The sequence below is a fragment of the Venustampulla echinocandica genome (assembly GCF_003357145.1).
Source record: "Venustampulla echinocandica strain BP 5553 chromosome Unknown scaffold_1, whole genome shotgun sequence".
Classification (NCBI taxonomy): domain Eukaryota; kingdom Fungi; phylum Ascomycota; class Leotiomycetes; order Helotiales; family Pleuroascaceae; genus Venustampulla; species Venustampulla echinocandica.
The window spans coordinates 5,392,715-5,518,119 of record NW_022474206.1 but is presented as its reverse complement, the minus strand read 5'-3'; the positions used below and the strand labels follow the sequence as shown (position 1 = coordinate 5,518,119).

The 125,405-nt window shown below is 48.1% G+C and overlaps 40 protein-coding genes across 40 annotated transcripts; 17 read left to right on the top strand and 23 right to left on the bottom strand.

The window, feature by feature from the left end:
• Nucleotides 1-6,585: 6,585 nt before the first annotated feature.
• Nucleotides 6,586-7,008, bottom strand: BP5553_04315 (uncharacterized protein; the record flags this gene model as incomplete). The annotated part of the gene is made up of 1 exon (XM_032012938.1): nt 6,586-7,008. The coding sequence occupies one exon, from the start codon at nt 7,006-7,008 to the stop codon at nt 6,586-6,588; it is 423 nt and encodes a 140-aa protein (XP_031872631.1).
• Nucleotides 7,009-10,697: 3,689 nt separating this feature from the next.
• BP5553_04314 (uncharacterized protein) lies at nt 10,698-11,000 on the bottom strand (the record flags this gene model as incomplete). The annotated part of the gene is made up of 1 exon (XM_032012937.1): nt 10,698-11,000. One exon carries the CDS (start codon nt 10,998-11,000, stop codon nt 10,698-10,700), a length of 303 nt encoding a protein of 100 aa, XP_031872630.1.
• Nucleotides 11,001-11,995: 995 nt separating this feature from the next.
• On the top strand, nt 11,996-13,204 carry BP5553_04313 (uncharacterized protein; the record flags this gene model as incomplete). Its single annotated transcript, XM_032012936.1, has 1 exon — nt 11,996-13,204. The coding sequence occupies one exon, from the start codon at nt 11,996-11,998 to the stop codon at nt 13,202-13,204; it is 1,209 nt and encodes a 402-aa protein (XP_031872629.1).
• Nucleotides 13,205-14,638: 1,434 nt separating this feature from the next.
• BP5553_04312 (uncharacterized protein) lies at nt 14,639-15,769 on the top strand (the record flags this gene model as incomplete). The annotated part of the gene is made up of 1 exon (XM_032012935.1): nt 14,639-15,769. The coding sequence occupies one exon, from the start codon at nt 14,639-14,641 to the stop codon at nt 15,767-15,769; it is 1,131 nt and encodes a 376-aa protein (XP_031872628.1).
• Nucleotides 15,770-16,335: 566 nt separating this feature from the next.
• On the bottom strand, nt 16,336-20,028 carry BP5553_04311 (Arginase; the record flags this gene model as incomplete). Its single annotated transcript, XM_032012934.1, has 2 exons — nt 16,336-17,478; nt 17,560-20,028. 2 exons carry the CDS (start codon nt 20,026-20,028, stop codon nt 16,336-16,338), a joined length of 3,612 nt encoding a protein of 1,203 aa, XP_031872627.1.
• Nucleotides 20,029-20,797: 769 nt separating this feature from the next.
• On the bottom strand, nt 20,798-23,801 carry BP5553_04310 (DNA helicase; the record flags this gene model as incomplete). Its single annotated transcript, XM_032012933.1, has 3 exons — nt 20,798-20,920; nt 20,977-23,473; nt 23,521-23,801. 3 exons carry the CDS (start codon nt 23,799-23,801, stop codon nt 20,798-20,800), a joined length of 2,901 nt encoding a protein of 966 aa, XP_031872626.1.
• A 2,141-nt stretch (nt 23,802-25,942) lies between these two features.
• On the bottom strand, nt 25,943-26,491 carry BP5553_04309 (Uncharacterized protein; the record flags this gene model as incomplete). Its single annotated transcript, XM_032012932.1, has 3 exons — nt 25,943-25,999; nt 26,048-26,358; nt 26,404-26,491. The coding sequence occupies 3 exons, from the start codon at nt 26,489-26,491 to the stop codon at nt 25,943-25,945; spliced, it is 456 nt and encodes a 151-aa protein (XP_031872625.1).
• A 1,535-nt stretch (nt 26,492-28,026) lies between these two features.
• BP5553_04308 (Uncharacterized protein) lies at nt 28,027-29,004 on the bottom strand (the record flags this gene model as incomplete). Its single annotated transcript, XM_032012931.1, has 1 exon — nt 28,027-29,004. The coding sequence occupies one exon, from the start codon at nt 29,002-29,004 to the stop codon at nt 28,027-28,029; it is 978 nt and encodes a 325-aa protein (XP_031872624.1).
• Nucleotides 29,005-29,263: 259 nt separating this feature from the next.
• On the top strand, nt 29,264-33,226 carry BP5553_04307 (uncharacterized protein; the record flags this gene model as incomplete). The annotated part of the gene is made up of 6 exons (XM_032012930.1): nt 29,264-29,349; nt 29,402-29,429; nt 29,595-30,978; nt 31,176-31,755; nt 31,812-31,996; nt 32,157-33,226. The coding sequence occupies 6 exons, from the start codon at nt 29,264-29,266 to the stop codon at nt 33,224-33,226; spliced, it is 3,333 nt and encodes a 1,110-aa protein (XP_031872623.1).
• Nucleotides 33,227-33,973: 747 nt separating this feature from the next.
• Nucleotides 33,974-37,826, bottom strand: BP5553_04306 (Protein kinase C; the record flags this gene model as incomplete). The annotated part of the gene is made up of 7 exons (XM_032012929.1): nt 33,974-34,035; nt 34,094-34,499; nt 34,549-34,750; nt 34,801-35,905; nt 35,958-36,947; nt 37,006-37,275; nt 37,328-37,826. 7 exons carry the CDS (start codon nt 37,824-37,826, stop codon nt 33,974-33,976), a joined length of 3,534 nt encoding a protein of 1,177 aa, XP_031872622.1.
• A 1,567-nt stretch (nt 37,827-39,393) lies between these two features.
• On the bottom strand, nt 39,394-40,892 carry BP5553_04305 (putative acyl-CoA dehydrogenase short-branched chain; the record flags this gene model as incomplete). Its single annotated transcript, XM_032012928.1, has 4 exons — nt 39,394-39,760; nt 39,825-40,251; nt 40,301-40,728; nt 40,792-40,892. 4 exons carry the CDS (start codon nt 40,890-40,892, stop codon nt 39,394-39,396), a joined length of 1,323 nt encoding a protein of 440 aa, XP_031872621.1.
• Nucleotides 40,893-41,737: 845 nt separating this feature from the next.
• Nucleotides 41,738-43,558, bottom strand: BP5553_04304 (MFS general substrate transporter; the record flags this gene model as incomplete). The annotated part of the gene is made up of 3 exons (XM_032012927.1): nt 41,738-42,556; nt 42,790-43,099; nt 43,149-43,558. The coding sequence occupies 3 exons, from the start codon at nt 43,556-43,558 to the stop codon at nt 41,738-41,740; spliced, it is 1,539 nt and encodes a 512-aa protein (XP_031872620.1).
• Nucleotides 43,559-44,290: 732 nt separating this feature from the next.
• BP5553_04303 (putative eukaryotic translation initiation factor eIF1a-like protein) lies at nt 44,291-44,760 on the top strand (the record flags this gene model as incomplete). Its single annotated transcript, XM_032012926.1, has 2 exons — nt 44,291-44,601; nt 44,661-44,760. The coding sequence occupies 2 exons, from the start codon at nt 44,291-44,293 to the stop codon at nt 44,758-44,760; spliced, it is 411 nt and encodes a 136-aa protein (XP_031872619.1).
• Nucleotides 44,761-44,783: 23 nt separating this feature from the next.
• BP5553_04302 (uncharacterized protein) lies at nt 44,784-46,211 on the bottom strand (the record flags this gene model as incomplete). Its single annotated transcript, XM_032012925.1, has 3 exons — nt 44,784-45,680; nt 45,758-46,002; nt 46,058-46,211. 3 exons carry the CDS (start codon nt 46,209-46,211, stop codon nt 44,784-44,786), a joined length of 1,296 nt encoding a protein of 431 aa, XP_031872618.1.
• Nucleotides 46,212-46,472: 261 nt separating this feature from the next.
• On the top strand, nt 46,473-46,949 carry BP5553_04301 (uncharacterized protein; the record flags this gene model as incomplete). The annotated part of the gene is made up of 1 exon (XM_032012924.1): nt 46,473-46,949. The coding sequence occupies one exon, from the start codon at nt 46,473-46,475 to the stop codon at nt 46,947-46,949; it is 477 nt and encodes a 158-aa protein (XP_031872617.1).
• A 218-nt stretch (nt 46,950-47,167) lies between these two features.
• On the bottom strand, nt 47,168-48,069 carry BP5553_04300 (Uncharacterized protein; the record flags this gene model as incomplete). The annotated part of the gene is made up of 3 exons (XM_032012923.1): nt 47,168-47,325; nt 47,384-47,532; nt 47,585-48,069. The coding sequence occupies 3 exons, from the start codon at nt 48,067-48,069 to the stop codon at nt 47,168-47,170; spliced, it is 792 nt and encodes a 263-aa protein (XP_031872616.1).
• A 667-nt stretch (nt 48,070-48,736) lies between these two features.
• Nucleotides 48,737-49,858, top strand: BP5553_04299 (Sensitive to high expression protein 9; the record flags this gene model as incomplete). Its single annotated transcript, XM_032012922.1, has 1 exon — nt 48,737-49,858. One exon carries the CDS (start codon nt 48,737-48,739, stop codon nt 49,856-49,858), a length of 1,122 nt encoding a protein of 373 aa, XP_031872615.1.
• A 76-nt stretch (nt 49,859-49,934) lies between these two features.
• Nucleotides 49,935-53,665, bottom strand: BP5553_04298 (Beta-galactosidase; the record flags this gene model as incomplete). Its single annotated transcript, XM_032012921.1, has 11 exons — nt 49,935-50,110; nt 50,164-51,260; nt 51,308-51,778; nt 51,833-52,075; nt 52,190-52,199; nt 52,261-52,363; nt 52,418-52,650; nt 52,700-53,006; nt 53,056-53,291; nt 53,439-53,478; nt 53,552-53,665. 11 exons carry the CDS (start codon nt 53,663-53,665, stop codon nt 49,935-49,937), a joined length of 3,030 nt encoding a protein of 1,009 aa, XP_031872614.1.
• A 1,039-nt stretch (nt 53,666-54,704) lies between these two features.
• Nucleotides 54,705-55,388, top strand: BP5553_04297 (Nucleic acid-binding protein; the record flags this gene model as incomplete). Its single annotated transcript, XM_032012920.1, has 3 exons — nt 54,705-54,863; nt 54,960-55,192; nt 55,256-55,388. 3 exons carry the CDS (start codon nt 54,705-54,707, stop codon nt 55,386-55,388), a joined length of 525 nt encoding a protein of 174 aa, XP_031872613.1.
• Nucleotides 55,389-56,045: 657 nt separating this feature from the next.
• On the bottom strand, nt 56,046-57,407 carry BP5553_04296 (putative Alpha-1,2 mannosyltransferase KTR1; the record flags this gene model as incomplete). Its single annotated transcript, XM_032012919.1, has 4 exons — nt 56,046-56,113; nt 56,163-56,451; nt 56,502-57,290; nt 57,357-57,407. 4 exons carry the CDS (start codon nt 57,405-57,407, stop codon nt 56,046-56,048), a joined length of 1,197 nt encoding a protein of 398 aa, XP_031872612.1.
• A 1,694-nt stretch (nt 57,408-59,101) lies between these two features.
• On the top strand, nt 59,102-61,647 carry BP5553_04295 (uncharacterized protein; the record flags this gene model as incomplete). The annotated part of the gene is made up of 3 exons (XM_032012918.1): nt 59,102-59,223; nt 59,290-61,308; nt 61,359-61,647. The coding sequence occupies 3 exons, from the start codon at nt 59,102-59,104 to the stop codon at nt 61,645-61,647; spliced, it is 2,430 nt and encodes an 809-aa protein (XP_031872611.1).
• An 837-nt stretch (nt 61,648-62,484) lies between these two features.
• Nucleotides 62,485-64,230, top strand: BP5553_04294 (Uncharacterized protein; the record flags this gene model as incomplete). Its single annotated transcript, XM_032012917.1, has 4 exons — nt 62,485-62,638; nt 62,753-63,756; nt 63,831-63,921; nt 63,998-64,230. The coding sequence occupies 4 exons, from the start codon at nt 62,485-62,487 to the stop codon at nt 64,228-64,230; spliced, it is 1,482 nt and encodes a 493-aa protein (XP_031872610.1).
• A 1,885-nt stretch (nt 64,231-66,115) lies between these two features.
• Nucleotides 66,116-66,470, bottom strand: BP5553_04293 (Uncharacterized protein; the record flags this gene model as incomplete). The annotated part of the gene is made up of 2 exons (XM_032012916.1): nt 66,116-66,338; nt 66,442-66,470. 2 exons carry the CDS (start codon nt 66,468-66,470, stop codon nt 66,116-66,118), a joined length of 252 nt encoding a protein of 83 aa, XP_031872609.1.
• A 1,577-nt stretch (nt 66,471-68,047) lies between these two features.
• BP5553_04292 (Uncharacterized protein) lies at nt 68,048-68,838 on the top strand (the record flags this gene model as incomplete). Its single annotated transcript, XM_032012915.1, has 2 exons — nt 68,048-68,555; nt 68,726-68,838. 2 exons carry the CDS (start codon nt 68,048-68,050, stop codon nt 68,836-68,838), a joined length of 621 nt encoding a protein of 206 aa, XP_031872608.1.
• A 938-nt stretch (nt 68,839-69,776) lies between these two features.
• On the top strand, nt 69,777-71,632 carry BP5553_04291 (T-complex protein 1; the record flags this gene model as incomplete). Its single annotated transcript, XM_032012914.1, has 4 exons — nt 69,777-69,819; nt 69,870-69,917; nt 69,969-70,054; nt 70,106-71,632. The coding sequence occupies 4 exons, from the start codon at nt 69,777-69,779 to the stop codon at nt 71,630-71,632; spliced, it is 1,704 nt and encodes a 567-aa protein (XP_031872607.1).
• Nucleotides 71,633-72,110: 478 nt separating this feature from the next.
• On the bottom strand, nt 72,111-73,096 carry BP5553_04290 (Cytochrome b-c1 complex subunit Rieske, mitochondrial; the record flags this gene model as incomplete). The annotated part of the gene is made up of 4 exons (XM_032012913.1): nt 72,111-72,292; nt 72,368-72,518; nt 72,578-72,666; nt 72,829-73,096. 4 exons carry the CDS (start codon nt 73,094-73,096, stop codon nt 72,111-72,113), a joined length of 690 nt encoding a protein of 229 aa, XP_031872606.1.
• An 866-nt stretch (nt 73,097-73,962) lies between these two features.
• BP5553_04289 (uncharacterized protein) lies at nt 73,963-75,296 on the bottom strand (the record flags this gene model as incomplete). The annotated part of the gene is made up of 2 exons (XM_032012912.1): nt 73,963-74,519; nt 74,576-75,296. 2 exons carry the CDS (start codon nt 75,294-75,296, stop codon nt 73,963-73,965), a joined length of 1,278 nt encoding a protein of 425 aa, XP_031872605.1.
• A 1,538-nt stretch (nt 75,297-76,834) lies between these two features.
• BP5553_04288 (IN2-2 protein) lies at nt 76,835-78,140 on the bottom strand (the record flags this gene model as incomplete). Its single annotated transcript, XM_032012911.1, has 4 exons — nt 76,835-76,870; nt 76,923-77,807; nt 77,866-77,968; nt 78,019-78,140. 4 exons carry the CDS (start codon nt 78,138-78,140, stop codon nt 76,835-76,837), a joined length of 1,146 nt encoding a protein of 381 aa, XP_031872604.1.
• A 1,035-nt stretch (nt 78,141-79,175) lies between these two features.
• Nucleotides 79,176-80,275, bottom strand: BP5553_04287 (uncharacterized protein; the record flags this gene model as incomplete). Its single annotated transcript, XM_032012910.1, has 4 exons — nt 79,176-79,457; nt 79,512-79,617; nt 79,681-80,020; nt 80,095-80,275. 4 exons carry the CDS (start codon nt 80,273-80,275, stop codon nt 79,176-79,178), a joined length of 909 nt encoding a protein of 302 aa, XP_031872603.1.
• Nucleotides 80,276-81,703: 1,428 nt separating this feature from the next.
• BP5553_04286 (MFS general substrate transporter) lies at nt 81,704-83,328 on the top strand (the record flags this gene model as incomplete). The annotated part of the gene is made up of 3 exons (XM_032012909.1): nt 81,704-82,274; nt 82,327-83,080; nt 83,166-83,328. 3 exons carry the CDS (start codon nt 81,704-81,706, stop codon nt 83,326-83,328), a joined length of 1,488 nt encoding a protein of 495 aa, XP_031872602.1.
• A 591-nt stretch (nt 83,329-83,919) lies between these two features.
• BP5553_04285 (WD40 repeat-like protein) lies at nt 83,920-86,062 on the bottom strand (the record flags this gene model as incomplete). The annotated part of the gene is made up of 4 exons (XM_032012908.1): nt 83,920-84,195; nt 84,250-85,252; nt 85,317-85,924; nt 85,991-86,062. The coding sequence occupies 4 exons, from the start codon at nt 86,060-86,062 to the stop codon at nt 83,920-83,922; spliced, it is 1,959 nt and encodes a 652-aa protein (XP_031872601.1).
• A 492-nt stretch (nt 86,063-86,554) lies between these two features.
• BP5553_04284 (Uncharacterized protein) lies at nt 86,555-87,405 on the top strand (the record flags this gene model as incomplete). Its single annotated transcript, XM_032012907.1, has 2 exons — nt 86,555-86,625; nt 86,685-87,405. The coding sequence occupies 2 exons, from the start codon at nt 86,555-86,557 to the stop codon at nt 87,403-87,405; spliced, it is 792 nt and encodes a 263-aa protein (XP_031872600.1).
• Nucleotides 87,406-87,433: 28 nt separating this feature from the next.
• BP5553_04283 (Protein BCP1) lies at nt 87,434-88,379 on the bottom strand (the record flags this gene model as incomplete). Its single annotated transcript, XM_032012906.1, has 2 exons — nt 87,434-88,228; nt 88,293-88,379. The coding sequence occupies 2 exons, from the start codon at nt 88,377-88,379 to the stop codon at nt 87,434-87,436; spliced, it is 882 nt and encodes a 293-aa protein (XP_031872599.1).
• A 4,742-nt stretch (nt 88,380-93,121) lies between these two features.
• BP5553_04282 (uncharacterized protein) lies at nt 93,122-95,246 on the bottom strand (the record flags this gene model as incomplete). The annotated part of the gene is made up of 4 exons (XM_032012905.1): nt 93,122-94,447; nt 94,504-94,666; nt 94,720-94,803; nt 94,867-95,246. 4 exons carry the CDS (start codon nt 95,244-95,246, stop codon nt 93,122-93,124), a joined length of 1,953 nt encoding a protein of 650 aa, XP_031872598.1.
• Nucleotides 95,247-100,030: 4,784 nt separating this feature from the next.
• Nucleotides 100,031-100,546, top strand: BP5553_04281 (uncharacterized protein; the record flags this gene model as incomplete). The annotated part of the gene is made up of 2 exons (XM_032012904.1): nt 100,031-100,367; nt 100,509-100,546. The coding sequence occupies 2 exons, from the start codon at nt 100,031-100,033 to the stop codon at nt 100,544-100,546; spliced, it is 375 nt and encodes a 124-aa protein (XP_031872597.1).
• Nucleotides 100,547-101,959: 1,413 nt separating this feature from the next.
• Nucleotides 101,960-106,723, top strand: BP5553_04280 (uncharacterized protein; the record flags this gene model as incomplete). The annotated part of the gene is made up of 2 exons (XM_032012903.1): nt 101,960-102,170; nt 102,225-106,723. 2 exons carry the CDS (start codon nt 101,960-101,962, stop codon nt 106,721-106,723), a joined length of 4,710 nt encoding a protein of 1,569 aa, XP_031872596.1.
• A 407-nt stretch (nt 106,724-107,130) lies between these two features.
• On the top strand, nt 107,131-108,146 carry BP5553_04279 (uncharacterized protein; the record flags this gene model as incomplete). The annotated part of the gene is made up of 5 exons (XM_032012902.1): nt 107,131-107,209; nt 107,289-107,329; nt 107,398-107,658; nt 107,724-107,858; nt 107,916-108,146. 5 exons carry the CDS (start codon nt 107,131-107,133, stop codon nt 108,144-108,146), a joined length of 747 nt encoding a protein of 248 aa, XP_031872595.1.
• A 224-nt stretch (nt 108,147-108,370) lies between these two features.
• Nucleotides 108,371-109,155, bottom strand: BP5553_04278 (Uncharacterized protein; the record flags this gene model as incomplete). The annotated part of the gene is made up of 4 exons (XM_032012901.1): nt 108,371-108,714; nt 108,804-108,894; nt 108,957-109,042; nt 109,092-109,155. 4 exons carry the CDS (start codon nt 109,153-109,155, stop codon nt 108,371-108,373), a joined length of 585 nt encoding a protein of 194 aa, XP_031872594.1.
• A 1,361-nt stretch (nt 109,156-110,516) lies between these two features.
• BP5553_04277 (Uncharacterized protein) lies at nt 110,517-114,733 on the top strand (the record flags this gene model as incomplete). The annotated part of the gene is made up of 12 exons (XM_032012900.1): nt 110,517-110,791; nt 110,856-110,883; nt 110,940-111,481; nt 111,541-112,387; nt 112,505-112,667; nt 112,737-112,980; nt 113,036-113,137; nt 113,292-113,380; nt 113,528-113,959; nt 114,022-114,074; nt 114,127-114,161; nt 114,244-114,733. The coding sequence occupies 12 exons, from the start codon at nt 110,517-110,519 to the stop codon at nt 114,731-114,733; spliced, it is 3,300 nt and encodes a 1,099-aa protein (XP_031872593.1).
• Nucleotides 114,734-118,371: 3,638 nt separating this feature from the next.
• Nucleotides 118,372-119,810, bottom strand: BP5553_04276 (uncharacterized protein; the record flags this gene model as incomplete). Its single annotated transcript, XM_032012899.1, has 2 exons — nt 118,372-119,174; nt 119,234-119,810. The coding sequence occupies 2 exons, from the start codon at nt 119,808-119,810 to the stop codon at nt 118,372-118,374; spliced, it is 1,380 nt and encodes a 459-aa protein (XP_031872592.1).
• Nucleotides 119,811-125,405: the final 5,595 nt, after the last annotated feature.

Here is a 125,405-nt window from a genome sequence, read left to right as displayed (position 1 = left end):
GGGTCAGCAGAATAATGGGGGCGTAATATAATGTGACTTAACCTATGTTTATTTGCATGTGAATCACCGAGTCCAGGCTTATGCCATGTTTTAATAATGGTGAGACTTAATAGTGGATAGTTAAAAATAGATGTTGGCTTGCAACACTACTGCGTTTATTTTTTGAGGATGGAGTCTCACATCTTACATGTATTCAATTGCTGCCCACATCTAATAGTCATAGTTAACATGCCAAATTAGAATGTTATACATCAATGGTACGTCCAGTACCTATGTATACAGCACCCCAGAGCCCAGCGGCACATCATGAACAGAAAAGTAATATTCAGAAGGTAAATAACGTATCACATACCTCTTAAACAATCAAGCGCCTGGGCTATAACAAATCCTGCTATTTCTAAAGATAGCTTGTGTTTTATATTATTTCCATTCCACAGGTGCTCGCTCTTGTTCCGTAGTAAGACATGCTTGCCAACATGCCCACTATCCATCCAGATCCAATTCCCAAATTAAGCTTGAAACGTACCTTAACAGACTTACATTATTTAGTTGCCACTCAACTAGAAGTAATTAATCCGAGCAAGAAGCCGGGAAATAAGCCCACGCAACTCTCCTCCGCAAGACGTCAGAGATCATGCCACTCCCACCATCGCGGTTTAACTCTCACCAATGCCTCGGTGCTGGAGACAAACTGCGAGCACGTTACATTACTTGTAGTGTACAACTAACTGGCTACTAGACAGCCCCTCACTCTCTCATCCAACCCTACTAGTGCTCCTCCTAATCAATTGCGGGCCGGGACCCAACAACCCATCGGCGACCTCGCCTCATCACACAATCACCCGCTCCAACTACGTTTTCATATCCTCTCCATGGTTCTAGGTGATGGGAAGCCAGATCCTGCGATGTTTCAGTATAGCACGGATATACTTCAAGGATGATCCCCTTCCTCGGAGCCTGCCCGAGCTTTTCCCAAGGAGGCTACAGGCGCGAGAAAGGCGTCCGACACCGTAAAATAAATCCCCTACCCTTTCGTACCGAAAGAATGGCAACACGAAAGCACGGCCTGCCGTCGTTTTTCCTTCGCCTTCTGCCGCGTGCATCATTTTCCGAGAAGCTGGTGGGACCCCTTTTCCGAAATATGTGAGACATGTTTATCTCCCCACCCACCGGTCCACCACCAACCCCCTGACTATATGCCGCTCAGTTTTTTTTGGGGATCGTGAAATAACGCTCACACCGATCGTGGGGCAGAAGTTATTCATATTCACTTGGGAGTACCGCACCGCCGGAGTGTAGCAGTCTGAGACAGACGTGAGCTAATTTCCTTTTCTCTGAGCTGGATGTCCTCATCCGAACACAATTTTGAGACCAGTTTGATTAGTGCTGTGGCTTGAAGGCACATCTTTCTCGGACTAAGAGAAATGAACACTTGGTCCTGACTGAACGGTTCGCCTCCCAATGTGATGTGGTTTTCGGGAAGGTTGATTCGTCAAGTGCTGAGGGGGCTGAACATAACAAATAAGGCTCGGGCAGCAGGATATCTCCGGTCAGCGCCCTACCAATTAATATGATAAGAGGCGTCAATAGACGCAAACACCGTCCCTCATCACCTTCTTGATTAGATAAGAGCATCTCAACCACTTAGCTTATTATTGACTCCCTTTGGATAGAAGACTTGGTGGCTTGTAACTAACGCAGAGCCGATAGTAATGGCAAACCGACTCGCGGTGTCAGACCTGCGTCAGATAGCAGCTCCACTTAGGATGAGACCTCCAAAAATTGTGGTGCCATGTCTTTGGCATATTAGTTGCCAAGACTTCGGCCATACGCACTTGTGGGAACGAGTATTAGTTAAGGCCGTACGGATTCTGGAGGAAAGCGATACGGTATCGGACCATAACGTTGATCGGCACTATTCGTAGTTAGGACCAATCTGTTCCCTGTGTTCACTCCCGGAATCCATATGGGAGAAGGGATGCTCCATGGAGTAGAAGCATTAATCATTAGTACACGTTACTTCCTATGCCACATATCTGCACAGAGTGGTGGTGGCAGTGAAGATCTGCAAACCCGTAATAATACTCCGCAGGTATTTGGTTTGCGCGAATTTTGGAGCAGTGACGCGGCAGACTCCAGGCAGAGTGGTTTACGGAGTAGCTAGTCTCCATAGCTCTTAGTATTAGTTCCCTAATAAGTTCCTTCCTCCATTGCTTGAAATTCTGTTCGCAAAAAGTCATACGGAAACTGGAACCGAGTAAACGAGAACCGAGGACAGATGCTCTGGTTTTCATCCATATTGTAGAATATGTGGAATTATTGAAGTATTGCGCCACGCTAAAGCATACAGCAGTATTGTATTGTGCAATGCGACATTTGGAGTCTAAAATGGGTTTATTGGTCATTAACCAACAAAGTGGGGAGTTATGGGCAGACCGTTATCTGGAATAATCGGTTGAGCGGGCTTAGAACAATGTTGAACCATACTAGTATTAGCTCCGTCTCTGAAGGCGGGTATAACTTCTTGTTCTGATGGATCCCAGGCACTTGCATTCTGAGCATAGAGAAGCATGGTAGTGAAAATTTCCAGATGATCCTCTGTCCTGCGAAGTTTCGTCCGGTACGGTCCTCGGATCATCTTCAATATTGAATTTGGTGTAATGTTCCGGGTAGGGTACCAGCCTTGTCTACCGTGTTTGACGGGAACGAGGCTGAGGTTACTTGTCCCACCCATCGATATCGATATTAATGCTAATATAACCCACGAACCTCGCGATTACCGCAATACTGATTCTTAATACGGGCATTATGGCGTAAAGAGTTGACGATGGCTTGGTGACGGCATATAGATATAGTTGAAAAGGTATTATTGAGTCCGTCCGCCGGTGGTTCAAACGTTCTGCAAGGTACGAGCACTCGCAGATGCGAGACCGTGCCATGGGAAAACGACTCCCTCTTTCGGAATGTGATCTGACCAGACCGAATCGTTATCAAACAAAACTTTGGTCTGCGTAACTGCCGGCACATAATGACAGCCCTTGTGTTATACCGAGAAGTGCGCTCCAGCCTCTCATGCGAGTTGTTGTTTTCAGTAAAAGTCGATGTTAACACCGTGCGCCGCATTGAAATTAAAACATGCCCCATGCCCCTGCTCATGTCATCATCAGCTATAGACAGGGATATATATTATTATCAGGGAGAGAGGCGCCTCTGAAAACGTCAGTACTCTGTATATCGCTGGCGGGGCTTCGTCGTCGTGATCGTCAACATCGGGGGCCCTTCCTTTCGCTACCGAAAGGACATCTGGACTGGGTCGCAGCGGCCGCAGCTTGCGCCACTACTTGAGGACGACACTTTGCACAGAACCACTGTGCCGGACAATCTAATTATGGACAAGTACGGTGTCATAAGTGACAGCTCTCTCGGCGCCGTTCCCGAGCGCTGGTGTTTTGCTCCGTTGCTCCGTAGCAAATCGAAGCCAGTGGCTAACAATGTTGCACAACAACACTTCGGGATCCAATGCAACCTTCCCATGCGAATAAAGTTTGCTCAAGTCCCAAGGCAGCTGGGAAACTAGTGGGCGAAACTCACAACACCAGATCCCCATCTTATTCGTGCGTAGTACTGTGGTACCCCGTCCGTAGTGTCGTAAGCCTTTCTCATTCCTCCATATTGCATGAATTTACGAAGTACGCACAGAGGCTCGGGAGGTCGGGGGCCACCGGGCCCCATCTTGGCAATTGGGGCTCGTGTGAAGTATTTCTCCGTCTGAAATGAATCGCTATGCTTTCCTTGGCGGAAGCATCGTTCGTAAGATGCTCAATGCATTGCAGTGTCCGAGTGTGTTGTGTCACGGAGTTCTGCCACATTATTTGATATTGGAACAACACAGTATTATTATACTTGGATGTGCGGAACAACCTCCCGACTGATAAAGGAAAATCGCTTTACTTGTTCGGGGTCGGCTGTCCTTAATATCCTTGTTCCCTACTGTATGGTCGTCATCTCAATTACTCCGTAATCAAACATGTCGTACAGTACACGTTTTTCCAGGCTCCGCGAGCCCCGGAGCGGCCTAATCCGCTTCGTAAGGTCCGCTCGTGAGCCGGGGATTCGGGAGTCGGGCGTCAGTTCGAATAAGGTAGGGCATCCTAGGGGATCGGCAGGGTGACGATCCACACTGAATAGACCACAGCTAGGCAGTCCCATATGGCAAAGCACGTTTTCTATGAGATGTGGAACAAAGGCCTTGTCCTAGAGCTGACTAGCATAATAATAGGGGTTCCATTGATGTCCCCTTTTTCCAAAGCAAGCAGAGCCTGGAGATTAGATGAGAAAGATCTTCTAGCGATAAGGAAGGTTGTACGAGGCACAAGTGAGGCGCAATCAAGACAAGTACCACTTCTGCCACGAGGCTCAGGGAGGCTGGGCCCTGGGCTCATGCGGTTGTGCATAACAAACAAATCAACGTGGTATAGATGATTGTCAGGTAAGGCCGGGAATGATCAGGGGAGGAGTCTAAACCACTTTATTTTCATGATCGTGGCCATCACGATGTTTGAAACTGATAAAGGCCTAGTAATAATTTTCCGCTCTGGCGGTTTGATGGTAAATTATCAAGAATTGTGGAACAATCGTGCTCGAGCTTCATCCTGACCCCCCCCCCCCCCTAAGTATTTCCGGAGCGGAGTTACAGGGTATGGGTCTTCCTTATAGAAAAAATTTCCGCGAGTCGATGGAATCATTTTGCCGCGGCGTGGGGAACCACCTTGATTGTGTAGTAAGCTCCGTCGCCCAGTCTGCATCGGACCACCGGCTTGAGGTTTCTCCAGCAAAAATAGAATCATATCGAGGGTTCGATACGTCGCGTGTTCGTAGTACCATCGTTTGGAACGGCTCTCGTGCGTTTTGGGTTTGGCGAATGCAACCTTGCTGGCGCTCTCCACGGAACCAAGTACTTCTCAAGTCTGGAGAGACTCAAACGCGACCCCACCACCAAGGGTGGACACGCGGAATGTTTTTGCGCTTGCCAAAGCAGCCGAGAAGCCCTCATTGGTGATTTGGCTCCGCTTCAGATGGACGCATGAAGCTCATGAATCCTGTCTTAACCCGTGCTGGTTGCTGTCATGACGAGAAGGGAAGGCTGTAAGCACAGCAATATTGTCCAACCCGTTTCCTGGGAGGTATAAAATATGCAGCCTTGTGTATGGCAAGCATGGGAGCTATTGGATGGATTTCCGGCAATACAATACCGTGTAATCTGCACTGAATGCGACATATTTTCGTCCAATATTTTGGTAGAGAACAGATCAGTGTTCGTAAGTCGTCACCCCTGGCGGTACTCGTACATCGCTCTAGAGGCCGAATATATGGAAGTCAGAATTCTCCGTAATTCCACGAACCTTAGCCCCCTTATCAAAGAGTTATCGCAAGCTTCAAATCGGAACCCAGTAGTAGCTCCACAAGTATAGTCGGCGAGCAACATATTTTGCTGAACGTCACATGGAGGAGTTGTCAGAGCGCCCGCACCGAGGGTTTGGTCGCGCAGAAGCCATAGTGCACTAAATGACTAGATGCGGGACAAGGAGGTTGAAGCCTCCAAGCCCCCCCAAGCCCCCCAGGCATAGAGCACAGAGCAACATTTGTGTACGGAGTAGGCAACCCGTTGAGGCACCTTAACCTCCTTAGGAAATTGAGATGCAATTCCTTGATGATCCCTGTCTAGGCTTATGGCTGGTAGGCAGCCAGCCAAATTTGTATCCGCCACTCAATCTCTATGCTCATCCTGAAGGTGCAGTGCTTGTTCGTAATACGTGATAACAAAACTCGTCAGTCGGTGTTTTCCATGCGAGGAGACGGCGGTGTTTGGTAATCTATTTTGAGCGCATCCTGTGCGGACGCTGATGCTGATGTTGTCGCCGATCCTGTCGCTGGCATGGATCTTAGACCCAAGCCCGAGGACCTAGTCAGGACAAACCAGCAGCACGCAAGAAACACCAGCGCACAGCCAGGAACAGTTGGGGCCTCGGGCTGGGATGATAACCGTGGAACCATGAGAGATGGAGAGAGAGGATCCGTAGTGAGTCTGTGACACCTAAACACAGGGTCCAGGGAAACCAGATGACTGTAGTAGGGTCCGTACGAGCACTCTGTACGTCGCTCTCGGCCTTGCTAGCCTCTATGCTCTGTATTGTACTTCGTACGAAGTATAGGAATTTACTTTCGCACACGGAGAAGTACATTCCCTGGCAAGTTGCCTGCGATGCGAATCATAGGATGCCATGCAGCTGAAGGAGAGCCTCGCCTTATCGACATCTACACGGTGGTGTGTCTTTTGAGCCTTTTATTCCTTGGGGATTGGAGGACGAGCGAGGTGCCACCTGTAGATCACTGCTCAAGAAAACAGAATTGGACCGGCCCATTCCCATTTTCATATCTTCGCGCTTCTGCCGCCAAATAGGAAACAGATCCGAACAGACAAGATAGACCGCATACGGAGTAATGGCTCGACTTAGAGCAATTAGAGTGTACTTCGTACCTACTTCGTATTCAGCCTTCTTTGTCCTGCGCCACTTTGGTCTCTCGTCATGTTGGATTCTGGATATTTTGCACCATACAGCGCGCAGCTGCCGCAAATGTGTACTCTACCTCCGTACAAGTAATCTGCGATCCGCAATCCACCATCTGCAGGCGCCCGTCCAATGCTGGCATTGGTCTCGGGACGAGGTTCGAGCATGTCAGGCAACCTGTGGGAGCATCAGTCACTGGAGGGGTGGGCATGGGCATGGGCCTGGCAAGCGGCATCAGATGAGGATCGCCCAATGGTCGGACTATTGTTTCTTGATCGCTAGGCCATAGCAACAGATCGCATTGCGCACCTCGCCGGCCGACCGCCTCAACCGCGGGGCGACTCTGTCTGGGCTCTGGCACGAACGCAGCCCTCCAATAATAGAGCCAGCGGCCCCAATTGGCTTGGGGGACGAACGGGGGTTTGTCAGTGTGTGTCATGGTGATGTTCGACCGTTGTTGAGGAAACTGGTATAGTATGTAAACCAGAGGGGGAGTTGAGAAAAGCGTGGGACGAGCAACTCCAGCCGTGGATGACGGGATAAAGAAGCTCGTCAAGGAAGATTAAAATTCGAGATGGTAATGCTCGCGCTCTAGCAGCTAGCTGAAGACTCGTATCGTAGCCTGGGTGGGCGAAAGTTCGGGAGTGAGGCGTTTGATAGACAGAACGGAACGGATCATTCCCTTCTCTGACGCCCAACTTGCGCCGACAGCTAGAACAGAACAGAACAGCGGCGGGATGCATGAACGACACTTGGATCTGTGCCAGCTTTTGCTCGATGCTGTCGGCGAAGGGACCTGAATTGGAACAGTATAATGTGCGGCATATTGCGTTTGGTAGTAATGTAGAGCGCATTGTTTCGCCTGGCCATGGCCCTCGAAGGCACTCGCGCTCGCACTGGCACTGGGCCTGCTACTCAAGTACTGGCGCTGACAATGAATGGTGGTTGCAATGCCAGTTCATGCCAGACGTGGACCTGGTGAGAATAGGGAAAATGGCAAAAGGGAATAGGGTGTGAAAGGGGAGGGGGAGGGGGAAAGGGGAAGGGTTGGATTTAGATGCAGTCGGAACCATAGCAAGTCCAGAAATATTTATTTATATTTATGACGACCGTCCGAGTACACCCCACCACCAACATATATATATATCCTACAGATATATAACTACGTCCTATATCTACATCTTCCATTCCCCCTCTATTCTCATAATCTATTCTCGATATTCTATATATCCTACTGGATACTCTATAACTCTATCGTGCAGCGTCTCCTGTCTACTTTTAGCCCTGTGTACCGGGCCTACGCTCTCAACCTTTCCTCCTCCTCCACAACTAGTCATCTCCACGCGCCGCCTTGAAGCTAGATTGATACTACTCTATATTCAACGACACGACGACCTCTATTATTTCCCTCTCGTCTCCTCTCCCCTCCCCCACACACTGCGGGCCCGGCCGAGAACGACCGCGCTCAAGCACTGCGGTTCACGACGCGGACAGTGCTCGGAAGATATACGCTTTATTGCATATTGGAGGTTGCTGCAGTTAGATCTTGATTACTTCGTCCATGTACTGTACAGTGTATGGGCCGACTTATTGTATGTACGTACTGCGACTCTCTTCTCTCGTTGCCCTGGCCTTTCTCCTCTATCATGATTCTTGCCGGCCAATGTTTACTCGCCGCAAGTACTACGAATGCCACCTGTACCACGCCTTTGTACCCCCTTTTTGGCCTGCGAGTCGGCCCTCTGCATCCCCAGCATCTCCTTTTCATCACCTGCTCGAGGCTTGCTCGCCCTGCCAGCGCCCAGGGGGCTTGACTTCCCCGCTGTTTCCCACTGCCCAGCGTCCCCAGACACTGCGGGAGCTGCAGGTTGCAGCCCTTTGGGGTTGGATGTTCCAGTGAACTAAACTCATTCATCCGTGCATGCAGGACTGGCTGTGGACTGGCTGTGTACGGAATCTGTTCAGGCTGCGGCCGCAGCGCGCGGCTGTTGATGGAGCTGGCTCGACCCTCACCCAGAGCCATGCCAGAAAAGCCTCATGTCCAAAAGTCCCAACGGCCCTGAGCCCAGGGCCCCGAGGCCCGAGGTCAGGGTCCATGGGCCCATGGGGCTGTTGAGTTTCGAGCTTCGGGCTCCGGAGTCTGGAGATTTGGGCCCTGGAGACCATGTTTGCGCTGTGGTCACTTGTCGGCGTGTTTCTCCTTGAGTCCTGACCCTGAGCCCGAAAGTCACCCAGTGTCTTGCCGCTCGCTCCCCCTTTTCTCGCCCTTCAGGCCTCTGGCAGCTGGCTCCCCTCCTGCTTCAATACTGCCCTTCCCTGCCATTCCCCCAGACAAGCCCCAACGTCCCCCCCCAAACCCCCAGACCACCGCCTCCCAAGCACTGAAGCAGCGGAATCTTGGAGACCTAAACTAAACTTCAGCAGGGGTTCGACACTTAAATCCAGAAGATCTGCTCCCGACTGGCTCTGGCAAAACAGGCGACTACACCACCGCTGAACCCTAGCCCCCCACCCTGTAGGAGGCTTCGGATCGTTCATCGTTCAGTCGTGTTGTCGAGTAGTAGTCTCCACAGTCTGGCCACCGAATTCCCAGTCGTGTCAGAAACCAAACCGCCCCAGAAGCCCGCAGACGGCGTGAACGCCTTGCCTAGGTAGTTTCGTCTCCCAGCACCCAGGTACCAAGATACCAAGATATCAACGTCCTGGCGAGCTGTCCAGCAACGGCTTTACCTCGCCGAATTCCGATTGTGAAGCTCGTCAGGTCTGTGTGCTTCTCTACTCAGTACTCAGTGCTCAGTAGTGCTCAGTAGTGCTCAGTGCTCACTGCTCAGTGCTCACTGATTAGTGATGCCGGTCCTAGAACGGAGTCCTACCACCTCAAATTACAGTTAATACTTCGTACTCGTACCAACACCATCCTTCCCTTCAATCTCACATCCTCGGGCTGGAGTCGACTCCACAGGCAAGCTTTCTGGCGAACAGATCTTTCAGTCCGCCGCACCCTGCCACGCCGTCGGCGAGGTGTTGCTCCACCTTGTCCCGCTCCGCTGCTTATCCACTCCCTCACCAACCCAACCGCTCTATCAGCAGTCTGAAGCACCGGGTCTTGCGCCAGACGGCCTTCAATCATCATATCCAGGCCCCGTTGAACATCCTCGTCGTCTTTTACTTGTGCTTCCGTGCCAGCATTCGCATCCTAGGACGCCCCACACGGATTACGCTACAGCTATCGGCGCCTCTGCGCCCGGAGCCAGCCCTTACCCATCCATGCCCTGCTAACGCCAAAGCCTACGCCTACGCCTACGCCTACCGTTACCTGGTTTCCTACCTCTGTGTTCGTTCTGAGGGACCCCCCGTCCGGCCTAAGCTGGCCCTGCCCTTCCGACCCGTACCACACTTTAAACTCCCCTCTGCCTGGTCCGTTCTTCCAAACCCAGAACCGCGTCTCGCTATCCTGGCAACGATTTATTCCTTCAACACCAACGATCTTCCCTCTATATTTGCAACTGCATTACTGCAACCATACTCTTGCCGTCGGGAAAAATCCACAGAAGCTTCTTCGAATCTCCTTACTTTTTAACCCCGAGAACGGACAGTCGGTACTTCGTACATACGTCGCACATCCATCATTCTCTTTTTTTTGCTGTTCGCCGAACATATCAACAATCCACATACTGGTAGCTGCAGTATTACCTGCTATATATTGCTATTCGATATTGCCTTTGCCGTTGTGGAACAAGCGCACTCAGACACCCGGAGGCATTTATTTAGACTCTTGGATATTTTGTTGGAAACTTAGACAAAAGCTTGAAGTTCGCTCCAAGTCTTCAGGGCGTATCCACCCACCATCTATCTTGTGGCTGTCCTTTGGGTCCGAACGGCTGCCATTTGTCTTCTGGCTCGATATCCAAGATACAACAACCTGAGAAAATTAGGACTCCCAATCGAAATTTCACCAACTCGCGGTTTGACGCACAGGAATTCCAGAAAAGTGTCGGGAAGATTTGTATAGTCTGCTGATTTTAGCCAAGAGGACACTCAAGGAAATTATACGATATTGGGCGAGGACTAGAACGTTGCGAGCCAGATATCGAGCTCCTTGAACCAGCATATCCGGGATTGATGCGATCACTTCCATGCAATTCTCAACCTCACACTCCAATTCTCCTCCGTCCACCGTACTCGGCGAGCGTCGAGGAAAATCAGATCTGGCGCGGTTCTCTCTCGATCTGAGCTGGGGAAGAGTGGCGTCCGATTGTGCTCGCTCAAGGGCATACCCCTCTCCGCCCATGTCAGGGTCTCCACCACTCCCACCAAGTCGTAACCCTGATTCCAGCGATCGTGGCCATGGGGGCTATGGACCAAGTGGACAAGACGTTTTTCAAGGGATCCAAACGCCCCAGCCAGACCGACCAGATCAAAGAGCGCCATCGTTGAGACCCTATCAACCCGACGTACCACCTCCAACAACATTTCCATCGTACCGAATGGAAGAACACCATCCACCATTACTACTTCCATATCAACAACGGCCACCACCTGCGCCACAATTGATACAGCAGCATCCACATCCCCATCCTTACCGACACCCGCAACCTCCCGCTTCATTCGCAATGTCTGACAGACCACCAACCAGAGAAGGGCCGGAGTTTTCTTCACCTAAAGCACAGAGGAAAACTAAAGGCCATGTTGCTTCGGCCTGCGTACCATGCAAGAGGGCCCATCTTAGGCAAGTTTTCCCGTGGATCCCACTTGTTAATGGGAAGAGATTTCCAGGCTAACTTTTGCAGATGTGACTGTAAGTGTGTTTTTCTCCGAATATAATTTAGCTTTTCCGTTCCGAGCATGGCATATCCAGATATGTCACATGGAAATTGGGATCTTTTGCCTCGCAAACCGCGGGGTCCAAAGACTCCAACCCGATCTAGCCGGCCAAGGTGCGGCAGCCGTGTTGGTGGAAGAGCAATATGGATGCAAGTGCAACCGTTAAAGTCGTCCAGAAGCAATTATCGGGTTCCTCGGTAATTATTCGGAATAGGCCGCTGTCTTTTCGTAGGAGGCAAGGAGAGACTTCCTCCGAACCTTTCTTGCCGAACTTTTTCGATAGGTGCCTCTCTCGTCGCCGCCATTGCAGCTCGTTCTGAAAAGCATTCCTAAAACTGAGAGCCATTGGTTTGGCATTCGCGGCGCAAATCCAGCTTGTTGGCTGTTGATCATTCAAACTTGTATATCTCGAATAGGGTTTTCATTTCAGTCGAGCTCAGTCCTCCAATAAAGGAACCTCGCCAACGCCCTAGAAGTCCTCAGGCTCCTGCGTGAACTAGTATCTCATTCCTGTTCTCTCAAGGCACTATACTGCTTGTCTAATTAGCGATTTGGAATTTGCTGACTGGTTGATTGTAGCACAACGTCCATGCTCGCGGTGCATGGCTAACGGCAAGGAAGACTCCTGTGTCGATGTCCAACATAAGAAAAGAGGTCGGCCAAGGCTGCGGGATGAACGAGAGGAGCGATACGAAGGCATGGGTTCGGCATATTCACACGCTCCTGAGGCCGGCATGCGACGTCCATTGCCATTATACTCGTCGACTGACGCAGCCATGGGCACCTCATTTGGCGATCCACTTCAAAGGTCGGGATCGTATAGAATTTTGAAGTCTCAAGGCGGTCAAGCAGCGCCCAGATATATGGATCCTGCATCGTCGACGGACGCAAATCTGTTTGGTGGGCCTATAGTTCCAGCGCCATTGATATTACCATCGCAAGAACCCCTCTGTGCCTACCTTACCATGGAGATGCAGATTGCGAAAGTTGCTCAGAGCTTCACAGAGGCGGTTGATTTCCCAGTGCTAGTCACGAAAAATCTCCAAGACTTGGTCCCTGGAAACGACCGCGAAAGATTGGTGCGGCTGCAGCGAATTTTCGAAGACGAACGACGACAGAGGGAACCAAACTACCTTCCGCCGATCTATAACTTTCAGGAAGATAGGGTTATCCAGTCGGTGGGTTTCGGTCCGGACGAGATCGGTCATGTAAGGCTAGATCACCTAGAGAACCTAACCTTCCAAAGCCCGGACGGACAACAACGGACCTTGCAAGGGCGGTTTGGGCTGTCGAAAAAGGACTCGACATATTTCATTGTCCTGGTGCTTCATGTACCCACGGCACGGCATCCATACCCCCAGACTTCGTTGTCGCCATATCTGGCATATTCTCGAGAGCCTTATTCTCGAGAACCACAATATGGATACCAGGCACCGCAACAACCATATCCTCAAAGCCAGCAGCCGCCTTCATTCATGGCTAACCCGGCGCTTGCGGATCCTCGGGGAGATCCGATGGCATATCGGCCACCTGGTCCTCCTGGGCCGAATATTCATCCACCAGCAAGTATGCCGCCATTCTCTCAACCGCAGATCAGGTCCGACTATGCCCAGAACCAAAATCCTTATCAGACTCCCCGGAGCGAGTTACCGATGGGGCAAGCGCGGCAACATGATCTCCAGTTGCCCCCAATTCGCGATCAACGGAGTGAGGGGCCTTCGGCGGAGCCTGGGCGCCGAAGAGACGATCGTCGTAGTCGGGTTGACATTGGTGGCCTCTTGGAAACCCCCCGTAGCGCCGGGGGCCGATGAAACCTGAAGATGGCTCTACCCCTCTCGGGGTATCCCTTTCATTTCATCGCTTCTTGTAAAATACTTGACGTCAGATATCTTTCACATTTGATCGAGATACCACCATTGCTGTATATCTTCGGGTCTTTGCTATCTGTTTTTTGCGGTCCGAATTGGCCAATTGAGCGAATCATAGCGCCGTTCTTCATTCTGCATCTGAGATATCCTTGTTCCGTGTTTTTGTGTCGGCGCCAGTGCCAGCGGGGGGCGTTAATGTACGATAGGGGGGGGATGATGCTAGCAGTGATGAAAGAGTAGTCCTAATGAATGATTGACATGATTTGATTCCCGCTGATGATTTCGTTTTGCCGGCGGAGGTGTTGTTTTCGCGCTGCTTTGTCAAGTACTAGTAATTTCGGATGCGACCTTCATGTTAGGGTATAGTTGTTTTCGGCGCTTCACTCCCATTGGCACCCGTTCTATAGGGGAGTAGAGGAACGGCAAATGCTGGCAGTACAAGCAACGCGGTACGATAATGAACCAGGCCATGGTGGCCTGCCTTTGTATTTATACCTGTCCGACGTCCGATACGAGGCTGGGGTTTAGTGGTGTAGGGTAGGGTTAGGTAGGGTAGGGAAGTGAAGCGGTGTAAACCGGATTATTGTTACTGTCCACATAACTTAAGTGCCGTGTTGCATTTGCATAGCATTGGGTCTAGTCCCAGGAAGAGCCAGAGCCCAGAAGTCCAGGTTCAGGCTGATTGACGGCGAAGAAGCGCGTTCATAGGTACAGGTACGGGCACATGCTCCCAGGTCCCAAGCCCAGAGACAGGTACAGGCACAGGCATTGCTACGCCGTCCAATGACAACCACACCGCTGATTGTGATGAAGGCACATAAAGATAAAGGATTAATGCTCATATATCTATAACATATTGATATAGGCCGAACTCTGGTCTAACACTATATGATAACTATGCGTACCGCAACTCTGCTTAGTAGATATAGGGAGATATATGTCTATAAATAAATACACGTTACAGTTAACGATATGCCATCCGAGACCTCTCATTGGCCCGTCGGTTCCACCCGGGGGAAATTCTCCGATACAAACTCCACGTGATCGGCAACGTACATTCGGGAACCCAAATCGGGACAAGCGGGAGCGGGAGAAACTCGGGAACATCCCCGCATCTCAGACCCCTGTCAGCCCCTCATCCCCCCATTCCCGAGAACCCCTCCATTGGGCCCCTTGTGGGGTTTCGTCATCATATATATATCGAAAGGGCTGAGCGTCAGCAACGTCCATTGTTACTACATACATCATTTTGATATTACTATATCTGCTCTCTGCTATCAATTGATTTCTCCGTTGCTTGCCCTATTATTCCCTTAAACACCCACACTACCAGCTACTAAGAGAGGAGCTTACCAAGCCCCACAACAACAAGCAACAATGGCAGATACCACAGCAGCAGCAGCACAATCATCTGCCTACCTAGCAGCCCAAACCGCCTCCCTCGAATCCCAAACTCCTGTTGCCCCTTCCTCTGCCCGCGCTGCCCAGGTCCCCCTCCAGAACTTCGATCTCCCCGTATTTCCCCAAGAAGCCTTCACCTCAGGCTTAACATCCCTAATCCTAACCTCCGACATCAAACTCGATGAATACACCTCTCTCCTCGACCAGGCATTCTCCATCCCCCCACTACCGCCCAGCATCACGAGCTTAACCCTGGAGCTATTCTCGCTCGGATACCCGCCTGCGTTCCTATCCGAGCTCGGAAAAGCACTACCGAATCTAAAAGCATTGACGCTGTACTCCCAGCTTTTCGGCGGGACAACCGAACACTCCCGGGATGACGCCGTTGCGTTCCTGAAATCCCAGAAGGGGTTAAGAGAGATTCATTTCTTGGATGTTTTCACGTCCCCAGGACTCATGGGACGGCTGGCTGAGTCGCTTGGTGATGATGTCAAGTTTGTGGAGCTGAGTTATACATTCAGGCACTCGGATCCGGTCGGGTTTAGAGGTTCTTTGCCTGTTACGGAACTCGAGAATCTGGTGAGGAAGGGATTGGTTGCTTTGACGGTGGGGATTGTTGCCCCTGACGTGACGCCTGATGAGGAGGATAGGGAGGGAACGGAGGTGGGCATTGTCCCTGTTGTGCAGAAAGATGGGAAGGGCCTGGTGGAGAGATTGAAGGGCGGGGATGGGGACGAGTTGGTCATGCTGGATATTACGATGGTTGAGGTTGGCGTGGAGGATGTCAAGAGTATTTTGGAGAAGTGCAAGAAACTGAAGGTTTTGTCTGTGAGTGTGGGGCTGGTGACGGGATGGGATGAGGTTTTCGAGGGTTTGAAGAAGGACTTGGCTGGCCTGGAAATGCTAGAATTGGTGGGCGTTCCAGGAGAGGGGTTGGTAGATAAGCTGACAGCTGGGGAGCAAGGGGCGGGCCAATTGACCGCAGAGATGCTGACAAAGGTATCCGAGGTTTGTCCCGAGCTCAGTAGTGTGAAGACAAGTATTTTAAGGACAAAGGGGGAACATTGGATGAGAGAGAGTGGAGGATCTTGGAAAAAGCAAGCTTAGTTGATCGGCCGTCCTCTGGGCAAATTGTTCCTCGTTTCGAACTAATACTACTAAAGAGTAAATATCTAAGCAAATTCCTCTGCAATTCTATGACCTATCCTTTATAAGAGGTTTGAATTTTAGCTTCTATATCATTACGTCATGTGGAGTAATTATCAGACTCTGATTTGGACCTCTACGTCGTTCAGGTTGAAAATCTAGTGTTTGTTTCAAGGCGCAGCGGTATCAGACCTCGCACTTCAATAATGGTCATAATTAAAAAAGCTCAAATTAGCATCCGATGGTATGACTTAAGCCCAAGTTTTCCGCCCGACCCTACCCATACAATTACAAGAAATACAATAACCACTCCCAATACCACTACCGCCACTACTTTCAAAAGGGTATCATAAACCGACAGGTATCCCGTGTCTGCTACACGAAGAGAAACGCAAGGAAAGAAGCTTGTTTTGGCGTACATGGAATTGCCAATGTGATATCAATACCAACAACACAAGGGAAATTACAAGGTATAGTTGAAAAGCAGTCGACGGCTTTTAAGTCCTAAGAACATAAACGGGAAATGATTATTTCCGTGGGGTCTCGGGAACATCCCAAATATTCTCGTCCCTTGCCTCCTTTGCAGGTACCTCATCATTCTTTGGCTCCTGTGCCGATGGCTGGGTACCGACGTTTGGATTTGGAGCAAATGGAATGACGGAAGTACTCGTGAAGACGGGAAGATTGGCACGCTTCATTGGGGAAGGGGTAGATGTGTTGGGAGGGAGCCAATGGATGGGCTGTTGTCGTGGTACAGCATCTGGAGGGGGCCCCTCTGGTTGGTAGGAGATAAAGACGGGATCCAAGGTACGGGAGGAATCTGGCATAGGCTGATCAGGCGACGAGTTCATGTGAGAGGTGGTGGGTAGATGATCCGAGGGATTTGGAGGAGAACTCGCTGGAAGGGGAACTTCAGTTGGTTGCTGGAGGTACGGCGGGAGAGTTGCTAGCAGAGCTGGTTGGGGAGTGGAAGGAGATGGTGGGAGATAATCGCCCATAACGACTGGATTAGAATATAAGGGTTGCTCGGGGTTGTATGATGGTTCAGATGGTGGTGGAGCAGGGGTTGAGCCATCTCGACTCGGCCGCCGTGCTGACCTAGGTCTAACTGCTTCAGTTGGAGTGCTCTTCCCAATTTTAGGGCTTAGTTTGGCTTGTAGTTTCGCTTCTCGTTGAGTCTCGGTAGTTAGACTTATTTTAATCTTCTTCATGCCAGAAGTGAGGCTGTCGACATCCGAAGTTTGAGCAGATGGCTTAGTAGAAGGGAGTATGGCCTTATTGGCTCTAGACTGTGACTCTATGCTTCCATCTAGTGCGGGTGCTTCAGTCGCTGCATCACCCAAGGGTGATTTTCGGCGCACGCGAGATGACTTTGCAGGTGCAGCGCGAGGCTGCGCTGGAGCACGAGTCTTTTTAACAACAACCGGGGGAATCGAATGACCCCGAGAACTCATGGACGACTCCGGCCGAATAGTTTGTGAAGTACCTGGTCGTTGATATGCGGTCGTCGTGCTGTTTGACGGGGCTCTTCTATGGCCTCCTGGTCTCGGTGCCTCGGGTGCGGCGGATCCGGCGTTTGAAACCAAGCTCAGTCGCCTATTCGATTGACTCGTGGGCTTGGTATAGCTAGGCTGGGGTACCGGGATGGGTGTGGTGCTTCTAGTAGGCGGCTACATGTACTGTTAGCACGAATATTCCGAGTGAAATACGGACTGGTTTCTGGGAAGACTCGGCTCATCTTGAATACATACCTTGTCAGTTGCTAGGTTAGCTGCACCAGCAACTGTCCTGCGGCGGGTTGTCTTGGGTTTTTTCACGTCGTCCTCTTCAACAATAGGTTTTGCGGGCTTGCGAGCACGTAGGGCCATCCTTGTACTGGCCGTCTCGCATGGTCCATTTACTGCGGTGGCTGTGGAAGGGGCCTGTAGAGATTGCCGGTCACGTCTTGCACGAGTAGCCTCTGCTGAGAGGTCCTCCGGCTTGCAGCTCATGGTTTCCCTATCTGTTGGGATAAGCAACTTGCTTAACTCGTGTGCAGCGACAGTCCAATGGACTTCCGGAGGCGGCGGAGACGGTGGTCTTGACATAGTTCGAGGGGAGCCGTTGCCCATAGACATGTTTGAAACACTTCGTTGGGGTCTTGGAGAAACGACCTTTGCGATGAACGACTGGGTCGGGGAGGAGTATGTTGGTGGAGTGCCGGCACGGGGCTTCTTGGGCTCTGGAGCTGGTGGAGCTGGTTTGACTGTGGCATCTAGCTGCTCAAGCCGTGGCAGAGACCACCATAAAGGATCGTATGCTTGCGTCTCCAAATGGAGGGATTCAGTAGTGTAACTTTCAACGCCATGATATGCTCCAATCTTTTGGCCCATCTCGTAACCAAGTCCGTTGTGACCAGGTTCCTGTTTGACCACAATTGGAGCGCCGGAAGCAAGGCCACTTAAATGACTGAATACACCACTGTATAAAGCTCTGTCGCTATATCCTCCTTCTAGAACGCTGATAATCCGACCATCGACGGAAGTTCCTTCTTCTGCCGCAAGTTTGACTACATCTCGGGCTATGCGAGCGTAGAATTCTGTTGGTACATTGACTTTGTGACGCTGCATACCAGAGCTCTCCCATTCACTAGCATCGAAGCCCGCAGAGAAGAAAATAGCTGCTTTCGGTTTTGGGCCGTTCGATACTGCGTTTAAACGCTCAGTATGTGTGCGCAGGAAATTGCGTGTTTTCTCTAAAATTATCGAGTATCTAGCTTCGTAGAGTTGCCAGAACTCAGCTTCTGTCTTCCACGGCTGTAAATGCACATTCCAGATGCTTTGGCCATGGGCATTTTCAATGCAGAGACTCGCCATTTTGACCTTTTCTTCATCGCCTTGCTCGCATGGATAGGAGTTGATGTCGTGAAGACTAAAATAGCCAATTGAAGTCTTCTTCCAAGGGAGAGCATTCTTTGGTAGGTTGACTCCACGGGTATTGTGGTCCCACGCAATTGCCTGGGATCCATCACCATGATGAAGGTCGAAATCGATGATTGTAGCATGCGTTAAGCCATGGGTGAGAGCTGCATGGGAAATGCCCACATGCACATTGTTGACCCAACAGAATCCCGACGGGTAGCTAGCTGAGCAATGATGCCCTGGAGGTCTTATCGTGACGAAAGCTCGGCTTGGGCCTTTTCTATTTGCAGACCCCTGAAATACAGCATCTACACCTTCACATACTGCACCTAATGCCCCCTCCATTGCATCCAGGGATTCTGAGCAGAGATAAAGGTCTCCTTCGTGGAATTTGGCAGGCTCCTCTGGCTCGCCACTTCGATCCATTTCCGGCCGAACAAGCTCCTTCCCATTCTTAGCCAACTTTGCCTCGGCGTCACCGCACATAATCTTCAATTCCTCCATCCATTTAGTGCCATGAACATTTGTTACCGCCTGGGATGAAAGAGGGAGTCGGCGTGTGGTCTTGCGGATTTGGAATGGCGTGGTCGGAATCATAGAGGGGTTATGGTCAGGGTGTAGGGGATATAGACCATCGGAATGCCGCTCTCCAAGACGAACGTATGCCATTGACAATCCAAGTATACTCGCATGAATCCGCTCCGGCCTCTCAACTATGGTGCTGAGAGATATTTTGGAGGTACGAGGCCTAGAGAATCGATGCCCGTAGCAAGAATCGTGGATGATGGCAATAGTATCTGAATTTCTTGTATCGTCTTCTAGCTTCTGAAGCTCTAGTTCCTTTTCGAAGTGATTATGGGCAATGGACCTCGCAGTATGTCGTGGGCGTTGTTCCGTTTCATCCCCGATCTCTGGAAGGGCGGATCTTCCTGCCATGGTCGAACCATTCAGATATTGATATTGCGCCGAATTGGATCGTCTTGAAGGCGACGGTCGGGGCGGCGTACCACCTCCAACACCATGTAGAGAATTCATGGAGGCTTTTCTCAATAAGCTTGGTGTAGAGGATGGCGCATCGCGGCTCATGGCACTGGGGCTGCGTTGAAGCGGGCTTCTAGGGGGTAGTCTGTCATTTGAAAAGGAGGTGGAATTCTCGCGGGACAAGAAGGATCTTGGTGAAGGTTGCGGTGAAGGCGAATTCGGTAGTGCAGTTGAAGCTGCCGTGCCTATGGAGAAACGTTTGAGTGAATTCGCAAACGATGTGCTGCCGTTTGCTGTTGTTTCTCTCGTACTGTTATGATTCGATGACGGTGATGCCATGGCGGAAAGCAACAGCAACTCACGCAAAGCGCAAGCCTCACCAGTTTAGTTTAGACGTATCGGATATGTCGCTTTCTCTTTATCCACCTTGTGTTCAATATGCAGAGTTGGGGGGACTATGCAGCAATCGCATCGCATTGCATCGTCAAAGAGTTGTTTTGTGTTTAACGCGACGAACTGGTTAAACATTTCGACGCGCCTAGGGATCCCTGTCATTCCAGCCCTATGCTTTGTCTAGGTACAAATATGAAGTGCATTGTACATGCTCCTCCGATTGCGCCTCTAAAATGCCTGCTCAAAAGAATAAGTCTCGCTGTTCTGTCAGCATCTGCAGAGTTTTGTTTGTAACTTGTTATATCTTCCCATTTCTAAGAATAAGCGTTTGCTTGGACATTTAGTGCATATGCAAGCAACAACGCTTGACCCACTCTAGTACAGCAGGACGAGACACCACTCAGTCGTATCTACGAAGTACATGACATAAAAAGATAGGAGTGATAAAGGAACAAAGACATCTAATCTAGAAAAACTCTAGGATCCTCAGAGACCAATCCCTGAAGTTGCTCGAAACCAACTGGACCGTGGCAATTATTGTACTGTTTCTCATTACTATGTCCCATCTACAAGGTCGTTTGGGTAAGCTAAACTAGAACGCCCTACGCCTTATGCCTTGTAATCCCAAATCTTGGTATCCCTCCCTGTTACCCACAAGCTCCCAGTCATCCTAGACATATACTCATCATCTACACATATACAGCAAAAGCTAAGCTTAGTACTCCTCAACGGCGCAATTAGGATGAAGAACATAAACAATGTGTTCCGCCGCGGCGGAACTCCGCTCGCCATCTTCACCAATAAGGCCTTGCCCTCTAATCGCCATTAGGATATTTTCCTTCAACGCCGTTAGTATATGATGAATAGTGCCAGTGCTGGGGATGAAATAAATACCTTCACCATTCTCTTGACAATCTTCTTCGTCAACGCCTTCTCAGCATGATAATCCTCCTCGCTAGTTAGGTCGTCCTCCTTCTGCTCCAAGTACCATTCCACAAGCTTCTCGCCATCTACGCCCTCCCCGCTGCTCATCTCGTCCTCGTTGACGCGCTGGACCAGGAGATTCACAACGCTAATATACTTGTCATATGTAATCTTTGTCTTCTTGCTCGGGCCATCAGCTGTGGGGATGGGAGTGCCGCTCGCATCGACTGTGCCGCCTCCATTTCCGTCATCACCATCTTCATCTTCGTCGGGGCCATCAGCCATGGGGGAGTCGCCATCATTATCTCTACGGCTCGACGCGGCATTGTCGCCTGGCACCTCTTCTTCGTCTTCATCAACGTCGACATCATCCTTCTCAACAGAGATAATGCTTTGTCGGAGAAGATTGAATGCTTCAATCACCATATGGGGTTCAATCTCCTCGACACAATTAACCTTAGCAATCGCCTCTGATAGACGGATTAGGGATTCAAGCTGTCGGACAGTGATTCGGTAGCTGTTCCGTCCGATACCTCCTTGGGCATCATCACTCCGAAGCTCCTTATATTTCGCTACCAGAACCTCCCTGGCTTCAGGCTTAAATTCAGGTTTGAATGTCCTGGCGAATCGAATATATCGTTGCAACTGCTCCGTCGAGAACTCGGGCTGCACGGCTTCGTCTCGCAGCTGATGAATTCCAACGATGTGCTCAGCGAGGTGGCGATCCACAACCTCGTTACATTCATCCAGAATGACAAAGAAGAGATCAAAACGAGACATGATAGGAGCAGACATATTGATATTAGCCCTCAACGTGGTCTTGCGATTGTACCGACCACCGACCGGGTTTGCAGCTGCCAAAATGGAAGTCCGGGCGTTTAGGGTAGCTTGGATACCGGCCTTTGCAATGGAAATAGTCTGCTGTTCCATGGCTTCGTGAATCGCAACTTGATCGCTGATATCCATCTTGTCGAACTCGTCAATGGCACAAATTCCGTTGTCCGCCAACATCAGGGCACCGGCCTCGATAGTGAACTCGCCGGTCTCTTCATCCTTGACCACAGCAGCCGTAAGACCTGCCGCAGAAGATGCCTTGCCGGAAGTGTATACCGCACGAGGTAAGAAAGAGCAAATATACTTCAAGAATTGTGACTTAGAGGTGGATGGGTCGCCTACGATGCAGATGTTGATATCGCCTCTAAGCGCCATGCCTTCGGGTGTAGTTTTACTTAACCCACCAACTAGTTGCAAAAGGAGACCTTTCTTGATGATATCGTGGCCGTACACCATAGGTGCGAGTGAATCGACGAGCCGAGCGTAGAGGTGCTTACTGTGGACCATCTTTCGAAGGTCATTAATTTCTTCTTGCGTCATGGATGCAAGAAGGGCTGCTTGAGCTTTCTCGCCAGGTTCATTGGGATCGATAGGCGCAGTTTGGTTGAGAGATGCCAGGAGATTATTCGACTGGCCATTGAGCTGCTGACTGGTTGATGAGCCAGTAGTCGACGTATCAGGCGTAACCATACAAGCCAAGAAGGCAAGCTTATAAGTGAGATCACGGACACCAAGGGATTTTAGTCCAGTAACACCATTCACCTCTGCACTTCTATTCTGGTTATCCCGCACAGCTGTTGGCTTCACTCCTGGGAGGCCAAGCTGGCTGACGTCCGGTACAACGATAAGAGTTCCCGTGAAGATGCATTTCTCTCCAGCTTTTGCGCGCTCAACGATTTCTCCACGGAGAATAACATCCAGCGTCCGGGGCATGCTTCCAGTGGGAATTTCCGAGCTATTTTCTTGAACTCGAACCTTCTGCCAATCAACAAAGGTACTCTGCCTGATGTCTAACCTCCATGCTAGCCGGTTATTGCATGTTTCGTTTGGACATTGCGTGGGCTCAGTATATCGAAATGTCTGCTCAACATTCGGGATGGTATTTTTACACGACTCGCAACTAAAGGTTGCAAGTGAGAGCTCCGGCCGCACTTCTGACGTCCTCGTGACAGTGCCAGAAATAGAGAGAAGCTGGCCAATGTTGGCCGTCCTGAGATGACGGACGCGGGTAACAAGGGGCAAATTGTAGAAAGCCAACGCAAACAACTTATCAGTCTGTTGGTTCGTGGTTTTGTCGCCTTGAAAATCGGATTGGCTGGCCGAGGCAGCATTGCTAGCTCCGGATGAAGTTTGGTTACTCGAGGCTGTAGGTTGTCGATGCTCTCTGAAATACCGAGGCTCGTGTTTGGCGATCGAATTATGGAGCGCCTTAGTCAAAAAAGGCAGATATCTGTAGTAATCCGACACCACTGCCGAAGACAATTCGTCTGCATATTGGGAGAGATGCCTGTAATCGACATATAGGGTCGATAGCTGGTAGGTTCTCAGCCCATGGATCTGGGCGATGTAGTATTTATCAGTCGTTGCGGCGGAAGATGGAGGCGCCCCAGAAGACGATGGCTCCTCGACGTATCTAGGAGAGTTAGATCTATCATAACTCGATCGCAATGCGCAACTCACGATTCGAGGAAGTCTTCGAATCTAGACTGAACGACCAGCCCGACTCTATCCACAACTCGAGGAACAGCGCGGTCTTTTCTCCTAGGGCGACCTGTTCCGGTTGGGATCTGATCATCTGCGAATCCCTCATCGTCACTTAGAGGGGCGACACTCTCCGAGGGAGGGCCTCTTGGTCTGGCTGACGATCCGCGAAGTGTTTGACTTGCTCTGGGCGTACCGGCTGTGCTGGAACCTGGTCCAGCATCAGAGTCAATGGCATCAGACATAATGACTGAAGCCATCTTGTGTAAATAGAGAATTGTTGCGATGCGGCGTTCTGCAATGTCGATGATTCTGGCGGGTGTTCGAGAGTTGCGAATTTGGCAGCGATAAAACACGTCGTCGCGTTGGAAAACGCGTCTAAACTGCATTTCGACGCGACTTCCGGCCACCGTAATAGATTGATTATTTGGCGATCATGTGATCCGCCCCCTTTCTCGGTTCGGTGGGCGACTTCAAGTTTGACATAAATGTGAATATGTAAGGTACACAGTGATCTTCCAGATATAGTATCAATAGATGATCATTTTACTCTAGGGGAGAGCATGCCTAGCCCTCAAGTACCAATAAAGAAAATTAAAAATTACCCTTTTTAGATTTCTATAATTCATACACCAAAAGCTCAATACTATATAAAATAGGCGGTGCACTATATTATGATGATTATTTTCTACCTAATTTGAGAACATTCAGTACACTCCCTCTATATACTCTGCTGTAATAAATCGTTGTGTACGCTTTGAACTCAGACATTGCTACTCGCAACATACGAGTTTGCGAATAATCGCTTCTACTTAAGGCTCGCTACTGGGCTGCCTTGACACTGATAACCTGAAAAGCATATGTTGACACAAACTAGATTCTGGTAATAGCTAAAGGCCTTTAGTAGGAAATGATTACTCGCGGGACTTTTCTTCTCCTACTATTTATTTAACCCAGAGAATGAAGTGTTTCTTCTAAGGAACTTGGATAGACCATGTAAAGTTAGTCATATACCTCTCCGCTTGAGGGAACTTGAGGGTACGTAGGCACAGGCCCAAAAAAGGGGACGTAAAACAAAAAAGACAAAATACAAATATAACAAGAACGAAATCGGATCTATTCGACAAGAGATGTAGACCCTACAACGGGCCGAACTCTATTGCCATTTTGAAGGCCGAAGCAATTTATTTATGTTTTTTAATACCTATCTAAGTGTCGAATTAGACTCCTTTTTTTATTTAACGCGGCGTGTTGTTTTGGTTCTTCTAGCGAAGGCCAAATACGGTGTAGTTACCACCGGCGAGGTCACCGCTTACAGGCGGTGACAAAAATTGCCTGGCTATAACTCCCAACACACTCTATATAAATTAAAATAAGAGTTTTTGGTTTTTGAGGGGTACAAGGGCGGCCACTTGGCTGAGTGGTTCAGGACGAATTGTACTTTCGAGGTCAACAGGGATTTAGGGTACGTAGGCACAGGCCCCAAAAAGGGGGACGTTAAAAAACGACAAACTACGAAAATAAAAAAACAACAAACTACGAAAATAACAAGAACGAATCGGATTAAATCGACAAGAGATGTAGGCATTCGACACCGGGCTAAACTCTTTTTGCTTCCAGAGTATATGATAATAATATTAAAATTGATTAATTATATTTTACTACCTTTTCCACCCTCACTAATATTGAGATTTTTTTTTATATCGCGTATCGCGGAAAGTGGAGGTTGCGAGTTGGCAAGCGAGTCTGCGTATCCGAATTGCCTTACCTGATCAGCCTCTGCCACTTGTTTAGAGGTTATAGGGCATGTAGGGTGATTCACTTCCCCCTTGAATTCCCACCATATAGGGTAACGATGATCAAGTCTCAGGAGCTTTCAAAGTAAACGATGCCGAATCAAGATGTATGAAAGCTATGTTAACCTCTCCGAAAATGGCGAGGAGAAGACAACAAAAATTATCCTATTCCGCCTCCAGCTCTAGGTAAGCGTCTCAGGTCACTCGAGCTATTTGAAATATGCGGCAACGCAATAGCCAAGGTGATATAGTAGACCGCTTAACTGCTTGAGATCTGCTGTTATTAGATATCGCTGATTGAAAATGATAAGGGGGTAGCTGTAATAATCACCACTGGCTTGTCAAAATCCTTAATCTGTGAGCAAAATCTATCTCCCTTAAATACCGGCAAACTTCAACACGACGAGCTTATTTAAATATTTTAAACCTCACCAAACTGCGTTCGAATGTTAAGCATGTGAATAGGGTGGACAAAATGTACCTTACTTGTAGAGAGTGTGACTTCTTGGGCCAATGGTGAGCACGAATAATACAAAAAAGGGGAATAACAATCCGATTATCCTGGTATATCCCATATGCCAAAACCTAAACGCCATCCCGCTCCCTTAAGCATCCTTTATCCCACATTCGTCTTTCATTTCCTCCTCGCTATGTGAATGAATCTAGTCTCATCAGCAAAAGCACTCACATATGGAACAGCATAAACGTACCCGCTCCGCAAACAAAACCCATTCCTCTACGCCCTTCATATAAGGATCTGTCTCATCCGCCAGAGTCTCGTGTCCCCATATCATGATATCATCAAATTCGGACATTTCCTCCACGACTTTGACTCCCGGAACCTCCTCGGCATCTTCATCGCCTTCGCTGCCTTCATCACCATTCTTTACCCCCGGCGATTGTTCTTTGGTGGGCAAGATGCGGTCCGTTGAGGTGAGGACAAGTCCCCGGTATCCTTTTGGCACTTTCAATTTCTTGCCGTGAAGCTTTCTTCCCCGGAAATAGGCGGTCGTTTTGCCATCTAGAAATATAATACATGTTAGATCTAACTATCTGCGGGTCAAACGGTTACTCGCCTGAAGTGGTTTTTGGGTCCCAGTATCTCTTCGAGGTATTGACTGGTCCGTTATGTTGTATTCGACAGGGTAGAACATTGGGCGTGCATTTGCCTTTATGGCTTTTACTTTTTTGGATTGCGAACATTGTTTAGGGAGCTTGATATGGGCCAAGAACGTGATATTATAATTATCAATTCTTGCTCATGAATACTGTCGTCGCGTTACGCTTGGAACACGCGACGCGTTAAATGCCAAGCCTCGGCAATCTAGCTAAGATCCCGCCCCTGGTTCATCTACAACCCACCCGCTCCCGAATGATTATGAACTTTACATCACAAGACAATATCAACCATGGTTAGATCTAGCAAATTTTAGGGTTTATTCTTCTGTTATCTCTTAAGCACTAACATATGGGCATGAACTCACAAAACAACACCTGGGAATGGCTAATAGCATCACTGATATGGATGGAAACTTGAAGAGCGCTGCAGTTAGGATTGCAGAGTTGATTTTCCAGAGGGAGGCCTTCTGAGTGCGGTGTTTGCTTTGGAGATATGAGTTTTGTGGAGGAGGAATCTGTAGGGGGTGCGTAGATGGTAAAATAAATTGATTTATAGACGAGCGTGCATAAAACTCACCGATCACGTTGTGGAAATTGGGGAAAGTAGACAGGATGTAGAGTAATATATTGGTACTATCGATTGAATAAAAGGAATAAGCCGAGAAGAGGATCCGCCACAGCAGGATTTGAAGGCCAGATCGAGTTGAAGCAGATAGATTGCCGAGCCTTCCTAATGCTCAAAGCATTATCTGATATAGTGACTTTATCGAAATGTTAAGAGGTTGTCGGAGGGATTTCGAGATATATCATTTATACATACACCAACTTCTTAAAAGAGGTGGGATGTCGGCATTCCAGTGTATTGCCTTGCCTGATGATATATATGAATGCGTATGTAAAATACGAAGACTTCATTCGGAAGTATATCGTCCCCGATGGATACGTGTAATCCATCAGCCAACTTGTAGACGGCATCACCGAAGGTTCGGAAGACACGCTGATCATGGACCATATTGAGACTGTGCGCTATCACTATACAAATATCTTGTGGTAATGCACGGAGGGGTTAGAGCGCATTTGAATCCCATATTTTGATCAGCTCCCATGATTGAGCACGGCGTTGGCGAGAAAGAGGTGCAGGTGCTTCTGCGAGAGTGCAAAATGGGTGACTTCACTTCCGTCATCCTCTCAGTTCATTATTATTTTGATAGTATTGTTTTTGCTATTATGTGGCTAGATTTGCCACGAGACTTTGGGAGCTGCGGTCGTCACCGCCGTAAGCTGTGAGGGAGCGATAGTATTTGGTGGCGAGAATTCCACTTTGAAGTGGATTGTCGTTAAGCACCGGCAGCTAGATGGAGACGAGGGTCTGATGTTTGTCTGTTGCATAGGAGGCAGTATAGCCATCGCCAGCAATAAATTCAGACACCATAGCGAACTCCATGACGCTATTACTCCTTGATCCATCCGTAAAAGTTGAAGCTATGAGTCGAGCATTAAGCAATTTGACTGGCAAGTGCGGCGAGCAGGATTGGGGGATCTTAGACCAAGCCATGAGTTTTAAGTGCTTTCAACGCTTGTTTTTCTTCTTCTTTTTCGTGTTGGATTTAGAGCTTGAGGCACCAGCAGTGCGCACCGGGAAGCGCTTAGCATGGTCGACATCGAATGCAGACTTGTGGCGTCTAAAGAGGAGCATTGTAGCTCGAGCATCTTCAATACTGGAATGCTCGCCGCCTTGGATTTCCACTCCTAACACTTCCTTGGCGAGCTTCTTCAAGCTGGGTGTCCTCCCCTCAGTATACTTCCTGAAGCCAGGAAACTTGGAAGTGTCTCGAATATCCCTTTTGGAGTGATTTAACATCAACGCCTCTAGGTCATTCTTGACAGCATGGCCCACGATGACTCTTTCCTTCAAGATCGTAGCAACAGCCTCCTGAACCTCGTCAAACTCCGTCGCCGTCGCCATATTTTTCGGTGACACACCACTGACGTGGGTTCTCCAGTCTGTGACGAACTCTTTCGGTCGGACGAAAGAATCGTATACAAGTGTTCCATGGAAGTTGACAATGCTAACTCTTGCCAAAACCGACCGATCCTCTTCACCACCGACTCCAACCATCTCGCAATCAATGCCCACATATTTCCCAATCTCCACATCTTCGCATAATCCACCATTTATGGCATCGATTTTGGATCCGGGAATTGTAGGATCCTTCAAACTGCCCCCATAAGCATCTGCTAGGTCCCTCGCGGATATTTCGTTGTCTTCGGCCCATAGTGCTAGAGCTGCTGATGTTGTGGGTTCGGGTTCCGTGGATTCCACATTGCCAGAGCTGGAGGCGGCACCCATCCTGCGCTTATTCGAGGTGCGACGTAATGTGCCAGTCGCTGGTTTGGCCGAGACTCCCTCCAACCTTCGTCGCTTCGCTATGCTATCCTGCGTTCTCTGAGAAGGACGGGCTTTCCTTTTTTTATCCGCGGTGGTTTTGGATTCTTGTTGCAACACAGCTTGCAATTTTTTCCAATTGCTGGAGAATTCCGGTGCCATTTCGTGATGTTGTGTTGTGCTATCGCAGCATTTTGAATGTGGTGTTTGGGGAAGGTTCCTCCAACTAAGTTTTTCTGCTTCACATGCACTGGACGACGTTGTAGGCGAGGCTTAGCGCTAGACCACAGCCTTATCCTCTCGCTATCCTCTATCTCAACCTTATCGCTAGAGCCAGGACAGTACATGGTCGCATTCTCACTTCAAGTCGCAAATCAATTATACAGCGTTCATTTCCATCAGATCCATCGCGATTTTCATCATGGCCGGAGTCGCACAGTCTCAAGAGGCTGCTGTGGGTTCGCCTGCGCCAAAGCAGAAGGGGAAGGCGACCGTTGACACCTTGAGGTGAGTGTCGCGATTTTGCATATTGCCACGCTAGAACTGATGGTTCCTACAGAATAGGTTGCGTTGCTATGGTCGAGAAAGTGAGTTTGTTACCATCGTTTATTTGCAAATCAATACATTTTCCTCTCATGCACATCGAGTTAAATTTTGCACTTGAATCATTCATTATTATTTTGTTTCGATTTAATACTTCGTACTTCCCCAGTTCTTAGTACCATACAAACAATACTAACAAGGCTTTAAAGGATGGCGCATCTAGACGGGCAGAGATTTTAAGTATAAAAGAGACTAAAAGTGGCCGACAATTCTACTGCAATTTCGACAACTTCAACAAACGTCTAGATGAATGGGTTCCTGTGGTTCGGATAGACTTCAACCAGGAGGTCGAATGGCCAAGCCCAGAAAAACAGAAGGAGCCGAAGAAAGCTGCTACATCGGTGGCGAAGAAGGCCACTGCAGCTTCGAGGAAAGGGCAGAAGAGGCCTGCAGCTACAAGAGAGGTCTCCGTCGCCTCAGAAGGCGAGACACCGCATCCCTGGACTGAGTTCGTCGAGTCCCAGAAAGCCACCCCCGACCCTGAGGCGGACGACAAGCTTACCCTTACTTTGGAACTTGATGCAACACCTAATGCGGACGATGAAGATGCTATGGATGTTGATGAGGCAGCGTCTCAAGCAGTGGCGACTAAAACGCAAGCCCCTGAGCATTTTAGCCGCGAAGAGGAGATAGAGAAGCTGAGGACGGGAGGTTCCATGACCCAGAACCAAGCCGAAATCTCACGTATCAGAAATATCTCTCAAGTACAGTTTGGAAAATTCGAGCTCTATCCATGGTACTTTTCTCCCTATCCTGAAGTCTTTACGCAGGAGGATCTCATGTACATCTGCGAGTTCTGTCTCTGCTACTATGGCGATTTGAAATCCTTTTCAAGACACCGGCAAAAGTGCACATTGCAACACCCTCCTGGGAACGAGATATACCGAGACGATTATGTCTCGTTCTTCGAAATCGATGGCCGTCGGCAGCGGACTTGGTGTCGAAATTTATGTCTCCTCTCGAAGATGTTCCTCGATCACAAGACATTATATTACGACGTGGACCCCTTTCTCTTTTACGTCATGACAACCAGGGATTCTAAGGGATGTCATCTCATCGGGTATTTCTCGAAAGAAAAAGAAAGTGCAGATGGTTATAATGTTGCCTGTATCTTAACCCTGCCGCAATTCCAACGCAAAGGCTATGGACGCTTGCTCATTCAGTTCTCATACGAACTATCCAAGATCGAAGGCAAATTAGGCTCTCCTGAGAAACCCCTTTCTGATCTGGGGCTTCTCTCATACCGACAATACTGGACTGAAAACCTCGTTGAGATTCTATTAGAATATAACGCCCGAGAAGAGCGATGTAGCATTGAAGCCCTTGCTGCACACCTGGCTATGACGCCGCAGGATGTGGAAAGCACACTTCAGGCTCTCAAAATGCAGGTCTACCATAAAGGAGAACACAAGATCGTGCTCCCAATGCATCTTATCAAGAAACATGAAGCCCTGAAGGAAAAGCAGAAGACGAAACCAAAGAGGACCATTGATCCGGCAAGGATACAATGGAAGCCACCGGTCTTCACGGCAAGTACTCGCACTTGGGGCTGGTAGGCTTTTTAATGAACCAACATTTATGGTATTTGTGGCTATTTGGAGTACAGGGAGTTGGGGAGGGTTAGCGGCTAGAGTCTTGTGTTAGAATTAATGAAACTTTATAAAATTTATTTTGAACTTAAGATAGAGATAACAATGCCTGTGAAGCTAAACAACTGAGACCCCTAAAAGCCGACCGGGACGAGGCTGAAGTCTCGCTTAAATATGCCACTAAAGGAGGGGCACAACTTGCACTCCGAGTCACCTCGCCGCCTCGCTTTCTCTTCAATTTCCACATCACCCTTCACCCAGACGCCGACCAAAGGACAAGAACAAGAGCCATGGCGGACAACCCACCTCCAGCAGAGCCCTCCAAGAGCGCTCTCAAAAAAGCCGAAAAGCAAGCGAAAATGGCCGCGGAAAAGGCCGCCAAAGCAGCGAAACAAGCCGCGCTTCCAATCGTGGGAGGGAAGAAAACCGACGATATAATTGGTATTACGGTCTCGAAAGCGGATAACTTCTCAGCATGGTATCAAGAGGTTGTGCTTAAAGCGGAAATGATTGAGTACTATCATGAAATTTCGGGATTCTTCATCCTGCGGCCTTCGTCCATGTTTATTTGGAACACAATCAGAAACTGGTTCCAGGAGCGCATTGAGGCTATGGATGTCGAGGAGGCTAGTTTTCCGATGTTCTTGTCCTCTAAGTCTTTAGAGAAGGAGAAGGATCATGTTGAGGGGTTTGCCCCCGAACTTGCTTGGGTTACCAAGGCGTACGTTCCCCCTCCACTCCCCTTGCGATCATAGATAGGAAGCTGATAAGGTATAGTGGTGATAAAGACTTGGAGGTTCCAGTCGCCGTCCGTCCTACTTCCGAAGCTGTCATGTATCCATACTATTCCAAGTGGATTCGAAGTCACCGCGATCTCCCTCTGCGACTTAACCAATGGAATAGTGTTGTTCGGTGGGAGGCTAAGCAGACAACCCCATTTTTGCGTGCGCGAGAGTTTTTGTGTACGTACATATGCTCTTGGAGCAGAATCTCCCTTCCTGGAATATTTCTAGGGTTCTGAGACATGCCTTTCTCTAACGACATGCCTATATCCTCCTGAATCATGTCCCAAAACTCATACGGCTTTCTTGAATGAACAATACTGACTCGGAATTCTTATAGGGCAGGAAGGACACACAGCACATTTGACAGATGCTGGAGCTGGAGAAGAGGTTCTGCAAATTCTCGAACTCTATGCGGGAGTATATGAACAATTGCTTGCCGTCCCAATTGTTCGTGGCCGGAAGACTGAGAAGGAGAAGTTTGCTGGAGGATACTACACCACCACAGTCGAGGGCTATATCCCATCCAACGGACGTGGTATTCAGGGCGCCACATCGCATTGCTTAGGCCAAAATTTCAGCAAGATGTTCGACATCACAGTCGAGGATCCCAGCCCAAAAGCAGGAGAAAAAGCCAAACATCTCTATGTGCACCAAAATTCGTGGGGATTATCAACCCGTGTTATTGGTGTCATGGTCATGATCCACGGCGATGATAAAGGCCTCGTCCTCCCGCCCCGAATCTCTAAGATACAAGCAATCATCATCCCCGTTGGCATCAACAAAAACACCACCCCTGAGGACAAAACCAAGCATTACGACAAACTGCAGGAACTTAAGACCACCCTTAAGAAAGCCGGTGTTCGTTCCGACTACGATATCCGCGACGGCTACACGCCTGCCTGGAAATTCAACGACTGGGAGCTGAAAGGCGTCCCCCTCCGCCTCGAGTACGGGCCAAAAGACGCTGCCAAGTCCGTCGTGTCCTTCGCGCGCCGCGACACCGGTGAGAAAGGCACAATCTCCATCGCTGACCTTGCGACCGAGGTGCCCGCACTCCTTACTACTATCCAGAACGACATGTACACGAAGGCCGAAGCGTCCTTCCGTGAGCACCGTCTTGTGATCACGAAGTGGGAGGAGGTCGTCCCTGCGTTGGATGCCAAGAACGTAGTCATCATCCCATTCTGTCTGGCCGAGAAATGCGAGGATAAGATTAAGGATCTGACGACCGGGAAGCCGGAGGAGGCCGAAGGGCCCCAGGAGTTGAAGGCGCCTAATATGGGGATGAAGAGTCTGTGTATTCCTTTTGAGCAGCCCGAGGGGATTGTCAGGGGGGAGACGAAGTGCTTGAATCCCGAGTGCGAGGCGTTCGCGGAGAAGTGGTGCATGTTTGGTAGGAGTTATTAAGAAGGCCAAACCGAATGAGGGGGCTGTGGAACTGTCTGTCTATGTCATGAGAGAAAGGAAATGCATAATGGAGTGGAGGGACCTGGCAGACTCTGGCAAACTGATGATGACTATCAAATGATGGATTTATGAAGGTCGTGATTTTGGGTGTCGGGGTTGGGGGGATTCCAATATGCTTTTGCTCGCTCTATGTGCAAAGGGGAAGTTTTTAAGAGAGCTCTTCAACTCGATTTTGCTAGATCCAGACTCTTAAGGAAGAGAAAATAAAATAAACAATAAACAAATGATAGATACCAGAGAAACAAAGCAAAAATCTGTATAAAATAAACGAATATACGTGAAATTCTTGTAATTTATTACGCATGTTGTTTTTTCATGAAACTTGTTCCAAGTTATTCTATTAAAGGGGAACCCCGTAGGCTATTAGTGTGAGATTTTTTAATAAATATCACACTACGTAGGTAAGGTAGGTAGGGAACATTCCCGTCCCCCTATCCCCTTCCCCTTCCCCAGAAAAGCTGACCGTCTAGAAATGAATGGGAATCGTGGCTTTTTGATCGCTTTCAACGCTTTTCCTGCTCTGCTCCCTAATTCCTGCCTGCGCTGCATCGCAAGGGCTATCCTATCCGTCCCCTTGTGGTTTTGTGGCCATAGACATTAGTTAGGGTGTTCCTGCTTGTGCAGTCCGTTTGCCCCCCATCGTCAAGTGCATCGTTCCGAACTTCTCGTTAGCCGATCTGAGGTTGTTCAGATAAAGTCGGCCGAGTACGAGAAGCCGCGGAATTCCTCTTGCATTGCCTGAGATAAGACTATGGTATTGTGTTAGCTTAGGTCCTGTGGCTTTTTCAGGTGGTGTTATAAACTTACCAGACTGGACAGGCGTTAGTACTGGAGTCACACTGGTGAACTCGGAATCGAAATTGCTCGTGTCTGTAGCACTTGTAATCTGAGGCTGGAAGGGCGGTTGAATCCTCTTGTGGTAGACATCATCCCAGTTGATGTTTCTGAAGAAGGGCTGGCTCATGATTTCTTGGGCATCAGTTGGTCCGCTTCCAAGACGCTGGTCAGGCTCTCTCGTGAGCAGCTTTTGAAGGATTGAAACGGAATCGCGCGGCATGTGAATAGGGTATAATGGCTCATCCGCAAGAATTGCGTCGTAGATTTCGTCTTCGTCTTCACCGCGGAAGGGAGATTGTTGGAGGAGCATTTGATAGATAAGAACACCAAATGCCCACCAATCAACAGCGCGCCCATATTTCTTGTCCAGCAAGATCTTAAAGAGTTAGTTGGTGTTTATAATGGGGCTAAAAATTAAGACTTACCTCGGGAGCCATGAATTCCGGAGTACCACAGAAAGTGCTTGTCGTAGAACCAAAATACATCTCTTCTTTGCAAAGACCATAATCCGCAATCTTGATGTGGCCATCTAGCGTCAAGAGAATGTTGTCCAACTTCAGATCACGGTATATAACGCCATTTTCATGGAAATACTTTAATGCTAGACAAACCTCAGCAGCATAGAACCTGAAGGAATTAGCATCAGGCCGGCCAGGGGAAGCAATTAGGCAACTTACTGTGCACGTTTTGTACCAAATTGACCCCGCTGAATATGTAACATAAGATCACCACCACTGATATACTCCATGACGAAGTAGACTCTAGTCTCTGTCTGGAAACAGGCATGTAGACTGAGCAAGAATGGATGCCGCTCCTTGTTCGCAATTAAGAATACTCGCTTTTCGGACCGGGTGCTCTCAACCTCATCATTCTCGATAATGAACTCTTTCTTTAGAACTTTGATGGCATACAGCTGCTTCGATTGTTTTGTTTCCGCAAGCATGACCTTACCAAAGTTACCTTTGCCGAGAACAGCTAGGAAATTGAAATGGTCCAAGCCAATACGACGGCCAGTTCCTGGTTCGTTGGCTGCGGGTGCAGCCTTTTGAGGGACCACAGCAGCCGATACAGAAGGCGGTGCTGGCTCTGATATTGGTGCTTGAGCTAGAGTTGGCCCAGGTGCATTGTAATACGCAGCGGTCGGGGTTTGTTGCTGCTGCATTGGCTGCTGCTGAGGTTGCTGGGCTTGCTGAGGCTGCTGTGGTGGATAACCGCCAATATTAACATACGCTGCTGGGTTGTAGGCTGGGTGCGAGGGGGCCTGGGGTTTAGGAGGTGCGCCATAATCTTCGGGATGGGCACCAAGTTGACCTGAGGGGCTATAGCCACCAGAAGACATCCCGCCAGTATAGTCAGTCGAGGCACGCTGGTACGGATCTCGTTGAGAAGATGTTCGCTGCCCAGACATCGCGGCACTAGCAGCAGCCATCGCCGATGAAGAGGACGACCGATCAGCACCGGGCGGCCTTTGAGGTGACGTTTGACCCTGGGAATACATTGTCTTTGCTGCCTCCGTGGCTTGGGGGGACGATGCCGGCAAGCTTCCAAAGGAGTTGATCCTATCCGGGGCGACTTGCTGAGCACCAGAGTCAGTAAGCTGGCCTTGCTCTGGGGTCCTGCCAGACTGTGGTCGTAAAGTACGGCCACTCATTGTGGGTTGAGCTGTCTGTCGTCGCTTTTGATTTCGGATACCGTCAAGAATCACATTAGCAACGGCCATCGACATGCCGCAGAAATCTGGGACAAGGTGCACACATTGGGCGTGACAAGTAAGACTGCATTCTACACAGCGTTAGCCAGATCATCCATCTCGTCCGAACAACGTCAAACATACCAGAACATTTGCGACAATTCTTCTTGCCAAAAGGCAAGATATAACCACAATGGCAGCACCAATTCGCACTCATATTCGAAAACTTCTCGAAACGATGAGGAATACGATGATTGATCTTCTCCTCGTCAGGATCCGTCTCGGCGTTGGACTTGCTTATGCATTTCGTGACAACACTTGAATAGCACTTAGTATGGCAAGTATATTTGCAGTCCTCGCACTGCATGCCAGCAGAGTACTTGAGGAAATCGCCACACAAGGCACAACGCATGATGTTGTAGAACTGTTGCTGCACGAATTTGTGTCCGTACATCTCATGAACCTCCTCCTTGCGTTGTCGTATAGCTCCTTTTCTGTTAAGTCCAACATCGAAGGGTCTGCGGTCTTTGGCTTGCTTGGTAAAGCTTATGGTTAGATGTACGGCACCAGTGGGCTCAAGGGCAAACCACGCGTCAATAGGCTGAGGAGCTACTACAGCATTAGGAGCTCCCATCATAGGATTTGGCCCACCGCCTCCGGAACTTTGTGGAGGGGCGCCATATTGAGGCTGCGTAGGGTTCATATTAAACTGAGGGGGTGGCATGCCTGGCATACCACCACCACCACCATCCGCCATTCGATCCGCAGAAACCCAGCCAGAACTATTGATCTCGGCCTCGATTTTCTTGCGCCGCATCTCTTCAACGATATCGGATAATCTGATCCACAAGAGACCAATGGGCAGAGGGTGGTCGCTGGGCTTATCGTAGACAGTAAGCTCGATCTCGTTCGCCTTCTCCACATTTATATTGTGAAATTCGTTGTCCCATCTATCAGTCCGGGACGTCTTTGTGCGTGCCACAACGTTGTCTTCAACCTTGAGAGCAACGAACGTTTCCGGGCCCCGGGCAAACCGGCCGGTCGTAGCATGATCAACATCCTTGACAGCGTGTACCCGTACCGTGAGAAGTCCTGTTAAAGGTTTTCGCATATTTGGTGTATTTATGCTGTCGTCTAGGAAAAACACAGTTTATTATCGCTGTCTGGAAAGGAGTATCAAGCCAAAACTTACCATCTGGGGCATCTGCTGTACTCTCCATATCAATATGAAGATCCTCGTACCGTTTGAGCGCTTGCTTGAGAAGTTGGATTTTCTGATTGCTCTCAACTCTCCGGCCTGCAGCATCTGCTCGACTCTTTCTATCCCCCTCCATCTGGTACAACTGGACCATTTTCTCGATACCCTTGAGATATTGCTTTTCGACATTGAGTTTGAATTCGAGTTGTGACAGCATAAGCTGGATCCGAGGGCCCAAATGGGGAGTATCGTATTTGATGAGATCTGCATTTTATACTTAGCACGGCCAAACACACATATCAACCACGCAACTAACCAAGCTTTGTAAAATTCGGACGTGATTTTGGCATGCCAGTGCCAGGCCCCGGCGGGGCGTAGGGATGTCTAGGAGGCATCATATCACCATGTCCCCCAACCTGCTGGTAGTCTTGCTGGCCATAGCCGCCTCTATCTCCACCGGCTTCCATATAACCACCTCTTGAGTCTTTTGGAGGCGGCGCAGGCGGGGCATCTCTGTCGTTCCGGAGTCCAGTACTGTGAGGTCTACCTTGGCCTCCACCGCCTGAGCCGCCAGAGCCGCCAGATCCCATACTCATGTTGTCCACGCCTTGTCCCAACCGGCGCATCTGTAGTTCTTGCATCCGTTCTTCCAGATACTGGATGTTCCGGCGGCCCTCGCGCATCTGGGTGTCTATCCTGGCCCTGACCTGCTCATTCTGTGTCTGCTGCCTCATCTGGTTGGCGGCATTGAGCAGAGCCCGCTCGCGCTCGATCTTCTTGTAGACCGAGCTGAGGGCGTCGTCGTCATTATTCATGATTGCGGAGGTGGGCGCGCGACTCTTCACGGCGCGCCGCGCAATAGGGGATTATTGCTGTTGCTGTCGGTGTTATGAGGAAACACCAAAGGGGTCGTGTGGGTTCGGTGTATTTAGGAGTATATAAGAGTATTTAGGCGTAGGTGGAGGTGGAGTTGGAGGTGTAAATAGCGTCGTGGTCGTCTGTCCGTCACCTAGATAGCGAGCCTGGGAGCTGGAAGAAGTGGGGTTGTCGACGGCTGATTGTTTCGTTTTCAGTTAGAGATCTGGGAGATTGGGATTGGCGCGGGAGCACCAGGTGCGAGAATGGAGAATGGAGATTGCAGTAGAGAACGGTCCCTTCGCTATGAGCCCGCGATCAACACACGAAATGCAGATGTCGCGCGGTGGGGGAAGATCCCTCGTGCTGTGTTTCGAGCTATTGTTGGTATATTTCTGATTTTGCGCCCACACGCGAGCGGGGAGGAGAGGAGGGGGATATTCTTCAGGAGCAAGCTGAGCTGTTTGTTCTGCTGCTGCTTGCTGGGCTGGGCGTAAGATAATAATCCGTGCTTAGCCACCCTAGCAAACCCGCCTTTGAACGGTTACCTGGGCAGGACTTCGTACATGTACATGGGCTTTGCAACTGCGAGATGCCCGAGCATGAACGAGAGACCGCGGAGGAGCTGGGAACTTGCGCAATGAGGCGCAGGGTTGCGGTTTGGAGTGGTGGAGTGGTGAAGCTGTGGAGTGGTGGTGGAGTTTCGAGTTGCCCAACACGCAGACAAAGACGAGTGAGTATATTGAGCCTGGGCTTGAGAAAAGATTCAAAGGACCGAGGGAGCAGGATAGCAGGATAGCAGTATCAACATGGGGTTACCCGGTACAAATAGCCTTTGGATTCTTGTCTTTGGTGATTCCACATTCCAGCAACCCATTTACTTCACTCGATCGGCAAAACATTGATTGCATAATAACATGGGAAGACAAGTACAGGTACTTCGCACAGGTATAGATAGGCACAAGTAAAAGCTAGCATGAATGCTATTGTATTACGAAGTACACTATCAAGTTAAGTCCCTGACTCTCCATTGTCCCCGCCATCAGGGATCCCGTTTTTTGTTTACTTTTCGGTTCTTGTATGTACTAGGACTTCGCTGACTTGTGCTACTTTGTATTTACTGGATGTTCCCCTCACCACATTGTGCGAGAATCTCCCGATATGTAAGAGCGATTACATAGGGGGTTCCGTCATCCGGCCAGGGGTCAAATTCCTTATCATGCACAATACGATAACTTGATATCAAAAACAAAAACTTGTACTCTGTATATTCACTTCAAAATTCACACAGACTTCCGTTGATGTTTCATTATATCAAAAGGGGCGTCGTGCATGATGGGGATACCTGGTACTTGGTACTTAGTACTTCAGGACTTCATCAGGACTTCAGGACTTCATTCACGACTTCGCAGGTCGAAAAGCAGGGGCGCCCAAGTCCTTCAGCCACACACGAACAAGGTAGCCTCATCTTGAAATTGAAGAATGGAAAACGTCGTTAGTCTATATATCTACATCACCGCTAACATCTTACGATGTGTACTGGCTCTTTAGCAGCTTCGCAATCGTCGTCAGCTGGATATTGCTAGTTCCCTCATAAATAGCCCCGATCTTGCTGTCTCTCCACATCTTCTCCGCAATGCCCTCTCTCACGAATCCCATGCCTCCCATCCATTCAATAGCCAGGCCGCTGACCCGGCCAGCAACTTGGGATGCATAGAGCTTAGCCATGGCAGCATCCTGGACAAAGTTCTCACCCGCCTCCTTCTTTCGGGCGGCGTTGTAAACCAGTGCTCGGGCCGCTGCAATTTCCGTATAGGACTGCGCAATCTGGTGCTGCATGCCCTGGAAATCGCCCACCAATTGGCCGAATTGCTTTCGGTCATTCCAAACATATCTAGATCAAATAATGTTAGCATGTTTGCCATTGCAGAGACCAACTTAATCGTGCTAAGACTTACTTGGCGGCGTTCTCGAAGGCACCAAGTGCAAGTCCAGTCATTTGGGCTGCGATGCCGATTCGTCCCTCATTCAGCAGTGAGATGGCATATTTATAGCCCTGTCCCTCCACGCCGAGCAGATTCTCCTTGGGGATTTCCACATCGTCGAAGTTGAGAACACACGTGCTGCTAGCCTTGATGCCGAGCTTCTTCTCCTTCTTGGCGATTGAGAATCCCTTCGTGCCCTTCTCGACGATGAACGCGGTAATGCCCTTGTAGCCCTTGCTAACGTCTAGGTTCGCAAACACAATGAAGAAGTCTGCCTCCATAGAATTGGTAATCCACATCTTGCTTCCGGAGATCTTATATCCCGAATCGGTTTTAGTAGCCTTGGTAGCAAGGGCGAAAGCATCGGATCCCGAGATTGGCTCGGAAAGACAGAAAGAGCCTGTACTATCAGCAACGCGTCCATAACGCTGCTAGACAAGATCACCTACCAACTGTGTTTGTAGCAAGTCGTGGCAACCACTTCTTCTTCAACTCGGCACTACCATAATTCAACACCGCCGTATTGACCAGCGTATTATGCACATCGACCATAACACTGACACTAGGGTCTACTCTAGCCAGCTCCTCAATGCCCACAATAGCAGCCGTGAAGTTCATCCCGGCGCCGCCGTACTCCTCAGGAATCTCGACGCCCATGAGTCCCTGCTCGAATAGTTGCTCAACAACGGTGGGATCCATAGCCTCATTCTCATCCATCTCTCGGACCTTTGGCGCTATGACCTCGTTTGCGAATTTGGACACCGAATCTGCCATTGCCGTTTCTATCTCGGACAGGTGCGTGATGGGCGTGGGCGGGATTTCCGTAATGTCAACAGGGTCATTTCGTCGGCAGGTGGTTGTGGATAAGGGTCTCGCACTGGATTGATTAGGATCGTAAGCTTATAAGACCCTATACGTGGGATGTTGGCGAAGGACTTACTGGTGGTATATTCTGCTGGGACGAGCAGTTCTCAAAGCAGGGCGAGCTGTCGAAGCTGCCCTTTGGGCCACTGGCCGCAATGCTTTCACAATGGATGCCATGATCGCGTTGTTGGGTTGTGGAATGGAGAAGAGGATTATAATGGAGACCCCGAGATGTTAAGAGACGAGGATGGAAAGTTTTGATCAAGGTTTAACCAAAATTCCCCAGATATGCAGGTCACATAGCGGTCTGCACGCCTTGAACTCTCGCTCGTCCCTCCCTCCCTTCACACATGATCATGAGCCGTTGCAAACCGGAGTTTTGGTTGCGGACCGAGCCTCGGCAGAAGTTCCGGTTTCGGTCACCATTCCTTGTACCAGCAACGGTCTTGCGACTTCAAAATGGTACTTTATCCAAGTAATAATATAGAGTTCATGGGTTATAATATAGTATGGGAGCTGGATATCTCCGATTGCGGAGCCTCGCTGATTTAATGCAGCAGATATCAGTATCTGCACGATATATTTCGTTGATTGTCACATGCCATTTAAGCTAGAAATCTGACATGAAAGGGCTGGCAACTCTACCTTTACCTAGAACATAACCCAAAGGGTTTAAATGTTGTGAATATTTAGGTATAGTTGAAACGTTTAAGAGTACGTCATCGTTAAAGGAGCTTTTCCCGTCTAACATTTTTAACCGCGAGGAATCATTCACTTAATATAGGAGGGTGCAAGATCTTATAACCTAATTAATTTAGTAAGTCTCCCTCATCTCTATCAAATTATTATAGCCCCGTACTCCTTTTATAGACAGATTTTAATTATAGATATCAATGCACGCCGCACGCTGACAAGCATTAAACAGGGCCAACCCCTCCCTCGGGACACCAAAACCACGACCCATGTAAGACGACCGTAACATATAGAAAATGCCTCCAGAGTTTAGACTCTTCAGAAGATGTCTACTCGGCCCTCTTCCTAGGATTGGGCAGGCAGAACCAGCAGATCAACATAACGCCAAACAGTCCAATGGCAATAGGATGCAACACAAAAGTACCCACAGCCTGAGCTAAGATACCAGTTGTAAATGGAGCAACAGCACCGCCAGAGCTTCCAAATGCACTAATAACGCTCAAACTACTGACTTGTTCCTTCCGTCCGATTGCTCTGGAGAAAACAATAGTTGCGCAGGGGAAGACCGGTCCGAGCAATAATCCAACAATAGCCACAGCCACGGCGTTTCCAATGACGTTAGGAACTAGCCATACGAGCAATTCGAAGACTGCAGCTCCAACAACAACGACGTAGACGAAAACCTTCTCTCCTATTTTCTGGGCCGGATGAGAGAGTAGGAATCGTCCGAGCGTGATACCTGCCCAGAACCCAGCGGTTACATATCCAACAGTAGCAGGGTTTCCGTGACGAGCATTGATAAGGAAAGAAATCACCCATCCAGAAATAGACACTTCAGCTCCTTGGTATGCGAAGACAAACATTGCGCCCAGAATGACGGTCTTCGATTTAAGCGCTGTTGATAGGCTGGCGAACTGTCCTGGCGGCTTGATTTGAGAAGCTGAGGCATCCTGGCCGGTAGCAATAGCTGGTGCCAAGGGCGTGCGAAGCGGCTGGCCAGATTCTGCTTCATAGTGCCAGAATGACCAACCTGCGAATCCAAGGTTGGCGACCGCTATGCCTAAGGGAATTAGGTAGAATCGAGTCCATATGAGGACACCAGGACTAATCATGGCAGTTGCTATAAGAGGTCCCACCGTCCCACCAATCTAGTGTTGTCAGCGAGTGTTCAAAGGCAAGTAAAATCGAATTGTCTACTGAAATAAATAAGACATAGATGGGCGTAGCCCGGATAAGATGAATAGAAAAGATCTTCTCGGCATGGCCCGGAATATATTTTGAAAGATCACTTGAAAGCGGCCAAGTTTGTGTCATGTAATTGATACGACAGGACCATACACACGCAAAGACTGAAGGAGAAATAATTCATAATTCGACCTACCCCATAAGTGCCATGCATTATACCTAGCATGCCCGTTCCATTCTGCAAGTTAGCTGCAAAGACTTGTCCCATAGCCAAAGTGAATGCCATGCCTAGTCCCAGCAAGAAGAATGCTGCGACAATGGCAGGGAAGGGTGGCGAGCAAGCGATCATTATATATCCACAAGTGATGAGAGTTTGTGCAATCATAAGCGTTTTAGCTCTGCCTATGCGAGCACGAATAGCATCAACAAAAAAAGCAGCCAAGATAAATCCGGCAGCATTTGTGACGAAAATAAGCGATACAATGGCATAGCCAATATTATAATGTCTGACAAATGTCAGCAGCTTCACTCAGTTTGGGGAGACAAAAAAATTACTTTTCCATATAAGGAATCAGCGCACCGGGGGCCGAATCGTTCAGCCCATTTCCAAACTGCATCATGCAGACAGCGAGCATTCTGTATCTATTCATGGGTGGGTTGGAGAAACTCTGCACGACATCCACGCCTTCGAATTCATGTTCTGGACTTGGAGGCCTGCTCATCTCAGGGTCGTTGAGGAGCCTAGGGGACTGTGTGCCCGTTGGAGGAGTAGCCCCCGGGTCAGAAGGGCTGCTACGCTTCTGTCCCCACTGAAGATTATCAAGTTCCAAAACATCTATCGGATAAGGAGCCGAATGGTACACTCGTGGGAGCACATTTTTTGGGGCCGCTGGTATTGCGTGTTGTTCCGTTTTTGGCTGGGAAGAGTCCACATCAATAAACGCACCGAAAGCTTGAGAAGACATTTTTGCTGAAATCGCCACACGGGAATCCGGAGAGTTGAGAACGCTACAATGGGGAAGTGGGAATAAATCAATCAAATAGAAAGGGAAACCCTCACGATAAGAGACGTGAAGCCCCAACTGAGGAGGGCTCAGGCTGTGAAATATAAAGGAATACTACAGTAGTGGATTGTGAAAAAAAAAGTCGGATCTGGTGACAATATAACTTATAAATATATGATAAATATTGGGGGAAAAGACCAAGTCGGGAAAACTCCGGGACTAAACAGCGGACCGATAAGAAGGAGGGGGCGATTATGTAACTTTCGTATAGAAATACAGTAGCGCTCACAGAGGAGCAGAAGACGCGTTCCAGAGTCCAGAGTCCAGACCAGCCGGGAATAATAGCTGATTGTTGGCAATGCGTGGTATGCAGCCATTGATCCACCGTGGCTGCTTTGAAATCACTGTAGAAGTGTGATCTCGCCCACATCGGATGCACGAAGTACTTTGTACTAGAGCATTTTATTATTTATATCATTCGTCGGGTAACCTTCCTCTCGGCGTCTGTCGGAAATACTTTTTCCCTAGTGTCCGCAACTTTTGTGGAAATTCTGAATGCTTGTAGAACCATCTTCAATTCTCGGTTTGGAAAGGACCAGTATTTGCGCTCTTGTTCAGGACTTACGACGATTCAGTAGTTGCTTTGCAAACCCTTTCGCCACCCATCCCAGTTTACCTGCTAAACGCAGAGCCATGGGCCGTCCAAAGCGGAATGTCATCGCCGCGGCCGATGAGACGTCTACACCGCCTTCAAGCTTGACCAATACTCAATCGATTGCCCGTGTCGTCAAGGCGGAAGGAAACAGCCTTTATACCTGCTCTCTCCCAAACGATAAGACGGTCCTCGTGGAACTCCCGTCACGATTTCGCAACGCGATCTGGATGAAGCGGGGCGGATATGTTCTGGTCGATACCAAAGATGCTGATATAAGGCAAAACAAGATCGGCGGCGAGATCATAAACGTCGTCCGTGACGAGCATAAATGGCGAAAGCAACCGTACTGGTAAGCATCATATCTTAGTAGCAATCCAAGATGCCTTCGCTGAACAGAATTGGAACCAGGCCCAAGGAATATCCGAAGACCGCTGTATATGTCGACTCGGATGAGGAGGAATCCACAGTTGGCAAGATGCCCCCGTCTGACGATTCAGAAGATGAATGATCAAGGATCAGTTGGTTGGACAGTTATATCGATTTCTTACTCGCAGCGCCCTCCCCTTTAGCATGCACAAAGTCCTTGCGTGTTCCCCACCAGATGCTCGCAACAGTGACGGATAGCATGCCGACAACAACCATAGAGCTAGCATCAGTACTCGGATAGACATTCCAGGCCCATTCCTGAGCTGCCCACAGGATGTATTGGAGGATTGGGTGCATGCCGCTTCGCCAGAGGAGGAAGGGCGTTGCCAATGCTATATAGGCATAGAATTGGTAGTGCAACGAGCGCGCAAAAAGCATGCCGATGGCATTGGCGGTCAAGATCGTCGTCAATATGTAATTCGGGCTTATCCGAATAGAAATGGCATGTTGCATGTTCTCCAGTGGTGCTTCCAACCTCAAGGCATTGGCGATAAGCTCGGTCACTGGCTTCTCAGCAGGCTTTAACCATCTCGTCGTAATGAAGAGCACCAAAGTGCTAATGTGCCCAACTAACAACGCAACCGAGAATTCCTTGCTTAGGAAGGTTTCCTCACCCACAAATCTCCAATTGACAGTCCACTTGAACAAAAAGAGTCTCGAGAGCTCAAACGCTCTTCCTAAATAACCAAGTAAATATTTTGAGAACGGATATGCAAGTATGATTTGGATCTGGAGCATCAGCCATGCCTGCTTGACGCTGGCCTGGACACCTCTGACTAGGAAGTGCATTACCCCAATTGCCGGAAGAGCAAGTAGTAACGACATCTTGATACCCAATCCCCAGCTGTATGTCAAACTCCCAAGTGTCCACATCCGGCGCTGGAAAGCATAAATGGCGACCCAGAGGAAGAAAACCGCGAAACAATCGTTGAATAGGCGTAGAATGAAAATGCTATGAAGGCGTTTCGAAAGGATGAGCAAGGGGAATATATAAAGGGGTGCCTGTACACAGATAATGAAGCTATTAGTAAACTGTCACCTATTAAGCAGTAGTTGTGCCCGGAAGCATAAATAACTACCTTTGCCCTCCTATAACACGCCATAACCACAGCAATCGTAGCCAGATAGAGGACACCAAAAATGCGCTGCGCAAGTAGGATATCCCTTCCTTTACTTGTAATATGATACAATGCCCAGTAAATATACACATGTGCAGCAGGGTACACCAGCGGTCCTGTGCCGCCTTTGATCTTGGTGTAATCGCGTTCCCCATGGATATACTGCTCGATTTGCTCCATATATGCCTTCCAATCAATCTCGGTATCTATGAAATACTGTATTAAGATGCTATAAAAGGCTCAGACTAAGTGGCGACTTACATGCAACCTTGGAAATAATCAAACTGCACAGCAGCGCGTCAAGGAGTAGGAGAAGGGGGGCGCCATATTTCGACAGCGGATGAGCGCCCAGCGCGAAATCCTTCAGTCGGCGAAGGACAACAACATGTCGCGGAGTTTCATTTTCTCTAGACATTATTATTATTCTTTGCGTTGCTTGGAGGGTGCAGTTGAGAGAATGGGACAGCGGTGGAAGGACAGAGTAGGAATTAAGATTGGAATTGGAGCTCTGGACTTGAAGCTCCCCCGAGACAGGGCAATGCGGACGGGCTTCGGCAGGAGGTTGCACAGCAGGCGAGACAGCTCTTCACGTTGTTGTCTTACACGCACTCCTCCGCATCGTCCAAACCCCCTACAATTACAACTAAGGGGTTCGTATATACGTACAAAGGGCATAATGTTTTCTTTACGAACTTTCCCGGCTCGAAAAGCAGCCACATCACTCAGCGTACGATGTGTGACACTCTCCCCTCGAGCCTTCACTACTGCCCGGAATACCAAAGTCTCTATCACAAATTCAACATTGCCTCTCCGACGCACTTCCTTTCTTCATCATTCCAGATTACTACCGTTACAATCTTCGCGCAGTTATGCGGCTAAATCCTCCGCCGACGGCCTAATCGAGGAAATCCAAGACCAATACGCAACCGCACGCGACGAATTCGAGATAGCGACTGAAGAAACAGAAAAGAAATCTCTATATGCGGAAGGTGACCGAGCCGCGGCAAGGGAGGAGCTGGATAAATTAAAGGCGATGTATGATTCTGCGTTGATGGGGGAAAATGCGGAGGAGATACGTGGGAGGATTGGACACAGGATCAGGGAGTTGGATCAGGCGGTGCAAGCATTAGAGAAGGCTGGAACGGAAGATTAGATGGGGTATGATATGTATGATATTGGATATATGCCATGGTATAAGGGCTTAAAGATAGCATTGAAGGCATTTGTATGATGAGGATTATTTGGACTCTCTTTGAGGTTGGAACATTTGAAATGTTGTCTATTTGCGTATGCAATACGGCATAAACTTTATATACCCATCAGAAATCTATAGTCTATATGTACCTTCTATACCAGATATTCTAGCACTTTCTATTTCTTTCCCTGCTTGAAATTCTCATAGCCTTCTGCGGCCACCTTAACAACGTCTGTCTTCCCAGCCACGATATCTTTGACGGTAGCCAATATCGATGAGAAGTCCTCAAATACTGTAAATGGGACATTTTCCCTCGCACAGTAGGTGACCAAGTCTATAACATCAACCTATTAGCAAGTGTTTACTCCATTAGGGGTTTCAGGAGGACTTACCACGTCCTTGCTTTGCGAATAGCAAGTCTGTTTCCTTAGCAGCAGACAGATCCGAGACTCCATCTCCAGCGTAGAACATGACGGGTCGGACGCTCTCCGGTAGCTGTGCGTATTTTCGGATCTCAATTGACTTGTCATGTCCGAAATGGCTATTTTCTCAATGTCAGCGCTTTCTTTTATATGTTTCACAAGAAAACCCACCTATCGTCATGGAAGACAATATTCCATCCTCCCTCTTCATTGATGCTCTTCTCGCCCCTAGGTGTAACATCATTGCTCACAATCTGGATATCCTCGGCTTCCTTCCCCAGGAAATTGACCAACAGGGCTCTAATGATTGGCGCCATTCCGCTGCTCAGGACCACCACAGGGACATTATTCTCTCGGCACCAGGTATAGAATTCCTTGAAGTAAGGGTCTAATGTGACGTTTTCCAGCAAATATTTGATGCACTCGTCGTAAGGTGTCTTAACGCTGTCAAGCATTCCTTGGAAGGAGCTGCGGAACGACTCCTTATCAGCCAACACTGCGGCGTTTGACTCCTTCCGTAACCTTTCTCCATATCCAAGGTTGTCTGTTAGGAAGTCATTGGAATCTTGCAGAGTGATCGTCCCATCGAAGTCGCTGAAGAATATGAATTTGGGATTCGTCTTCATCCCGTCGAGGAGAGTTGGGGAGGCTGACATATTGAAGGATTGAGTGGGTGGTTGTGGTAGGTGGTGGATGTATGTATCTGGACAAGCTGTTAGAGTTGTTTACTTTAATAAATACGTCTTCAGAACTAGACTATCTACCATGGGTATATATGCATAAGTGGGGGAAGGCCAAGGACAATAATTGTTAGAGATATTATTTACCGGGAAGTGGCAATCGTACCGATTCAATGCAAAAGAGGGAAGGAATATGAATAGAGAAGAAAAATAACTCGCGCCCGTATACTTTCAATCGAAAAGATCTCTAATAATAATTTCCCAATTCTATTCCTAGGAGCTTAAAGGAAAAACGACTGAAGTGATGGTGGGGTAGAAAATGTATTTGCAGTACACACGCAAGGCCACACCCCACCAACGCGGTGAAGGCCAAGCCGGCAAGACATCATTTCGCACGGGGAGTCGGAGATAAAGTGTCCAACCTCACAAAAGCTTCAACGGCAGTTGGCCAACATCAACGTCCACATCGACGTCCAGAAGAGCGGCCATGAAGCCACTGGCCCGAGTCGTCCCAAGGCTCTTCCTCGACTCAATTCCATTCTCTACGTCTACAACTCCAAGAACACTCCGAATATTATCGTCACACCGAGCTCCCTTCCGCCCATCAATATCAACCTGCCTACAATGTAGAATCCGTACTCAAATGCAGATACGGCGGTATGCCGATTTGCCCAACCAAACATCAAACCCTCCACCGCCTCCTCCTCCAAGAGCTCAAACTCAGGAAACACCTTCTACATCCCAATCCAAATCCAATCCGCCAGAAGAAGACCCATCCGATCTCCCCTCCGCAGAAGACGGCCGGCGAAGCGCGCTCACAAAACGCTTCTCCCACGTTATGGACCACCTGCAAGGCAACCTCTTCATAGCCTCCCAACGCATCAATGACCTAACGGGCTACTCGGGCATCGAAGCCCTAAAATCCAAGATCACCGCCCTCGAAAAGCAATTACAAGAGGCGCAGGAATCCGTCCGGTCTTCGCGCATTGTGTACAAGACCACCATAGCAGACAGGGCATCAACGCAGCGTGAAGTAACCGGATTGCTGGCGCGGAAGGATACATGGACGCCTGTGGACCTGGAGCGCTTCACGGCGCTGTATCGCATGGATCATAGCAATGAACAGGCGGTGCAGGAGGCTGCTACGAGGTTGGCGGATGCGGAGAGGGAGGCGGAACATGCGGCGAGTAAGCTCAGTAGTAGTATTCTTAGTCGGTACCATGAGGAGCAGATTTGGAGTGATAAAATTAGGAGGATGAGTACTTGGGGCACTTGGGGGCTTATGGGGGTTAATGTGCTGTTGTTCTTGGTGTTCCAGTTTGGGTTTGAGCCCTGGAGACGGAGGAGGTTGGTCCATGGGTTCGAGGAGAAGGTTAGGCAGGCTTTGGACCAGGAGAAATTGGCCAATGCCGAGAGGCGCGATGCTGAAAGGCAAGCGGAGGTACCATTAGATGGGATCGTTGCCTCGGGTGTACAAAGGTTGGAGGAGGAGCTGGGAAATACAGATATAGCCCGGAATGAACTTGGGCAGCCGGGCATAGATGTGTCGGACGAAGCAGCTGCTCTCGACGTGGCAGAATTGCATGTGCCCAGGTCTGCGATGAGATTTACGAAACCAGAGACCTGGAAGGCCACGGCGCAAGATCTCGTCAGTGAACGAATTGTGCAGATGCGGAAACGAGATATCACGATTATTGCACTAGAAGGCGCTGCTACGGGAGCGACTATTGTTGCTATTATTGCCACTCTACTTCGCCCATCGTAGGCGAAGATGTATAGAACGATACTGTTAGAATATATACTGTAGATAGACGAAGAATACCCAATCATGCTTCTCCATCCTAGTACGCGTCCTTTCTGTGTTTGTAGCTGGGTACCGGAGCCATTTTGGGAGCGTTCATAGACGTCCGAATTGGAGTACCAGCTTGGAGCGTGAAATCTGTCAAATGGGCCCCTGAAGACTGTTGAGCCCAGAGTTCGATGGCCAACCAGTTCTCGCCGTGATAGTTAAGTATACCTGCAATTAATCAGCTTTGTACCGTAATACCAGGGGGCAACAGTTAGATTTACCTTGAGGAACAGGGAACTCGGATTGCGGCCCAATATTGTTCGCATACTTTCCAAACTGGTATCCATTGACCCATAACTGTGCCCTGTAGTCCGCAACAACGTTATTAATTGTCGTGTTCCCGAATTTGAAGCTGAGAGCGATATCATAATTCTCAGGCAAGTCCAAGTCAAAGCTAGTTTGGTAAAATGCAATGCCAGCTTTGTCGATGCCCGTCTCAGGGTTTCCTGCGACCCATTTCTCATTCGGTGGATTAGGTTGTGTGAAACCCTGACGTTCGGCATATAACCCGCCTTCATTCAAGGGTCCACGTGCTTTGTCGATATATGACTCCCCGCCCAGGTTTCCCGTCAATTTCCATGTAATGTCAGATTGTGCTCGCCCATTAAGAGAGTAGTTGAGGATTCCACGAGGGTGCTTCATCTCATCTGGGCCGACGACCCAATTCTCATCCAGGCCATTGTTGTCTACGACGACAGTGAAGACGTACGACTTTCCAGCTGAGAGGTTAGGGAGGGTATAGCTTGCGCTATGTGCGGTGGCGGCGTCTATTCCTGCCCAAGAGCCAATATATGTTGAGTTTAGCCACACTGAAGAGCCGGAAGCACTTCCTCCTTGCGTCGTAATCTTGAATGTTGACTCGTCTCCTTTGGCTACGAAATGGCCACGGTAGACCAGGACTCCGGTATGGTACCCGTAGTCGGAGGAGAACAACGATGTTGGTGTCTGCAAGGTATATGGGTTGTTGGATGTAGTATGGCTGGCCGCCGTCCATGCAGAATCATCATAGGAGGTTTGAATCTCTGGAAGGTTGTCCAGGTACTTCCAGTCCAACTTCGACAAGTCAGGTACGCTAAGCTTGGGAGAAGCGTATTTAAGGGTAGAAGACAATTCTCCAGTTACTGAATCAGTTGTGAAGTCCAGTTTGTCATTGTTGAAACGGAGTTCCTTGGTGTTGGCGGGCGCTCCGATCACTTTAATTGGTACCGTAGCATTGAGGTCGCCGTCAATGTTCAATACATTCCCTTTAATAGATACTGAGCGCACGAGGTACCCTGCTTCAACAATCACTGATGACCTTTTACCCACGTTTGAGGTGCTGCTCGTTCATTAGCTGACTATACATACCACGAGGAAATCACTTACTAAGTGCCCCATTCATCAGTCCTCGCGAAATCAGGAACCCAATAGTTGTAGGCAGTGTTGCGGTCCAGGATATACACTAAGACATCACCTACCTGTACAACTTGGCGGGTGGTAGACGTCTTCCAGTTCAGAATGACAGTGCCCTTGGCAGATTTGGCGGTGACTCCGCTGCCCTCAACCTGTTTTGCTGTGCTATCCGTGACAATTGCTAGCTCATGTTGTTCACCTGGCCCGCCGTAGACAACTAACACTGTCTTCTTGTCGAACTTCTTCCAAGTAAATATTTCAGCTGTAGAGTAAAGGAGGTTGGTTCCGCCCAAATCGTAGTCAGTTGCATGCCATTTGGAATCTCTGCCGCTTAATGTCAAACTGCCATCTAGCTGAGGGAGCGAGAGAGTTCCATGGCTGGTTTTCAGGTTCATTTTGTATGTTGCGGATGTCGTTTTCTGGAAGTCACTATGTCTGACCACGCTATGAAAAACCAATGTTAGCAAAGGTATGGCTGGGTTTGTAGGACGTTCATACTAGAAGTTTGTAGCGCTTCCATTGCCCAATATTGGAGTGGTGAATATCGTTGAGGAGTCCGAATAGCTTCCCGTCACACCCTTGCCAACTGATGCCGTCAGGAACGCTGGAGAAACCTTGAGAAAGTTTGCTTCAAGCTTCAGCTCGCTGTATTTCTCTCGATTTATTTGGCGATTTTCATCGATACTGGAGCCATAGTCATAACTTGTATAGCCACCTGCATGACCTAGATTTCCCCAGTTTCTAAAACATAAGTCAGCATTTGAATATTTTCATGGACCGACTTTATCTGCCCAAGACTTGGATGCTGTTTGCTCCGGGAAGGGCTGAGGGGAATTCTCTGAGAGAGCTACATACGTTCCGCCATCTATCACAAAATTAGTCTATATTCATTGATAACCCATATTATACGATCGTTAAAAACTTACAGATCATATAAATGTTCAATAAAGTAGCACCAGAAGCAAAATTATTTTTATAGAAAACCCGTTCGAACTCCATATTCAGTAGGACAGAGCATTGAGCAAAACCCTAAACTTTGTTAGTTTAATCTGGAGAGAGAACTAAGGGTACATTATGACATACAAGCCCACCCCATGGATCAAACGAACCGCCCTGAAACTCCATGATAGAGTAGAGAGTAGCGGGACTTTGATCCTCATGGGTTGCATGCCAGTTGGTTGGGAGAGCTCCGGAAGGCCAAGTGTAAGGATGGGCGCAATCGAATCCCAAGGGATAGCCGTCATGAGCGTAAATATCGACATTGGCTTCAGCGGTTCCGTTAGTGGTTTTGCCAGGTGCAAAAAGTCCTTTCGGAGCTATTATCATTAGTACTAGAAGATTCGGTATCCCTTAGCAACCACTTACAGGCGTCATTGCTAATCAATGGTACAACAACTCCCGCATCCCTAAGCTGCTTCTGAACGTAGGCAAAAAATTCGGGATCAGGGAACCCCCCAGTCACCTGTCCGCTTGCCCCTGTGTACTCATTCTCCGGTTGAGCGAGGATAACAGGGCCACCGTTTGTGATCTGTGCTTTGGCAATTGCTTTACCAATGTGTGCCATGTAGTTGTCTGTTGCCTCGAGGAAATCAGGCGCCCGGGTTCGGAGCTGGCCTTTAAGGCGTTGTATCCAGCCCGGAAACCCTCCACCGGTAACTTCAGCATTGATGTACTGCAAAACGGTCAGCGCAAGCAACTCAAAATAAAGTCAATTAACGAACCGGTCCTGGACGAGCAATGAGATAGATCCCGGCCTCCTTTGCGGCGTCGAAAAAAGGCTCAAAAGCGAAGATTCCATCTGCTGAATATGTTCCTGGCTCCCCCTCCAGCAATGCCCAGTGGACGTAGAACGAAACTGCATTGAAGCCTAACGCCTTGACTTTTTGGAAGACGTCAAGCCACAGATCGGGGACTGGTAAACGGTAGGGGTGGAATTCGCCCGAGAATACATAGACCCCTGGTGCATATTAGTATTTATCATCTAATAACTCGCGAAGCCTAGATAACAACTCAAATGGTGTTGGAGGGGGACGGGAATATGGGGTATAAGACATCGTCACGACCAATTGAATAACGGGCTTGTATGGAAAGAGGCCTTCCTTACTTTCTCCATGAACCATCAAAGAGTGCTCATCGTACGTAACCTGGTCACAATGTCAGGAGGGGCAACTCAATGCCTCGGGGCCTGCGAAAGCTTCGAGACTAGACAGAGCTTACGATATCCTGCAATCCATCACTGCCCCGCTCAACAGTCATATGCCTTCCGCCAATTGACAAAGCAGCAGCTTGCGCCGCAAGGGCGATACATGTCAGGCCGCGTAGGAACATCATGGTGGCAGACCCTCTTTCGCAATCGAAAACACTTGACAGGACGGAGGAGTGGCAGGGAGCTTCAATTATACAATTCGTAACATTAAAAACAGAGCTCGCGGATATATACATCATATCAGGCTGGAAATACCAGGTAAGGATCTCGGTCTCTCGGCCCCTCTCGCAGCTGTACAAGAAGCTGCGAGACGTACGCAGACCCGCACAGAAAAAGTCGGCAGCAAAGTGAACTAAACTCGACGATAATCCTTACCTCGCCCAGCAACTCCGCCAGGTACTGTACGAGAGGCTGTATAGTGTATGATATTATGAAGTACCGGGCTTGGTGCGGGGTTTGAATCCCCCGATCGACCTAACAGAAGCTTGAAAAAAGGGGCGGCGCCACTCCCGTAGCCTTGTTCAGAGAAACGTTGTGCAGAAATTCAATTAGATTTAGGCAGGTTGGGTGTCCAGCATGACGATATAGCTATTTCATGGTACATATGTGATGTGACATGGGGGATATGTGAAAAGCGCGCCAATCGGAAGAACTATCTCGACCAACGGAATATGGAATAATGTGGACGCGAAAGAGGAGAGAGCCAGAATTCAGAATTGAATACGGAGTAGTACGAATAGAGCAGGTGAGGAATGAGGAGATAGATGTAGAGGCCGAGGTAAAGAGTGGGAGAATGAAGATCAGGTCCACCGCGATGGATGACGACTTCGCAGAGAGTGTAACTAAACACTTCTAGCTGGAGTAAGCTCAAGTAGTTCTAACACAACCTGAGAACTAATCGCAAGTATCAAGTCTACCACAACCCGAGAATTGCCAGGAAAATGGCAATTACTTGAAAATAATATCATGTAGGAGTTTCAACATGATAAATTTCCTTTGTTTATTTGGTCATGTACAAAGTACAGAGAAATTTAGATTCGCTGCCAGCTGGAAGGGAATAAATAGTCACGTGCCACATCCCGAATCTGCGCTAGCACAATCTCATCGACCTCAGGACAACCAAACACCACCGACGACGCAGCGCCATTGAGAACGCAAATCACCATGGCCATGGCGACCTCCATACTGCGCCGATTCCTGATGCCCTCGGTGCGGATGCCATGTTCATCGACAAGCGCAAAAGCTATATCTCCCGCCCACCAATTACGACGAAATTTCTCTGCCACTCCAACACCATTCGCGACGTTCAATCAGGTTATCAAGGTCCGTTCTGCTCACACACTTTTTCCGCCTCCAAACCAGGCCCTCAGCCTCAACCTCTCTATACATGCGTAATACGTACTTACCGTTTTAACTTAGGGCTGTCGAAAAGCACAACGCGCCCGTAAAGCCGTGTCCCCCGCGCTCCGCGACGTAAAAGCCCCCGAGCTCAAAGGCGTCTGTTTAAAAGTTGGCATCACCACCCCCAAGAAACCCAATTCTGGGCAGAGGAAAACGGCGAGAGTTAGGTTGAGCACGGGACGGGTGATTACGGCGTATATCCCCGGGGAGGGACATAATGTGCAGCAACATTCGGTGGTTTTGGTTAGAGGGTAAGTTTAGGCTTTGGATTTTGTTTTGGGTGGGGATTGAATTGCGGCTAATGTGGTATGCAGAGGACGGTCACAGGATTGCCCCGGTGTGAGATATCATCTGGTTAGAGGGGCTATGGATCTGGGTGGTGTTGGAAATAGGGTTACTAGTCGGTCGAAGTACGGAACGAAGAAGCCCAAGGCTGCTGCGGCTTAGAAGCGGCTGGCCTTTTGTGAAGGTTTATATGCTGGAAACCAATTAAACTTTGGTTGGGCGCGCTTTTCATGCGCCTAGCGGCGTTGAGGAATATATGTATAAATTTGAGCCAGGGAAAAGAGGTCAAAATAGGTGTACCATCCGCTTATGGCATGTCTGAATAAAGGCCGTGTATGAACAATTCATGGAAGTTGATCAACATTTATTTGACTGGGTGCAGAAACTGATACAAGGGCTACTAATAGCTGTCTAATAAATACCTATGTAGGAAAAATCCCTTTGTTATATACTTCACAATATGCGCATAGAGTTGGCTGGTGATGCGCGACTTCAAATTAAATTATCTATATCCCCTAATGGTTTCCCGATTCGTGGTCCATACAATGAACACTCAGACATGGGAAACTTGAGTTCCCTCACTTGGTCAGGGATGGTCTGGTGGTATAAATCCCATGCCTTCCTAGTGTTACGTTTTCTTGGCTCGATGTTTTGAAGCCTACCAGTACAACCCGATGAATTTGTTATCGGCTGCTTGCTTTTTAACACAAGCATTTAATCACGCCAACGCCGCCGTTGCCATGCGGGATAAATCAAACGCGCCAGCACCTTTCATCAAGTACCCGCCCTCCTCACAATACACCTATCAACGCATTTCTTTTAATCCATTTCAGCTTCGTAACCCTCGGGTTTCTTTAAGTTGTTGATCTCGAAGTATCGCGACGTGCCTGTCAATGGTTAGCTAGTGCCCTGTTAATTGGAAGAGGTGGTCCATACATGAATATCCTTTCCAGTCGAAGTTGTCCTTTGGATTGCAATGACACTTCAAATCTATCCTTCTTTGCTCTCCGGTTGGGCAGTGAGTAAATGGGACATGGTAGTAGGCAATATCGTCGAAGAAGTGGATTTCGTCCTTCTGTAGCAGTAGGCCAGCTGCAATCGAGTGGACCGGTGCGTCTCCCCACCTCTCGTAGAAGAATCCTCCATCCCGGTCAAGAGAGTTGAAGTAGTCAATGTACGGCTTCGATCTTAGCCAATTGAGATTACCGATTTCAAAGTTGGACCACTGTCGAATTTGTAAGCCTATGGCAATAATGTCCTTCAAGTCAAACTTACCATGTGGCAATTGTTATAAGTTTCCCCTCCATTATCACTCAAGAATCCCATGGAGTTGTCTTCAGCGATGTGCTCCGGGTGCTCCTTCATGAATTTCTTGGTGCTGTCCCACAGGGTGGGGATGGTCTCCACATACTCATACAAGCTCAAGACGAAGCTGTATTTCTTCTTGTGGTCCGCCATATATTTGAACGGATCATAATCGATATCGCAGAAAAGCTCGACGCTTGGCTCCACACGCCAGTACCACTCGTAGTTCATCATCAATGGTTGCCGGAAGAAGAAGCCAGATTCGAATCGGCACATATGACGGTAACTGATAGAATCTCCGTAGATGATTTGGCGCTGTGCCATGTCCTCGCGCACCTTTTCAGCCCTCCCCTCATCGATGAAATCAGGGAATGACCAATGTTCCTTGGGGATCTGCCCATAGTGTGTTTTGCCCGATACCAAGGAAGTGGTGACCTTCTTGAACGTCTCGTCAAAGGGCTGGTCATTGACGAATACCCAATCGTAGTGGAACTTGCGGTTGAATCGATCTTCAACCTGCCGGATTGACCTCGCAATCTCCCAAATATCTGAATTCCGTGCCAGGGTGACAAACGTCGCATTCATTCTGGCGCCATCGGCAGTCGCAGGAGGAAGCGCGGGTGGCGGGTTCGGAGTCGTCCCCGTGGCCGCAGATTCAGGTGCAGTTCCAGCTTTCACAGGTATCCCCGTCCATGCGGACGTGCTGCCCGATAGCGTGGGTGTGGAGGAAGATGATATGAAGTAGACAACCGTAAGGCCCTGATGATTCGATTAGCAAGGGGTGGAGCAGGACATGGGTTTGATTCCTATCTCGAGAACACGTACGAAGATTGCGAAGAGAATATATCTCAGGTACCGGGCTGATCCCGAAGCCATCATGAGTGAAGTTGTTGTCTGTCAACAGCCGCGGGGGCCAGGAAAGTCGCGAAGGGCGAATCCAAACGTGGCCCTCTCAAGGATCGTCGAAATGGAACAGCCGTGAAGAGAGCTGGCTGGGATTGCCTTGGGTTGCGTATCAATGGAGAACCAAGTGCAAGCAGGACGACAAGAATGAAGAGAATGCAGAAGCAACTGCGATGGATCCGAAGGGGGCGTCAGACCAAGGCAGTCGGAACGCACTAGGGATTGGAGAATTGCAGATTATCGAAGGGGAGGAATGAGGATTAAAGATTAATCAGGAGGTCGATGTCACAGCACATCGTACCAGGATTATTTCGTACTACCGGTACTGAGCTCGTATCTGGTCGCCCGCGGAGAGAAATAATGTGGAGGGCGTTTCCTTTTAGTCCTAAGGCCGCGCGGTGGCCAGTCGGCCGGTGCTGAGCTGCTCAGCTGTCCGCCAAGCGGGTTTGCGGTGACTTGCGGTTCTCGTTTTGCTGATAAAGGCCACTTGTAGTATCGCAGTACAGTATTGCACCGTAGTATTCTGTTCGTGTTCTCTGCCTCCGTGCTCCGTACTAAAAGAAGGGCACAGATTCCCATACGAAGAAGTACTCGTGTTTGCAGGGTCTGCCTATAATAATACCCGGCCTGCCGCTGCCACTACCACTAATAATAGCCTGTAGCCGTCACTAATGCTATCTTTATAAGTTAGAGCGTTTTTCTGCTTCAAGTAATATAATCTGTAGGCAGGTTAGAGCCTTTAGACCTTGGCAGGACAAGTGCTTCGTGCTTTGTTGGTAGCAATACCTGGGCGCTGCGGCTGAGGAATGGTGACTTTGAGAGTCAAGACATAAGGTACCTTACCTTAGACCACCGTTATAATACGTAGAATCTATACACTTTCCCAGTATTGAAGGAAAGAAGCTGTAATCGCACACTACTAAGCTACCAAGGACCCAGTGCGTAGCACCTTTATGAACGGTCAAGAATAATTTCAAATTCTAATTGTCCTACGTACTACGAAACACAGGTTCTGCTCTGTACTACGTAATCCATACGTAGGGTACGCGCCATCAACGCGGGAGGCATTGAAGTCATCTGGCCCTGCACGCGGGGTATTTGAGTCGCTCTCATTCTTCTCTGGCCCTGGGGCACCAAAGAACCCCAGACTTGCCTTGAACGGGACTAGCGCCTCAATTGCCCTGGGCGGACGATTGATTGCGGCTCCAGCAGCTTTCTCCCCACCACCAACCAAATGTCATCAATACTCTGAACCTCTCTACCTCGACCTCGACCTCTATCTCTATCTCGCCTTCAACCTCACCCTCCGAACCCAAACCCTTTACAACTTCAATTTCCCCCCTCGCACTCGCCCAAAACCTAAACGCCAGTTCCCGGAATACCTACCTATTCTATTGTCAGCCTCTTGCTTGTGGTGATTCGAGGCCGAAAGGACTAAAATTAACAACTACCTCGTCCTGCCGCCACCCACCGCATTCACCAAAGCTAGCAACGTTTAGCAAGCCCGTTTCAACATCTTCGAATTCCCATCGCTCAGCGCCGCCTGCTCCTCTGGTGGTTTATATCTATCTGTTTTAATCATTTCAGGTTCTTTCTACATGGAGAGTAGCGCAAGCAGGTTTTGAATGTCCTCTTAAACGCGTTACACAAGCCCTCTTGTTCGCGCCATGTCGTTCTTCGGCTTCGACGCAGCTCTACCCCGCGATCAAGGGCACAACACCGGCGCGCCTGGCTTTGCACAAGTTGCAGACCCCTTTGCCGGTCCGCGCCCGGATGATGATGATGATGCGTAAGTCTTCCCGAGTCGCCGCATCTCACTTTCGCATGCTAACCTTGCTCCTTTTCGCGTTATCAGACTTGATTTCGAGGATACCTATGATGGACTCGGTGACCAATTGGATGAGAGAGATGATGTCTTCAACGATGATACATTCGGCGGAGATGATTTGAGGCCTGCTCCATCCGGAAAGCCGTCTGTGGGCAAAGACTTTGATTTCTTCGGCCAGACAGCTAAGGTCTCGGACGCCATTACAGAGGAACAGCTTCGGTTTACTCGCCAGCAGGCTCCGCCTAGAGCCACCCCTCAGACAACTTCAAACTTCCCCGTCTCGAGACCTGCAAGAAGTGGATATGAGCGGTACAGGGAACCTGAAATTCTTCCAGACATGCAGGTTGACCCGAACTTGTGGGGTGTTGCGCCAAAGCGACCTACTCAGGCTGCTAATTTTGAGTCGCCTGCTGCAGCCGGTCCCTCTGCGGGTCGGAAGATGATGAGTCTGGAGGAAGTTGAAGCGGCAATGAGAGCACAAGCCAAAAAGCCAGCCCAGCAGCCGCAAGAAGCATCCCAGTATGTCCAAGTTCCGCAGCAATATCACGAACCCCATCGGCAACAGCAATACCCTTCCCAGGGTAGTGAACCACCGCGCGACAAGCCTCAGCAAGTACACCCTGCACATCCCAATAAGCCTGTCCAAATATTACAGAAATCACAACCACCTTCTGGTCAACCAACTGCTCCCGCCGCTCCCTCGCAACCGACTCAGATCTTAAAAAATCCTAATCGTTATTCGGCTGAGCAGCAGCGGCCTGCTCCTGCTGTGCAATACCCTGGCCACCAATCACACCAGTCGGGCTCGCGTCATATTATTACTCATCCCCAACAGCTTGCCAATCTATCGGATGAGGAGAGGGCAGCCTTCCTCATGGAAGATGCAAAGCGGGCAAAGCGAAATCATAAGATTTTTTTGCTGTCGAAGGATAATGGATTGATGACACCCCAGGACAAGAACTTTATTACTCGCATTCAGCTCCAGCAACTGGTCACAGCAACAGGTAACCCCAATGAGCATGGCACTGATCCTGCATTGTCCGAAGACTTCTATTATCAGGTTCATAACCAGATTCGGGGCGGACCTCGCCAGCATCCGGGGCAACCTTTGAGCAACTTTGCCCAGACTTATTTATTCCAGACAGGAGGCCGCCATGGTGGTATGCGACGCCAAGCTCGTGGAGGCGACAATCATATGCAACGCATGGAGCAGCAAGTCCAACGAGCTGTTGAGGCTGCCAAAAATAAGCCAAAAAACAAGCAACTGGTGATTGAAGGTAGTTTGGGGAAGATTTCCTTCAGCAACGCAAAGACTCCAAAACCACTTTTGAACATCAAGCGTACCGAGACTGGAGCCGATGCTTCCCGCCCAGGGAGTGCTCCTCGTGACCGCAAATCTCATCAGATCGGGGTCAGCGGTAGCGATAGGAAGACTGTACTAGCTGACATCGAGAATGTTTATAACACATTGATGCAGCTAGAGGATCATGAACGCCACATGCCACCCCCACTTGCTGACGACGACATCAATCCAGAACTCAATGGTCTGCACCAGGATTGGAATGCCAAACAGCAAGAGCTCAATCACAGGCTATGGCGACAGCTCAAGGTCCATGAACCCATCGGTGCCACCACCACCCACCCCTTCATTGCTATCCTTTCCTTCAGCAAGGGCAAGAAGGCCATTCCACGAGTCTTTCGTCACATCACTCACGAGCAAAAGACTACCATATTAACCATGATTGTAATCCATCTGGATCGACTGGATGTTGTTCGTCATGGAATCCTTCAACCTGGCGATCTCCAGTTGAGTTCAGCTATTCGTGAAAATGTGGAGCTTTTCTCGCTGGCAGTGATGCATACACTTTTCGGATATCTCAATGAGGTTGGCTTGGATATTGTTACCGGCCTCTTGGGTCTCATCCTAAACATCAATACTGACATAATTGCTCGAACGAGAATTGGAGTCAGTATGTTGACCATGCTCCTCAGCCGAGCCGAGCTCATCAAGCAGGCTGGAAGTAACGAGCGGGAGTGGGAGCAATGGTAAGTCACCTTCGTTTACAATGGAAGTTTAATTGCTAATTATCATATAGGGTCGGCATTTATAACGGCTTCTTCAATGCTCTTGAACCGAGTCTTCCGAATATCTTCCCTGGTACGGTTAATACCGGTGAGGACGTCTACGTCTGGCAGTTCCTTGCCGCCATCGGCATAGGTGCGAGCCCCGAACAACAACAGAGACTGGTCATGGCTGTCAAGGACCGTGTCATGGAGACGGTGGCTCACGCAAAAACTCTCCCTGCGGCGATGTCGAGCCAACGCTTGGCAAACGTGAATCTCTTCATGCGTTCCATTGGTTTGGATGTGGAATTGCTTGCATGAATCATGGAAAAGGTGTCGGGTTTACATTTATCAGCATATTTTTTCTTCCTGCTTTTATGAGACATATGAAGGGTCAAGGGCATTCGGGCGGCTTGTGTCTATATCATGCGGCGCCATATTACTTTTGCTGCAGCATTGCCATTGCACTTGTTTTCGCGTAGTGGTAACAGCATTTTAGTCTCTTGGCGATTGAACTTTATAACAAACGTGGTGGATAGTGCGCGGTGAGACGGTGTATTAAATGAACTGCATCTTTACGGTCGGAGTCTTCTTTACGGTCGTTGAGATCAAGTGGAAATATTACTCCCTTGGTCTGGATGGATTATGAAGATAAGTCTTGAACTGGTCAAGATCAGGAATATTTAGATAGTAGAGAATGAAATCAGCAATGCAATATTAGGCCCGGAAGCAGGGCAAAAGTGGAGAATGGTCACATGTCAGATTTGATTACACACAATATAGAGAAAAGGACATTACTTACTTGCAAAGTTGGGCAAAGTTAACAATGTGTCTTCTTATGATCTAACTGTGTTTGATCCTTTAATTGTACAGGTGTATTTCCTCTTTTTTCCGAATTTCTGTTTGCTGTAGCGTTTCCCTTATCTCCGACGATGATGATGCTGGTATCTCAGTTGGCGCTAAAGAGACAAACAAAGTTTACTATACGTCATCTCGCGGTTGTGCCTATTAGCAAAATGACAATTGGCCAATTGAGTTTGATATTTTCATTCAGCATCTTATAACACTTTGAAAGCTTCGTTTCTATAATATCCGCTGGTTCTATTTCTTATGCACCGTGCTATCTTTATCTGGACTTCCTAGTCTCAGTGTCCCAGGATGCGTCCTCGACGTCCAGGTGACCACAATTTATCACAAGATGGCTATGGAGGAAACAAAGAGAAGGGGAGACGAAGGGATGATTCGGTTGGATTTTGGAGTGACGAATTAAACGCTACGAGATCGCATGTTTGTAAACATTGGGCACTTGATAGTAAGTCCTCCTCGCCTTTTACCCACTTGCCTTGAGAGCTTCTTGTACGGCATATGCTATCGATTTGAGGGTAATCTTCATGTGTTGGGCTCATGATAACATAACATATTCTAGCTCTTGCTTTCTCCACATTTATCCTAGCGGTCATTAGTCTATACTGGGCAATGCTCTTCCGAGCTGAGGACAAGCTCTCGTCGCTGGTCGTATATATCGTCGATTTCGATAGCCTAGTTGCACCATATATAAACATCAACCCCATCGTGGGCCCCAGCATTGTCGCTACCGCCAAGTCTTTGATCGCACCGACTGGCGCCCTAGGATGGCGTTCGCTGCCTGCCTCACAGTTCAACTTCGATCCCACGGCAATCCGCCAGGCCGTATACGATGATAAGGCATGGGCGGCAGTCATCATCAATGCAAATGCAACTGCTATACTCGAGGATGCCGTAGCAAGCGGAAATGTAAGCTATGACCCTATGGGATCTGCTCAAATTATCTACGTCGGAGCTCGAGATCGGAATGTTGCCAGCAACTACCTCCAGCCTCATCTACAAAACCTCCAGGCCACGGCTACTTCGACATTCAGTCAGACGTGGACACGCCAGGTCCTTTCACGAGCAAGTTCCAATTCCACAATTCTCAACAACATCCAGACTGCACCACAAACCATGTGGCCAGCAATAGGATTCTCGACCTTCAATCTCCGACCTTTCTCACCCAGGGTAGCCACGCCAGCATTGTCCATAGGCCTTCTTTATCTAATCATCATCTCCTTCATGGCCCCTAATTTCTACATCCCAAAACAGATGAGGTTCATCGGCCCGGGCCATCGACGGCTCTATTTCTACCAGCTCGTCATATTTCGCTGGTTATCGACCGTAGCAGGATATCTATTCCTCTCCCTCTCCTACTCGCTCATCTCGCTAGCCTTCCAAATCCCCTTCAGCACCCCATCAGCCCCAGATACCGTGCCATCAAATTCCGCAACAGCATACCATTACGGGAGTTTTCCTGTATACTGGATGCTTAATTTCGTCGGCATGACGGCTTTCGGGCTGGCTTGTGAGAATGTGGTTATGGTTGTTGGACAGCCTTGGACGGATCTTTGGCTTATCTTCGTACGCAATCCTCCTTTTCTCCCTGTAATGTTCTGCCCGAGGCCACAAATAGGGGACTGATATATATGTAATAGTGGCTGGTTACAAATGCCGCGACTTCGTTCTATTCCATCACGCTTGCGCCGGGATTCTTCCGCTGGGCTTATGCATGGCCGTTATACAATAGTACGTCTCTCCCTCGCATTTGGCCTGTTGTGGCCCCCTTTCACTTGACCTAAACCAACATGCATGCAAAATCTAGTCGTCCAAGCTACTCGGACCATCCTCTTCGATTTGCACTCTAAAATAGGACTCAACTTTGGGGTCCTTTTTGCTTGGGTTGCTGTTGATACGGCGCTGTTCCCTTTCTGCTGCTATGTCTTGCGGCGGAAGACTTTACGGAAGAGGAGGAAGGATTCGGGACAGCGGAGTGATAGGCGTGGGGAGATGGACGATGAAGTAGTGAGGGCGGTGTCAGATAATGAGATTGACTAGATATGGAGTAAAATGACTATGTGGCCAGCGGATCCTCTCCGCCGGCCAGTAGATTTTCTTTTTTTAAAAAAAACTCTTTTCTATATCAACAGGAAAAAAGAAGAAGAAAACAAAAAAAACATTATTCTCTCTGACGGGGAATCGAACCCCGGTCTCCCGCGAACTTGTCATATCATGACAAGCGGAAATCATAACCACTAGACCATCAAAGATCAGAGAATGCTTCTTATTGGTGCAAAAAAATTCTATTTAGGTATATGAAGTTTGTTGAAAGTAGGTGGATGGCTTGCCATTAGGCTCGGATAAGAGTGGGGCCTAAATGAAGAACTGGGGGGTTGATTAATATTAGGTGCATTTTTAGGACATGTATAATATGTCGGTGCATATGTATTTCTCGTGGGGCCAGAGGGCATACAGTAGGGGTGGAGATAAAATCCTGAAATGAGGACGTTTCGAAGATAAAAGTCTTGGCATTTAGACTTTGAGATAGCATCGTCTTGAATGCTCTCGAGTACACAAGACGCAAGAAACTACTACTGAGCGGCGTATTTGCTCACTTGCTGGAACCATCGATGGCTACTAATTAAGCTTTTTATTGCTAACCTTCGCTAGCCTCGTCGTCGCCTGGTTGAGCACAACAAGCGAGACAACCGAACCCTCAGAAGAGAAAGAAAAAGGGAATAGAATATAATTAAAGAAAAAAATTGCAGAAGAAATATCTTCACGGGGCGTTGGATACCGAGAAACATTGAGCCCACTACCCACAAGCCTCAATGTTCTCTCTAGCGGAGCGTCCAGGGTCACTCTAGGTTTGTTAGCGGTGGATCTTAGCCACTACACCAACGCTTCCTAGTCGCCTGTCTCCAGTTGTTATAGGGATTCTGCATTATTTTGATATCTATTGATACCAGAGGCCAGATACCAAGGGTGGAAGCTATCCATTGCGCATCGCGTGGAGGAGACTCAACAAGCCTTCCTAAATCACCACTCTTCCACAGACGAGAAAAACACTACCTACTTAGGCAGGTAGATAACCTCCTCCACTCGCTATATAATCAATACCATCTTCTACATTGATCATCTTATTCTGCTCGTAGGGCACATCAATCGTCATTTCGAAGCACAGACTAACACTATTCTTCGTTAAACCGACTACATCTTGGAACTCGGCCCAATCACAATCTTCTAGTTTATGAGGCTCGCGCTTAATCATGATATCCTTAAGCTTCTCATGGTCGTCCAGGACATGGGCCACTCGCAGGAGCTATTCATCGTGCTCGAAATTGGCAGTCCACTAGCCACTAGGGTTGAAAGTCAACCCAACTGTCTTAACATCTCAATAAAGTGTAGCGTTACGTATTAATGTGGTGTGCTGCTCTTAGAGAGCGTGGGATTTGAGGTGATGATTGAATATTGTTTGAGAGAGGGTCCTCAGCTAGGGAAAGAAGACATCTCCTGAACTGCGTTTTGGGAGGAGGGTTGGGATGTTTGGCCAAGGCACAACCGGAGCAGTTTGGCAGTACAGCATGTGCTGAGTTAGCTGTGCACAATATCCCACCCAGTCCAATATCGCAATTGTTACACTTGTAGTTATATTAATGCAACCTTTCTTAAGACTAAGATTATAGTTCGATAAAAAGCTCGAAAGATACCATTTATAAAGGTTCACGGATCATGCCCAAAACAGGGCACCAAATGCCACCACAACGCCAGTACCAGTAGCCGCTGGAGTGTTCGAATATATGCCACCTGGATATCATAATTTATAAAGCCTCTTCATAACAAATATCGAATTGGATAACATGCTATGGTATGCGATTCGTCCCACTGTATGTGGTACTGCCGCATTTCCTCAGACGCCGCCACCTATCAACATGTATATCAATCAGCCATGTGTCCGTAATATTGTAATAAACTTGTACTGCAAGGATCGGTTTGAAGCAAAGGCAAACTGACCGCTTCGTCCCGTATCGACGGAATAGTTTGCAGGTTTGGAAGTCGCCTTCTTGGCTGCTTCACTTCGCTGCATAACGGCTCGCCATTTCAGACCGATGAAGATGGAGCTTCCGGCGATGAATGTGCCAATGAGGAGGGGTGTTCGCTGACGCCTATAGTATCGATTGGAAGAGTTAGCATTGTTCTAGAAGCTTTGCAGTGGTGGGTATGCTTTAAGGGGAGCTACAAGTAGCTTCAATTGGTATTGTAACATACGAGAGCATGGTTCGTGGTGAAGGAGCCATGTTGAATGCTTCTACTGCGTTCAGCTTAGAGGCAGACTGGCTTTGGGAATAGGCTGGATGAGGTACTTTGTAGAGGCGTTAGCTGTAGAATACAGAGCTCTGTAGATACATGGAGTAGTTTTGTTGGGAATCTAGGTCTGGTTGGAGTTGAGGGTACACGAGGGGCACGCGAGTTTTGGCCTCTTTCGGCAACGCACTTGCGGAGGGACGGAGGCGGTGAGTTTGCATATATTCTGAGAGCAGATGCTCTTTTAAATTTAAAAAGATACCATATCACTGTAATCCATGCATGAGTTCAATTCCTTCCTGGCTAACTCCATTTCTATAAAGTTATATCTATTATGATCCTCTCAAGTTGCCTCTTTTTAGTAACATCTTCATTATGCGAAGTCCATTTCCCCAGAATCTCAACGGCCGAGTTAATACGCTGCCGAGAATCAGCCGAAACTACCCGAACGGTTATCTTGGCATGTGCTGAGTAAATGATTATATAATCAAAAAGGAGATCTTTCGTCGACCTTCAAAGAAATCATTGAAGAAAACGCATCAATATCTTGGCCTAAAGCGAATGAATGTTAGTATTATGAGGAAATAAAATACTGCTTAATTGCCTTCGACACCAAACCCAAACAAAACCGAGAGCGAAGCGACCCCTCTAAACCGGGAATGCTGGTGGCCTCCACGAGAAAAGTAGCATTGCATTTTACAGTGAAGAGCGTTTCTGAGTGTGGTGTGGTGGAAGTAATTCGGTCTACTCACAGGAGACTCTACGTTTAAGCAGAGCGCAGATTGCCGAATAAGAGTTTCCGGTCCAAATGCTGAAATATTGTTGTTTACTTCGAATACCTTTGAGTTGCATCCCAGCTTTATTTCAACAATTTCATGTCGGTATCTTGAAGTCAAATACCGAGATTACGAAGTCATCCACACGTTTCAAGTGAAAACCAACCAAACCGTGAGGATCTACTCCGATAAGCGCTGAGGCCACATGCATCATTAATTGGTGGATATCCAACGCTAAGCTTTTGTCCTGTGTACCTTAATATAATTATCTATACACCCTTTATGTACATGTAAAACGGCATAGTGGCTGAGAGAGGAAGGTCGGCGAAGCAGCCGAGATGTATTTATTTACCCGGGATTTTCATTGCATATGTAGATCTTGACTTGCTGGAGCGAAACATATCTTAGTCCTTAGATATGTGCACGTGGATCTTGAAACAACAGCTGAGTAGCTGTAGATATGTTCTCCAAGACACGCAGAGGTTGGACAAGGCTTTTTGCTTCGGGGTGTACCCCTTTATTGGGCAGCTCCGAAACTTTACATATCTTGGGCAACGGATGATACATAACTCATTGGATAGTGGGTACCAAGCTAACTTTAATGTTACTCCCTGTGAACGTTTGACAGGTCGAAACTGGGTTAAATAGAGGGGATATCTTCGAAATAGGCTCAAAGGTAGACCTACCCCTGAGATATTCCTGGATACTTCTCTTGTTATACGGAGTATATATCGTCTTCCCTCTTTCGCTACTTTAGCATCACCCTTTCCATCCATCTTCGATCACTCTTAGCCATGCGTTCCCTACTCCTCACACTCGCTCTCCTCACACCCCTCTATGCCCTCCCGGCACCAGCCCCTCAGCCCTCACCACCAAACATCCCCAGCCCCACAGTCGCCAAATCCGAGCTCGCAAGCCTGAAGGTCGCGGCCCAGGGACCCCAAACTGGGTATAGCCGTGATCTTTTCCCTCACTGGATCACTATCTCAGGGGAATGCAATACACGTGAGGAAGTCCTCAAACGGGATGGCACCAAGGTAGTCACAGACTCGAAATGCGCCTCCACGAGTGGAAGCTGGTACTCGCCCTATGACGGCGCAACCTGGACCGCTGCATCTGATGTAGATATCGACCATATGGTGCCGCTCAGCAATGCCTGGAAGTCGGGAGCGGCAGCGTGGACGACAGCTCAGAGGCAGGCGTTTGCGAATGATTTGAAAAATCCCCAGCTGTTGGCTGTGACGGATAACGTTAATCAGAGCAAGGGGGACAAAGGACCAGAAGATTGGAAACCTTCTTTACGTATGTCGTTTCTGCATTTTATCATTTTTTGTGCTTCTGTATGAATGGCCTTTTTTGGGACTCGATTTCCACAAGTTTTCCTCCTTACCTACTCTCTCCGCAATAGCGGGACAATTTTCGATGATGTAGAAACGGAATTCACAGAGTTGAAGTACTAACAGAGGATTTAGAATCATATTGGTGCACTTATGCCTCGATGTGGGTTAAGGTTAAGAATACGTACTCTCTCACCATTACAAGTGCGGAGAAGACGGCTCTTGTGACAATGTTGAATACCTGTTGACAACCTTTTTCTTGCTTTGAGCTGGGGAATCTCTGGCGGAGAGAGCTTGCAGTGACCTTGGAAGAGTAGAGTATGGAATAGCTATGGAAGGTTGAAATAATATGTTGCAACCCGCCAACTAGGCTTTGCATGGGCTCCCAAGCATCGGTCTGAGAGCATGAGACCATCGTTTCCATGAGATTGGTAGCCGCGAAACCGAAATCTAAATTCATATAGGCTTATTCTTTAGCTTTAAATACAAAGCAGCTTAGTTTTGAAGAACTAATTAACGAGTGTTCAGTTGATACCGCAACTGTGTTAGTGCTATCTACATTCGCCATACTCCTTGTGTGTACTCCGCACCGTGGCTTTAGTAAGGAACTCTCCTTAGTACTCGCACTCTTCAGAAGCTTGCATCTATTGCCATTCCAAAGGATGCCGCTCAAATGCAATCGGGTTTGGAGAACCCACTCGAAGATGAGACCGAGACCGATAAAACATCACTGACCAATTCGCTCCACTAAAGCAATATTTTGAATATTTTTTATAGAGACAGGAGAGGACGGATCTTAAATACCACGAGTGCAGCATCTGCCTTAGACACCACGGAGAGGTGCCGCATTGCTGCGAGCTATGGAGGAACGTGTAAATTAGAAAAGAACACCCCCCAAGGGTTTTGTTGTGGCGGCACTTTAGAGGTACGGTCAGGAAGCACCAGAGGTCATCAGGAAAAAATGTATTAAGTTGGCTGAAAAATCGAGCAAAAATCGTCGGCGAGACGCCATGGTGATGTTAAGGGGCACAAAATGTAAAGGAGTCGCCTGAAATTCGCAAGGCTGAACCTTGAACTTCACGAGGTTACCCAAGTAGACTAGCGCGGGAGGTCCATCGCGACCTGCAGATATCGAGAAATATTTCCAAGTACGCATCACCAGTCAACACAACACCATAACATCACCATGGGATCCCTTTTTGAACAACCAAGAAATGCCGGGACTCTGTGTAAGATATGCCCAGAGCTTATTCAGCTTCACATTGCTAACAAGTGGCAGTCCTCGGCGGCCAGAAGATCAGCGGTTCAGATATTCGTGACCAGAACAGTATGAGCTTCTAAAGCTTCTGCAAGAGCGAAAAGCTAACTCATAAATTAGTTCAAGCGACGCAGGCTATTGCAAATGTCGTCAAGAGTTCCTTCGGCCCCAGCGGCTTGGATAAGATGATGGTGGACGATATAGGAGTATGAACCCCCCATTGCAAAATAAATAGGCCATGTGCTAATTTGTATTAGGATGTGACGGTCACGAACGATGGCGCGACTATTCTCAGCTTATTAGACGTCGAGCATCCAGCAGGCAAGATTCTTGTCGACCTAGCACAGCAGCAGGATAAGGAGGTTGGTGATGGCACAACATCAGTGGTCATTATTGCTGCCGAGCTTCTGAGACGGGCGAACGAGCTTATGAAAAACCGAATACACCCAACCACCATCATTACTGGCTACCGTCTAGCCCTCCGCGAAGCTGTCAAATATATGCACGAAAATATTAGCATCAAGGTGGATCAGCTAGGCCGCGAATCCCTCATTAATATTGCTAAGACCTCCATGTCGAGCAAAATTATCGGCTCAGACTCCGAATTCTTCTCGAATATGGTTGTCGATGCCATGCTAGCAGTCAAATCAACAAATACCAAGGGGGAGATTAAATATCCTGTCAAGGCTGTCAACATTCTCAAGGCTCACGGCAAGGGAGCTCTCGAGTCCATTCTAGTCAAGGGTTATGCGCTGAACTGCACGGTTGCTTCTCAAGCCATGAAGACGAGAATCACCGATGCCAAGATCGCCGTTCTGGATATGAATCTGCAGAAAGAGAGAATGAAGCTTGGTGTCCATATCACGGTCGATGACCCTCAACAACTAGAGCAGATTCGACAGCGAGAGGCTGGCATTGTGATGGAAAGAGTTGACCTGATCCTGAAGGCTGGAGCAAATGTTGTTCTTACCACGAAGGGCATCGATGATATGGTCCTCAAGCTCTTTATTGAAAGGGGAGCCATGGCGGTTAGAAGATGTAAAAAGGAGGATCTCCGGCGGATAGCAAAGGCCACCGGTGCTACTCTCATCAGTTCTCTGTCAGATCTGAATGGCGATGAGAAGTTTGATGCTTCGTCATTGGGATATGCCGATGAGGTTGCTCAAGAACGGATCTCCGACGATGAGTGCATTCTGGTTAGAGGCACCAAGGTCCACACTTCCGCATCTATCATCCTCCGAGGGTCCAACGACTACCAGCTGGACGAGATGGAGCGATCCGTCCATGACTCTCTATGTGCAGTTAAGCGGACCCTCGAAAGTGGCAGCGTTGTCCCCGGCGGCGGTGCTGTGGAGACCGCACTGCACATCTACCTCGAGGAATTCGCTGGCACCGTTGGTTCCCGAGAACAACTAGCCATCGGCGAATTCGCCCAAGCACTCCTCGTCATCCCAAAAACTCTCGCTGTCAACGCCGCCAAAGATTCATCTGAGCTCGTAGCGCAACTCCGTTCCCGCCATGCCCTCTCTCAACGCATCCAGGAAGGCGACGCCAATGAGGATGAGAAGACTGTTGCCAAGAAGAAGAACTACAAGAACTACGGTCTGGACCTCACGAAAGGGAAGGTGGTGGACGAGATCAAGGCCGGTGTATTGGAGCCCAGTATGAGCAAGATCCGGCAGCTCAAGTCGGCGGTTGAAGCCTGCATCTCGATCATGAGAATCGATACACTTATTAAATTAGATCCTGAACAAAGGGGAGAAGATGATGGGCATGGTCACTGATGAGATTGTTGGGCGTAAGATGCGGGACTAGATGCTTGTAATATTATGGGCTAGATATGTGTAAAAGCATCGAATAAGAATTGCTCCATCTTACATAATTTGTGGCACGCCGCGTAATATCTCTCGGGAAAACTTATATCAGCTATATCTGTTAGTAACTATACCGTCCAATAACTAGAGAGTTGCTTTTAAGTTTGTCAGAGCGGCAGACGTGCTCGCAATAATGCATACCGAGGTTCCTCCCGAGTGGCATTTCTCATTCTAAAGTCAGACGTAACCATACGATGATGTTATAAAATTGTTGCCATGCATTCTTCGAGATCTTTTGTACAACGGCTTCTCTACAAGCAGCCTATTCTATAGCCGCAACCCTGTCTCCATTCACCGGAAACCCCTCTCATCTAACTCATCTTCATCACCTCCCCCTTCCAACAAAATAAACCCCAGATTCCTCACACATATACAAACCGGCCCATATCTAACCAATAACAAGTGACTGCTCCTCGGGGAAATCGTACTCTGGGATCTCGAGATTGAGAGGAGCAGGTCCCTTCCTTATACGGCCGGAGATGTCGTAATGGGAGCCGTGGCATGGGCAGAACCATCCTCCGTAGTCACCGGCTTCACCAATGGGCACACATCCCAAGTGCGTGCAGACGCCTGTAGGAGATGATAGTTAGCATATACTTTCAGTGAGGGAAAGAGTTTGACTCGGACGGAATCACGACAACTTACCAACCATGATCAACCACTCGGGCTTCTTAACACGATCGGAATCCGCTTGAGGATCCCGTAATATCTCAAGCTTGACGCTCTCAGCCTGCTTGATCTCATCCTGGGTCCGGTGGCGGATGAAGACTGGCTTTCCTCGCCATTTGATGAGAACCTAATATCTAATCAGCATCCCCACTCTCCTTAAAAATTCGCATCTATGACGGTACGTACGTTCTTGCCCTCGGGAATAGCAGAGAGGTCAACCTCGACCTTGGCCATAGCCAACACATCGGCCGAAGCGGACATATTGACCAAGAAATCTGTATGCAGAAACAATATATTAGCCAACATCCGACCTCAATCGCTTCATCTCCGTAGCCAAACTCCCAAAAATTCCATTGCGAGCTCCACATGCAGCTTCTCCCATCTACCGCCACCATGCATGCTTTCCTCCTTTCCCTTCCATCTCAACCAAGACGTACCGTTAACTGTAGCCTTCGCCCCCGCCGCGGTCAACGCTCCCATTGTGCCAACCATGAAGTACTGCATGGCCAAATTGCGATTGGGCCCCTTCTTGCTTTTATACTGGCTGAAGTTGGGGACCTGGCTGGCAGCATCGTGGCCCTTGAAGGGCGAATCGAACGAGCTTGCCGCATCGGATCTGCTCGTCGTCGAGGAAATGGCGCGGACTGAGCTTGCAGCCAGCTGTGTGCGCTGTGGGAGGGCCCGTAGCAGTGTGCGGGAGGCCATCGTGAGCAATCGCGTGCTGTTTGCCTGATGTTGGGGGGTGACGGGGTTGCTTGAGGTTGTGGTGACCTGTTGCTGTGAGGTTTTTGATGGTTCCGGGCACAGAGGTTCGGCTCGGTAAGGTTAGGAATGCTTTGCGGATGACAATTGGAGACTGTGATTGGCTGGCTGGAGTTGCCGCCAAAAGCCCTCCCGAAAGCTCCCTAATCTTGTTCTTATGACGGAGGAACATCACCGACGTAGCATAAATATTTCTATTAAACCTGATATATTTATCATTTGTATGAGCCCTAAGATAAATATACGACATTTATGCCCTGCTCAAAATCAGGTGTGCATTTAAGGAAGCCTCTTTGGGCTGCATCATGTGGCTAAAATACAACACGCTTCGATCGTATAACGGCAGAAGGGAAGGCTTAAATTAAAGCCGTAGTTTCCTAAATCTAATATACGGCACTCACGGTTCCTGATATTTACTTTTCTAGGACTGGGAGTTGAAAGGCCTTAAGCCAACCAATGTACGGAGGAGTGGCGGCAGAAACACGGTAAAACGATTCTTCCACGTGACAATTCTATTAAAAACTGATTTCAACATAGCTCATGTCCCTGGTATCATGTATCTAAGGTGCAATTTTGCAAGACGTGTTGACAGCTCTGCTTATAGCAAGTAAACTTTGGGTATTTTGGCAACTCCCCCCTCCAACAAAGGAAAAAAGGCAGACTCTAGGCTCAAATCACCCCGACTCCAAGCTGCGCCTGCACCGCATCTCAATTCAAATTCAAATTGGGAACAAACAACTCCACATCCATAACATCATAAAGACCCGTCCACCAATTCTGTCATCGTGAGTAATGCTTGGAGTGCCCACTCAAGCATCTTCATCAATGACAGGCGTGTCGTCGATCTCCAACTCGCCTTCCAGAGACATGATATAGTTTCTTGCGCAAATGATCATAATCGCCAGTGCGAATCCATTCCAGACATCCATATCCTTGTCCTTGAAGTCAAAGTGCTGCATATGACGGACCTTTGCATTTAGATCAGTCGAATCAAGAGTAACGAAGATGGCCAGTGTCTTGGCGACAATGATGCCATAAAGGAGGGGTGGCGCTCTTGTACTCGCATCATTTTGATCATCTCTTCCTTCGTCGCTCGAGACACCAAAGTAATCACGGTACTTCTTGGCGAAGAAGTTCATCTTGGTGCTGATATCCAAGCTAATCGAGTCGCCTGATTGTTTGGGGCGGGCTCTGACGACGCTGAGGACCGGGAGGAAGCGCATCTTGTCAAAGCCACCATCCCTCTCAGACCACTTGATGTATCTGTTAATCTCTTGCTCAATCAGCTTTTCGGTTGGAAGGCCAACAGTGATCTTATCCCTGACACGGACACCGAGACTGAGGAGAGCTTGCAGAGCTTTTACGCCTATTTGAGAACCGTTAGGAAATCAATTCCACATACTAGTACCTGGAATGACTTACCATGGCCGCTAGGTTTACGATTGTAGCCAACGAAGGCGTCATCGTCGTCCTCAGTAAATAGTATCTCAGGCAGAGTGGGAAAGTCGATCTTCCAGGTTTGGGGGATTAACGGCTCGAAACTGCGAAGAGTGAGTCTCTCAAAAAGAAAGAGCGCATCGGTATGCCAATCTCCAGCCTTTCTAGCCTTCTCGATGGACTCCTTTCTCAAGGCCAACTCCGCTTGCCTAGCAAGGTATTCCTCTACCCTAGCGTCGAGCGAGGCATTTGGGTCTTCTGCTTCCTCCTCCTGCTCCTCTGCCTCGGAATCTAATTCCTCTTCTTCCACCTCGTCGGACTCTGTGATGGCGTCTTCCTCTACATCCTCCTCCTCGTCAGGCTGCTCGTAGTCTCCGTCACCTTCATAATCCCCCTCAACTCCGGCCTTCCTAGCAAAGGAGTTGCACTGAGATGCAGAGTCGTCTGGTTTAAGCTCAGAACCATCCGTCTCAAAGTCGTCTTCTTCACGAAGCCTTTTGCGGGGATTCCGAGAACGAGCAGTATAAGCTGCCAGGGAGGCCGGGTCCAACGTTCTTCGTGTCCTCTTGTCTTGCGGGTCGGAGTGAAAGGGGTGATCAAACTCCTTTGAGTTTGCGGGAGTCGAGACCGTAGGGCCAATTGTGCGGCGGCGCTTCGGGGAGAGGTATCCGACGATCGAATCTTTGAGTCGATAGATTGTCTCCATTGTGGCTGATAAAGCTTTCAGTGGAAAATTATCGAAGAAATGAAGTCGGTCAATAAGCTGCGTCGCGTAGAAGAGGTGAGCGAGTAGTGTGAAAGGTGAGGTTTGAAAGGTGAGTTGCTACGTCCTCAATATGGGTGATCGTAGGTCGTGGTAGATGGTGAGGATAGGATCGAGGTCGATGGTTGAAAGAAAGTCTCTTGAGTCTCGCAGACTATAGCCAAAGCCGTTCCAATAGGAAGCTCTGGTATTGTCATTTTAGATTGTTTGCGGCGATTATCGTAGCCACAATACCAGTCAAGTCCATTGTCATTGTCGTTGTCATTGTCTCCCATTGATGAGGGTCGAGTCCCCTGCTAGCGGCGGTACAATGTACTTCGTACAATCCCTGTACCCCAGCTCCGTACAACGGTCTTTGATCCTTAGATCAAAGGGAAAGAGATTCAAAAGTCTTCTTTATTAATCTCATGGTTACGGAAGTACATCTGATGTTATTGCAACTCTCCGCATAGAACATGTGATCAGGGCGGTGGTCGCCGCAGAATTAAGGGGCAGTGAGTGAGTCAGTGATGTTGGAACCAACACAACCCGGCTGTACAGCGCAAGGCACCTCATACGCGGCCGAACCTTCTAATTTCGATGCGGTTTTCAGAATAATATAACTGAAGCCCATTGATAAATCAATAGCATCTTGTGTTTTATTTCTAAATAATGGCGGTTTGTAGTAAGGGGCATGTAGCAGTACTAAATCGTGGCGAACCGTGGTGATATATAGCTCTCGTCGTATTCCAGCACCCGCATTATATATATTCAGATAGTGGAAACTACATTAATAAAGAAAGGCACTTTGGTGGAGCGGTCTATCACGATGCTTTGCTATTAAATCAGTCAAGTATTTCCTTCGGGATCATCAGGTCGAATCTGATAAGCGTCGTTGAAGAATCATATTTCTTTCTTCTTTTTGCCGCTCTATTTACTTTCGTTGGCAATTTTGACGGGTTTATGTTACTTATTTAGTTATAATATTTTGCTGCTGTTTACCCTGAGCTTCGCCAAAGCCTGGCCGAGTTTGCTCATACTCGTACTGTACCTTTTCCAAACTTTACTCAGGCCTCACACATCACAAAACACCACACTAAGCAATACAACCAGAAGCAAAAAGCTCACATTGGAGATACATTATACGTTCCCTATGGGCAACAACACCGAATCCTAATATGCTACCTCTACCTTCTTTACTTGATTTCCAAGAGCCGTCGCGAGACGGCCCTTCAACGGACAGTAAACTGCAATATAGCAAACAAGGTACGGAGGTACGGAGTACTTGTTCATCAAACACAATAGCTAAGAGAAGAAGCAAAAAGATATATCGATTGACACCTGTGAGACTCGAATTAGTACAGCAACATCATACTACTCTACTATACTCCACACGATAAAACGGCAAGTTTTGGTCTAGGTTGCTTATAAAAACATCTGTATTCCAATCATATCTCATTAACTAAGCTAACAGACATCGAACAATATCCTTACAAGCCTACTTATGCTTTGAAATCTGGACCAGTAGGACCAATCGCCTAAAATTATGTCAGTTCCGAATTATATGGCAAAGACATTCAGGGAACATACCTTCGGCTTAGCAACATCCTGTCGATGCCCAGCGAAATTCATCAACCAGAGATCGTTATTCGTCCTAACGCCCTTGGGGCCACCCAAGAAGTTCTGCGGGAAGCCAATATCAAAAGCATTCGCGCCATCAATCTCCTCGATATCTTCATCCGATAGAGCCACGCCCAAGCCGTCGATATTACCCTTCAGATGGTCAATTTTGCGGCCACCCACGATGGGGAACACGTATGGAGCTTTGTGCATAACATATGCCAACGCAATGCTCGTGATTTGCGCCTTGTGTTTATTGCCGAGCTTCTCGAGGACTTTGCTGATATTGACAGCAGCCTCACTGGGCGGGCCGGCATTTCGTCCCTTCTCTTGGCTCTTGCGCTGCTCCTCGGACTTGAAAGCTCCACCGCCCAGTGTTCCCCAGGGAGCCATCCCCATGCCTTCAGCTGCGCACATCTGAATAATATCACGCTCGAAATCCCTATACTCAGCAGACCATCGTCCCTGGTAGACAGAGAACTGGCGGAGTCCATTTTGGCGCGCGTATTCGTTGCACTTAGAGACAACCCAAGCGGGTGTGTCGGAAACACCAAGATAAAGAACCTTGCCTTGGTTTATCATAACGTTAAGGGCCTGCATCATCTCTGCGACGGAGCAGGTCCAGTCGTACCAGTGAACATACAAAATGTCGACGTATGAAGTTTGGAGTTTCTTCAAACTAGCTTCCAGTGAGACGTGCAGCGATTTGGTGCCATTGCCCCCGGTGTTGATGAGGATCTCCTTCTCCCCGCGGCCGGCTCGGAACGCGGTTGTGAATTTAGTAGCGATAACCATCTGGTCGCGGTTTTGCTTTTTGGCCATCCATTCTCCGATCCATTTCTCGGATTCTTCGTCCTGGGTGACCAATTAGTCGGAACCGAAGAAAGTGCCGTCTCAGGATTATGGTACGTACTTGGTAGTTATTAGCCGTGTCGAGGAAGTTACCGCCCTGCTCATAGTAGTAATCGAGGATTTCATTGGCGGTTTTCTGGTCGCATTCTCCCATAAAGTCAACCCTGAACGTTATTAGCCCAATTTAGGTTGGGTAAAGTCCACCAGGTCTTACCAAGCCTTTCCAAAATTCATGGTCCCAAGACAGAGGGGAGAGACCCAGATAGAGGCATTTGGTGCTAGTAGCCTATACTGTCCAAGAGGCTTCTTGGGTGGAGGTGGGGGTGGGAACACCATGATGATGATTGATAATGATGATACAAGTACACAGTTGACAATAGAATCTTTAGTGGACTTTGATGTGGAAGCTGCAGATGAGTTTAAATTGAGAATATACGAGTAGATGAGAAGGGATTGGAGCTAAAGATGCAATGCAATGCGACGCCTTTATATACAAAATAAAATAGCCATGACGAAAGATGATCTAATCGTTTCTGCAGATTTCGGCTTTAGACTTCGAGCCATCAGCCATTGCCGCCCCGGAGCATAACGGCGATAGGGGATTAGTCTGCGTTGCCTGCAGTAGCTCCCACCCTACGCGTATCAGCGTTCACGTAAGCTGCAGCGCCATACTCCAGATCTGCTAATCCCGCAGGCCCCACGTCCTCGCATTGCCTTCGCAACGACAGCGATGACGATCAACAAAAAAACCCACCAGAGTGCATGATATCAGCATAATTAAATCGGTTTCCCAGGTCGCCCCAACTCCGCGAGCAAGAATATTCTCGGACGGTTAATTACCCCGTACGGAGCAAGCACCGGCCACACGAAGCCAGAAATCGGGATACCGGTTTCTACGGAACAGGTCGAGAAAGCCCGGTTCCACATGACCAACCGACACGCATCCCAGTAGATGCTGTTGAAGCCATATTGAAACACCGGCTGGACTGGTTCCCTAGTAGAGCTGACGCAAAATGAGGACCAACATAACCCAATAACCCTGGCCAAACGAAAAGGATTCCTATTACCATGGATCTGAAAATCGGCGAGTTGGCTTCGAGAACCATTAAGCCCATTCGATAAACAACGTTTCCTAAAATCTTAAAATGAACTCTCAGTATGATCCTTCGAACGTGTGTGGTGCTTGCTACGTCCAATAAGCAATGAAATTATAGAAGACAAACCCATAGACCAAATAATCCATTATATACTACGCTAAATGCTTTCGAACGTATCTCTGCCACCTAACCCTAAACGCCCCATACCAAATGTTCAGCAAAATCCAAATCGCAATGCACTCAACGGGTATCTCCTCGAAACACCACCCTCACGTTAAAAAGGAGCCAGAGTCCAGAAAGCCAAAGCGATGATCAACGCAGCGATATTAGGTCCGTAAAATATCCCAGCGATCTTTTTGTCGTCATCTTCGCCGTTGGCGCCGTTTTCCGAGTTGGCTTTGGTGGCATTCTCTGCGCTATTAAGCCCTTTGGTCTTCATGCATGTCATTTGGGCCTCGGCTTCAGTAATAAGACTGCCATTGCCTGGGTAAAAGAGGGTGAGGATCGGTGTGATACCGAAGAGGTTATTATAGACCGATGTGGATGTGAAGTCGCCCTGGGGAACTATTAGTGACATGTATGAGGGTAATGATCCGAATAGAATATTTACCGGAGTATCAGCAGAGTTGACAAGTGCCAGGTCATACTGCTTAGGGACAATTGGCCAGCAGTTTGAAGTTGAGTTCTGGGCAGTAGTAATAGGTTTAGCTGCCCCACTACCAGAAAGTACTGCAAAATATTAGCCTGTGTTTTTCCTCAACTACAAATGTCTTTAGTACTTGCCTTTAACACTTAACCCCTTCCATTTGCTGTCGGTTGCAATGGATTTGCAGGCATCATCCAAGTTTTCCTTGAAAGCGGTCTCGAGCTTGCTACAGGCTTCGACATTTCCCAGGCCCTTCACATCAACATTGGTCGCACGTTTGACCAAGGCATTAACACAGTCGGTGCCTATTGCCTCTTGACAAGTCCCTTCCGATTCCTCAATGACGCGGGAGGAGCCACTGAAAGAAGCCCGATCGCTGACTTTCCCAAAGAAAACAGCACAAGCACCGGTTCCAGTAAGATTTGTGTCTGGAGGAGTTTCCAAGGTAGTAGTTCTTGGTAAAAGTTCGATTGCTTTTGACGTCCGTTACGGCAACGCCCTCAGTCCATGACAGTCCGGCGAGAGAATTCTGAGGTGACTGGGATACGGGCAAGACGAATGGTGTGGAAGGTTTTGTCGACAACGGTGCACTGGACTGTGGTTATGCTACCAGGGCCTGTTGGGCAATCAACATCTATACAACCAACGATCGTGGAAGAAAGGCTTTGGCTATGGACTGCGTATATATGCCCCACTACGACGGCAATAGTTAAAAATACCGAAGGCATGTTGAAGTTTATGAGGTGTAGAAACGGAAATGAACCAATCGGAAATAACGACTAGCAGTGAGAGATGAGAGGAGATGACGATGTCCTTGCCAGCGTAAGGTAAATCAGGTACGAGCAGTTGTCTATTAAATCAAGGAGGAAAGAAGTGAGTAGGAGAAGAGATGCTATCAATGATGCGCCTTGCCATGAGAGATAGACAGGAAAATGAATTGTGAAACCGGTTTGCTCGTTTTGTTCGTACAGCTGAGATATATGGATGACCTCCTAGCATACTCATGGGCCTCAGGTCAAGTAAACGGTCAGGTGCTTGACAAGGCATTTAGGTCGAGGGCTGAACCACTGTTCGTCTCGAGATTGTGAGTAAATGCTGGAGTGTGGGGTTTATATGGGATAATAATGTGGCTCTTTAGTGCCGATACATCCGCGAGAGGCGTAGGAAGTAGACACACGCAGCAATATAGGACGACTGTATGTACAGGTGCCTAGTAACAAGGTACATATACTTAGTATCTTGGCTGCGCCGCGCCGCCCCATTATAATTTCGGATTGCTCGATTATAGTACGAAGTACGGCCATATAAATTCTTGAATTTATCGAAATTCGAAGATTCGGGCAATGTAGTTAGTAGATCTGAGAAACTACCCGTATATGTACATTGTTAAGAACTTGTAATCTTTGGGGCCACGATTCCAATTTCCAAGGAAGGCTCTTATGGTGGCGGTGGCCAGCTTGATAGTAGTAAACACTGGGCGTAGCGCTCATAAACGAGCTTCCGCCATCACTCCACGTGGATTCTGACGAAGGCGGGCGCCGTCGACAGAGAAGGATTCTATCCAGTCTCAGCAGGCATTTTACGACCGAATGCGTAGACAACCAGAAGGCTCAAACTGACAGTGATGGATTTTAATAACCAGCGGTCAGTCGTTCATAAAAAGAAAGGCTGACTTACTGGCTTGGGGACCCAAACGAGAACTGGGGTAAGGTCACAGCCAAACAGAGGACAAAGCACATTTTCCAGTAATAAGACATCACCTCTACAACGCTTTCCAAATACCAGCCCTGGCCAACCCCGACTATTGCGCATTATTATCCAGACACGTCGTAAGGCGAATTCCATGCTACCTGGGACTGTATGCAATCACACCATGCATCATATATCATACATCATACCCCGTACTAGTCAAAGGATGCGGGTACATGCGGTGCACGGCGAATAAAAGCAGAAAAAGAATAAACATGGCAACGGAGCCGGCCGCCATACCCGAGAGCTTTTATTCCTTGCCCTCCCCCACTTTCCGCTATAAACCTCCCCTATTCCCCGCTCTTTTCTTTGATTTTTTAGAGTTTCTCTATAATTGATTTACCTCGCGTTACATTATTGTTGCAAAAAAAGGAACATCTGTGACCTCCACCGTTTTGGTGTGGCGAATGCAAAGAGTTGGAACTTGTACAGCAGAGGACAGCTGCTTTATAAAAACCCACTCGAACGATGTCGGCGGACCAGTAGCAGTCGACCCTTCTCGCGATGTTGAAAAGGCCGGAGTAGGGGGTTGCAATGATTCAGAAACGGGTAAAACTGTAACTGACCCTGAGAAAGGCGCAACAACTCCAGACGAAAACCGGCTCTTTGGATCGAACGAAAATGAAAATCAGGATACAGAGCTTGATGACTCGTCCGTCACCGGCCAGGATGACAAGAACGACTTCCCAGAGGGCGGGCTGAAATCCTGGAGTGTGGTTGTTGGTGCTTTCTGCGGCCTGTTTTCCGTCTTCGGCATCATCAACAGCACCGCGGTCCTTCTGCAATATATGCAAGAAAACCAGCTGAAGGACTATTCTCCCAGTGAGATAGGATGGATCTTCGGGCTGTCCCTCTTCCTGACATTCTTCTGCGGAGCACCCATTGGCCCAATATTTGACGCCTATGGCCCGAAACTCCTGATTTTCTGTGGGAGCATCCTCCTCATCGCTTCAATGTTCCTCTTAGGCCTGTGCACCCGTATGTAATAGCAGCTACACCTTGAAGGACCCTTCACTAATACATCAACTAGAATACTGGCACTTCATCATGGTCTACAGCGTCCTCAACGGCATCGGCGGCGCTCTCATCAACACGCCGTGCATCGCCTCAGTCGGCCATTTCTTCCTCGTCAAACGGGGCAACGCCACAGGAATAGCCATGACTGCCGGCAGCATCGGTGGTATTATTTTCCCCTTGATGCTCCAGCAGCTCTTTCCGGCAATAGGCTTTGCCTGGGCAACCCGGTGTGTTGGATTCATCCTCGTGTTCCTCCTAGTGATAGCCAATATTCTTGTCCAGAGCCGCTTGCCTCGCAAGAAAATCGGCAGTTTCAAGAAAATATGTCCGGACCTGACGGTCTTTAAAGACATACCATTCACGCTCGTCACGGTTGGTATCTTTTTTATGGAATGGGGGATCTTCGTCCCGCTAACATATATTACATCCTACGTGATAGCACATGGTCACAGCACTGCGTTCGGGTTTCAAATCCTCGCGATTGTGAATGCTGGTTCTTTCTTCGGGAGATTCTTCGCTGGTCTTGTCGCAGATATGATAGGGAGGATAAACACCCTCACCCTCACCCTCGCCATGTGCGTAGTTGCCTGCCTGGCCTTGTGGCTTCCGGCCAGTGATTCCACCGCCATGGTCGTCGTCTTCTCCGTTATTTTTGGCTGCGTCAGTGGGAGTAATCTTAGCCTGAGCCCCGTATGCGTTGGTCAGATGTGTAAAACGGAGCATTATGGCCGATACTTCGCCACGTGTTGGATGTTTGTTTCTTTTGGGTAAGTTCAGTTACACCAAGTCCCCTTTCTCGCCTCGAGCCATCCTCAGACCGAATAGTTTACTAACCATCTTCTGCGCGTATAGGACATTAACCGGCCTCCCAATTGCTGGACAGATCCTCACCGCCAATGGGGGCTCCTACGACGGCCTAGTTATCTTCGCTGCACTGTCCTACACTGTAGCAATGTTCTGCCTTATAGCGGCTCGAGTTCTTCGTGTCGGGTGGAAGATAACAGCTGTGTACTGAAGCTGTAATATCTAGAATATCTCCCTACCTGACTATCTACTATGTACAAATCAATTTTTGTAATCTAATAGGTATACATATATAATATAATATTCTATATACAGACCACGCCCGCCGAAACAGCAACCAAAAAATTTAAAATAGAAAGCAATTAAAGAAAAGAAGATAGCAAAAGAAATATCTTCACGGAGCGTTGGATACCGAGAAACCAAGCTGTACTACCCCCTAGCCTCTTGTTGTCTACACTCACTGGCTATTTCTCGGCTAGCTTTATCAAGCTTGGAAAGAACGACAGCGATGTAGTATCGTTTCTCGTAAAAGAATCCAGCTGGTAGGAATGGCCGGGCGGGTAATATATGTTTAATCAAAAGAATTTTTCGACGACTTTAGCTTTATGATAGAATTCATACCAGTAGATAAGGGTGACTGTCTCATTGAAGCTGCAGAAAATAGGAGTTGGATATATATTGATGATTTTCTCAATATCAAATCATACAGTGATTTTACACGACGATAACCCTCTGTCTACCGCCCCGGGGACACCAGCGTATATCCTCTGTATTCATTCCATCTAACATTCGTTAACATTCCTTAACAAGTCCAAATCCCAACAACTCCATCCCGATAGCCCTCAACTAGATAGCCATCCTTAATCCTAACTTTATCAACAATGGCTGGGGTTTTCCCTTCCTCCGCAGCCGTGACGCCCGCTCCACAATCCCAATGCCGGCCATCCGTCTTATCGTACACTTTCGCCACGTCTTCTCCGGCGGCGGAGACAATGCGGCGAGTATCAAACATCATGCTCGTTATGGGAGCATCGTATGCATATGCATCGTGGATTGCTCCTGTTCGGAGATCCCAAATCTAATAATAGGTTAGAAAGACCTGTAAGGGGATGAGGATAATGGGAGTACTGACCCGAATACTCCGATCTAAACTGCCAGTGACCAGGTGTACATCGTCGAACTGGAGACATGTCACAGGACCGGTATGTCCAACTAGACTTCGATGAACTTGGCCACTCCTCAAATCCCACAGCCGGACCATGCCATCAGCTGTACCGCAAGCCAAGGCAGCATCGAAGACTTGTACGGCGCCAACGAAATCCGCAGATGCATCTGCGACTTTTCCAGTTTGCCGCCATGTACCTTCGCTGGAACCCATAGTTGCCGAAGCCTGAGCTGCTGCCCACATGACATCCAAAGTTTGCACGCATCTACCCGTCTCCAGATCCCACTGTCGCAATGTCTTGTCTGCTGAGCCAGAAATCAAGGTGTCGCCTTTAAAATGTAAAGCTGTAACTTCGTCGACATGAGCTTCTAATGTGAATACCGGACAATCTCTCATTGTTCCCACCGGGGGATCAAATAGCTCCTCTTCTACGTCCCCAAAAGCTAAGGGATCCTCTTCATCTCCGCCCTTATTAATGCGGTTATCAGGAGGCTCATAATGGGCTTTACTGAGATCCCATAATCGAATCGTCGCGTCCATTGAACCTGTTGCAACGATATTGTCTTCTACTTGCAACGTCCGTACCGATGCGGTGTGCCCTTCAAGGAGACCCATGCATCGTCCAGCGCTCAGGTCCCAGACTCGAACACTGTCATCTAATGCGGATGTAACCATCGTTCCAAATGGAACATCAAAATCCAGGGCGGTGATCATGTCATTATGAGCTCGTATTTCTCGAATCGTGGATCCCGGCTCGAAATGCTCGTGCAAAATTGGCATCGATTTTCGGCGAATAGTCTTATGTCGTTTCGATTTGGTGGGTGTGCTACCTGGCGAAGGAAGCTTTTCATATATCGATTCCGACATAAATGAAGCATCCATTGCGTGATCGTCCGTTTTTTCCAACTCAACGTCAACCTCAGCCTTCAGCGCCGCGGCATCGTCGAACAGTTCCTGGGCTTCTTCAAGCCTATTCTCAACATCAAGTACTTTCGGCAAATCAGCATCGATCTTGTACGCAGAAACAGATATACCAACTGTCATGCTCTAGCAAAGCTTCTTCCTGTTCTAAACCCGCCAACCGGTCTAGCACGATCCTCCGGGTGTTGTTGAGATTGGAGATTTTATTGTCGATCTCACGAATCTCGCTGCTTGCCATATTTTTACGGATACTCATCATTTCCAGTTGGTGGTTCAAGGTATGCTTCTCCTTCTTGAGCTTGTGGATGGGCAGGTTCGAATCAGGCTCTGACTTGTCTTCCTCAAGCAACTTCCTACCCCTCGATACTCGCCTTCGATGTCGTTTGCTTTCCGGGCTGCTTTCCGGTAACGTAGCTTGGAAGCCCTGAAACAACGAGTATACATTTTCATTCTCCGGGATGTTCTTCAGCAGCTCGTCAGGTAGGTAGGTTAGGGCGCGGTATTGTATCTCCGATGTCGACAATGTGGATCGAACCAAGTCTGTCGGGCTTGTTTTCGCGAAGGAGAATACGCTTCTCTGGAGGTTTGGCCTTCGCAGCTGTTTATGCAGATCGCTCATTGCATTCTGATAATGTGTACTGGAGGTGGGATCTACCATAGGCGCCATTAGGTGGCCTGCCGTTGTTGTAACTTTCCGCCCAAACGCTTCCATCCCCCGAGTCTATATTTCATTTCGTCAGCGGGTGGGGATGAGAGGAGGTGGGAATGGGAGGGAGGAATAACATACTGATATTATCGTAGAATCATCGTCCTCTGGCCCTCCGAACGGAGAGGGATCGCGGTTGCTGGAACCGGCCATACGGTTTTGTCTACGTCAAACTAAACATAAAATAGTAATACTAAATAGAGAATGAGGCTCTGTCGGGCGTTAGGGAAAACGGGGGCGAGAAGGCCGTGCAAATGCTGTCACTGTCGCGGTTGTTTATCTTGGTCGTGTGAAGCTTTATTAGCTTTAGCTCTGAACCATGGGAGCCGACGACCCTGGCTTCGCTCAAGCCACATCGGTAGTTTATGCGGCCGCTCTCGGCGTCACACTTTCGGCCGTGCTCCTCAGCCAGAAAGTAACTTTCCTTGTTAATTCAATGCTCGTCTTACTTCGTACGCTGTTGGCATTGACATTAACGAGTCATTCTCAGTTACCTCTTGCAAATCCTACTGCCGTTCGTTACCCAGTCTGTCCCTTCACAGTCAGCTGCAACGCCACAGCCTTTTCCTGGATATAAAACACCCATCGTCCTCTTATCCGCCACTTTACTTTCCTCTTCATTTTACCCCGCTATAAATAAACAAGATGGATTCAGCAATAGATCTTTCTGATGCCTCCAAGGCTCTAGACCTTAAAAATATCCGCTTCCAGCTTATGTATGTGCCCTTCTCGTTCACGTTGTGATCTGCTAATGCTGACAAAAAGTCATTTGCAGCCGGTTGGAAGACACGATTTTATTTCATCTCATCGAGCGAGTGCAATTTCCATTCAACGGCACAATTTACAAGGCCGGTGCAGTTAGGATACCAGATAGCAATCTCGGCTTCCTCGACTGGACACTTCGGGAGAGAGAGAAACTCGACTCCTTAATTCGACGCTTCGAGTCCCCGGACGAGTACCCTTTTTTCCCAGACGCGCTCCAAAAACCGATCCTCCAGCCGCTTAACTATCCCAAGATCCTACACGAGAACGACGTCAACGTTAACGAGAAGATCAAGACGCATTATATCGAACAGTTTCTTCCTACAGCATGTGTAGATTTTGGACGGAAAGATAGAGGGGAAACGGAGGAAAATTACGGATCTGCAGCTACCGCTGATATCGCTTGCTTACAGGCCCTGTCGCGGAGGATCCATTTTGGAAAGTTTGTGGCAGAGTCCAAGTTCCAAACGGAAACGGACAGATATACGAAGTTAATTAAGGCAGAGGACCGGGACGGCATTGGGGCAGCGATCACAAATCAAGCTGTGGAGAACCAGATTCTAGAGCGGTTGCGATTGAAGGCTAAGACGTACGGGACCGACCCAAGCATAGGGGAAGAAGGTCCGGGCAAGCTTCATGTTGAGGCTGTGGTGGCAATGTACAAGGATTTCGTTATCCCAGTCACCAAGGAGGTGGAGGTCGAGTACTTGATGCAAAGGCTGTTACCAGAGTAAAGTGTAGCTTGGGTTGGGTGATAGATATTCATTGCTGCGGAGGACTTAGATATTCACCAATAGCTTTGACTGCCCCCTCAAACTTGCTTGCTTCTATCACGATCATGGAGCCTTGTGGTTTGATCCCCAGTTCTTGAAATGCTCTCTTGCTGTCCGCTATTCCTTCACCCTCGTCTTTGGTATATTCATAGCTTCCTGATGCCAGTGCATGCCGTTTCAGCACCTCATCCTCGGGGTGGAAGTAGAATATCTCGTTCCCAGTATTGTTTGACTTGTTCTTCTTCGTCCTCGGCGCATCTTCCCGGTCGAGGGAAGACTCAACCTCGCGATATGTTTTCGAGATAATGAGATAGTGCGTAAACTCGTAGGGCTCTTTATCTTCAACAGCAGCTTCTATCTCGTCAATGAGCATCGTGTACATAGGTGGGGATATTTCCGAAGGAGCATTGATCAAGCGCTCTGCGAGGATCAGGCCAACACAGGCATTGGCATTTGCTGAAAGCAAGTTGCTGAGGCCTGCCAATGCTGGATTTGACTTTGACTTTTCGATAATGTATTGTGTGAGATCCTTGATAACACTCTTTTCCCGGTGTTCGTGTAGGTTGAGAATTGTGAGGAATGCATATGCGTCAGTATCCTCGCCGTCGACCTTCACCGTAGATCCGACTGTGGGTTGGGAGAGGATGAGATCCGCAAGGGCTGATAAATCGAAGAGCTGCGAGTCCACATCGAATAGTTGCCGGAGGAGACTCTTGGTCCCGTGGAAATCAATATCTGGCTTGAAGTTGAACCATTCGAAATCCACGTTAACCATGTCCACATCCTAAGATTCCATTTTCATCAGCACATAATACGGTAAGGAACGTAAATGGCGGGGAATAGAGTACATCGTCAGATCCACTGTCGTCGCCATCAACTTTAGCAGGAGGCGCATCCGCGAGCACCTCCGGGTCTCTCACTCTTTTCTTAACCATTTTGACGCGACCGTGCTTGAGATTCTAACCTCTTGATCTATCCAGACCGGAGAAGAAATATTTCTCGTGGAAGGATGCGAAAGCAGTGGGCAAGCTTATCTCCACGTGATTGGAGTATTGATAAAGAAAAATTGACCCCGCGACAAGGTCTGAGAGAAATTTCCCCCACCTAGAGTTTGAAGATAATAACAAGAATACCGTCAACGAGAGTTAAGACATTGACGCATTTCTCGTTATTGGTCGAATGCGACTTGGACAAAAATGATTGTTTACAAAGTGTCGTCAAGAAGCAGTCTTCTGGTTGTCACGTAATCTCGGCTAATACCCCTAAATACAGCCGTTACTCTATGCTCTATAAAATCTCTAGCTTACTTCTAATCGATCCTATACTTTGATAAGTGTTTATAAAGTGAGACTATTCACAAAGTATGAAAGTCATATAATAATTCCCTCGTAGACACTAATACCACTCAAGTCAATACCATACGAGCGCTTCCTTGATCAACTAAAGTAACATCTAGAGCTCCATTTGTCGGGTTTATAACAACATCAGTACGCTACTCCTTCCATAAGGCTACCTAGGCAATCAAAGGTGTCATCACTAGCAGTAACCTCCCTACAATTATATTTCCATACCGTTATAAACTCACATACAGTTCAGCAGCATCTGCCTCTCTCCTCAACACCACACCTATCCTGACTCTATGCGTATACGGCCGTGGGAACTACGGGCATTGCGCTCTTAGGACTCTCCTCGACGTTTTGCCCATCTATACACAATTGACTCCTAAAATTGCAACCGGCTCTGCGCACGTGTTGGGGTCTTTTAACTCCATGCCTGGTTCTGCCTGTCAAGTCTAAAGGGGATAAAAGTTCCTCATCAACCTCCGATGTGCCTTGTCCATCCTATGAAAGCTTTGCGCAAACTCAAATAGCTTACCCTTCAAACACATAGCATGTAATTTCAATGGATCAGCTTCCTTCAATAACCTTTTGTAGATCTCCATCAAGATACAAGTCTCTTCAAAAGTTTTACAGTTCATAAATCCATAGTCGGCCCAGACCGGCCGCGGTGGTTCAAACTCTGCTGGTGTATCAATTGCCAGAAATTGTTTCAACCCCCAGACTGATGGTTGGGGCCCTGTTGGAGGAACAGATAGAAACGTTTCAAGATGAGGGAAATCTAGAAAACCTGGAAAATCTAGACGATAGCTTTTGAGCCCTTTTGAGTCCATTAGCGAAATGAGAGATCCGGATTCAAAAGCATACCAGAATTCCGTGAACGTAGCTGTGTTTTTAGTCTTCAGATGCACCGGAATATGGACGTGCGGTTAGCTATTGACGTCGTCAAAAAGCTTTTATCCCCCAAAAGCAGACGTTGATATAGTCCTCCGAGTAATTGTTCATTCCACTCCTCACGGCAAGTGCAGAATCCGAAGTTGTACCAATTTTCTTCGMTCGGGTTGGGGTACGCTGCATGGGTGGCACATGCGAGCATGACATAGCTCATCATCTTGGCTTTGGGCTCCAGCTGCCGAAGGGTCTTATTCTGATCTTCCGCATCCAGGTAGAGCATGGCTTTGTCAAAGAATGTGGCTACTAGCTGCTCAGTAGCTGCCTCGCTCGTCGGCGGCTTGTCTAGGCAACTCGTGTGATTTAAGAACCATGGAAAGTAGCCTCCTCTAGATCGTTCAGGCATCGAGTAGATGTAATCCTTGATATAGGTAACGAGGGATCCTTCAACTCTCCATCTATGAAAGTCTTCAGGTGTAATCTTATCCGAGTAACAAATGCCCTGGTATAGGCCTAGGAGTTTTAATTTATCAGCAAATGTAGTGAAATAGTTGAAGCCATAGTCGTCCAATACATCTTCTTCATCTGGTAGCTTGTTCTCCAAAACAGTTTTGAAAAGAAAGTCCGCGGTAGTTAGTGGACGTTTTGAGCAAGTAAAAATATGAGAGTTAGATCTCTTGTCTTCGCATGACTGGCTGCAATACCGATCCTTCCCACAGACACTACATTTTCGTGATGTCAATCGAGAACAAGCAGAGCATTGATCCATACAGTCTGTCTCCTGGCTTGATTCTCCTTCGACAGCCTGCCTGTTTTCGACAGTCGAAAGGCGAAATGTGTGATGTTTCTCGTTTAGCTCCAACCTGTTACAAAGTCAAGTTCGGTTCTATCTTTCAAACATGGCTATTATTCCTACCTTGCGAACATTGCCGCAACTCGTTCCTGCTCTGCTTTCTTTCTCCGGCTCTCGATCACAGGATTGGCTGTAGCTTCCTTCGCCCTTTCCCCACTAAAAACGGTACTCCCGCCAACAACAGAGGTTTTTTCTTGCTTTTTAGGTCTCTGCAAGTCTCTTTTCAACTCTTTCTTCATATCTTTTTGTACCTGAAATACAGCATCACGCAATTTCGCATACTGGGTAGCTGCCAAACCTGTTGTTATGGGTATAGTGCAGGGTTTGAATAAGCGGCCGTGAGATCCTCTAGTTTTGAAGGTGCCGTGAGCTTTGAGAAAATGCGAGCACATGAAACAGCTGTACTTGCTGCACCCAAAATAGCGGACAAGGTGGACGAAGGTCTCGTCGAGCTTGCTAAAGAACATGACCATCTGTACTTCGGCGTGCACGTTGAGCTTCTGTCTCTGAAGTTCCCTGAATTTTTGATCGGCTTTAACTATGGTCCATTTTTCGCCTAACATGGTTTGGATTGTCGGCAAGTCAAGTTGTAAACCAAGCTTTTCAAGAGTTTGTTTGAGAGTGAGTGCAGTTTTGATCGGATCTTGCAAGACCGGAGCACGAGGTATGAGGACAATGCCCACTTTGGCGAAGCTGGGCAGCTTGTTAACAATATCTTTGAATATCTTATAGCAGACTCGAAGCCTCCCTAGAAAGCAGATACAAATCCACAGTTTCCGAGTAGAAGCAGTTGCGCGGGGCGAATCCAGAAGGAGGTCCTTAACCTCTCTTATCTTTCGGAGCCTATAAGCTTGGTTCACGAGGTCGTCGTGTCAGTCTAGTAATATGCTTCCAGGCGGCTGATGATCAAAGACTAAGCCACGAAGAATTGATATCTGTTGCATGACCTCGGAATACTGTGCAGTACTGATGGGTTCCGATAAATGGTTACATTCTTTGAGACTCGATCGTAAATCCGGAATGCAGGTGCTTTCTAGGCGCTGCCTATAGAAACCTAACATATGAAGCCATAGTTCTGTTTCGGCATTTTGACCTTCAGTACCTTAAAAGGGTAGTCAGTACTATGCAGCGACCCCGATGGTTGAGTTACGTACCTTGGCTTGAACTAAACACGCACAATAGATCACTAAGTTTTTGAAAGAAGAGCTCGTCCGCTTTCTGAAAACCTCCATTGCGAGCAATCCAGACGGTCACGGAGTCCCCTTCCTCTCTCATCGCTGAACATGCCACGGAATGGCCACCCTTCTTGTTTGCTGCAAGCTCAGCCAAACAATCTAAAAACTTTCTTTTAACACTGCCGTGGCGAGATTTTGAAATGCGCTGAGGCCGCGAAGTGTCAATACTGCCTGTATCGCTCTCCTCGCCAGAGTCATTGCCCTCAAGATCAGCATCGGGCAACGAGGCTGGCTCAACTTGGCCGCCATTTCTAAGCGCAAGAAGGTTGGCTAGGGCTGTGAATAGAGGCCTATCCAAGCTAGGCAGATTCCAGTCGAAGCTTTCAGTCATGGTCCTCGGTGTTTCGATTGGGATGTGAAGAGTAGAGGATCTGCATCGCTCGCAGGGCTGAAATAGCGTGCGCTGGAGTTACACAACATCCAGTTGAATGGGTGGCATGGAACCCACGCGAGCTGTACCAAGCAAGCGGTATTTGGTATTGGTTGTCTTGTCCCGAGCGACACTTTGATTGATTCCGATATGCCTGCTTGTGACTTTCTCAATTCTTACGAGCAATGCTCTAGAGCAAGGGGAAGAAATCTATTGCAGGTCTAAAGCCCCCGGGTCAGCGTATGCTTTTAGCTCTCAATCATCAAAAACACGAAGCAAATTCAAAAACACAAGTTATATGTAAGCCGGTGATAGGGTTTGTATTTCTCTACTCTCCCACCGAGAAGCGATGACACGCCCAGCCAACCTCTCTCTCACTTTGTCCCTCCTTCGATTATCCTACTTCCGCTCAACCCGAAGCACAATCTCTATACCCCGAATAACCTGTATAAACACATCTCTCGTAAAGATGGCAAAAATACACCTGCCATTTTTTAAAATATGCACCCAGGGGGGGGGTTTCTTTCTCATCCCCTGTCTCTCCTCTGCTTTCTTCCATCACAACAATTGAATACAAGAATGGGGGTATAAAGAAGGAAAAATTTGTAGTCAGATAGGCGTCTGCTTCTGAAAAAGAAAATACATGTGATGTTTTGTTTGCAATTAATTAGAGCTGAATCCTCGGACAGCTGATATGCTGGAGGGCGCAATGTTTCAGCGATTGGCGATGCAAAGGAATGCCATGGAACCATAGGTCTATAATGTAACAGGCGTCAAGGTGAGAAGAAGGTTGTAAAAGAGTGAGGTAGAAGTAGGTTGCATTGCTTGTCTGCTTAATCGAGGTCGTGGTCGAGGAGCAGGCAAAGTTGAGTATTTCGTTCAAAAAAGGCAAAAGGATGCGCAAAACGCGAGAGGCCGCAACTCCAACACCAGAGTAACACCATCATCAATCCGTAGAAAACAATCTTGCAGAGGACATCAAGTCGGAGCGTCATATATTGCCGCCAGGGTGCTGGGCCGTGGAGCCAGTTTCGGTCGAGCCATCACCATCGATTGTCTTCCGCCAATGATCTGGCAGACATACACAAACGAGCGGGAATGCTTTGATTTCACCGCTGACATTGGGTGATTCGTCTCTGCGACCGGAGGTGTTAGAGACACCGCTGTCACGCAGGGCGTTCCGCTTCGCATCCCAGTCCTCTGCTTGTTCATCAATCAAGACTCCAGTCGCCCAGCCATCATCCCAAATACCAACGACTTTGAGCATATCACCTCGTTCCAAGGCGAACTCGTCTCCTGCACGGGGTTGGTACGCCCATAATGTCGCAACTTTGTCCCCCGGATGAATTTCATCCGTCGAGTAGTAGTCCTTGAAGAACGGCAACTGCTCGGATTGCTGGCTGGTCATGCCTTGCGGGGAAGACATATCGCCGCCACTGCCTGAACGTGGGGATTGCGGGTCGTCATATCCAAGGGCCGATCCGCTGGAAAGAGATCCGTTCCGCCGGGCTGTCGGTGGCGGTCTTAGGACACCGCCCTGATTGTTCGAAATCGGGCTGTATTCATCTGATGACGACTCATGATGCCTTCTACTACGTCCGGTTGCATATCCCGCTCCACCACTCGCAGCTGATAGCATTGCGCCATCTCCTCGAGGCGGCGAATCGGATTCGCCCTCCAACGCTGACATACGTGCAATCCGCCCACCTGGAAGTACCTCGTACCCGGGGCTCGCTACTGGCGTTGGCTGGGTGTAAGCCATATTTGGCTTCTGCTTTGCAGGCGATGGTTGGTTAAAAATGCTTCCATTCTGACTTCCCCCTCGGCGTCGTCGTAAACAAAGTAGCAGAAGGAAAAGTAACGCCGCAAGAATAGCGGCTCCTGCTAGCGACCCAATGACAATTCCGGCAATGGCTCCCCCAGAAAGACCCTTACTGGAGCTCGAGGCTGCAGCGGTAGATGACGGCGAAGCTGTGGGAGTCGAAGTTGGCGCAGCAGTTGAAAATGTCATGAGAGCGGTGATCGTAGGTAGCTTTACGCCAGCACATCTCTGCTCTGCCTGGGAATTATAACAGCAAGTCTCTGTACTGTTCTGGCCCCCTGAGCTACAGTATTGGCATAGGCCGATGGTACTGTTTCCAAACCCACAATTGTCAGACTCGTTTGCGGCGCCCTCGATACAGGTACCACTCAAGGAGCTGGCCGGCAGCGCGCAATTGGTGAAATCGGCTCTGATCTGTTTCTCGGCATCGGGACCCGGGTTTGAACAAAGGTCATTATTAGCGACGATAATAGCCTCGCTGCCGGCCTGTTGTGCCTGATTGATATGTTAATATGGAGGGCGATCAATATTAATAGTATAATATGACTTACACATGTAGTGGCGCAGACTGGCCTCGAGTCGGCGGGTGATAGGTTACATGAAAACCGGGAATTTTGTATTATTGCATTACATATTACTGTGGTCGTGAAACGTGCGTACAGGTCGGTGGTTTTTGTCAAGTCGACGTTTCCGCAGCCAAGTAGCGTGCGGTACCTGTATCACTCGTTAGAACCCGAGAGGATAGGATAGCTTAGAGCGAGACATACTTCTCTTGCGCATAGCTCGTGGAGATGTATGTTTTCAATTGGTCGTCGAATGTTTCCGTGCTCGAAACGAACCTCAGGAATGGACTAAGTGCGAAACCTTATGTTAGCGACCCGCGCATAATGAGGAATGATTTAGTGGCAACGTACAAATACCCCAAGAGAGTATCATTGGTGGTCGATATCGACGACGAGCTGAACGCCGGACATTGTGTTGATCCTTTCAGCGAGATGCAATTACCCTGGGCCATCGCGGACGGGGCGACTGCGAGAATCGATAGCAGCGCTGCTGTTCTGGCATTGAAGGGCGCAGTCCGTTGTTTTTGTTGTTTTCGTTTGCGGTGGCTCGAGGTCGAACTCGAACTTGAACTCGAGCGGTCGCTGTGTTGCCCGTGTCTCCCAGCCGGCAGTATTGGACTCGCACTCGGCGATTCTGAGTCGGGCATCACGAAGCCGCTGGCATTGTCCGACGCGGCGAGGTGGGCGGTGTATTCGTTGTCGCTCTCGGCCTCAGAGCATGCCTCCCTCATGTTTGGATTTCGTTGGTGGTTGATGGCCGTCCCTTAGTCCTCCCTCATCCAGGCGCGCCCAGCCAGGCCGCGCACAATGCAGCGGATCTCCCTTCTAGCCCGGCGGAAGTAGGACCAAAGTGAAATAAATATCCTCTCCTCGCGATTCCCGAATGCCGTGGCCACCGAGAAGCGTTGAGGAGGGCGAGACGAAGGGAATTGCAAACGAGTGTCGGGGAGGGACTATGAAGGAGCGTCGAGGTGCGGTGGAAAGAGGAGAAGTGGAGGCAGAGTAGGGAGTCGAGTCGGGAGGAGGACAGGACAGGCACGAAACACCACGTTGAGAACGCCGCGACAGGCCTCTGGGAGCAGGGAAGGTGCTGGACTGGGCCTCCTGGACCTCTGCTGGGAGCCAGGACTTCAGGGACTTGGGCGAGGACGAGGAAGACGTGGAAGGGATCCGTCTCCGTGCAAAAGGTCAAACTAACTGCTCCGAGTTACGCTGGACGGCGCCGCGCAGTCAATGGAGTCAAGACTGGACGTAGGTACCCGTCGACCTGCTGCTGCTCACCAATAAGGGGGCGGCTGGAGCGTTGTTTCGGGGCATGAAAGCTAATCAGCATGCAAAGTAAAATTAGACAACAAACTCAGGCGCCAGCACGGCTTTTTTCTGGCGCGGAGGGGCTGGGCAGTGGACAGTGGGCAGTGGGGAGGTAGAGTAGCGGCGGTGAGTTTCTGGGCGGTTGCTTCTTGAATCTTCAGGTTCGTTTCTGCTTGTCAATAATTGAAACCAGAGTGTGGTGAACTTTGTGGGGAGCGAGAGAGAGTTGTGTCAAGGGAACGAAAGGTACGGGAAAGGTTGTTGAAGCCCAGCGCCGGCAGCAGAGGCTTCATTACTTAAAAGCCCCCCGAACAAAACGAGGCCACGGGCACGTTATGACATGCAGGTTCGTCAGCTAATAATAATAAGACATCTGCTTAAGACTTATATCCTATTCGTGATGCGACTGGGTGTTGTGAGCATCCTCAGAGCAGTCTGAGACTCTCAGACTCTCTCGCGGTCTCCCCACTGCGGTCAAGTCTCTCGAACCGTACAAAGCGCGACGAAGTACATGTACACGGGACCTATTTTCGGACTTTGCATCTTGGACCTCCCATGTATATACCAGCATGGCATTTTATTGGTTTCACGCGTTCGTGCAACGCGCCCAGCCAGTTCTAAGCTCGTGGATAAAAGGCAAAATGAAGCTGCGGGAGCAAGCGAAGCAAGCGACGCCTCAAGAGTTGCAGCAAGGTGTTGAAGGTGTTGAAGGTGTTGAAGGTGTTGAAGGTGTTGAAGGTGTTGAAGGTGTTGAAGGTGTTGAAGGTGTCCAAGGTTCATGGCAACAAATAATCCTCCATGTCGAAACCTCCAACAGCAAGCATACCGGTATCTAGTACAGAGCACTGTACAGCCCAGGGCCACTGCTACAATAAACCAAACCAAACCCCCTCCAAACCCGCCCGGAGTTTGGTACCGCGATATAAGGCCCTGCTAGACGCCGTTTATGGTTCGCAAGTGTCATATCTTTATATCCCATATCCTCGACTCCTCGCTACCAAGGAATTAATGCTTCAACTGCCAAAGTTCAAACAAGCATAGCATGACCTGGACATGGGCAAAGGCTTTTGCATCAAGCTGGCGCCCTCCCCCCCGCCTCGTACAACGTCCACGGTACGCTGGACTTCGAACTCCAACTTCGAACGTGTTATGGATTGCATTGGCCAGTGCATTGATGGCATGGCGGTGCGTCCCGGCTACCAGGCGTTGCAATCGGTGGGTGCTGAGGCAAGCTTCCAAGATTGAAGATACCTAATACATACGAAGTGCTACGTACTGTACAGTACACTCGGGCATGTGTAGTCCGAATACGCTCAGGATGACTAGATGAGCAGGCAATGAACCTTACAGAAGCATGGTGCCTCTACTCCAGGAGTCAAGATACGCGATCAGTATCTTTCAATCTGCTTAGCGACTACCAGACACGTCTGGGGGGCTCTTCCTGTTTTAGTCTCCTGTTTGAAGTTTGGAGTTTGGAGTTTGGGATTTGGAATTTGGAATAACCCTAATCCCACCGCCCAGCAACGTGGGTACTGACAGGTCTGGTTCTGCAATGCGCTCCTACGAACTGGAAACCCTCTGTTTACCCCGCGTTGTCATGCGTACATGCGTACCAGACTTCGATATCTCTAAGACCTGCAATTGCAGACTTATGTGATGACAAGGTCCGACGCCTCTACGGGCCGGAGTATTTCAAGAATTGGATTCGTTCGCAAACTGCATGTTCTGTTCTGTTCGAATTCAGCAGCACAGATCTTTCTCATCTTAGACCGCGGTTTGAATCTTATGCAGCGCTGCGCGCTTCTTTTCTGCATGAAGCTTCATGTACCCGTCTGGGGTGTCTCTCGGGGGTCAGCCTTGGGTGCTCACCACCACGACCCTCACCAGTTTCGCTTTCAGAGAAGAACAGACAGCTCAGCCTCCTCTGCTCTCTCGGTCGTTTGGCCTGAGATCCACGGGCGCCGCCAACGCCCCTTACAAAAGATGGGATTAAAGTCCAACGCTGTGGGGCTTTCCACGCGTGGTCCGTTGCCCTGAATACCAACGCCATCACGGCGAAGAGCCCAAGGGACTCCAGGAGACGCTGATCGCGAGCGCGGATTCGTCGTTTGGACCCTCGCTGACGGGAAACAAGGATCTCACGGAGATGAATGGTAACGGTAGCGGGTTGCCAGGGGAGAGCTATACCCGGCGCTCCCGGGCTGATATTCGAGCCGATTATAGGGTTGATAGGACACGGGAGTTTGATCTTTCGGTTTGATCGACCGACCATACCGTTGTAAGTCTGCTTTGTCGAAATGCACGCACACCTAGCTCTTGAGCTTCGAAAGGATGGGACGGTAAGTTTCCTGCCGCTGCTTCCTCGCCTCTGCTTCCTGCTTCCTGCTTCGTACTCAAGTATTGATATTTCATGCGCCAATGTCTTAAACATGGCACCAATAGGAGGTGGGAATCGGAATAAACTTGAAACTTATTTGATTAAACTACCCCTTTTCAGACGAGTTGGTACGCTGCAGTGAGCACGCCCGCATGCTACTGCGCAAAGTAATATGATCGTCAGAACAAAATAAAATAACGACGAATCATAAAGGGTAAAAAGAAATGGTGCGAGAGTCGTGGGACCCAATGGTTAGTTATTAATGGAATATTTGCTAATTCGACGAGGGAGGTTCGAGTACAATTAAGTTGTGTGTTGGACATTTGCATACAATTTTATACAGAATGCTGCCACGGAGTACATAGGTACGTAGGCATGAAAAGTATCCCTGGCACAACTCTCAATATGTAGTCACCATCGAACATGTTCAGAAGTTCAGACACCCACTCTAACGGTCGTCTACTATCTCCTAATCAACAACCCCCCCCCCCCCCCCGCCACTGGGTACGAAAAAAGGAAGTGTAAGCACGCCTCCCGCGATCCACCAAGAAGCGCCCTAACCTGATTGAGAACTTCAATAAAAACAATCCAATTGCCACTGCTTTTCTTCTGCACAGCTTCGGGAAGGATGCGGCTCCATCTTCAGCGAGCGTCGCCTCTTCAGCTACCATGTGTATCTCAGACGAACGTGTTTTCTTTTCGTCCTTCCTCGGGTGGCAATACGTGGCTGACGCCGGCCAGCTTTCAGTGTTCTTTCTCCTCTCCTTTAGGACATTTTCGCTCGAATAGGGTGAGGTGTCTTACTTTTTCCTGATAGAGAATGTGTTAGTGATAATAAGTATCTAATATTAGGATTAAATATCACTGTATTCGTAGCTCTATACGGGGTATCCGTCGCCTTCCAATAAAGCGGCTTGCTGGGAGTTAGTTGTTGAGGTGGAGTGAGACGTGACTCGGCTCACTTAGTATGCTTCTCGAGTAGTATTAGTTTGCTAAGTGCAAAGGTCGTAGAAAATAGCTATAGCATTAGGGAAGGAGCATCTATCTTACCATATCGCATAAAGCTTTTCGTTAATATATTAATCCGTATATATTTCGAACGGTAAGAATACATCATGACGGCAACGAAAATTGATACTTCTTTTTTGGTAGGAATAATAGCTATATTACTTAAAGTAAGTTTTAATGAAATTGTATGATTTAATATAATTGTTTTGCTTACTTATTTTATTCTGTTGGAAGGTTTTCTTGGATCAATGATCAAAACTATATTTGTCGAATAAAGAAATATAAGATTTATGATACTTTTAAGCTCAGAAAATAAAATTTACTCCTAAATATACCTAAATGCGAGACATTTACTTTTGAAAATAGATTACTCCGTCTATGTCCCATTAGTTCACTCACTAGTATTGTCGGATGTACAAAACACATCTATATCCTCATTTCTTAATAAACTCTTAGCGAGTCGTGACAGATATAAACCCAAGCGGATGCCGGGGAAAGCTCCGCTCCATATACTAATCAAAAGGAATAAAGATACGATAATTAAATAAATTAGTTAATCTGAGTTTGCAACTACATCATAAGCCGCACAATGATTCCATTAATGTGGGCAGAGTCAAACCGGTGACCATGACGTATACCGGCCTGCTTCCGGGACGTAGATAGTTAACTTTAAGCAACCTCCTAAAACGCACACAAGCACTTCTATATCAATTTCAATATTTTTCTTGAAGTTCATTAGACTTCCGTCCAACCTTCCCGCTCAGTTAAATCTATATCTATAAATTATAGAAGGAAAGTTATATCACAACTGCTGTCATTATGTCTATGGGCAAAGAAGGACGCGGCAGCGGCAGTGGAATGTCCAATGTCGGCAACTCCCAGGCTTACGAGGCTGGTGATCAGGTAACGGCCCCGAGAGGTATGCAGGAGGAAACCCGGGATGAGAAAACGCATGTGGGACATACTCCCAGCCAGATCCTGTCAGAAGAGCACAAGAAGCACTGGGGGCATAAACACAGTCAATCTGAAGAAAAGAAGGTTTGTGTTATTAATTTACTTAATGGAGATGTTGGAGGAGCAAGTGTGTTAACGACGAATACAGATACAGAGGAGCGCCAAAGAGACGCAACAGCTAAAGCAGGATCCGACATTGCCGGTAAGCAATTAAGGAGTGTTGTAGCATACCTCAACTTCTTCGCACCAAACCTGGGCATATACTTTACATACCTCTAAACCTGACTGGCCTTCCCCAAATACCTTGCTTAGCGGAATATTGCTGACTAGATGTACGTCTTAGGCAACGGTGCATGGGAACAAGCCGTCCAAGGGTGCTAGGATTGACGCTCAACTGCAAGCCGAGGAAGAAGAAGAGCTGAGGAAAAAGGGGAAGCTTCCATGACGAGTTATATATGAGGGATATGCTCTGGTGGCATGGGTTGAGTAGATAGGCATGGTAGTATTATCTGGTGCTTTGGGTTGAAACATGGCTGGAGCGCTGATGAACTGTGCTATATCAACCTAAAACTCGAAATAAACAAGTACTTCTTTACTTTCCGTTGAGAGGAGGGAGCTCAATGATCATTGTATGTGGACATACCGATCGGGTCCAAGACGTTTCACTTTCTTTTGATAGACGATGTCTCGTGTCAAGTGGTAAAGATTGAACAACAGGACAGCTCATTAAGGGAAGCAAAAACAAAGTTAATAGGTCACGGAAACTTTATTAAATGCGATGGATTCGCCACATGCAATGGGAACCTAGTAACTCTGACTGGATTAAAGCAACCACTCGGTACAATAATTATTCTGACTTTATTTACTTTGAAGACATCTACTTAACAATGGGCCTTCTGGCTACGGTACGCTTCCAATCTCCTAGCACTGGAAGAAGTACCTGCTTCTGTGATCCTGTCAGGTGCTAATGCGAGACTTTGCATGACGCTCGAGGCGGACCCCAAGTACTTGTTTCAATGCGTGTGATGGGCTAAGGGAAATTACCAAGGCAACTTGAGGAGCCTGTTTATCAGAAAGCACATAAGGAGCTGCTTCGGATCCTTGTATTTAGACATTTCTTTTTAGAATGATGAAGCAGCGCATGAGGAAGACGTAGGTGGGATAGAGCGGTTAGATAAAGCTACGCTAGCAATGCTAAAAGCACACGACAAGGGGCAGAAAGAACGAATGTGGACAGGTAATCCGGTGGAAGAAGGGAAGAAATGACAGTAGATAGATCAATACCAGAGCTGCGGAGGAGCATTCTCTTTGGACGAGGGACAGAATTGCCACTTGGCATCTGTGTAGAGTTGACAATTGTTGTAGAGCCACGCTGGATGGTAAAGTAATAATACTAAATACTGTTATTTGTACAGAGTAAAGGATTCTTTGGATATATCAAAGCCTTGTGGTTGTGGCGAGATTTAATCTGGAAGTTGTTAAAATTGTGTACCTTAGGTAGATAACTGCTCTACTTCGTACTAAGGTACCAAGAAGCTATATTGGTCTCTGTACCCAACCGTACTAGATATTGCGGGACCTCCGACTGATAGAGCACTCCATGCGATATCTCCACGATTCCTATCAGTTATGAAAATAGCTACCCCGATACCTGTTGTAACTTCGTCGCGATTACTTCTAGTTTTGCTGGGCCGGCTTGCAGCTTGAGGGCATATTGCGCTGTCCCAAGCTGCGTCCTTTCTCCAAGCTCAATGACTTCAACTCTATTCAGATGACCCCCGAGCTCCGAGCACCATGGGACAAGGCTTCTCCCTCGTTGCGCTCGCAGGCGGATCCGCGAATATTGATGTGCCCGAGCTCTCGGATCTTGTTTATGAGAAGTCCATGGGAAATGCGCGGTTCATGAAAAGTATACGTGCCCGGCACCAAGATGGAGTGGTCGTTGTCAAGGTCGCGGTCAAGCCTTATCCCATGAGCTTGGAGAAGTACAGGCGCGGGATAATTCGTGAGTACACCATGTCCGTTTCATCATTATCATTATATTGACATGATACTGCAGAAGAGAGGAAGGCTCTGGCTGATGTTCCCAACGCCCTTGCCTATCAACGAATCGTGGAAACCGAAACGGGCGGATACCTTGTTCGACAGTACTTATATAGCTCCCTCTACGATCGACTGAGCACGCGACCATTTCTAGAAGATATAGAGAAGAAATGGCTTGCATTCCAGCTCCTCTGCGGCCTCCGCGACTGCCATACCCGAGATATCTTTCATGGGGATATTAAGACGCAGAATGTTTTAGTCACCTCGTGGAACTGGTTATACCTGTCTGATTTCTCATCGTCTTTTAAGCCTACCCAGTTGCCAGAGGATAATCCTGCCGACTTCCACTACTTTTTCGAAACTGCTGTTTCGAATACAGGCAAGAGGCCCTGCTATCTTGCGCCGGAACGGTTCCTACCTGCGGAGGAGAACCCAGATCCAAATGCGCCGGTAACATGGGCCATGGATGTGTTCAGTGCTGGCTGCGTGATAGCAGAGCTCTTCCTGGAGGCCCCGATATTTGATCTGCATAACCTTTTCAAGTATCGAAGCGGGGAATTCGATCCCGTCATTACTCATCTTAGTCGGATCCCGGATAAGGATATAAGGGACTTGGTTGCCCATATGATCCAGGTTGATCCGGAATCAAGATACTCTGCTGAGGAGTATCTCGAATTCTGGAGCAAGAAAGCATTCCCAGATTATTTTTACAGCTTCCTCCATCAATATATGGGCCTGATCACCGACCCGTCGTCCGGTAGGGCACCTATCTCGGGTGCTTCGGCCAATCTCGGAGAGGCAGATGAACGTATAGATCGCATATACTATGATTTTGACAAGATATCTTATTTCCTAGGTTATGGGAACGAAAAGCAAACAGTTACGAAATCAACTTCTTCTGGACCTGGCCTAGAACTCTTCCCTGTGCATCTTAACATTCCGAACAATGAACATCAGGCCTCTATCATTGGGATCAAGAACCTGATTGATGATGGCACTCTTATATTTCTAGCCCTTGTTACATCATCCGTCCGGAATACTGCCCGGGCGACAGCTAGAATACGAGCATGCGATTTACTTCTAGCTTTTGCTGAAAGGTTGACTGATGAGGCGAAACTTGATAGAGTTTTGCCATACTTGGTTCTACTGTTGAATGACAAAGTGGATACCGTCAAGGTGGCTGCCATACGCTCTTTAACTCAGCTTATGGCACTCGTGACTGTGGTCTCTCCAGTCAACGCGCACGCCTTTCCCGAGTACATTCTACCTCGAATGCAAGCATTTCTCCCAGGATCTCCATCCGAACCTAGTCCTCTGGTTCGAGCGACTTATGCCGCATGCCTGGGTAGTCTGGCGACGTCCGCCTCGAAATTTCTCGATATAGTGGCGACATTACGAGCTGATGGATCTCTTCCCACTGCTGATCCAGAAGTTGAGAATGGTGTTGGTGGAAACCCTGTTTTTCAGGGCCTGTTCGATAACACTCGGGCTGACCTCATCGAGATATTTGAAAGCCATACCAAAGCCCTTATCACAGACTCTGATTCTTCTGTCAAACGAGCATTCCTTGGCTCTGTGCCTGAGTTGTGTATGTTCTTTGGTACTGCGGATTCCAATGACATTATCCTAAGTCATTTGAATACCTACTTGAATGACCGAAACTGGATGCTTAAATGTGCCTTCTTTGAGACCATCGTTGGCGTGGCTACTTTCCTAGGCGGCACTAGTTTGGAGGAGTTTATTCTCCCGTTGATGGTACAGGCGCTGACCGACCCCGAGGAATTCGTCATACAGAGCTGTTTGCATTCCCTTGCTAGCATGGCCGAATTGGGTCTCTTCCAACGATCAAAGATCTGGGAACTTGTGGATGTGGTTGCGAGGTTCACTATGCACCCCAATATTTGGATCCGGGAAGCTGCAGCAATGTTTCTATCTGCCTCCAGCTTTTTGTCAACCGCAGACAAGTATTGCATCATCTTGCCTCTAATCAGACCTTATTTAAAGACACCTATCAAGGACTTCTCAGAACTGGTGCTGCTCGATCATCTGAAAAGGCCATTATCGCGGCCCCTGCTAGATCTTGCAATCAATTGGGCTTTGAAAGTCGACCGAGGAATCTTTTGGAAGCCTGTTAACCGCCTACGAACGTTTTCTCTTGATTCGAATAGCTTGATACCCACCATATCCACGAAGGAGCTGGGGCACAATGCTTTACATAAAATAAATAAAAACGAGGAGGACGAGCAGTGGTTGGCAAAGCTCAGAAACATGGGTCTCACTCCAGAGGATGACTTTAAATTGCTTTGTTTACGAGAATACATCTGGCGTCTTGCGCCTTCCAAATCTCGGGAGGCTGCTCAGCATCCTACATATCTCAACAATGTTATAAACCTTCGCAGTATTGGCATTACACCACAGACGGTCATGTTTGATGATCAGCAAATTATAGACGAGCCAAATATCCAAGCTAGGAGAAGGTCGAATGCAGATGCTAAGGGTCAGCACACCATCGCAGATGCGTTACTAGATGCATCAATGACCATTGATGATTCAATTGCGAGACGGCGCTCTGCGAATAATACACAAAGGACTCGACTAAATACTCACGGCGGCAACTCAGCCGCTATGTCTAACGGCCATGGCCGGTCGCCCGTTTCGCCTTCCTCGGCGCAGTCCGCATCCCCTCGAGACTCCGAGGCTCCAGGAACAGCTACAGCACTTCGGAGAAACCCTGGTAGTCTTGCTATTCCATCGAACGGTGCTCATAGAGGTAGTGATGACGAGAATGGCTCAATACCCGAAACAATATCGAGCGTCAATTCTCGAGATATGAGGCATAGAGCTAGTGCCATCAACCTGATGGGTCGAAAGGATTCATCAAAAACATCACCGGAAACTGGCATGACCTCCGCCAACGCCTTTGGCCGAGTGGAAGGCCCGTTTCCCCATGCCACTGGGGGCTATTCAGCTTTGACGTTGGCACAAGAAAGGGAGAAGGAGGCTCAAAATCAAATCAGGTTTAGAGGAGCTCATACCTATACCGGCAATGACCCAAGCATACTCAAAATGCTAGATGCAATGTATGTGGACAACTACCCGAACGATATTGCAGAATTTGGACCGATGATCGCGCCCTCTAGCCGACGGAAGGCTATTAACAAGAGTTCAAGCCAAGCCACCGATCAGCCGTGGAAACCTGAAGGTGTTCTTGTGGCGACATTCTCCGAACATACCGGGCCAATACATCATATCACAGTTGCACCAGATCACGTATTCTTTCTTACCGGTAGCGACGATGGTTGTGTAAAGGTATGGGATACCGGGCGGCTTGAGCGTAACATAGCCCATCGGTCGAGGCAAACCCACAAACATGCAAACCAGACCAAGATCACCGCACTATGTTTCGTTGAGCATACCCACACTTTCATTAGCTGCGGCAGTGACGGTAGCATCAATGTAGTTCGAGTCGACTGCATCCAAACTGGCGGCTCGATGCGATATGGCAAGCTCCGAGTATTGCGCGAATATCAGCTCCCAGAAGGCGAGATGGCGCTTTGGGCAGACCACTTCAAGATAGAAACCAGTTCCACCTTGCTTGTCGCGACAAATCGATCAAGAATTCTTGCAATCGACCTACGAACGATGAGCATTTTGTATACACTGGAAAATCCAGTCCACCACGGTACACCTACTTGTTTCGTGGTCGACAGAAAGCGACAATGGCTACTATTAGGAACTTCACATGGCGTTTTAGATCTTTGGGACCTGCGTTTCAAAGTCCGCCTCCGGGCCTGGGGTGTTCCAGGTGCTACCTCAATTTACCGGATGTGCATACACCCTACTAAAGGCAGAGGTCGATGGGTATGTGTTGCTGGTGGTAGCAAGCAGGGCGAGGTTACTGTTTGGGATGTCGAGAAAATGCAGTGCAGAGAAGTCTATCGATCTGGAGGCACTCGAGATGGCCCCAAAGGTTACGATCCTTGGCCAGTTGACGAGGACCGCCCTGAGGGTATGCTTGGACGCTTTGCAACCGCCCTGGAACCCAATGGATCGAATAACTCCGATCGTGGGTTCCATGCTATGATAGCAGGCACCGATAATCACGATGATAGCCGTGAATCGAAATACGGCTTCATCGTCACCGGTGGTTCGGACAAGAAGATTCGATTTTGGGACGTATCACACGTGGAGAACTCAGTGATTGTCAGCGGACTGGACGTGGAGGAGCCAAAGCCATCTTTTACTTCCACACATCCTACGGCGTCTCTGATTCTCAACACCGAGCGAGTCCCCCGGCCAGGTCCCACAGCTCCGAACGCAGCTGCTGGCTCCCGTACTTCGGGCACAAGTAGGTCTTCTAGCACAAAACCACCGAGATCTACTGTGATCTCGCTTCAACAGCAACAGCTGCTGAAGTCACATCTTGATTCAATTCTTGATGTTGCTTTATTAGAATCGCCGTATGGAATGCTGGTATCTGCTGATAGATCTGGCGTTATATTTGTCTTTCAATAAGAGGTTGAGAAGCATTTGCATGGCGTTTGGAGACTACATCGGCGCTCGGGGGTGGGTGATCAGAAAGTGGTAAGCTGGTATTCGTATTGCCTAGATATATAATATGAACTGGACCCCAAGGTTGGGATCATGAATATTTGCAAAAAATATCAATAATTATTACAAATATTTTGAATGGCTTGAAGTAAAAGTGTATTTAATCACCTTCCCTCGTGCGTCGAGCCTGGTTTGGTACTTAGCGTGGATGACTAAGCGCAATAATTCGAACTTCAGAAATTGGTGTGATCTCAGCCTTGTCAACTTCCCACGACTGTACAATACAACAAGCGCAAATCTACACCAATCCCTTTCTTTACGTCCCCCCACTCATTGCGCAGTATATCCACATCCACAGGTAACCCGCCATCATGAGACTCACAGCTGAGCTCATCCAAAACTCCCTCTCCTACCTGAACCCGCTCAAGGAGCGAGAACTAGATCTGCGAGGTGCGTGTATGCTGAAAAGAACATGATACTACACTTTGAGGCGAGCTGCGTTGATATCGAATCCTTTTGGAAACTACAGGACACAGGATCCCAACGATTGAGAACCTCGGTGTTGCGGGGGTACGTTTTGCTCCCCTTGAGAGTGAAATCCATGTTGGACGCCGAGCTAACGGGATTGCTGCGATTAGCCTCATGACGCTATCGATTTCACCGACAATGATATCCAGATGCTAGGGAATTTCCCGCTGTCGCCACGGCTGCGAACCCTCTTGTTGGCACGCAATAGAGTCGCCGGTATACAGCCTACGCTTGCGAATTCGCTGCCTAACCTTACGACTCTGGTTCTTAATTCGAATAATTTTGCCGAGCTGGCGGATCTGGATGTTCTGTCTACGTTTCCGCGACTTACACATCTGGTCTTGATGGAGAATCCAGTGACGAGGAAAGAGGTACGTTTGCGTCAGAACCGTCGGAAGCTATGTGTGAGTATGGGCTGATATATGTGCGGATTAAGCATTGTCGACTTTGGGTTGTTTGGAGATGTCCTAGTGTGAGGTTCTTGGATTATAGGAAGGTAAAGGATGTGGAGCGGAACAAAGCAAAGGAGTTGTTCGGGACTACTGAGGAGCCGTCAGCGCTTGCTTCAAAGGTTGGTTTACTGTATAACATTATCACATCTCAGATGGTGGCTGACAGTATCCTACAGATTATGGGCATCAAATCACGGACATTTGATGTGCCATCAGCGAACGGTGTCTCGGCGAATCTGAGTTCAAAGAATTACCGCGTCAAGCTTACCGATAAGGAACGCATGAGGGTCGAGGAGCTGATTAGGAATGCGAAGAGTTTGCAGGATATTCAACGCTTGGAGAAGGAGCTTAATGAAGGACGAGTACCCGCTGCAGCTCAGGTGCATGATGATGCTATGGAGGAGTAGGGGGTTTGCACATATGCTGGTTTGGGTGGGTAGCATATCATGGCGTTTGGGTTACGAAAAGTATAGGCGTCAGCCGTTCCATGCAGGAGAGTATGCATCCGAAGAAATAAATTCACATGGCATAGAACTACAGTTTCGCAGAGTCGTAAGGTGCCGTGATTCATTCCCTAAGCCGTGCTTTTGAGTGTGGTAAAATGCTTCATACTAAAATTACATAAGACGCTTCAACTCATCTCCGCATCCTGACTGGTGCTCCTCCTGGCAACCCGATTTTCCATCTCCAATTGCATATTAGGATCCGCCACGCTGCTCTCTCTATCAGCAGAGCCTGCTCCTCCATGCGACGGAAAGCCATTCGCACTTCCGTTCATAATAGGTAGCGTGACATCGAGCGTCATCTGTCCGGCCTCCACATTGCTGTTCTCACTGTTGACCGTAGGATGACCATGGCTCGTTCCTCCTACTGCCGCGGTGGGAGTCTTCTTCTCTCTCACTTGCTTATAGGGGACGGTGCGGGGGACAACGTCAACCAGGAATTCTAGGTTGTCGAGGCGGGCTACAGCGTTTGCTGGCGTGTGTGTTAGGATGTAGGAGTAAGGGGCGATGAGAGATAGGGGATGGATAAGCCGGTATACGGGAAAGGATATGGGCACTTACAGAGATCACGGTATTGGATATTCCGTCGCGGCTTACGCTCTGATTTTACGACATTGTGTCCTTGCTCTGCCATATATTGAATGAACATCTCCTGTTGGGCGCCGCATTAATTCCCGTGTTTTAGATTTCGGGAGAGACGGTGGATTTACGCACGGTTGCTATTGTGATGAGGAATGAGGCGCTGCTGGCGCACGTGGCGATATCTTGATCCAGCGCTATCATCTTTTTTATCCGAGATACTGTGGTATTAATTAGATATGCGTTAACACGAGTTGAGATGACACTTACGAGGCAGCTGTGTTGAACCTGCTGGTTCCCGTCGAGGGGGAATGGCGGTTGTATTGTAAGGCATGTTGGGAATGAAAAAGTGTGCTTTATTGGTTATGGGCTTTGTTTGTCGGCCTCGGACTAGTATCTACTGAATGGGAGGTCCTTTCTAGGCAATTGGCCCTGTGCTTCTCCTTGATTCTGCAATTTTATGTTAGCCTAAGCCTGGCCTAGACTTCAACGAGGTGGAATGGTGGGATAATGGTGCTCTGGGGGAAACGGTTTCATAAAACGTAGATCTTTAAAAGACCATGACTCGAAGATTCTGTGCATAAAGAAAATATGCAAGGGGATCGAGAACTATGACAAGTGAAAGAGCTAGGAAAGGGTCTTTAACATCGCACGAGCTACTCAGAGCGGGTAGGTATCTATAAATTATGGAGTCTTGAGGCTAGAAATAGAAATGGCCACTTGGATTATTAAGAAGGCTGCTTTTGCTTGGTCTTTACATGGCGGAAGTGGCCACTAGGCTGTATTGTAAAAAGGGTAGCTATTGAAGTCCACTCGATAACCCTTGTCATCGTCCCCCCTTAAAGATTTGCAACGAAGCTCTTCGCAAAGGAAAAGAACACCGATAAATGGACTTAATAGATGGAAAGGTCACGTACCTGGATATGAGAGGGGTTGTTGTTAATATGGATCTGAGATTGCGTTCGTTGTTGGAGAGATGACAGGACAAAACAAGGGGAGAGAGCGCGACATGGACGCGAACAAGGAATTGGCTTCGGAAACGGCTTACACATGTATCACGTGCCAACAGGTACCTTTATGCTGCTGCGCCTTGTGCATATCACGTGGTAAGATATATATGTTTTTGTCTTTTTCGTTACAGAGTACGAATACGAACACTGCATACGACTCCGGTTAGTTGGCGGAATATACTGTACTGTACATCGTACTTACGCTGTGCTCCGTATGAGTACTCTTGTTATCATTTTTGTCGTTTTGGATCCTTACTTGTTACTTGGTCCTCCCTAACCGTTCAGCTATGGATGATCAGTAGGAAATAAACCTTGTGCAGCCACCTATCTACCTTAGGTACTGTAGCTAGGTAACTTACTATGTTCACCACAGACCCGATAAAAACAACCCGGCGATCCTGGCCAACCTCGGTCAGCATCACTGGCCCACAACGCCAGACTCGGCCATACCGGTCCCTATATATAGAATGATCCAGGCCAAAACAATGCTACACGCCCCTACTTTATATCTTCTCGATCTTTGCATACTGCTCAAGTCTAGAAGCTGTCCAGATCGCAAACGTGGTAGCATGTACCCAATTGCACTCTAGGTTCCATTTTTCTCATTGAGCGTCCAATGCGTTGAATATAGAATATTTTCAAATTCCTCAGTTGGGAACACGGGGTATAATCTCGTCCACCCAATATGGCAGATCAACAGCCTTGCCCTCAACAGCACGAGGTTGACCAGGGGATGGCTCGCGAACGTCAAGAAAATGGGCGGCCCAATGGACGCAATTCAATTGGGAATGATGAGGTTAGAGAAGGCGACGCAACCACGTTGAAAATGCCAGCAGACGGTGGAGAGAACACCGAGAAGGCCGAGAAAGTGGGTGTGACGCCACAAAAGGAACCGTCTATGTTAAAGAAGGCTTGGGCAAAGCTGGGAATAACCCCTCCTCTACTGATGATGATGCTGAAGTAAGTTTCAAACCGTCTACAGTTTTCTGGCTGGGGCATTGACTAACAACGTGTTATATTTCAGGGGGAGCATCGCGCCAGCTATCGGTGTGGTATGCTATGCAAAGGTCCAATTGAAGAAATAGAAAAGTTTGCTGACACTTAATAGGCATTTTATCAGGCAGATTCAGTTGCACGAACGTTCGCCACGCTGGGCTATCTTGTGCCTATTATCTCTATCTTAAGCATTTCTATTATGCCACGGGCGAAATTCTTCCAGACTCTCATTCTCAACGTCCTTGGAGTCTGCATTGGGTCTGCGATTGGCCTACTAGGTATATGGTCTGGTATAGAGGCCCGAAAACACGCAACTCCTCCTGGTTCAACAGCGCTCTATAATTCGTCCCAGTCCGCTGTGTGCGCTATCTGGCTATTTGCTAATATTTATATCTCGAACTGTATGCGGGCGAAGTTTCCCGCGCTTCAGATTCCCGTGATAATGTACTCAATTTTTACGAATATTTCATTTACATACGGGCCTAACTTCGCCTCCATGAAACAGGGGGAGGTCTTGATCAAGCAGATCTTGATAGCCTTCCTTACCGCTTTTGCTCTTTCTACCGGCGTCAATTTGTTTGTTTTCCCATTCACCTCACGGACTGTGGTATTAAAGGAGTTTGAAGGATATTTAGGAGTTGTAAGGGGTGCCCTGTAAGTTTGCCGTTGCATGGAACATTCTAAATTCCAAATCACTGACTAATTTTTGTTAGGAAAGCACAAGTTGCCTACATTGAGAGTCTGGAAAGCAGTGATATGTTTTCTAGCTCGGCCTCAGGAGACCAGGCAGCTGCCAACGCCGACGCAACGAAGCAGCAGGGGAAAAAGAAGAAGAGCAAGCATAGAGCAAACGAGCAGCCGAATCGTACCGAAACACCAGAGAGCAAGGCTCTTAAAGGGGCAGTTGCAGCGCTGAAAGGACTCCACGGCAAAATATACGGCGACCTCCCCTTCGCAAAGAGAGAGGTTGTGTGGGGAAAGTTGCAACCGGAAGATCTTGGTCAAATATTCATTTTGTTCCGCGGCATCCTCGTCCCCCTGATAGGCATGTCAACTATCACCGATATATTTGAGAGAGTTGCTGAAAGGCGGGGGTGGACTGATGATCCAGATACGCAATCCGTTAAGGGAGAGTCTTTTGAGCGTTCTAGCGATACGGATAAGGACAAAGAGAAGGAACTATGGAATGTGATAATGAAGACCTTGCACAAGCCTTTTGCTGCTGCCACGGCTGTGATGGACGAGGGTTTGGAGCATGCCGGGCTAGCGCTTGAACTGATCAAAGCTCCGAAGAAGGCGAAGAGGGATGACGTCGAAAGCAAAGGAACAGGTTCGAAACCTGGGGACCCGGCGTTTGGAAAGTATCTAGACGAAAAGTTGAAGGAGCTTTATGACAGCCGAGGGCAAACCCTAAAGGCTTGGGCAAGAGAGAAAGGGTTTCCAGAGGATTATTTCGATACATCAAAGGAACCCTCTCCAGGCCACCATTTGATACCAGATGAGTTAGAGCGTTCCCGCGACCAGCAGCAGTTATACCTCATCCTGTATATGGAATTCCTGGTAAGTCCATATTCTCTAATTATGGAGCGCAATTTCTCTATTTTGGCCGCCATCAAATGCAGTTCCCACCTTTACAACATGTAGTCTCAGAACCAAGCTAACCTATCGACAACCTAGCTACACTCTATTGGACAAGCTGTATTAGATTTGGTGAAATTTGCGGATAAGAAAGTCGAGGATGGTTGCATGAAGAAAAATCGCCTTATCTTTCCTAGCTTTCGACGCCTTCGGAAATGGGTAATGTCGATAGGCAAGGAAGACACCTCACTGGATAATGAATGTTTGTTCACCCTCCTGAAACGGCTCTGTTTGGTGCATACCGTGGAGTAGAAAGCTGACTTGGTTATAGCTCCGGATTCATTGGAATCTGGCGGCAGAAATATTTTCCTCGGTGCAGGCTTCAACCCCAAGAAGGATCCAGAGCATCTCCCCCCTCAAACGGCCTGGCAGCACTTCGGAAACGGCATCAGGGTAATTCCTCGATTCTTAGGATCACCGGAGTCCGCGTTCGGGTTTCGAGCCGCCTGTGCGACCCTAACAATCGGCATCGTTGCGTATTTGAAAGACACCGCGCTTTTCTTCGTTAAAAACAGGTTAGTATGCATGCTACTTAAAATTTGAAAGGGTGAAACTAATGGGCCCTTAAAGGCTAGTTTGGGCTATGATTATCATCGCAATAGGTATGACACCGTCGGCAGGACGATCGATGTTCGGGCTCATGGGAAGAATGGTGGGAACTGCTTTATCAATGTGAGTATATTAAGAAGATTCTCTCTCCATTTGCCCTGAACAATTTAAGGTAGAGATGGCTGCGATTTTCATCTAAGCTCCGCTCGCCACTCTCTCTTACCTGGGCTGCCTATACCTAACTCTGAAAATTGGAACTAATTTATGGATTTTGCAGGGTCATCTCCATCGTCATCTGGTATATCGTAGACAAAAAGACTCCTGGAGTTATCGTCATGCTATGGTTCTTTATATTCTTAGAGATGTGTAAGAATTATTTTATATGTTCTCTTTTAGCGGCTTTTGGGCTGTCATCTACCACGATGAATTGGCACAGCCCACTGTCGATCTCTTTACTCGTCTACTCACCCTCATCTGGTGACGTCTGGCAGACAGATGGCTGACCTTATTTAGACTTTTTTCTAAAATTTCCTCGCTTTCTTCCCATCTGGCTGGTCTGTATGGTTACGCAAGTCCTCATCGTCGGCTATGAACTACAGGTGGTGAAGATTGGAATTGTTGCATCAGAACGGACCGGTCAACCTTGGTATCCGATCTACAAGCTGGCCCCTTACCGCTTAGCCTGCGTCGCTGGCGGCTCATTTGTTTCCTTTATATGGACAATATTTCCGTATCCAATCAGCGACCGTTCCTGGCTGCGTAGAGACCTTGGTTCAACGCTCTACCTATTGGCCAACTACCATGCGGTCGTGCATAGCACAATCAAAGCGAGAATTCACGACGTAGAAGGAGATATGGAGCTGAAAACTTCTCCTGGGAGGAGGCTTGAGAAGGTTCGGTTCAAGATCTTTGGGAAGCTACTGATGCTGCTTCCATCGCTACAGGGTAAGAAGCCCTTTGAGACGAACATGTGTAAATATCTGGGGACTTGAGCTAACACAGCCCAGAGCATGCTGAATTCGAAAAATGGGAACCGACTATCGGCGGAAAATTTCCACGGGTAAGCGTAATAACTAACATTGCTTTACCAGTCTTTCTGACACTATTCACAGGCAACATACGAAAACATCATTCTTCGGGCCACCAAGTACGTTGGATTTTAATTTCTCCTCGTTGATTTTCCCTCCCACTTTTATGAATACTATACTCACTTACCTATCTATTTTTAGCATCATGAACTATCTTTCTCTCATCATTTATGCCACAAAATCATTGTCTAATGAACGCGGCTCCGGATGCCCAACCACCATTCCCGCCAACCGACAAACCTGGATTAAAGAGCTAAGCAGCCTCATGCGGAGGGTAGGCCCCACCTCGCACTCAGTAACATCAGTCCTCTCCATGCTCTCCGCATCCGTCAAACAGGGCTCGGCACTACCACCCTATATTCAACATCCTGAGCCTTTCAATCTCACCAAGCGCCTGGAAGCCCTCAACAGTGGTATCCTTGATGCGCGGCATGTGGAAGAGCTTGGATATTCGGCGTATGCTGTAATGCAGGTTGCGAGTAGTCTCGTCAGTGATGATCTAGAGCGACTAGTTGATGATGTGAGGGATTTGGTGGGTGAGACGGATTTTTCCTTTATGGTTAATGACAGCAATAGTAGTGTAGACAGCACTGGCTCGGAAACCGGGGATATAAAGGGGAAGAGAGATTAAATTGCATCGTTGAGAGTCAGCAAATAGCGTCTTGGTACATTACGAGCTTAGGGCCTACAATGCACTGTAGTTGGGGGCCGATCGTCATTCCCTAGTCCGCCCAGCACGAGCAGTTGGTTTCAGTGGGACGACCTGAATCCCTGATATCTTAGTACAGGGTAACTGTTAGGCTGTGCCCTATACCAAGAAGCTGATTATTAGCTAACTTTAATATCACCCCGAGATCCTAGTACCTTATTTGGGAAATGATTTATGCCATCATAGCCCTCTACTTTTCTTTCTTACGTTGACATAAAAGTATCAGTGGCCTAATTGACTATTGGCTGTACAAACAAAAACGGGCGATGAAGGATTCAAATGCCTGTTTATTCAGAATCGCATCTCAACATTCAAACCCCATCACTCCAGAATGTTATCTCCAAATTCTAAACACAGGTTCCAATTTAACCCCTTCGCCGTTAACCGGCAACAGCTCAACATCGCTAACAGAAACTGAGCAACGCTATATTCATATCCTCGATGGTCCAAATAAAACTCCCGGGTCAGGTTCTCTTGGGGACGATGATCGAGTTATGATGCACGAATTGTTCGAGCGAGCTTGGAAGGTAAGCAGAGCTTGCTTCAACTATCATTACATTTTCGTAGTTTTCTCACCCACGAAATAGGTCTATAGATTGCTATCAAAAGCATCCACCCAACTGGAACCTACATGCGGCCAATTACTCTCTATAATATGATCTTTGAATTTGGTTGAAGACTAGGCTCAGAAGGGAGAATTGTCCCCTGAGCACAGAAGCACCCTCGACGATCTCGTGTCGTGGATCCACACGACGCTTCTTGAATTAGAATATGCATTTACTGACCTTAAATCGAACCCAAGCCAAGTGGGTTGTACATCAATCAGAGATAGGAGATTAGACCCGGCCAGTCGGCTTTCCGGCTTTGTTGAGCGCCTACAAAGGTACCTATGCGGTCCGCTGCTAGGAAATTTTCTTCTACCATATCATTAATCCGATAAAAATCCTTGATTTTGGTAATGTGGAAAATAACTAGTGCCTTTTCAATGCCCGGAGCTTAAATTGTCATCAACTGTGCGTTGGAACGCACACTTACTAGATCGGATGAGTTCGATTCTTGAGCGTGAATAATGGTGGTACCATATTATGTCTACGGACGAATATTTGATATATAAACTACTCCGGATCTTGAAGTAACCCCTTTCCCTATCCACCCTGGGTGTTATAAACGGAGTCGGTGATACAAGAGCATTAGATATTCACTTTTTTGATGCTCCTAAGCCGTTTAAGTTAGTTATATTTTAGGGTCTTATCTCCCACCTAATTTATTTGGATATTTTGCGGATGCGGGAGGATTTCAGGGCTTGAATTAAAAGAAAACCTCGTGCTGACATATTGAACTGTGTAAAGGGATCAACAAGACAAGATTGGGGAGATCTTGGGCGAGATTTATGAAACTGGATTATCACGACCCCCTTCCGGTCAAGCGTATCAGATTGGCTAGCTATAGAGATAGAGCTCCAAAATCGAGGGATTTCCAAAGAAATTATTGACGAGGGGTTCGTCTCTATCAACGGCGGCGGGCTCGAGGAGGGGGAAGTGGAATAGGTGGAAGATGAGCTTTTCCCAGACTACACCCCGAGAACAAATCAGCCACCCCTAGAGGAGAAGTTCCAAACATTAAATGAAGCAACCAGACATATGTCCCTTGGCGACCCTGGAGAGCAAGTTGGCATGTGCTCGAAATCGGATCCCCCACCCTATATCTTTGAAGGCGGAAGCGACCAAGCCATAGATGATTCAGAATTCTCACCAGTCATTCAAGAAGCCATAGATATTGAAGCTAGTCAGCGATTTGGACATATTCGAAGTCGAATTTAACATTGTTCAGGATATGGGCAGCGACGAGCAATTAAAGCTTCCAGTGGAACTCGAGCTAGCGAAAAAGAGCTACTACAGAATTCTCTCGTATATTTTGGGTATCTTGCAAGAGATGTCAACCATTTTCCCTAGGTGGAGACACGTAACAAGTCAGTGGATTTTATCGAGCTTTCCTGGGAAGGAAGAAAGATGGATATGCGCTCTGCCTGGGTCGAAAAGCAACTCTCTACACGGGATGAGATCGATGACACACTGCCTTCCTGTAGAGAATTTGATCACTCGCAGCACGCCATCAGTCGTCAAGCAATGTTAGGATTGGAAAACTGGAAACAATCCGAAAAGATTCTCTCAGGAAGGGAGAGATGTGATAAAATCGAGTTTTCCGTTGTTTCTGCCACTAATTTGCCCAAACCGGCCGTGAACTTTAGGGCACAGCCGAATGTATTTGCCAACGTGGTCTTCTACGGTCCCAGTCGCTGGGGAGGCTTCCGCCGGTCGTTCGAACTCAAGACACAGGCTACCAGAAGACATCGAACCTCACCTAGAACCATACGTTTTCGATCGAAGTATCACCAAAATCCAAAGCGACTGACGACTCAAAATATATGAACCATGTGGCTGGAAGAGATAAAAGAATATGCAGTGCAAGGTTCCCATCTTCCTTCATTCCCGGAGTTGAAGCAAATTTCCTGGATAAGAGCTTGATGTATGGTTATGATGTAGGTCTCAGTCGCATGTCTTATTATGGAAGCACTTGGCTACAATGGTATCGGAAATCAGTAATATTTTTTTCAGGCTCCCACAGCTACTTCGGGGAAAATTACGAATTAGCTAAAATCTAAAATCGCTCTAAAAAGGTTAATAAACTGTATTTTAGAGACCTTCTCCATTATAATAAAGCTAGAACATAGAAATATATCTAAATAAGTTAATAATAATTATAACTACTGTTTTGATATCGATTCAGAATTCGCGCCGATTTATTTTTCCCCCGAAGTAGCTGTGGGAGCCCGAAAAAAATATTACTGATTTCCGATACCATTGTATCCGACACGGCCGCCGGGGAAGTTGTTTCGGCGGGATTATGCTGCAATTCCACTGTCGGCCGAAGAGAAGGAGGTTTCGAAGGCCAAGAAAACAAGGAACTTGGATGCACCACGGCCAAATAGTAGATAGTAATATGTTAAAGCCATGAGAGCTGTGCCATTGCAGGTGAGGCAGTGGATATTACAGCCATGATGTATTATATTAGCCAGCGAGCGGGGATTCTACGATATCTTGAGGTACAACAGCCAATCTAGAATGTTGTGGGGAATATAATAACTCAATTATATATTCCTAGAAGCCAAATCACTTCTGTGCTCGGTGTCATATGTGGGTTTCTGTTAGCTGACGAATAAACTTCAAGTCGTAGTAAGATGAACTCATTTCAATGTCTGAGGCTGGTAAAGGCGCCGGGAAAAGAGCACGTAATATTTAGATGTAGGAGCTGTGGGATTACGACTAACGGTTTAAGGGAAGCTTAATTTCTCAATTGAGCTTGTTAGGAATTCACTATCTAACCACGGCATTTTAAAATTCAGTTGAGGAGATGAACATTATGTCCCATAACGGAAACTTTTGATCAGAAGGGGATGCAGTGAGGAAACAGGTAGAATTAATGACTTGGAAAAGGGCTACCAGAGGCAGGTTAGACCCATCGCCGCGACTAGGGGACGGCCACTACCCAAACAAGCTAAGTTACATCTTGAACCATTCGTGATCTTGCGCAGCTTTCGCAGTGAGGCGGTCCTTCGGATCGAATTTTACGAGCTTGCCAAGAAGATCCGAAAACATCTCTATTTCATCTGCAGAAATATCGCGACTAAAAGAGTCCCAACTTGGCCACCCAACCTCGTACCGGAGACCCTGAGCTAACTTCCCCTGTAATGACCCAGAGGGATGAATATCGCGGTTAGATTCTGGTTCCTCTGGGACCACGTTGTCTTTGGCGAGGTCGTTCAGAATGGAGATTACACGGCCCTGGGAGTCCACTTCGTCCTTGTACCATTTCTTTCGACTCTCCCAGGTTGTCGACCACCACGGTTCGGGAAATTTTCCCAGTGTATTAGCCATATCGCAGAGATAGGCATCGTCAGTGTTAGCCCACTTTCCGAACAGGCGTCCTCCGGTTCGAATCTCAAACAATGTGCAACCCAGCGCCCATAGGTCACAGCCGAGCCCAAGTGCCTTGTCTAACATTAACTCAGGTGATTGATATGGTTCTGGAGTAAGAGCAAAATCTCTAGGCGGATCCGTGACCTGGAATGATTGACCCAGATCAATAACGCAAGGTTGGTCGCTCACAAATTTGAGATCAATCGAGGTTGAGTTCCAGTCTACCGGGCGGACAAGGTATTTTGGGGCCGTTGGCTCCGTAGGGTTCTCGCCAGACTGTGTCAGGACTCTCACCTTTCTTGGTTCCCCGAGCATGTGAATTATTTCATCTTCTGAGAGGCCATCGAGGCCAGAAGTTTGTAAAAGTATATTGAACGGAGTGAGGTCTGACGGGGCATTAGAGACATAGGCTTAACTGAGGTAAGAAGAAGGTGAAATTGCTTACCACCGTGACATATTCCATGACCGTGGAGAAAATCTATGGCCTGCACTACTTTGAGGCAAATATTTCTCAAAACCTTGTCGGGAGATTCAAACTTGCGCAAAATAGGAGCAGTGACTGTCGGACCAAGGACTGGGTAGACGAAGCAACGGTGAGATCCATTGGGGCCATCGATCTCGAAGTGATCTGAAGGCAGGCATATGTATTTTGCACCAGCCTCTTGATCCATGTCCAAGTGCAATTTCCCGAGCATCTTGCTCACTCGCATTTCGTCACAGTCATCCCCCACCGACGCACCCGATAACAGCACCTTCAGCGCGACATACTTGGTTATTTCCCGAGATTTCATATCCCGACAAAGCCAGACGTTTGCGAACCCCCCACTGCCTAGCTTGTGAATGATGCGGTATCGACCGTCTCCAAGATGATCGCCAAGATGAATAGGATGATGGCCGCCCAACCGCCCATAAGTCAAGGCAGATTCGATTTCACCACGGGATGATTCTTCTAGCACCAAGTGATCCGGCTCAGGTATGCTGATTGCAGGAGGACTGAGTGTAGGCAGCTTAGAAGCATGCATTTTGATGGAATAGAGCTGCGTCGGCGAATCAAGAAGTACTCGTGGATGGCTTCTGAATAATGGTCTCTGTGCGCTGAGTGCTGAGCGGGCTGTATGAAGAAAAGTAGATAGTGAAGTAACAAACTAAAAGCAGTGATGAGCAAGGGCAGAGCTTTATAGGGGGAATAATGAATGAAATTGAGATTGCGGATAGCAGGGTTGCTAGGGAACGAAGAGGAAGGCTTTGGCGGACAGATCTCTAGGTATCGCATGAAAGGGTCTTTCAGCATTACCACCAGAGCAGCTAAATTATTTCGGGTCTTTATTGGTCTCAGGTTTCCCGTGTCTCATTCCTCCAGTATCCGTTCGGTTAGACACTTCCGCGCTGGGTGAGGGTCACCTTGCTCTTTATTCTATGGCATGTACATAGTGCCGCTCTCCACATCTGCCGGCAACTGATTAATTAGTAGAATCCGTTTGCTTTGGAGGCGGAATCCGTTTGCTCGCAAAAGCCACGGGCGGTTGGAGGCTTTTATGCTGCTAATGTGTTGTTCAGTTGTGTATGCGCATCTGCCCATCGCTTGTTGTATGACAGTATGAGTTGCCATTTAAACCAATACAAAGCGCTCATGCTCATGCCCGTGCCAATGGCTCATGGCCCATACCCTGTTAATACCTTTGAGTCTAGACAGGTAAGACCCGGCTTTAAACTGGAGAATAGTTAGTCAAGCCAAGCCGCAATTCCACTGGCGTATACCGTATCAATTGCAGGTTCAACCACTACTTCAACCTCCGTTTCAGTCACTAGGTATCCCTTCATTTTGATCTGTATCCTTAACATCGTGCGTCTAAGTATGTTACAATAGGCGGCGATAAAATTGCCACGTTCCATGGGTGAGGAGCAGATTTCAATTGCCATCGTAGTATTGATAAGCCGTGCTCCCCCGTCATAAAAGCGATGATTGAAAGTAGAATCAGCCGTAAGGTCTCGGGATGTTGCTGTGTCTGGAGCCACTGCACCGCTAGCTGACGAATGGCCAACTGACGAACGACTGAGTTTCGGACCCTAGAAACGGTAGAGTGCATATTGTATTTATGGCGTAGTAGAGTAGCTGGCATTGACATTAGTACGACGACAGAATTACTAGAATACACAAGTAGTCCATAGTGCTGGTGTTGGATAACCGTGTCCCTCCTTGCTTTATCACTCTTCTCAAGATCCCTCACACAGAACTTTCAAACAGTTTATTGCCCCCGAAATCTTCATCCCATTACTAGGATGTTTTCTATAAAAGTAAGCTATTCTCCATCCATCACATCTCCACAGACATCCATCTTTCTATACGAAATTGGACAACTAGAAATCACTGCTGATAGTGTCCTTCATCGTAGATTGTGTGGGAACCTCCAAAGCCCACCGACGCAGACGATGCAAGGATGGTGCATGATCTCGAGAAGATTTGCGAAGATGCGGCGCGAATGGCATGATGGAGGGTTGTACATGTGCGGTAAGCAATTGCCACTTGCACCCTTAAGGGTCAAACTTATTCAGACTTTCTATTTATGCCCATCACGGAGCCTGTTCAGCCCTCCATAGTTTAAATAAAGCCTGGACTAACTGGGTCTTGGAAACAGCTCAATTCAACTCCCTACCCTCCGCACCCGATATGTCAACGGCCAGTTTGTAACCATCCCCACTGATGGCCATATTGTTGTTCGAATGAGCAACGACCCCGAAGCGAACGAAGACAATTGGCAAACCGATGGTTATTTATATTTTGTCCCCAGTGAAAACGGTGTTTCTATAGTTCTGGCCCATCCAAGCCAGCGCCGGGACCCGGTCCATAGACCGAACCCAGAGCTCCGGGACCGTGCCGGTAGACTAGCCGGTTTCCCAATTGTTGGACTTGGAATCTGGAAGCAACGATATCAATCTTAATATATCGGTTATATCGGTCATTTGGAATGACATGCTGGTGAATACTTGTCGTGGGGTTGGATATTTCGGGGGTGGGAGCAAGGGGAAGGAAATAAGACGGGAGTTTTTTCTTGGGGCGTTTGTTTTGAGTTGGAGCTGAGAGAGCTGTCCGCCTTACATTTGGGGTTGGAAAGAGGGTAGGAAGCAACTTTCTTTGCCTGGCTTGGACTTCCAGCTGGCGTTCTGCTACAATTTTCGATTCTCAAAACTAAACACACATACGGTTTTGTCCGTTAGACACTCTTTTGAATCTAGTCATTTGACCTATCTGCACTACCGAAAAGAGTTGGGGAGTGTCAAGTACGGGAAGTTGTAATATTAGGTAATCGGTAATCGGTATTAGCCGAAGCCCCTTTTTGCACCATAAACTCACCATTGACAGCTACCAATTAATCGTGGTAGCACAAACTTTATAACAAATATAGTATGTAAGACAATTTTTAACCTGTTTCGTATGATTTACCTACCTAGGTATTCAAACTAGTCTTATAATACGTGATGGTAGATCTATCCTGCCGGTGCATTATTACGAATAGGAAAAGTGGCGCCTTCAAGTACAAATCCGTAGCGGAAAATCGACCCACCCACTCTACGCTCTAGCAACGTATAATTCCTACTTATAAAATTGGAAGGGTAGTTCGAGAGCCGATGAGAGTGAGTATTAAATACACTTATTTATATTATAAACAGCTCTCAAATATACTAAAATTTTGGGGGTGTCGCAAGATTCAATTTCAAGTACTGTAAGTAAACTAGTTGTTATTCTATCGGCATCTCAAATTATACCCTACCCAGCTCAAAGCAGATACTGTCAAGCTAGACTTCCTCGAAATATGGCTAGTGGCTTGCGTCGGGTGACACACCTGAAGAATTGGAAATATATTGGGACTTATAGGTCTTGGGTCCTCCAAACTTAAAAGCCCTTTGAGCATAGTGTAGTATCTGTAGCAAAGACCCGCGATGTTCTCACCACCTCCTGCTTTAACATTGCGGAAGCCAAGGAAGTTCTCGAGCACTCCGAGGTATTCAAGGATCTTGCCTTCAAGTAACCTCTGGCGCGGTGTCATCTGCGTAACTAAGCCCAGCGTTACAGCTGTTAAGAAATCATGAGCCCAGTGTCTTTACTGCCGCCAAGTGTTATCTTACCGCCTCTCACAAGATACACGGGCATCTTGCACGGCGTCATAAGCTACCAATAGAAGATGTCCGCCCTTCAACAAGGGTGTCGTTGTGTGAAATGTTGGAGGAATAGCCACTAGGAGCAGCACGCTGCGCATGATAAATGCTGCGCCAGAACTTACATGGCATTTATGCCAAACGTGGTTTGAAGAAGCGGCGATTCAACAGCGGATACCCGTCCTGGAAGAGAGTGGGGAGCGCATTTCATTACTTGACAATTCACACGTTGCTATGCTTGCGACAAGGGAATTCGAGGGGGCAAATTTTGATGGCCATCTGAAAGCCTGTCGCTACCACTGATGCGGCCGCTGTCGGTAGTCTAAAATTGGAGTACAAGATATGGCGGCATCAGTCCGAACTTTCGAATTCGATGGCCATGGCAAATCTTCTCTCTACTACCACTGCATGCATCCATAACATAAGGTACTCTGGGATTTTCAGATTCTCCGTTGGCACACCCACAGATTTGAGTATCGAATAAATGGCTAGTAGATAAAACTGGACTCGATGTGCGACAAGCTCTATCGACCCCTTCAGATGGTAAAGAAAGCTGTGGATATCGGTGAGCAACACGACGACGTCGCAATCAGCTGCTAGTAACTGTGCGATTCCCAATTCTGGTACGAAGTATCCTTAAGATGGCGTCCGGCCAGGGCTGTTAGTGGACAAAGAAAACACAACTGTTAGCATGATTTCCAATACGCACAAGAAATATGTACCTTACCTACCTACCTTGGTAGTAGTGGGTGTCATAACTGGACTTGCATAACACTTTGCTGGGTTTTACGACTTGGCTTCCGCCACCTTCCATTACTTCGTATGCACCTATGCTTGATTTGCATTCACTAATATCCCTTTGTATGGCTAATCCGGATATGATTCGACCTTGTTGACTATACTGAACACACCATGGATGCCTCTTGCCTTGTGTTGTTACTTTCAAAGAAAGCAAGACAAGAACGTGTGCCGGTAATTGATTCCACATTCCTTTGACGTTGATGTAACCGAAAGCCCTCGACAGGTCACAGGCGGACGCAACGAACCATGGTTATACGTTGAGCGAATCACTCTGTCTTGTTTTTTGGCGTAGTCCGATGTGTCAAAGAAAGCACTCGTCCCCTGGATTGTCGCGCCCAGGTTCTGAGGAATGCGCCAGGGTCCCGGGGCGTATTGAAACGCGGCGCATCCTACACCCTGTTACCAGTATAAGGCTTGGATCGCTGGGATTCTCTGTCGGTACATACAATATAAATATGATATTGCCCATGACGCATTTCTGGCCACTCGTGCTCCAGAACCGAAAGTATCTTGCCGTATACTTCCGATGAGGGCGTTGGCGAAAGAGAATTGGGTAGGCTCAGCGATGTTTTGTCAGTAGCAGGTCAGTACTGTTTCAGCCAGGCATTTCCCTCCAAACCAGCCAAGAAAAAGAACGACATATGTGTTTGCCAGTTCAAACACGTCTGCTAGTCTCCGACGGGTATTTATAATTACTCTGCTTCGAACGTAATAAATAGAAGTTAGACAGTTCTTTAGTCCATACAGTATGCACCTCGACAAACTCTCTAGCACATATTATTTAGCATTGTTTATCGGAAGGCGTTATATGGTTGGTAAGGTACATAACACGTCATGGTGCTAAAGAACCATATTTTCCCACGACCCTGCTTGAATCTCTTGCATTTTTTCGGCCCAGCTCCGCGCTCAGGCCGGCAGCTTCTCATAGTGGTGATAACAGTTCGGCAACTAGCATAAGGTATCGTAGCTACAAAGGAGAATGATTCAGAGGTGTCCGGTGCGCGGCCGCGGCATATGTGTCTTGCGTTCTCATGCACCGTGGAATTTGCAAACGGAGAAGGGTTCATTTTCAGCCTTCAGCGGTGAGCAACTGTTGCCTGTTTGTTTGCGAGATGTGCCGAATGTGTCACCAAACCTGGCTCTAACTACCTGACTTGATGAAGTTGTTTGAAGGCAGGCGCTGAGTGGGTAAGGTATTCATGGCGGTCGGGTATCGTGCTCTGTACCTTAGTCGTGGTGGTCGACACGCTGTTGACGGCGGCCGCTTGTGGATAGGGGTAATTAGGCAGAATTGACGAGCAACACTAATAATGTAAGTATAGTTACCTAGTCGTTACTGTAACAAGGTTCAAGCTCTGGAAATACCCCCACGGAACATTGGTGACCCGAGCAAAAGCAGCAAACCTAGCACTGTGGCTCTGTTTGTATACGAAGCAGAGCAGCAACACTGTCTCTCAGTGGCATAGTAGGTAGGGTACCTTAGGTACCAGGTGGGGACGAGTTATTAAAAAAAAAACGCAATACCGAGTACCATTTTGGATTTTTGGTTAGTATAAAGCATGGAATTTAAACAATTATTACCATCTTACTTACCACTGGATATAAACAAGTGTGATAAACATCCGGTCCCGTTTTTGGGTAAAGAACACCCCACCGATGGA